General features: G+C 31.9%; 2 protein-coding genes across 2 annotated transcripts; one reads left to right on the forward strand and one right to left on the reverse strand.

Moving 5' to 3' along the window:
- Positions 1 to 52,101: 52,101 nt before the first annotated feature.
- Positions 52,102 to 89,966, reverse strand: LOC105251600 (homeobox protein B-H2). Its single transcript, XM_011258533.3, has 3 exons — positions 87,999 to 89,966; positions 71,625 to 71,844; positions 52,102 to 55,863 (listed from the first exon to the last, which is right to left on the reverse strand). Exons 1-3 carry the CDS (start codon positions 88,474 to 88,476, stop codon positions 54,975 to 54,977), a joined length of 1,587 nt encoding a protein of 528 aa, XP_011256835.1. The 5' UTR covers positions 88,477 to 89,966; the 3' UTR covers positions 52,102 to 54,974.
- A 422-nt stretch (positions 89,967 to 90,388) lies between these two features.
- Positions 90,389 to 104,713, forward strand: LOC112637802. Its single transcript, XM_025408353.1, has 2 exons — positions 90,389 to 90,612; positions 104,317 to 104,713. The coding sequence occupies exons 1-2, from the start codon at positions 90,414 to 90,416 to the stop codon at positions 104,490 to 104,492; spliced, it is 375 nt and encodes a 124-aa protein (XP_025264138.1). The 5' UTR covers positions 90,389 to 90,413; the 3' UTR covers positions 104,493 to 104,713.
- Positions 104,714 to 144,179: the final 39,466 nt, after the last annotated feature.

Raw genomic sequence — 144,179 nt, forward strand, 5'->3', positions numbered from 1 at the left:
TTTTATATTTTTAATTTATTTTTTTATGAAAATAATTTTAATGAGTTAATGACATTTTGCAATAAATTACATGAAACATGACATGATATGGATGATTTTCAGTTAGATGCACAACAAAAATATTTCTATTGTGTACTTAAAAATTATTCGAATTATGTGTTAAAATCATTTTAATCGTAAAAATTTCATTAATTCTATTAAAATTTCTTTTGAAAAGAAAAATATAAAAATATTAGAATTTCAATTCTTTCTATTATATTAACACAGCAACTAAAATATATTTAAAAAAATAATAATAATGAGACAAAGCTTTTAATGTATATATGTTTCGACATTCTAACTTGTGTTTCTTAAATATGTGATTGAAGAGACACAAATTAGTATCGAAATATTCACTTATTATCACTTATTATTAAAATACATATTGTACTAATTTTAATTGTCAACGTTTAGTCTCTTAAAAATGTCTAACACTTTCAAATTATTATTTATATTTTTAAAAATTACTATGTTTCTGTGTTTAATAAAGACAATTAATCCAAGTTCAATTTGTTTTTGAAGAATTTACCTAATTATAAAAAATAATTATAAATAATTATATAACTATATAGCCAATTGGAATGCGATTTATATTTAAAATAATAATGATTAGTTTAAATCTATCATCTAAAAAACCAAAATGTAATATCAATTTACAATCAAAATATAAAGATGTTAAATATTTGGAAAAAGCAAAATTTTGAAAAAATAAAACTTATTACTTGATAAAAAAAACATGTTCTTTTCTACTTATTTTTTTAATTCTGGGATTTTTCTTCATAATTGTTGCAATGTGCCTTTTTATTAAGCTTTCTTTAAAGTACCCGAGGAAAAATTTATCCCAATTTCGTCGAAGAATGTAGCCAAATTAAAATTGAATGCCTAGTACGACACTCCGCACATGTGCACATACACCATGATACGTGTGGCAGCGTTAGACGTTTGATTAATAGCGTCCGCGCTCATTGGTCACGCTACTAATAAAGGAGCGTTCACACGTATTAAAATCCTGGCCGCTCGCGAGCGCGCGAGCTACGGCCGAGAACGACGCAATATAACGAGGGAATGGCGTGCTTCGCTCATAATTGAGGCAAGCACCTACAATCCAATCGCTCTTAATCATTCAAATTCATCTCGCCTAGCGAACTGCGGCAGCCATTACCGCGCTACGACTTGCGGAAACCGATCTTTATGTTAAGCGCGATGGAGAGAGAGAGAGAGAGAAGAGGAAGAATCGAGACTCATTGATACAGATATACAGGGGGTAGACAAAATAATGTGAACACTTGAAAAATACACTATATTTTATGTTTATTAAGAAGATATTAGACCACCATTTACTTTTAATACAAATAAAATATTCGTTTTGCTCTCCTCTAGCATTTCCTTAAAATTTTGACACTAACAACCTGTATATATATATTTCTAATTATATAATATATTTCTGAATTTATTAAAGGAGAGAGAGGAGAAAGTAAAATTTTTTCTACCATCTTAATTGTCTTTATAATCATATAATATATTAATATATTAAGTTCATTATATTTTACATACACATATATATTTTTTATACATTACATATTATATATATTTTATATATTTTTATATATTTTATATATTGTGCAAAAATTAACGAATAAATATAATCAGAATAGAAATCTTATTCTTTTATTCTTATTTTAATTCTATCATTATATTTTATCCAATTATATTATTTATTCTTTAATTTCTAATATATATATACATAATATATATTACAGAAAATATAAATAAAATAGAAATAATATAATTGAAGATATATAAAAAAGGAGATATGTGTATGTTTGCGTTGAAAAATGATCTCATCGGAATGATATTAACTTCTTATCATGTGTGCGTGCGATGGTCTCTCCGCGAGAACGAGACCGCGAGAAAGGCAATTAATTTTGATATCCATTTTTTATTAGTAATTAACGGCAACCATGGCACCCGGTCTCTTGCGGCGTCAGCGCATCGGGCCGATTAATCTTCTTCTCTCTCTTTCTCCCTTTCTCTCTCTCTCTCTCTCTCTCTCTCTCTCTCTCTCTCTCTTTCTCTCTTGCGGATTTTCCGCTCGCATAAAGCCGTCGCCGCTCCTTGGAAGATTCGGTCGTGCGCGCGAACAAGGGAGCGCGTCCGGGAAAAACGCTCGACCGGCCCCTTTCGTAAATTAATTTCGCTCCCGTTTTGCTATGCGCGCGCGCAGGCGAAAATGGCGGAGATTACGCGAAATTATGTAAATGCGCGGCATTGTAAACGGGGATCCGGTTTTTCGTTTTATTGAGGGGGAGGGGTCCCCAGAGTCGTACCCTTCTTCCCTCTCTGTCTCCCCTTCTTCTTCCCGTTCCCGGGGGCTTCTCCGCTTCTCTCTCCGGGCAGTCCTCGGTCATATAACTGAGACAAAAGCTCACCTAACGCCGAAACAAAGGGTGCAGGGGCGAGTAGAGATCTCTTGAGGGCACACATGCAACGAATTTAACTGCTTCCCCAGGCATTACTCTTGTGCTGGATTTCTTTTATTCGCCCGTTTCCCTTCATCCTCTCCGACTGTCTTTTTCGTTGTCTATCTCCCTATCTTTTTCTCTTTTCGCTTTTCTCTCTCTCTCTTACTTTTTTATTGTAACACAGTTATTGGTCTTTGAGAGGATAATATATATCAAATTCTAGCCGGAACAAAAGCTTCCAATGAGAATGATAACGCAAAATTTCTCCTCGAGGTATTAAAATTTCAATATCCTTTCATTTTTATTTCTTCAACGACGTCAAACTGTGTGTACCAAATACCTGTTGTACAGAAAGATATTAGCTCTTTATATTGTATGGTTAACAATTTTTTCCATTGTTGAAGCAATTTTCTTCGTTTTCGTACATATAATCGCTATTAATAATAAAAAAATTGCCCGCATCAAAGTCCGAAAGATATATTGTCATCATGTTCGTCCGCGATTATATATGAATACATAGCGTGCTCTATTGCGACGATTTATGAATCGATGGAAGCTCTCTTTGAAAGGACTTCTCTCTCTCTCTCTTTCTCTCTCTCTCTCTCCCTCTCTTTCTCTTTCTCTCTCTCTCTCCCTCTCTCTCTCTGTTATTCAGCAACATTCATTATTTCCCGGTCGGCAAGTCGCGCTGCCTTTGCAACGGCTTTTAAAAGGTGACAAAATCCCCTTAGAGAGCGCGTTGCTCGAGGGTGAGCTAAGTTACAATTAATTAATTAACTCGAACCCCTGTAATTCATGCGGTAAGTCAAACCTAATTAATTACCGTCCGGACGCCGAAGAAAAGATGGAGATGGGGGAGCGGAGGGGGTTTACATAAGTCGAAGTATCTGCGATATTTTTCACGTCGCATCGAAAAATTAGCGTGATAAAAAAATGCACAAGTATAAATTATTTTATTTTCTCGTGATTTTAGCCTCGACTAAAAAAAATAAAGAAAAAAACAAACATCGTCGTTTATTGTTTATCGTTCATCGTTTTTCGACTTACGACAGGCACTTTTGAAAGCGTCGAGTTTATTATTGGTGGATTCCCTCCGCCTACGCCAATGAATTACGGCGAAACGTCACTCCGTGGAAAGGCTATTAATTACAAACCCTACCTACTATTGTGCCCCGTCGCCGATAATTTTTCTATTATCCGTCTAAAAGGGATTTAGGGCAGAATAGTTCTTGTGCCATGTTATCCTATCTCTCAACATTGTTACCTTAATATAAATCTGTTAAATGTTATAAATATCTTGCAATCTTCCATTAGTATCTTTTTAGTATTTATTTTTTTGCGCGCAAAAAAATTGGGTTATCCGTTTCTGATATGAAATAGATATATGTTAATAGACAATTTTTATTATACTTTCTAAACATTATAATACATCTGTGATATGCATTTAATGTTTCCAACTTCCTGAAAAATTCGACGATAATTTCTATACATTTTATCGTGCGCGTGCGCTTCCTGGTTCATAATTAATCAATATTATCATCCGGAATTAATTACATCGCGAGCTATTGTTACCATTTAGTAGCACTTTCTCTTTCGTTATAACTAGATTGGTAAATGATTACAGCTTTAATTGCATGTTACAACGAACATACATTTTTTTTTCAAACATCTAAGAGAGTTGCATGTTGTTGCGAAGATCTTATCGGCCAATTTTCATTTTGCCAATAATTTTCCTCGCGAACCGTTCCGATTCTTTGCAACTAATTTCTTTTATATAATATTCTCCATATATAATATTTTACATGCAAAGATAGCATTATGAGTTGATGGTTATTTCCTAGATGGTTACTTCTGTTATGTAGTATGATTGAATTCATTATATCTAATTATTTCGACATTATAATTTTATATAAAACGAGGGTATAATTTTATTAAACTTCCTGTGTTACAGTAGACTTTTATTTAATATTCTAAATAATAATTAAATTCATTATAATTCAATCAAGAGATTATGATGGTCGTTCAATATATTTTGTATGTATATTCATAGAATTGGAAGTTATAACTGGTGTGTTAAGGAGGTTTTGTATGTACAATCCCAGCAAAAAGTAGCTGAAAATCAATATTGACGAATATATTTACTTTTGATATATTTTGAGTAAGAAATTGTGTGGAATATTACAATTTGATCTTAGCTACAGTGCATGTATTTTTTAATATTTATTGCGTTTTTACTGAAATATTCCGAATTTTGTTAATCGAAATGATTAACTTTTGGCAGAGAATTTCGCCTTGTGACAGATACATGGTTAACTTGATTGAATTATATTTAATATCTTTTTAACCAGTTAGTACTTGTATAATATTATTTGACCAAATATTTCGTCTGTATCTAAACTTTTGCAAATTTTAAACAAATTCTGAATATTATTTCTATGTGTTTTTGTCATTTGAATCGACGTGGTTATACGTTTCCCATAAGAACACATGTTAATTCGGTGCAAATTAAAATCCTTATAACTCGAACGCTTTAGTGAATCGATTTAAAAGTTGTACTGAAGATTCTAAACATATGTAAGGACATTCTGTACAATTTTCATTAAATTTTCAATAATTTGAAAATAGATACAAAACATCCTTAATATATTTTCAAATTGTCTCCACAAATTGTTTCCAATTTTTTGACACGTGACAATGGAATGAATATCACATCAGGGCTTTCGTAAATTAGAAACGGATAATTATCGATGATCGGAAAAGATAATTATTAACTCTTTCGGTTCCATCCATTGTCCACGAGTTTCATTACGTGGCCGGGCAAGTTCTGTTCAGTAGGAATAAAAGAGAAAAAGAAGAGGGTAGAGGCAGAGAAAAATAAGAAAAGTGGGTCGGGGTCAGGACGCGGCTACCGTGAAGGAACTGTTCCGTTCTCCAGAGGCTGCCGATCGTTGAAGGGACCTCAAAAAGGCCGCCTCGAAGCGGCTGTCCGAAGCTCATTTGTTTCCGCGCGGCGCGAGACTGACGGCATAGAAAGATCGATCGACCGGTGTCTTAACCTCGGACTCCTACGAAATCGCCTGATTTCGATAAGAAAAATTCTAGGACATTAATTGAACGGCCAGTAATTGAGTCGTGATGGAAAACTGATAGTCGTTCTCTGAAAGCGACTCGTAATTTACTGTTCCGTCGCGACGAAGAGCGTCGTCCCTTTTCATTTCTCGAATAGCTGTCATGTTGAAGATTGGCCGACGGCAATTAAGTCGCGTCGAAGATAAGAGTCATTAAACAGCGATTAACTCAACCTGTCCTTTCTTCTTACCGAGATCAGAGCACGAGGTACTTTATAACCGCGCAAATGGAGAATATAACAAAATTATGATGGATGTGTGCGAGAGTGAGGGGGTAAGCAGCTAATAAAACATATCGAACAACTCGATTGCCTTAAATGAAGATGAAGATATGAAGAGCGTCTTGTATAAAAATTTCTTTAGTATGGTATATATTACAATAAAATGTTCAGATATACCCACTTGTAATATACGATCTTGCGGGAACAGTTGCGGAATGCAGTTTGCTATTTTCGAAAAATTCTTGGATGGTGGGAGGAATGCGATACGATGACGGTACAGGATCTACGAGGAGAGCCACGAATACGGTAGTCGAGAAACGAAGTGAAATTATCGATGCGATTGCCACTCTGTTCGACGGGGCTACCGACAAAGGTCGATCAACGATTCTCTTCCATCTCAGCCCCCTTCCATTCGCTTCTCCCTCCTTTTTTTCCGAAAGATAACCCACGATAGCCACCTTTTTGTTTGCTCAGTGAGATTGCTTGCTCGGAAATTGACCGAAGATTGCGGCCGACCGACGTTTGCTCTGCGGCCACGGCCTTAACTTTGCGCCACCGCAAAAATATCATTGGCTTCTCTTTCCTCATCTTCTTCCTGACGCATCGTCTTCTCTTATTCGGTTTCTTTTCCGCTTGGGAACGAGCCCGCGCGAAGAGAGGCCCTGCTCCATACAGTAGCTTCGTGAGAGCGCGCCAGAATATATTTCTTTTTCATCATACGTGTGCTTTATAATATCGTGCTATGTGCGTGAAAAAAAATTATCGCAGAAAAAAATGCACGGGTTTCATCGAGTGTGCTCTTTTCCTCCAGAGTTATAAGAGAACTGGACCAATTTCATACTTTTTGGTGTGTTTTGGTGTATTTTGTTGTAGTAAATCTAGCCAAATATATTGTTGACTGTATTAACTATCATTTACAACATTATTTTGTAACAAAGAAATTTGTTTAAAAGAAAAATTGATCGGCGATACTGGATTCGTGATTCAATATTTTTTTTCAGAGAATTTGACAGACTTTGGTATTATCTAGAATTATGTCGCAGTCACTTTAACACATTTTAATCGTTTCTCTTTCCTCGTCGATTTAAAGATGACGTCTGAGCTTATTATTATCAGATTCTCTCTTCCTCTACGTCCCACTCGTAAGATTTGATCGGATCCGATGGAGCGCACATAAAGCTAACCGCCTAAGAAGTATTATATATCTTAAAATATCTGAAGAAATCTCTTTTTTCTCTTCCCCCAGAGCAGTCCTTCGAAAAGCAATGATTTTTATCCGCGGCGATGTTGTCAGAAGTCATTATTCTTAATGGATCGTCATTTTGTAACTATAGCCGCGAAAGATAAGGTTGTACAAATACTTTGATTTTCTGTCGAAGCGGAAAAATGAGGTTAATACAAGAAGCGTATTTAAAATTAAAAATAAAATTATCCATTTTTATACTTACTAAATTATTAAACATTCAGAATAATAGCATCATTCCCTAATATCATATATTTGAGAATCGCTTTGTATAATAATATTAAAAAAAAAATACATAAGAACAGAAGAAAATATTGAGACGATAGTAGATAAGTATATTGACTTTATATATCAAATAATTCATGACTTAAAAGATGAAAGAAATTTTGATAGGAGAGCTATTAATGGTGACAAAATCGTTAATCAATAAATTGACGGATTGTGCCCTTCTAGACTAATTAATTGGATTCTCTGTAATTCGTGGAATTATCAAACAAATCGTACTGCTTTATAAAAGGACAGTTTGATCGACGTAGTACGGCATAGTAAGCCGATCGGGAGCAATGACGACAACCGATCGATCGACTGATCGATCGGGTTACCGGCACGCACAATCCTTGCTGCATCGCGAATCATATCGACGTTATGGGATCGATTACGGAATGAAAGATGGCAAGAACCCACGTCGACAGACCGGGGGAGGAGGAAGGAAGGACGCTATTGAATTACCATAAAACGCCATGATTAATGCAAGGTAAACGAATATAACGCCGCAGATACCGCAGCCTGTCCTATAGCAGTTAACGAATATCCTGGTATGGTTTCCTGTATATTTACACCGCTCCACCTTTTATCGCGTTGTTACATCTACGTCCATGAGAGCGTAGTATCAATTACAATACCGAGTTTCATGTTAATCATCATTTCGCTTAAAATATATGAAAACTTTGAAAAAAAGCACTTGGAAATCTAATAAAAAAATTATGCCATCAATTATGCTAATTACTGTCGAAAATTATATCAAGAATAAAAATTACACGCATGCATAAAAAAATTGAGAAAATATTCAGAAATATTTCATAAATAATTTTATATATTACTCTGTGTTTCTTTCTTGCTTTTTCACAAGGTTCTATGAGAAAAAATGTATATTTAATATTAAAATCTCTTTCTCTTTCTAAGGTACAAAAAAATCTTGGAATATAATTCAGAAATTATTATGAAATATTTATCTATAAAAAAGTGTAAGCTAAATTGGATATATGTATAAAAATTGTATACAAACTTATATGATTATGTATGTAAATATTAATTTATACATGAGATTAATTTATATCTGATAAAACGATATGTAGTCGAAATGCATCTGTTAAGTTAGCAAGTATGTCAATCTCTTTTTAACCGGATGACAAGAAGATGTAAGCTGTCAAGTTAAATATAGGAATTGAATGAGTCAACACAAATACGAGTATTTCATGCATAAAAATCGCCGTGTGGCTTCTCATTTGCTTAATGCGCCACTATATATAAAAGTATTTCTTATGTTAAATGTATCACGCGAAAATATTTACATTGAATATTTTTAATGAGATACACAAGAATATAATTTTATAAAAATCAAATGAAATTTCAATATAAATTAATAATAATATAAATTAATGATATTTGTTTTACTTTTATATAACCACAATACTTGAGTTTTTTATTTTACGTGTGAGTGGAATTATTTATATAATCATTTTATAGGAATTTCCTAATAATATGCATATAACAATAAATTATATGTATTTATAATTAAATAATGGTGCGACTTCTTTACAAAAAAAATATATATTTTTTTTTCATTTTCATTTTTTCATTTAATAATTAAGAAATCAAGAGCGCTTAAAAAATTTTTTAGTATTTCGAAATTATAGTGATTAAACTTTTAGCCTGTCAGACGCCTATGCTTTCATATTTTCGCAATCGACTTTTAAGCGGATGACGTGCGTGAATCCGTTGTGAGAATCAGCGCGCGCGTGCGTGCGTGTGCGTGGCTGTCAACGTACCGTAGAACACAACATATGATACATATGGGAATCTTAGTCTTTGTGGTTTGAAGCCCGTAACGTGTGGCCGCATTGACGATGTCGACGACTAGAGAGAATAAGGAAAGAAGTGGAGACACGGACTATCACACGCGATACAGAGTGTCATTATATCAGCAAATGCAGTTTATTTACCTTACTTTATGTATCTTGTTTGAGACCAACTGCCATCAGGTAAAATGACGGACCTATTTGCTTTTTACAGGAGCTATTTCATAAATCTTCTCGTTCAGAACGAGAAGGAGACGACAATAAAAGCGAGCGAGAAAAGATAAGAGCGAATGATTTTCGACATCGATTGACCGACATATCAGTTGATAATACCAACAATTTATATATACCCAACAATTTATATATATAATATAAGCAATTATTAATTGCAAATCAAACTTGAAAAATCTCTTAAGCGAAAATCATGAATAAAACGTTTTACATCTCATTTGGAAAATAACTTTGGGGAAATCTTCCAAATTTGATGCTTCAAATACTACAAAAGAAAAAAAAATCAAACATCCCCGTAATTTGCCTCCTTCAATCATTTCCGAGCATTCGATCATTTCTCGTGCGGTCGAAACACAAGCTCGCCAAGCACGATTCTAATTTTATACGCGCAACAACGTCTACACGAGCGCTAAATTACGTGGTTTGAAGTTCACGATGTGTGGTCAGGGTACGCGGCGTTGAACGAGAGGGCTTGAAAGGGGGCTGCTGCTGCTTTCATGAATACACGAGGTACATTGCGCAAGCTGGCGGAGAGAGAGTCCATTGGCTGATCGCTTATAAAGTCACTCTTTTGCGGCAAGACCGCATTCCGCCTTTGACCGGTCCTACCGCAACCTCAGCTCTGCCCGATCTTATTCAATGAATCCGCCGATCCGATCGATTTTCATGATCTCTGGAATGTTCGCACAGGTCAGTGTAACGTGCGAGATAAGTTGCTTGAATCAAGCACTTGTACATTGCTCACGTATTGGAATATACAAGGAGAATCGAATTTTCAACGCTTTATTTTCAAATAAATATTTGTATATGTGAATGATGTCTTTAGATAAATGTAATCAAAATCAAATTCTTATATTTCAAACTTAAAATTATATATATATAACTTTTTTAATCTTTAATTATTTTATAATAATTCTTTTTATTATTTTTCCTACAATATTCAATTATAATTATATATTAATTATATATTTTTTAACCGAGATGCCGTTTTCGCTGGCAATTTGACGTCACGAGCACATCTTCTAAAATTGAAAATATTGTTAATTTAATTAATGCCGCATTCCCGATGTTTTGTGTCTCAACTTTTAACTTTACTATAATCCCTTAGATAAAGAAGAATTCCATATATAATCATATACAATAATGTTCATATACGTTCTTTCTTTTTATTGTATAAGAAAAATAATAAGAAGAATAATTAGAATCTATTTCATATTATTTTTTTTTTAGAGAAAATAGAGTTTGCACGATTATATTATAAAATATTCTATAATTATTATATCTAGAGTTATATATTATAATTATATATATATATATATATATATATATATAACTTTTTTAATCTTTAATTATTTTAAAATAATTCTTTTTATTATTTTTCCTACAATATTCAATTATAATTATATATTAATTATATATTTTTTAACCGAGATGCCGTCTTCGCTGGCAATTTGACGTCACGAGCACATCTTCTAAAGTTGAAAATATTGTTAATTTAATTAATGCCGCATTCCCGATGTTTTGCGAGGCGCCATCGCAAGTTGACTCCCATCCGTTATGATTGATAAAATGATAGCACTCCCGCGTGCCAGCACGCATCCGCGTAGGAACGTAGGAGAACTTGATGATCCCGACTGGTGCCAGGCAAGTTGGCAAGATGGAAATGGATGGAGTTTGCGCGCGTAAATACACATCGCACATATGGATATATACCTCCTTCCCTTGTTACCGCGCCGTTCTTACTAATGACGTAATCGTCTCGAACGAGAATTCCAACCTGGGCAACGATATCGTTTTCTACCCGCGCGGCTCCCTCAATCTCGGTAATCGTTTTAATCCTTGCTTGGGATGCATCCGGCTAAATTGAGAACTCATTGCCCTCCGTGGTCGCATCGCGTCATCAGTGTTTTCCCTTTCCTTCTCTGTTTTTATCTCCCTTTTTTATGATCCTTCGATTCTGCCCGGACCAGACCGTCATCTTAGTCTTTTGCATCTCTCCTCCCTTTCTACTCCATCAACCTCTGCGTTGTCGAACTATTCGCGTTTTAACACCGAGAATTGAAAGTGGAAGGCAAGAACGCAAACTGAAAGGATTAGATATTTTATTACAGCCAAAAATATTGCAATATATTTAATGAAAAACACAATTTATAAATGTACCAAATTAGATTTTATTACATAAAATAATAGAATTAAATTAATTACCTAAAATAAAACTTTTTTCCTGCGATTTATATCTTTGGTGTACAAATATGCAGATTCTCGCAGCCATGAAGGATTCATGTCCCTCGAGATGTGTCTTGACCTTCTCAGTCGACAATCTCGCTAGAAAATTTTCGTATCGTTCTCTCGCGTGGCCTGCGTCCGTAATAAATCAAATTAATTCGCGTAATAATGTAACAGGCGCATCGATGCATCGCATCTGAGACGGCAATCAGATCGTTGCCCGAGGAGACGAAACGATGGCGAGGGAACGACGCAAAAACCTCACGTTCCCTCTCGAAGGGATTAATTTTTCATTCGCCTTCTACGGCTTTTATTTTGTCCCCGCTACCCTCCTTTTCCCCTACCGCTGTGCTACCACTTTCGTACGAGATCGGATAAAACATCCATCATGCACGTGGTGGTGGCGACTTTGAGATGTAGAAAAACTTAATTACCTTCATTAAGTGAGGGCCTCGCGTCCGATCGTGGCTGATCAACCGTCCATTTTGTCCGCGGATGCGCCCGTTGACTACTCTCTCGAGCGAATTGCTGGTTGTTGAGCGTCAAAACGATGTTAATGGAGCTATGTAATTGCAAACACTCAGATGAATTTTTTTTTATGAACGGCATCTCGTATATATAATTTCCACTTATATTTTATTTGTACAGATTTATTTATATAACTTTGAAACACGAAAATTAGACAAAAAGTTAGTTTTGTAAAATATTTAAATAACATGATAATATATCATGTTAATAGCAAAAATTTTATTAATTATTTATAGAAGATATAAGAAATATAATATATTTTTGTTTCGACCTTGTATATATTTTTCATTTTAAATTATGATATTAAATTATGATATTGTTATACATGACAAGTATAGCAATATTACTTAAAAAAGAACTCAAGAACAATGGTCGAAATTAAATTATTTTTTACCGTTCTAAATGTCCATCTGATCTTTTTTGTTAGGTTATAGCGTTTACTTTTTTGTAATTGTTTCGTCATTTTATATTGTTTTGAATTGTTAAGACATTGAAAAGGATCTGCATAGGATTGAAACGTACGTTTGTCTATTTGCAATTTATTATTTGAATTTTTCTCTGACAGAATTTTACTTATTAAACTTGCCTATCTGTCTTAGAATTGTTTTTTGATTTGCCATTTCATACTACGCCACGGTCTTAAGCCTTTTTCTTTTATTAATTTGATTTAGTTTCGAATATACATCTGAGCTTTCTTCTCCGCGAATTTTTCATTGCTCGAGATTTTGTTTTGATAGAAGAGATAGGAAAAAGTTTCTTAAAAAATATATCCCGACATAATTAACGTGAAAAGAACTCGCGTGGTAATTACTAATATACGTCATAAATATTCACGATATTAGCGCAATATGTATATCGAATTCGACTGCTGGCCTCTATATATATAGTCCTTCTTTCCTCCCTCCGTGTACGAAAACAAACACGTAGGACTAGCAATTACAGGCAATTTACAGATATTTTATTGTCCATCTCGTGTGCTACCGCACGAAATACACGGCGCCTTTCGTTCATAACGCGGTCATAACGCACGCGGGATATTATACAATGCTCTTCTCCCTCCTCCCCTCTCGCCGCCTCGAGCCTTCATCGGACTCTTTCTTTCTCCTCCCCCTCTCTATCTTACTTCACCCCCACGGATCGCTTAATGACTCCGACCACGATGCCGCCAAAGGGGCGCGCTTCGTGCCGCTTTATTTTTACTTCCGCGGGCGCTCTATAGGCACCCGCTATTAATTGCCGTCGTTCCGCACCGGACTTGGACCGCGAATCCATCTACCACCACCATCATTGCAACAACCACCACCGAAGAAGAAATCTGTTCTCGTGTGTACCCGCGGGGTTTCCGCGCTTAAAGTCGCGGCTCGACTGTGTTAATTTCTCGCTTGCGGCTCACGCTCACTTCGAAAATGCATCCGGGGATACGGCCTCCAGATTAACTCGCGGATTAAATTCGTATAGTTCGAGAATACGGTTGAAAATTATTCAATGACGTGAACAAAATTACATTATATTTTTTCAACATGCGAAATTTCTTCGAAAGATCTTTGCAAACTTGGTCCTTAATTCTATGAAATCGTATTCTTGCACTGAGAAAAATCGTTTAATTGTACCGACATTACGTATATGATTGAAGGCATTTTGATTAAATCAAACAAGAATTTCTAGTTATCGTGATAAGACTCGATTTTTTATAACTAGAACATTTAATAGATTTTACTATAAGGATTTGGTTAATATTTTCTGGTTGAATTTATAAAATTTCTTGTCACATTAATTTCTTTGCTTGCCGCTAGGCGGCAAGCCACTCTTAACTTAACTCATATTCAATATTTGCCATGAAATGTATATAAAGAACTAGTATTAACATTAAATCCAAAGTATATTTTTTTTCTCTTACGAGTAGTAGTGCCAGAGAGAACACTTTCTGATTGTGAGTGTTTGAGCTGCATCCTTTTGTTGCATCACTGTTTATCAGTTTAATTTCTAACAAACTGAATTTAAAATAATTTATTCAATAATCTGGATTGAATTTATCCAATAATCTTGTTGGAATTCAAAATATTAAACAGACTTTTGAGATTAGATGGAAAAAATTTTAGACGACTTGATGCTGGGGAGTTTAGAATTATTAACCAGAAAATTTGGTAAATTTAACAGGAAGAAATTAATCAGATTCATCTGGTAATTCCTACAAGAATTCTGCTTCGTCCATTTTCCAACAGACATACTGGTTGAATCTACCAGAATTCTAATTAATGCAACCAGATTTTTTTCTCAGTGTGAGATTTATATGTTTTTTATTTTTAATTAGTTATAACATGAAAAAGGATTAATACTTTAGCGATATTTTTGTCAAAATTTCATATTTACACTATCTCAAAAATGTTGTGATTTATTCTTATATTTTTTCTTTTTCGCTTTTAATAAGTTCTTTTTTTACTTTTAATATGGAAAACTGTTGATGTTTTTATGATATTTTTGTCAGAAACAAAAAATAGTTATATTATCTAAAAAATGTTATCATTTATTCCACAAATTTCGTCTTCCTTTATTTCTGCTATGACGTACATTTTCTTCAGATAATTTATATGTTTCTCTTTTTATTTTTAATCAGTTTTAATATGGAAATTTATTAATTTATTTTTAATTTAATTTTAATTAATTTATTAATTTATTTATTATTCAGCGATATTTTTGCAAAAAAAATGAATCATCAATTTACATGAATTCTCTGTCCTAAAATTCAATGATTCATAATTTCTTTCTCTCTATTTCAAGCATGTTCAAATATTCTCCATTCCTTTTATATATAGTTTATAATAATACAGAATTATGAATTCTGTCGTGTTTTTAACCGACCCGCTGTATAATTAAGTTTCGCAGGATATTCTGAATGTGCAGTTATTGCAATCATCCTTCATTAGAGTGACGTGTTTTCAGCCGTATAAACGATTTCTTTATTCATATGCTCACAACAATTAAGAGCGAGTAACTGTATCGGTTACTGTATTATGCGGCGACGGTATTGTCGGCCAGCTCACGGTTTCTTGCGAGAGCAAATGTATATCTAATTCAACACACATGCATAACTCGCAGATGTAGGTACACCTACTAAACATTCTCACCTGTACGCGTGTGCGCGCGCGGAGGAACACGTCGATTAAGAAGGTGTCTATGGGAATTTATGCTGGCGTTAATTCAGCGGTAGCTCGCTTGAACTCGGTCCCGAGAGAGTTCGTTATTAATCCTTTGCTTTCGTTTAACGGCGGGCAATAACGAGGTGAGCCACCCGAGCGACGCGATAATAAAACGGCGATTGTAATAATGGCAAGAAGCTTCATTGAAGCTTCATTATTCTTGTCATCTTCGACGCACTTTCTATTGTCATATTCGTAGTTGCCGAAATATTCGTATACATCGAATGCGAATTATTATATTGTTTGCAAATAAAACCGTTTAAATCTTATCTGATCTGGATTATTGAATATCGTTATATTCACAATGAAAATTTATCAAGTCATCACTAGAGATGTAAATAAAAAAATACAAAATAATTAATAAAGACGATTTTTTTTCAAAATTTTGTTTTTTTTTCCTAAAAAGATATTTAATATCTTTATATTTTGATACATTTTACAAGCTGATTTTTTTTAGATAATAGATTTGAATTATCCACTACTTTGTATTACCTAACTATTTTATTTAATTGTAGATTGATTACATCTTAATTTACACTTTACAAATTACTTTCCTTTTGACATGTACTATAGAAGGTGCATTTGCTTAAATCCTAAATTATCGTAAAAATAAATTTTTTGGAAAAAAATTATAATTATTTTTAAAATACTTTTCTTCCAATGATTTTAGCCTTGACATATTTTCAAAATTATGATTCTTAATAACTTTTCATCATTAAGCTATTCATTATTAAATATTCAAAAATTTAAAAATTTTCAAATACATCGATTTCATTTATTTTTAATTTTTTCTTATGCACAAAATTCCAAACTATGTATTTTATAATTTTACTTTATTATAAAGTAAACACATGGAAGAGAAACTCTGCTTTATTTCTGATTTTCAATTAAAATTAGGTTAGATTAAGTTATAATTTCTTACGAGCGAGAATACAGGGAGATAGACAGAATCTCTTCTTTGTTAACGCGTTTATTTTAAAATAAATCACAATGTTAAGAGAGAGAGAGAGGGGGGGGGGAGTAAACAATCAATAATATATCTTTATCATAATAATAATTAGGAATTCGTAAAGTAATATTTATTTCGAATTTCGACGAAACTAAACAGTAATCCTGAAGCTTACTAATAATGACATAATAACGAGCAAATGTGAACACAAAAAGATATAAACACCTAAGTAAGATATAAAAATGATATAAGTAAATAAGTACAAAAATCGTGATATTTTATAATAAAATCGCACATCTCAGAAACCAAAAAGAACACTACATGATTGAAAACGGATATTATTTAGAAATGCATCATACAATATATGTCAAGTTCGTGAAGTATAAGTAAAAAAATTTACATAACAATTAATGAAAAAATATCAATAAATATTAAAATTAATGTCAAATTAATCAATAATTTGACTTACATGTGACACATATTACATAGACATCACACGTCACGTGATTCTTTGATTAATTTGCAATTAAATTCCAAGAAAAGTTTCGAGTCTCATGTAAATTTGATTAGATAATATCTTGCTTGCTCAATAATCACATTTGAAAAAACTTATGGTCTCACAAAAAAAGCATTTCGTTTTTCATGTTATTTTAATAGTAATTTTAGTAATAAACAAACTATGCAATTGCGCATATCAACCGTATTCATCCATGCATATCTCGGCAAGATATCAATCTATATCTAAGTGTACAAACACGCAAAAAATCAAACGCGAAGTTGTCAGACGGCAGATTCCCCTTGGGGATTCCGACCTTTGTCGGCCGGGAATATTTCAGTAGCAATCATATCGGTAATTCGTCGGTTGATTGTCCCTGACCGCAGCTCGATCTACGAACGGGCAGCGCGTTTCTTATTTTATTCCATCCTTATTTGGGCAATGGATAAAACTCTAACGGACACGGCGGTCTTACTTCGCGTAAGATTTCTCCCTACAGCCCAATCGAGGGTGGACGCGAGGATCAAAGGATCAGCATAAACGATCCAATCAGTCGGATAATTCGATGGTGATTGCGCTGAATTTCATGCCGATTCAGCTACCGTATTGCTGCCTATCGCGTGATTGCCTTCGAAAAACAATTGTCCGTAACACTTATCGAGGAACCGCTCGCGTAATACTTTTATTTTTATAATAAGCTCAACATTTTTGTCAAAATATGATCGACGAGATTCGATCAGTTTTATCCTTTGCTCTTTGAGGACGACTGTTTTTTTAAATCAAACTTTTATAAGATTCATATAAAATATTTTTATTTAATGAAAGTAAACAGTTTTATTAAAAATTGCAAGTTGATTTTTCATTACTTTTTATTTTTTTAAATGATAGATTTGAACTAACCATTTTAAGATCGCATTTCATGCTATTGACTAATTACTATTTCATGCTATTAATTAATTACTATAATTATTATTTAATTAAATAAAATCTCCAAGAACAGAAATTGAATTTGAATTATCTTTATTATAGACAAAGACACAGTTTGTAATTTTCAAAATTTATGTACCTTCGTCATTATTTTGATATAAAAAGTTTTTATATTTTTAATTTATTGTATTTTGTTTAAAGTAATTTTAGTAAATCAAGGAGATTTTTGCGATTAAAACGATATCAAACATGACATTCGAATAATTTACAATTAAAATGGATTTAATAAAAGGTGGATAAACAATGAAAATAAAAACAATGAAAATAAAAATAAATCGATTTTTACTATTGGATAATGTCAATTGTTGCTACTTGACATCATAGGGATAAACTTGAAGAGAACATTCGAGAAAGGGATGGCAGGAGACTTATATAGTCTATAGTTTTATTCAATAACCAATATGGCGAAGAAAAATATCGAAAATGTCTTAAAATATAGATTTTATATGCGCGATCTCCTTTTTTTCTTTTAAAGATTTTCAACCATGAAAACATTATATTTTGAATAATACAATGTATGTGTATTGCGTCTCAGGTGATTATGATCCGGCGGATGTTTTTAAAGATCATTGACACAGCTAGCACGGTCAATTAGCTATCGGGATCGTCACCCGGGTCTCGCGTATCGTATTTCCAACATGGGAGGTCCAGCGTGTCTCTTCCGAAGGGATGAACTCGTAGAACTCCATAAAAGGCTTCCATCATGTGTTGTTTTCTGCGCAGCGGAATCTTCGTCCAAAGAGAGAACCGATGGAAAAAAAGTCATCCGAATTTATCGCAAGACCGATTAAACTTAAATCTACTAAAGAATGTACGTCGATTGAAAAATATAGATTAAAGTATATAATATTGGGATAATTTGATACTTAATATTTTGATATTTTGATACTAATAATCATAATTTCAACAAAGATTAAATAAAAATATTGTAAATATTGTATTTCTTTCGGCATAAACACAAATTACAAGGATCGCTGCTGATAATTTTCATTTTGGATTTTTTCATCATCATGAATGAGTATTTTAGCGTTTATTTCATCTCCACGATACATTGCAAAGGTTTTTTTACTATGCTTCCTTTATCGTGTCATTATGCGGAGGATGTCCATGGACGAATTCCAGTGTGATCACGCAAAAGATCTGCCGAACGAACTGGAAAAGACACCGTAACATGATCGGCTCAGCACGATCGCTTTGGTGATCCGAACAAGACATGTGAAATCATGACATGAGAACGTCACTAGAAACCGGCATTGCTCATCTCGCGAGAAACGAGATAAGTGTCGAGCTGTCTCGAACGATTAGCGCATTAACATAATGCGAGATACCGAATCCGAATTATTACTTAGACTTAATAGCCTATATTGGTTACTCCATATCACGAAGGAAGCTTGGTCAACTCAATTAATGTAACAAGAAACAAAAATAAATTTGTGAAATTACGATAAAATACAACCTTGTAATGCCAAAAATTAATATATTTATAAATATATTTTAAAATGTTGCTCAACATGTTACACATTTGCTGATATAAATGATATCTTATAAATAAATAGAAAATAAAGCAATTTATATAAAAATAAATAAAGCTTATAAATAAAACAATTTATATAAAATATAGCAACATGCTTGTGTACGTTGTAGAAATCTACAAATTTATAGTTTAAAATTCAGAGAAAGATCGACTTGTCTTTAAATTTGACAATTATAAATAAATTATTATATAAATTGTTAAATTATTATATAATTATATAATTATTATATAATTATTATATTATTATATAATTATTATATAATTATTATATAAATTATTATATAAATTATTATATAAATTTGTCTTTACCGATATATATGCAACCATGACATACTATTAATCTACTAGTTACTGTTAGTTTTTATTTGTTTTATATGGAAATTGCGCATGCGCAAAATTGCAATCATGAATTGAAAATCAAACGGCTTATATTTAGCACTTTAAATGTGATATAAATACAATCTTTAGATTTTACTGTTTTATAATGTATCTTTTTTTAATACTTTTCCTAGTATTTTTTACAATTTGCTATTATATCGCAAATGCAGACATTTATGTTAGAAATATGCGATACAAAAATAAAAACAGATATCGTAATTTTGTCTAACTTAATAAATAATTCTTAATAAATAATGTTGTCTTTAATAAATAATGTTGTCTTTAATTAATAATGTTTTGTCTTTTGACAACAATAAATTTAAAATATTATTTTTATTTTGTGAAAAAAAAACGGAATGTGAGAGCAAATGATTAATAACGTATTAATGAGAAAAGTTTTCTTCAAAAAGACAAAAGTCATTTGTTATCTTAAGCGTTGCGAATAGTTGACAAATTCAACAAAATTAATTGCAAAAATCCTTTTTTGAAAGGCAAGCCGACTTGAGGAAGTTCATGGATCTAACGAAAAGTGTTTTACCGACAAAGGAAAGAATCGGAAATCTTTCTTGTTGTCTAAATAAAGGATTGCAAATTTTCCCAATGACCACAGGTTCGTGCATTTGTCTGACTAACGATCGCCGATTTGTCACACCAGCTTAACTGAGTCCCATAACTTTGGTTCAGTTAAACGATTCTAAACAGCTGTTTCCATAGTCGAGATGAATATTTGTATCCTAAATATATTAGACTAGCGCGATCCTAATACCAATGTAAATCTGAAATTTTTAGATGATGGAAAATCTTTAGATAGATGTCAAGGAGGACGAAGCATATGAGAGTCATGCATTTTTCTTGATATGCATTTTTTATGTAATAATTTTGCTATGCAATATCAAATAAATATTTTTCTTCGGTGATAACAATTATATTTTCTTAAAGCAGATTTCGTAAACTCATTGCATTACGAAATAAACAATTTATGGTATTCATTTAGAAATACTTAGCCGAGTAACAGACAGTGAAAATTAATTAGTTTCGCTATTTTCGTTAGCGAAAAATACTTCCAAGAAAAGAAAGTTTCTCAACGAGCGCGTTCGACTGAAAATTTCAATCAGGATATTTCTGGAAAAATATAATAGAAAACCTAAAGTTCTCATCTATTTCTTTTGTATCTAGAAAAATTTTTTTGTATATAGAAAAATTAGAGAATTTTCTCATGAAATTTTATTGAAAAATTCGCACAGGAAATTAAAAAAAAATGTTTTATAATAAATAAATAAACACAAATAAATAAATAAATAAATAAATATATATATATATAATATTATAATTTAATATATAATAAAATTTATAATTAATAAAATATTGAATATGACAAACATTTCTTTATTGTAATTTTGAATGAAAAAGTGAAAATGTTACGTAAGTGAAAAATATTTATCTTACATAAGTTATTCACGCATATAATAAAAAACTCATTTTAAAAAGTTGCGCCAAAATATCGGATAAAATATACTTTTTACTTAAAATTTTAAACAAAAATATGTGGAAACTCAGAAAACTTTTAGAGAATATTTTTCCAAAGCTTATAAAAAAAATCACGAAAAGAAATTACGAGGAAATAACAATGCTGGCATTCTTTTTCTCTATTCACACAAGTAAGTCAACACAATTATTTTAATATATTTCAAAGAAAATTATTATCCGTTAAAGTTAACGTTCTGTGACACGACATCAAATAAATGTTAAAAGTTTTTAAGTTAGCTTTCACTCGTCGATTAAAGATGCAACACGGTTTCAGTTTCAAATATATATTTCTTTTTAAAATAAAATTGCAGCTGGCATTGCGTAAAAAGAAGTATTTATGTTTCAATCATTATCGATGGAGACGAGATACGAACAATGCCAACGGACACCTGTACGCGCTGCAATGTAACGGAGCGATAAGATCGAAAGTGCATCTTCTCACTTCGATTCTACGAGAGGTAGAGGTCCAGGTTTGCGATCGGCACAGTGGATAGCAGTAGATAGCAATTTACAAATTACGCGATGGGGGGAGACCTGTGTCCAAAGATTGGGTGTCGTTGAATTTAAAAATGCAATTTGAATCCAGATACGAATCACACGGACAGATATACGATTTTCTCGATAACGACGTTTGAACGTTTTCGATCGCGATGTACCTATATAATATTATGGCAATAAAATCGGAGGTTCCTATCTCGCGGAAGTGCGAGGCGAATGGATCGCTTGTGTTAGATGGAAGATTCCGATTGCTGCAAAAATAGCATTTCACAAATAATTCACGGATACGATGTAACTCGCTACCATAATGGTAGCGAAATGTACAATCGATTATTCCATAACCACCGAAGCTATTATTTTCCTAAATGTGTCATCTTCGATTTTAGTTCGCCACACTTTTGTATCTTTACACATATAAAATCTGTTTGTCGTATTACGTAAAATAATACATCTTTTTATTACAAGAGTATCGCGCCATGAATCTTTCGTTCTCTTTCAACTTATTGATTTATTGTTAGTTCATAGTGTCTTATGAATCATACGGAAGAAATTGTTATTTATTAATAAACGGTACTCTGAAATGAATTTGACGACTCGGCCAAGAGAACGATCGTTTGCAATTTATTGCGTTCGAGATTAGACGTTTACGGGGATCTTCAATAAGAGATACGTCTGCACGCGTTTCCGTATATGAAGTAATATATCGCGCTGATAAGATCAAAAGTTCGTGGCCTATGTGGGTACGTGTGTACGTAGTCCGGGTCGTCTGTAATAGATAGAAAGATTACGTTGCGATTGGCACGCGGTATAACATTTTCCTCTGCGCGAGTGGGATTAGCGCGAAATTATAGGGATAGAGAGAGACGTGCCCGGGGAATCGCCTTTTGCGAACGGTTCTCGAAAGCGGACCTTACCCCGACGCGGACAACTTATAATTCAATCAGACATTTCATTATCGTGCAATAAATGCGTGAACGAGAAACTTACATAAAAAAACAAGATAAAAAATTACCGGCTTTGAAGCCAATCCGATTATCTTAGATGAAACGACGTGCAATTGATCGCCATCAGTTTACAAAACGACCTAATCCAAAAACACATGACTTTATTTTGGAAATTGTGTTTAAAAATTTGACTTTTTCGTTTTTCTCGAAAGTATAATCCAAGGATCTACTCCCTAAAGAAAAACAGGGAAAATCTGAAATTTTCTTCTAAAACCAGGAAATCTATGGAATTTTATTAACGTTCAAAAAATTAAAAAAAATCTTTGATAATTTTGTTTTTATTGTAAGCAAGTTATGAATGTGTTTAAATAATATTATAAATGTATATCTATATTTCTATTTATTCAATGTTTTAATAAAATAATGAATATACAATATATATTTTTTATTGTAATTTTCGTGACAAAAATATGAAAATGTTTATTTTACAAAAGCTATTCAATTTTTTTCATTTATAAATCTAATGATTGGTGAAATTGAAACTTAAATAATTCTATATTTTTCTTTGTGTGAAAAATATTAATATTAAATAACGCATATAGTAAGAAAACTTATTTTTCTATCTAAAATTTTGAACAAAAATACCTGGAAAATTTGGTAATTTTCAGGGAATTTTTTATAAGATTTGAGTAATCCTTTTATTGTACTTTACAATTTATAGTGCGAGAGGTAAAGCCGCTTCAGCACGAATTATGACAGCGCAAACACGCACGCTGTACTTGCCTGTATGAGAGCCTCTTTTGGGCACAGATGTCCCCGCCTAATTAGGCGGACTCGGAGAAGACGAAATTACATGTTTCGGAGCAACTGAAATGAAACACAATTCATTACCCTGTCCCGTACCTTGAAGCTCGTTGCACCCGCAGGAAAGAGAGAAGGGGGGGGAGAGAGAGAGAGAGAGAGAGAGATGCGCCCGTGACCCGCTCAACCATCTCCACCTTCTATGTCGGAATACGGTATAATTGGCCCTTAGAATTTCAGCGCGCCGGCAGCTGTATCGCAGATATATGTGTGTCAAAGTTGCGAGCTCGGTGAACCGTAATCTGTCGACTTTTGCGTAACATTTTGCGGAAGCATAATCATCAATTATAAAAGGATGGAGGGAAACGCATGTAGTATTCTTAAGCAATCGACAATTCTTATCAACGGCTAATCTTATTGAAGAAATTTTACAAAATAAAAAGTCACAATAATTTTAGTAAAGTTGACGCATTAAAAATAAAATAGTACGTAGAAGTAAATAAAGAGAACGCGCATATATTTTTAAAAATAATAATAAAAATAATCTTTAAAAATAATCTTTAAAAATAATACATATTTAATATTTTGCTTAATTTTGTTTTATTTCGTTCTCTTCGACAGTGTAATTTAGAATATCTGTTCCAAGGAAAAACAAAAAATATGAAATTCTCAGAGATTTCTTTTGTGTAAAAGAGATATAAAAATATCAAGCAATTTTTTTCTTGTGAAATTTTATTGGGACTCGAAGAGCTTTTATTTACGACAGCGCTACCCTCATGAAATTAGGGAGGTGAGGAGGGGAGAAGAAACGCGCGGACGTGGCAACGCGGAGACGATGCACCCCACAGTTGCCCCCGTAGTCGCAGAGGGTGGAGGCCATTAAGAAAGGTTTGTCCGAGACCGTTGTTTACGTGGTAGAAGTAGACTATAATCAGACCGTGGTGCACAAAACCACAAGGCAACGATATTACTGTCATTTGAACGGACTCGCCCCCACTCGGGCGAAAAGGAGAGTCCTCCCTCGCACCGAGGATACCAGGAGAGACCTGGAAATTAAATGCTCGAGATCATTCCGTTATTATCTAGGATAAAGGGGTAAGGAACAGTAGAGAGGTGGAGGAAAGAGAACAATTCCCGGCGATGGAACTTGGATTCGCGAAAAAAGCTCTTTCTGATTATTGCTGAACGACAATGTCGCCGGCGAATTGATCGTGACCAATCACGAAACCTCCAAATGTGTGTGTGTGTGACCCTTATTATAACGAGTTCTTATATTATCATCTCCAGAAAGATCGCTTACAAATCGTTGCGGTGTAGAATGTAGAAAGTGGGAGGTGAATCGTTGGGAATTAAATGCCCGCGCGAGTTCGTGCCGGTTATTATGGTGAAATATTAGACTTTTATCAATTATCCTTATAATGGAATCGAAAGGAATCGCATTGTTACGGCAGGATGGATGTTGCTCTTGCCGACTATTTGCGAAATGATCGACCACGATGAGCGATTCCTAACGATCGATTGCAGCAGAAATATTCGTATAATTTGCCATTATTATTAGTAGGCCGAATTATTGATATTAAATTATTATTAAAATTGCTGTTATTATTATTATTGTACAATAGTATTCTACTATTTATCTTTCTTTTTTGTTAGCCTTAGAGAAAACTTTTCTCATAATTGTCTTTATATAATTCTCTATATTAAATAGCGCGGTAATTAATTAACGCTTCTTTCTAACTTGCATTAAGAGCGCGTTAATAATTCTCTGCAATTTCCTGGTCTGAATAGACTAATAATTAAATAATTAAGTTAAATAAGCCAAGAAAAATCGAGTAAAAAGAACAGTCTTACAGTCGATGAATATTGTATAACTTGTAAAATAGAGCATAAAGGAATGTATTAATTAAATCTCATAATTTTTATACAAACAAATAAGAAATAAATATAAAAAGAGGGGGAGAGGGAGAAAGGGGGAGGAGAGAGAGAGAGAGACCATTATTTACTTAGCGCTTTAAAATGAAATATCCTCAAGGATAATAACAAAAATTTACAAGGGTAGAATTACAGTTTACATAAATTATTGTTAATAATAAATTAAAAATAATCGGTTAATATTTATTAATCGTTAGTGCATACAAATCAAAAAGGTCAAGATTAAAAATGCACCAAAGAAACATAATTGTACAATATGCACAAATAATAAAATGACAGTTGAGAAATGATGATGAGTTAAGAAAAAAGTTTAAGACAATATCTATAAATGCACATACAATAAAATGATTTAAGAAATTTGCCATTGACAAATCTAATGATTGTAAGCGAGAAAATAATGAACCTAAAAGAAACGTACAATGTATATATGGTTTAAAGCCAATGTATATATGTATAGCAATGTATATATGTATATATGTATAGCATCTCGATTAAGAAAAAACTAAAAGTTTGCCTTAAATTTATCGATGATGTACGCTTTTATGTACAAAGGTAGTAATTTTGCCAACAAACTACGGAAAGAGTTAAGTCCTGCCAGTCATTAAAATAGATTATTAACAATTTTAATATGTGTTAAAAATTTTCAATGAAAATTTTTGTTAGAGTTTCTTTATACACGTCAAAACTTATATATAAAGAATACAATAGATGAGTTGTGAAGACTTTGTATATATACACAACTATGAAATAATCTTTTCTAGTGTCAAGCTAATCATTTTACACCTAGTACAATATGATATGACATGCACATTTTTTTTTAGTTTTCTTTAGAAAATAAATTTGACGCATTGTATGACCTTTTTGTAAGATTAAATTTAATGAAGCAATAACATATAAATAGAAAAAAACACATACATATATAAAATTAATTAATTAAAGATATGATTAGCTTTTTTTGTGAAAAATCAGCTTTAGTGTTGTTTTTAATCGATTGTTGAAGAAACTGTTCTCGTTGTTTTGATTATTTATTTTTTTCAAAACAGTGATGTGTTCATATAGCAACTAGTTTTATTTGAAAAATATAAGAAAAAAGAGAGAGAGAGTGAAGAGGGGGGAGGAACGAGAGGTAACCACATAATTGAATTTCTTTGAACATATCGATACATCGATATATTATTCTTTGCTTGCCAAGTTTTCTTATTTATGACTATTTTCAATAGAAATATATTTGTCGAAAAAAATCGCTTACGGCCACCTAATCTGTCTCAGCGGGTGATGTCCTCATTGACAATAATGTGCAATATGATATGAATGATGTCTTTAGGGTTGTGTTCTCATTGTGGTTTTTTTTACCGCTTTCTGGTCTGTTCGGAGGCTGACGATTCTCAATTCTCCATGATGCGGTTGCAGGACCCCATCGAGTTTGGTGGGCCGAACAGAGAAAGCGAGAAGAAGATAAACCGCCGTCGCAATAGATCGAGAGAGACGGGGAGAAAAGAAAAGGAACCGACACGAGATCGGTGAAGAAAGAAAGAAGAGGAGACGAGTGAGAAAAGGACGAGAAAAGGCAGCGTAGAGAGAGATGGGAAGAAAGACAAATGAACCGCGAAACAAAAGGGCACATGCGGACAGCCCGAAGGGGTGGCTGTCCAGCGGTGGGAGACTGCGTCAAAGGAGAGAGGGGAGGCTTGAGCGCGGGGGCGTGGCGAACGTGGTATTAAGCAACCGCGCCACCGCATTGTAAAGGGCAAAGTGTTATTGTTACGACCGCCGACCGACCCGAGACTCGAGTTAATTGGATTTAAAGGCGAATTGTTCGGGCACCTACAGAGGCACGTTCTCTTCCTCTCCTCCGTCGTAAGAGGACCAACGATGCCTGCCTTCCTTTACTATTTGCTGTGTCCCCGGGCTGCGAAAGAGAGGGAGACGCATCTCAACTTTACTGGGCAATTTTCACTGATAAGCTTCCGCCATTCGGCGAGTTTTCTATATTGTGATTGTGTGTGCATCGGGTTATCGAATCAGTCTCAGGAAAAAGAATTCCTCGATTGATTAGTATTAACCCTATCACAGTAGACAAACAGAGAGATTTTTTTTGGCTAACAATAAGTTATTTTGTATCTAATAGCATCTTTGTTTAAACACACGGTATTTTGTCATTTTTCAAGATATATCTGGTAGGTACGAAATATGCACAAAAGATTTTGGTCGTGACGATGGAACCTTTCTTATGCATATTTTCTTATACACTGAGAAAAAAATCTGGTTGCATTAATTAGAATTCTGGTAGATTCAACCAGTATGTCTGTTGGAAAATGGACGAACCAGAATTCTTGTAGGAATTATCAGATGAATCTGATTAATTTCTTTCTGTTAAATTTACCAAATTTTCTGATTAATAATACTAAACTCGCCAGCATCAAGTCGTCTAAAATTTTTTCCATCTAATCTCAAAAGTCTGTTTAATATTCTGAATTCCAACAAGATTATTGGATAAATTCAATCCAGATTATTGAATAAATTATTTTAAATTCAGTTTGTTAGAAATTAAACTGATAAACAGTGATGCAAGAAGAGGATGCAGCTCAAACACAGACAATCAGAGAGCTAGCGTCCTTTTTCTGGCACTACTGTTCGTAAGAGAAAAAAAAGTATACTTTGAATGTTAATACTAGTCCTTTATATACATTTCATGGCAAATATTGAATATGAGTTAAGTTAAGAGTGGCTCGCCGCCAGAGCGGCAAGCAAAGAAATTAATATAATAAGAAATTTTATAGATCCAACCAGAAAATACTAACCAAATCCTTATAGTAAAATCTATTAAATGTTCTAGTTATAAAAAATCGAATCTTATCATACATAACTAATTCTTGTTTGATTTAACCAAAATGTCTTCAATCATATACGTCTTGTTGGTACAATCAAACGATTTTTCTCAGTGTAGTTTCTGATGTGCTAAATCATTTAGCCACGTGAAAAGTTTTCCAAGATAAGTTTTTCTGAACAGGATGAAAATAGAAATTTATTCATAATATTTGCGAAATACATATCAAGTATACAATGTATATTATATTTATATCCTATTAACAGAATTATTATAGAATTCGCGAAAGCGAATTGAAAAAAATATTGTTCATTATCAGCCATCCAGCTGATCAAAAGACCCAAGTCATCAGAAATTTTCGAGGTTATATTCTTTTTCTCCGACGGTATAATTATGCATATAGCCACGCATCAGATTCAACCCCATTTTGCACCGGATGCAATCTAACCGGAACCAAGGAAAGAAGAAAGAAGAACAGAAAAAGCATGGTAGAAAAGGCTAAGGCATCAGTGAATAAGGTGTAGGACGAAGAAGAAAACGCGCAGCGGAAGAAAACGAGACGGGAATGCGTTCTCGCCCGGCTCATTGAAAAAGGTGAGAAGGTGTATCGGGACGGTATATAATTAGAGTTATTACCTTAACAAGCCTGTTACCGGAGGAGAAGAGGAACCGTGCGCGGGGCTCGAGAAGGTTGGTGGAAAGAAAGGAGGGGAAACGACAGCGACAAAGGGAGGGATGGAAGAGGGGGAGAGAATAGGGGCAGAGGGTCGGGGACAGTGGTCGGGGGCAGAGGGAGGGGGAGGATGGAGACCGCGGTCGATGCATTGTTGCCGGCTAATGCAAGCCTTCTTTGCATCATAAAGGCGATGTGCAAGCCCCGGCCTTTCATGCAGGCGGCCGTGCACGAGGAGATATGCATACAACGACATGCATGCACATGCATCTCAATTGGTGCGACACTGATACACGCGACGAGGCACCAAGAGCTCTCACACGTTTATGCGAGATACGATTGGGTCCCGTCGCGGCTATCTGTATGCTAACTTATTGGCGCCGATTAATTTCACTTAACTGGCCCAGCTGCCCAATCTCGAGTTACATACTTTTTATTACATACTTTTTATTAACGCCTTTCTTCAGCACGCATTGATGTTTCGGTGTCTTCGCGAGCCATCTTGAGGCGTGAAAGCTATGTACTTACGGGAAAGATTGAAGGATTCTGAGCAGTTGTTCGCTTCATTAAATCTCGAACGCATCTGTAATACTTTAATAAGTATATAGGTAGTGTTTTCTTTGTTCATTCATAAACACTGAAACACAAGCGTGATATATAATATACATGGTGTCTCAAAACTCATGATGAATCTTTCAAAGACAGATTCCTGGGATCATCTGAAGACGATTTTTCCTCAACGAAAATGTCGAGGCACTAATAATTTTCGAATTATAAGTGACTGGAAATAAAGGGTTTTTCGTAAACTAAGCTTTGTAGAAATAAAATATTAACAAAACCACATTTTTTGATTAATTTTAAATAGAGTCTACTTTAGTTGAGTTTTAATTTAAGGCTTAATTGCAAAGATATATGATGAAAAAAATTGGGAACATGCAAAAATAATGGTCTTCATCAACATTTTCGCTGAGGAAAAATCGTCTCCAAATGATATCCCAAGAATCTGTCTTTGAAAAATTCATTATGAGTTACGAGACTCTCCCTATGTCTCATTATACCTTCATAAAAAAGAAATAAAAAATTCAAAAAGAAAAAAAGGAGTTTTCTTGACGAAAATTCTTCAATTCTTATTGTTAGCAATATATACAATACTTATAACTTGATGAAAAATTATGAAAATGTAAAAGTTTTATTTTTTATATTGAAATTTTAACGAATTCTGCGAAGAAAATTTTTTTAATTTAATATATTAAAACTGGATATTTTAAAGAAACATTTTATTCTCTGTCTCATTAACTGGAAATGCAAATTTTGTAACTAAATTTTGAATTTTTTTTGAAAAAGCATAAAAGTGGAGATACTTTGTTCTTAAAAATTTTCGAATAAAGATTTTTTATAAACAAACATCTCGATTTTTATCGAATATATTGCTTAAAAATATAATATTATATAATATCATGTTTCGGAAACGATCTCTTTTTATTTTAAACAATTTTCAATTCCTAATTTTTGCTAATTTTTGCTTTTGTTCATAATTTATTGCTAATGCAAAATAATAGCACATTTATGTATGTACACATGTCTCGGAAATATAAAGATATCAAATATATTCCAAAACGATTATGAAATGCGCGAAATATTACAAAAAAAGCAGTTGCATGTATGTACGATTACACATGACTCAAAATAAGACAATATTCATAAAAATTTTTTTGATATTGTTGATATTGAAAATTTTCCAAAATTTCTTGTTTTAGTTTTGAGTCTTGAATTTTTGTAATAAAAATCTCATCTTGTATATTTTCTCGTTTCAATTTTAATAATAATTTTTATCTAATACTAAACAAACTTGTTTTAAATAATGTATTTAACACATATATAATATTTATAATATAATTTAATATATTATTATTTTGTACACATTTGTTGTTTTTATGAAAAGCAGTTGTATGCAATGATGCTTGACTGCAGACACGGCTTATACGCAAATAATCGTATACACAATCTCTCCATAAAATTTTATAGTTAAATAATTGAGTAAATTTTTACATTATTTAATTTATTGTATTGTTTCTAAATTTAATATAAACATTTTTATTTATTTATTAAAAAAAGTTTTTTAAGTTCGTATGTAACATAGTTCATTTTTTTTCATCTAAAATTTTTTTAAAAATTGATGATCTTGACAATCTTAATTTTGTTATCTTGATTAACTAATTAAAAATTTTGTCTTGACCTTGTCTCAAATTTAAAGACAAGGCAAGACAACATCAAAATCAGTCTTGGTATGTTTCGTGCTACCCTACGTATACAGGACATTGTGTATTAAAGGATTATACCTTTTTAGTTTGTCGTACATGTAATCATCGCGCACATCGCGATCATTTAAAATCAGGACGATGTCTCACGGCGTTTACGCCGTCGAAGATGGAGTCATCACGATCCACGATCGGCACACACCTACGTGTACAGCTTTACAGCTGCAGCCGGATTGGCACGTTTTACGATTCGCCTTGGCGCGCGGATTGCGTTCCCGCGATTTCTTCGTTCGCGAGCGTTTTTGCCGGACGTACCGCGCTCATAAAATGCGAAGAGCGAAGGCGCCGTAACGTCCCGTGAAATAAGACCGTTCTCATGGTGAGAGCTAACTCGGGGTGCAATGGGCCGGATAAATCGTCAACATGTTTCGCAGAGGAATTTCGTGACGCTTTATTAGGCCGAGCCACGGTCGCGCTGCCTGTCTCCCTGACAAGTTTGACAAATTATTCTGTCGCAGGCTGCGTAGTCTGTGACGTCCTCGCGTCGGTTGAGGGAAAGGATCCACGATGGGAATCAGACTTTTGCATTACGCGAGGATGGACGTCGGTATAAAGATGATTTTGCCGAGTGCGGATTGTGTATAATTATCATACATAATAATAAAGAACATGTATAAGTCATACATCCTTTTACAAGAATGATGTATTGTATGTAGGGAAAAAACAGAGTAATAAAAGAATGAAGTATAGTGTCTAATTTGTTTTTCTTTTTCACCATACTAAAGTAACCGTAATATGCTTTCAATAATTTCGAAAAGGTCATTTATAATAAATATAAAAATGTCATTAGTGTTTTTGTACGTGCAATAAAAATATCTCTTAAATGCAAAATAAATTATATTGTGAATTTCCAGATCTTTTATTACTGTGAATTTCTAAACTTTTATATCACTTTGTATAAACTCATCATTTTTTTCTTGAATTTTTAAACTCTCTTTGGACGAGCAATAGGTAAAATTCTCTTTATAATTTAGTATAGTATAATACATTTAGAAAAGTAAAATACATATACAGGTATCTGAATATGTAAGAGAAACTTCGGTGGATAGGTCCTGTATAGGGTGGATCATGCACGCGAGAAACATAATAAAAAAAGTGATGATTTTTCTTACGCAAAAATAAGTCCCAAAAATGTAAAATAAAATTTTTACGTAGAAATTGTTTTCATATAAGACAAGATGTTGAAATTTAGAAAATCAACAATATATTTTTTTATCTGTCTTAAGCTTACATTATCTTTAATAATCTTATACATTATTGAATTTATCTCACTAATGGCTATTAAAAATATTTAACAAGATATAAATAAAAACATATTTTTTTTATTGAAAAAAATAGTTATCTTGATACTTTATATTTTTATAATTCTTTTTCTCTCTACTTTAATAATTTAATTTATTTATATTATTTTATTAAATATAATATATTAAATAAAATATTAAAGAATATTATCTCATACATATTCACTTAAATTTATATATAAAATTATAAATATATTTCTACTTTTTTAAAATTTTAATTATATACGAGAGATAAAAATTTACTCGTACGAAAAGATTTTATTTAATATTTAGTTTTATTTATTATTTAATATTAAGTTTTGTGTACAAGAAATTATCTCATTTTCAATAATCCTACGTTTCATGGTTTACTCTATATATAAAATATAACATATAAACATAAAATTATAGATTCCCATTTTGAACTTTGTTTCGAATTATAGATCGTCTAAAGTGGGTTTGAATTAGAAATGTAGTTGTTTATTTTATTACCTGAGCACAGAATCAATAGATTTTCACTAAAAATCGCAGAATCGAATTTTATTCATCCTGACAAAATATCAACGCTTTTGATATATGTGACCATGTCTGCGAAATATATATTTTCAGTCTTTATATCTGGCACTTCGCTTGATCATATACATACGATATCGTACACGATATTCCAAAAAGAAATTTGCGATTCGCCGTGCCATCCAAGCTCGTTTGTAACAGCCCGAGCACAAAGTCAGTTCGGGCGCAAAAGTTTTTTGCCATATTATTTTTGCAATTAAAATTAACAACCGGCACGCTGCCAAATTAGCCCGCTAATGTATCCACCTCCCGTTTCATCCGCGCGTCATCCGGTCTTCGTCCGATCTCTCTTAGCAATGCAGCCGCCGCTGAGAGAGGTGGGACGGGTAGAAACGAGCGGTAGTTAAAAGACGACAGTGCTACCATCATCAATATGTGTCGCCGATTTATGTGCACGAGCTTCTTTCTCTTCATTTCTACATTATGTAATGGACATGTGATATTATAGTTATATCGAAACATCACCTTAATGAGAATTCCTTGTAACACCAGTTTTAATGATTCTTGCCGTTTTAGCAATTCTTAGCAGCGAATGCATTTATCTTCTTCCATACAGAATGTTTATAATATCAGCAACTTACGAGAAGCTTATAAGAATAATTTCTAATCCAATTTTTACATGCTTTCAATTGTTCGTTAATAAAAATAAATAAGAATTTGAAAAATTTTTAATAATAAATAATCGTAATATTTTTTCCTCAGATTACTTTACAAAATTCATTGACTTTTATATAGGCATCAATTTTGTGATCCCATCAAATTTTGCGCATGGCAAGATTCTTATCTGCCACCGTGCGCGTCAGCAGGAAACAAAGAGATGAGGCGAGAGTATCAAAGAGAATATTAAAAGATGGCAGTGCTACCATCATCAATATGTGTCACAGAGTTATGTACTCGACCCGATACGCGCACAATATGCGCACACAGAGATCGGCGTTTACTATGTAGCGCCTTAATTATGCTGCTGTCTTTCCTTTTGGCGCGGCTAGGATACTTCGGGAGAATGCTCCAACTCTTCTGATATTTGCCGCGATCGACTTGTTCGTTCTACGATTGCCGACTTTGAGGGTATCGACCCTTCAAGCTTTTTTCGACACGTTCTTTATCTGTTCTATCCCTAATATTCTCGCGGAAAAAATATTATAGAAAAATATTACGTAAAATATTATACAAAAATTCAATTTGCATGTGATAGAAGAGATTTATATTAGATTTCTGAAAAATATTTGCTGTACTCAAAAGTCATTTATAAAATGATCTAGAATTTAGCGTATGTAAAATAGAGTAGAATGATATAATATGATGTAGAAGGATGCATCAGGAAAAATACGAGAGATATACGAGTATCAAGTTATAAGAAAATTTATGGTAAAAAAAATTTATATACATTGACATATATATATAGCAAATGCACCATTTTAAAATTTGAAAAAGTTTACATATATCAGATTCGATTGTCCAAAAAAGTCCTGTAAAAATATATCCAGTACAGTTTTTACACATTTTGATAAATTTTTCTAAATTTTATACCTTTTTATTGTGATCCTGTCCGCCATATTGGATGCACCATTTTTAATTTCAAGAAATGACAGGTATTAAAAATTTATGTTTTTATTCAAATGTTGATTCGTAATAAACAAAGAGGTAACACGGTTGAATTGGAATGGCTTCTTGGATTACTATGCATGACCAATAATAACTTGTAAATATCCTAATAATATCTTAGCGTAAAATAATCGTGCGACAGCAATTAAAAGCGGATTTGAAAAATGAAGACGAATGTTATACGATGCCATTGGCAGAAATATTACAAAAAATTAGGTTCCTTCATAATAAATTCATTAAATTTAAATAGCCATTTTTGGATTATTTAATCATAAATTACTCAAAAGCCTGACGTGCTGGGGAAATTCTGCGGCCAGATTCATTTTTAGTGTCAAAAAATCTATCAGATTCATCTACTTTGCTTTCCGTATTTAACCAAACTTAAAATTTTGCAGATTTATATAATTATTTTTAATTCTAAAAATAATTGTTATTATGTTTATATACATGTCTATATGCTCTGTATTTCTGAAGAAACATATAAAATATAAATATATAACATATAAAATATAACTGAAACCGTGCACAAATGTTCTTTTATTGGATAATATTAATATTCTATTTTATAATATTAATATTCCATTGGGATGTGAAAAAATTCAAAAACATTATGTGTATTTGCGAGATATATTTTATGTAGGACGCATTTTTTTAATGCAAAAATACTCTAGGTAATATTAATAAATTTTTGTAAATTTAAATTACTAATAAATCTGTTCATCATAAGTGTATTTTATATTCATTTAAGCAAAAGAAGTATTATTACGTTTTATTCTATTATTTATTAAAAAATTATTTATTATTTATTTAAAAAAATTAGTGTAAAATTAATTTAAAAATTCTAAAAGTTTTTGGAGTTTTTCTCAAATAATTGCTGGTCGCAGTCTCTAAAATTGATACTGCCATCGTATAAAATTAAGTGTGATTGATGCAGTTGTTGGCACATTTTTATCGAGCAAATGTATTCCTGCTGATAAGCGATTAATTCACGGTTCCGCGATTCTTAACGAAACAAAAAAAAGTGTATGGTGCATCTGTTAAGAATGTAAATCCCGTCAATTAGCGGTAGATTATTGTGTCGAACGATTGGTATTTAATTTCCAATCATCATCAGCTGCGCTAAATTTCGTTAAATTTCGTTTAACGTGAAGAGAGGATGATATATACATATATACAGTATCAAAAATCTTAACATAAATTTCATCTATCTTCATAAGATTTACCATGTTTGCTAATTAGTCTTCTCTGTACCAAATAGTTCCATGAGCTTTCTTTATAAAATTTCTTTCGTAATTTTCAATTACATGTATTGCAATACACATGATGTCTTTGAATTTTTTTACATCTCAACAGAGCATTAATATGACTTATATGTTTTTTTATTTATATATATAATGGTTTATTTTGGACTTATTTTTATGCGAATAGTGCACCAATCCAATTGGTTAATATCCGTAGGAAACTTACCATGTTTCTATGAAGTACTTGTTTGATGCAGTCATGAGAGAAAGGACCGACCCGATCCGGTTTCGCTCAGGTGCGATTCGAGAGCACTGTATTAACTGCCCGTAGGACTCCGGCCATCTCGATCTTCGTAGACGATCATTGAAATGATTCCACTTATCCGCTACGGGGAGTCGCCGAAGAATCCAAGTCGTCGGGTACAAAAGCTGATGGAAGCGAACTCGATCGCCGCGGGACGCCCAGCTACTGAAGATATTTCATTTACCGGACAAAAACTATCCTCTCCCTTCTCCCTCACTTTTCCTTCGTGTATCTCCTACTCACCTGGTCTGGTCACGGCAGACCAGAGGTAGGAATTCGAATTAATATTCGGCGCTGACGTACGAAATTACAGGCAGTCTTGTCAGCCGCACTGGTCGTTCGTCGCGTTGTTGTTGTGGCTGCTGCTGATGCTGATGCTGGCTGCTGCTGTTGCTGCCGCCCCGCCAGGAAACAAATGAGCGACGATCATCTTGTCCACTCGGGGCACAATGGAAACGACGACCTGAAACCATCACCGTCACAGTGTCCTGAGTATTGGATAACCGGCCGTTACTCCGCTCGTATGTCTCTGTATGCGTGCACGTCCAATTTAGCTACCAAGTTTGATGCTATTGACGTAATTGCGCGCGAAGTATTATTGCGCGCCTCTTGGCGAGATGCTCGACGAACGCGTTTTCGGTGATTGATTTTCGGAAACTGAAATATATTGGAATGAAAAGGACGAAAGCGAGATGTTGATGGATTGATTTTTCGGAGCAAGTAAGAGACGAGTAACAGTGAGAGTTTAGCAATTATATATGAGTTTAGCAATTATATATGTCTGATTGTAAGATATAATGTGAAATTATTTTATTTCAACAAAATACTGTAAAATATAAATGAAATAACAAAAATTGTTATCTCTATAAATATCGGGATTCTTTTTCGACTATGCGGTTATTTTAGTTCAGCTTGAAGATTCGCAAGATCAGGTCTAAGATTTATCCGCATTCTCTTTTCGCCAATCAGCGTGTTGCGAGGGCAACGATCCTCTTCTTCCGGAGCAGAAACACGAAGCAAAAGAAGACTTCTCACCTGTTGGGGCCATTGTCCGCGAGATAATTTGGTTAAAGTAACTAATCGCTCGCTCCTTTTCGGGCTCGCCGCTTATGCGCCCGATGCGAAGAACCGCGGTCCCTTTTGTCATAATTAATAGTTCCTTCCCGCACGATAGTTCTTACCTTCCTTAAATGATTCTTCATCCATCATCGTGGGTCCTAGTCTTTGGCTGCCTCTTCGGCGCTTCGATTTCCCAGAATCCGCTTCCCATCGTCGCTCGACAGTAACGTGTTCGAGTCATCGTCGTCCCCACCTGGGAATGGTAGCAATTGTTCCGGACGGGAGAAATCATTTTCCTGCGTCAATTCTCTCGACTGGCCGAAATTTCACAATTGTCCTTGCGAACGCCACTTTCGTCCCGATACGCTTTTCATTGGCCGTTCTTTTGAAACGTCGACCGCGGATCGCATTAACCTGACGATTCGAAAGCCGTTTCGATAAATAATCTTCGATGCGTAGTCATCTCACAAAATAATGGTAATTGTTTCTTAATTCACATGATAGCAATAATGCCTTTCTTTTTCATAAAAAATGCAGAAATCGATGTCAAACTTTAAGATTTTTTTTTTCATAGGCAAAGAGCTTTGCTATTCTTGTATTGTTAATAAATTAATACATGTATTGGCCATGAGCTAACTAATGACAGATTCTTATTATTAGCAATACACAATCTGAAGAGGTTCTGTTTTAATGTCTTAGTTATATTTAAATATTGAAGAGTGTAAGAAAGAAAAATATATGTTGGTGCATTTACAAATATTTCAAAATTATCTGATGTTATTTTAATAGATTCTCTAATTAATTTGCAGATCACTAAAAATATCAAGATACCAATTTTCAAGTTATAAGCGAAAAAGATAAGCTTTTGTCAAATTAAAAGATTAAGAAAACTATTTAATATCTTTTAAATTAATTTAAATAAAATTTAAATTTACTTAATAGAATTTTAATTTGAGGCTTAGTTGCAAAAATGATGGAGAGAATTGGAAATTCAAAAAATGATGAACTGAAGAAATTAATTGGTTACAGAATATTATTTTAAAAGAAGAAGTTTTTGCAACATTTTATATATTTTAATAGCAGATTTTTTAAATTACTTTTCAAATTGATGTCTTATCGAAATCAATAATAAAAACATATAAATATATGCATGTAACAAGATTTCGAAAATCGTGAATTAAAATATCCTAGGTAGCACACGTTCGTTCTATATGTTTTTTTATACACGTATTTTTATACACATTTCTTAAACGTATATAAAACAATTAAAAACGTTTCGAAGAAACATTTGTAAAATGTTTTTTAAATAAATACGTACTATTACTAAGGATTATAACAAAAAATTTCTCGAAAAGTCAAGTATTATAAAAATGTTTATGATTTTTTATCCAAACAATAGTTTTTGAGATATAAAAATTTAAAGTTTCAATTGAATACATTTAAATCAGAATACATTTAAAAAACTCACATTATACATATATTAATACTAGCGCAGATGCAATTTACAACTAGGCAACTGTAGTTTATGATTAAGATCCTTTCTATCTAAAAAATTACTGGGTAGAATAAAAACTCACAAATTTTTTATTTAATATTTTGAGAACTTATTTGCTATAATATTTTGAGGATTTCGAGACTCTACACATACACACACACATAATACAAAATCTTTCTATTATTATAATTATTAAGATTTCTATATAATAAAAGAAAAAAAGGGAAGGGAAATATTTCAATTATAAAAAGAAAGACTATAACATTGAATATTCTGCGGTTTAAATTCGCTACCGTCGAGAGATTCACGTGCCTAATCTGCGCAATCGTTCCCCCGGGTTTCGCCGGAACTTCCGCTTTTTTTACGCGTGACTCTGGTGATTTGATTGCGATCTGAATTCGTTGAGAACGTACGATAAAAGAGAAAGTGCGCGGTTGGCGTCAGAATTAGTGTAAGTTGCCAGAGGAGAGTTGCTCAGGAATATGGTAGGTACAATTTAGAGATTTACCGTACCAATTGCGACGTCTGTGTAGGAAGGATACCGAGTGAAACAATTCTCAGTGGTTCTCATCCAATTTCGATCGCATTCTCACATAACGCCCAATTTCTGTTTTCATGGGAATATACGTGTCGGCTTTCCGTATGTCTTGTAAATGTAAAATTTCATTCTTTCGTTTCTTCGGTGCTTTTCTTTTTCCACGCCTTGAATAGAAAACAGTGTGCGGAAAATGTGCCGCGAAAATAAAGTAACCGTGTTCCATAAGAAAGAAAGAAATTTACTAAAAAATTGAAGAATTAATTCGATCACATAGTACATATATTTACTCTGGTTTTTTTCTTTCTGTTTCTATACAAAGGAACAATGCGTATACTTTGTTAGTAATTTTATTTAACTAAATCGTGAATCATATACTACTAGATTTAGGTTTAAACGAGATATCATCAAGATTAATCTTGATATTATTTTGTTTCATCTCGAAAGAGGCAAGATTAAGATACAATTTTTAATTAGTTATCAAGACAATATACGATTATTGATTTTGTCAAGACTACCGATTTTAAAAAAAAACTAAAATATGTATATTTGTAAACTAAATGAGAAGACATCATTATATCATACGAACTTGAAAATTTTATTTACTAATTTCATTTAATAAATAAAAATTTCTATTCTAACAAATTTAAAAACAATAAAATAAATAAAATATACAATTTAAAATCTTGCACAATGATTCAGTTGTACAAATTTTGCATGCAGCATATGTATGCGATTCTTTGCTTGTCAGGTATATTATAAAGATTATGCTAAATATTATTTTGAACAATTGTTCAATATTAGATAAAAATGGTTAATAAATCAAGACAAGGTAATACAAGATGAGATTGTTAATAAATCAAGACAAGGTAATACAAGATGAGATTTTTGCTATAAAGATTTACTCAAGACCAAGACAAGAAATTTTCGAAAATTTTCAATACTAATACGATATTTTTTCACGAATATTGTTTCATCTTGAATTTTGTACAGTCTAACTTGAATGATAGAATTTTCAATAATTAAGGTATAAATTAATGTAATTACATCACATTCAAGTGTAAAATATAATTATATATTTTTAATGTTTTCATTTCCCATGTCATCTTCCCACAAAATCTGACAGTTCCATCATTTCTTTCCTCGCTCGCTCTTGATAGCTGTTCTGTTCCGAGATGGTTGCGCACACGCTAAACTGCGACTGCACATGCAATCGCATCTCGATGACCGTTCCTGCAGGTGATTTAACGACTTGTCACCCACTTTATCAATTTACCGCCGCTGGAGACTTTAGATTCACGTATGAGAACGTGCGCACGCTGTGTACTGATAGGCAGCGTATCGAATTAAATCTGTTTTTTATGTCAACCATAAAAAACCGATTCAGATCGAATGCGCACAATCGGGTCCATTATTTTATCGCATCCGCACATATTATTTGTCTCGAATAAAAGAATGCTGCATGTCTGGAATTATTTCATCATTATATAATATACTCTATATCGATATTATTACCATAAAAATAGTCTTCAGAATCACAGTATTATATCTGCTTCTGCAGCGTCTGAAAGATTCTTAATTAATAATGAATAATTATATTTCAAATTAAAACTATTTTGTTTAAAATAAAGAAGCAATCCACACTGTAAAAAACATTTTGTATTTCTGTTAAAATTTTCTCGTGTTAAATTTTTAACATACTCTTATGTTAATGTAACATATTATCGTCGCATTATTTTGACATTTCTGCGTTGAGTTAATATTCACCATTTCTAAGAGTTAAAACAACACAATAAATATGTAAATGCACGAATTTTTGATGAAATATGTTATATATTAAAATGAACAGATAAGTTGTGTTATTTTTCTCTCTATAACAATTTCCATATGTTAGATCGACATATCTCTGGTTATTTATTATAAAAATGTAAGAATAACATTCTCTTTTAATTAAATTTAACATTATAAATATGTTAATTTAAACTTTATTTCCAGATAAAGTTTAAGTGTTACACTTTTGTGTTAATTTTTAAACATATTGCTTGTGTTATTTATTTACATACTTGCCTTCTGTTAAATTAACATTAAAATTAGAGTGGATAAATTGGGACATGTGAAATATGTTAAATTTAACACAAAATTTTTTACTGTGCAGATTACCACTCTTTCTGCAAGTTCCATAATTGTACATTATGCATTAAGGTGTTCCGGAAGGTACGTTACACTTGAAGGACAAACACAACACAACGTTTTCAGTCCGACTTTTTCAACGGACTACCGAAAATGGCCGCGGAATCGTGATCGCAGATAAAGCCTGTCGTGCTTGCCCATGTGATCGTTCGTGTTTTCGGAGTTTTGCGCCGGTAATTGACTAGCCATATGCTTGCGCTTCGAGCTCGCCCACCGAAACGCCGGTAAAGAGTCTCTCTCATCTCGATCTCGCTTATCGCGATTACGCTCTCGTTCTAATTACAATATTTAAATTTGACCCGACATGTGCTCGGAGCCAATCGGCCGTCGACACGCATACGTGTGCAAGCAAACGCGACGCGTTTTACGAAAATTACGACGCGGAAGGGAGGTTGTTGGCTAAACATTCGATCGGCTGCGCCGATAATTCATTACTCGACCGGATCAGATACGCGCCACTTGCGCGAATTACAATGTGTCGGTGTCCGGATCGTTCCCGATTGTTATCTCTAGGATATTTGTACTTGAAACGATGCGTTCTTAACGCCGACAAATTTTGAACGATTAGAGAACTAAATGATCGCTCACCAATCGTTTACCATTTTAGTCTTCTCACGATTTTTAACCTACGGTTGGCAAAAGACGGAGGGAGCTTGCGTTTCGAGCTTGGATTGATTGTAACGCGTATTCTCCATAATTATAACATAGTTTGATACCATCTTTTGCACATTAATTTCTTTTTAACCAAGGAAGGTTTCTAGTATATAATTATCATTATTTATTCTATTAATAAAAAGCAGAAAATAATATTATTTCGTCTATTCGTTCCCTCTTTGGCTGCGAGTGAATCTAAGAAGCAAAATGATTCATCAATAAGATTCATTCTAAGCATCTGTGTAGGGAATTATAATAACTTGAGTTGGAGTTAAGACATCTCGAAGGTAGTGAGAATAATAATAGACATAACTTTATATGTTAAATTATTGTTATTAATAATATATTGTGAAAAAGTTTTTCGAACAATTTGGATGGACATATCTCAAGAAGATGTATTATAAATATTCCTAAGAGTAAGTAAGTTTTCTCTCTTTTATTTATTATTATTTGTTATTATTTATTATTATTTTTATTTATTATTGATCCGTTAAAGATACAAAACAAAAACAAGCAATGTTTCGAGACTTAAAAATTAGTTAAAAAGAAGAGAGATTTTAAATTTCAAAATAACAGAATAAATATTTCTATTCACGCACACTTTCATATATGTTTTTTTCTTAATTTATTCCATGAATTAATTTATCACCTCATAGATTTAACCGATAAAGAAACAAATCATTCTCAAGAAGCTGGTGATAAAATAATCGGTTGAATTAATTACAATCCGAATTAATTCAAAGATCGTTATAGATTAAAATAATGGACCGTAAATAGTAGATAACGTCAAACACGTGGCTCCTACGAATCCTTATTTTAAAAACAATGTTGATGTCAGAAAAGAAAACGGATCCGTTTATCGAGCGATTGATCGATGTGAGTTTTACGGCCCAGAAGTGCGTTCGTTAAAATGACGCTATTAGTATTGAAACGATCCGGTCCACGTCGATGATGATTTGTCGCCGTGAGGGGCAACCATGCGAGCGACAAATCTCGCTCGTGTGGCACATTGACGAGCATCGATAATACGATACAGAATAATGACGGAGTACCGTCGATTATATCAGCCCCGTTAACGCACCTGCGTAATGTCCCCCTTGAAATTGATTGCACAAATAAGATGGTCGATTAATAATAAATTGCGCATATGATATCAATTTAATGCTTGTCCGCGAAATTTTTGTCTGCGGCTAATTTAATTCGTCGTCTATCAATATTTTAATAGGAAAATTATGCTTGAAAGATAGTCTCAGATAATTTCAAAGAAATAAAGTGTAAAGAAATAAAATTTTATTAAGAAATAAAATTTTATTAAGAAAAAAAGGTGCGCGCAGATCCGCAGAAGGCTTTAATTTCTCTCCAAGTTTGTCATTAAATAATTGCTTTATCAAGCGAACTTCGTGATATACTGCGTGAAAGAAATACACGCAGCGAAGCTTTGTTGATCGAAGGCCACGAGCATTTGCATGCTCGCGCTGATTATGCCCGATCACCCTCTTTCCCCTCTTTTCTCTTTTCCACATTCACTTTCCTGTTCCGCGAGTCGACGGACTGGTTTCGTCTTAATCTTCTTCGATAAATCTTTCTCTCGCTCCCTTTCTCTCTCTTCTTATAGCGTCGTGAAAAAATGAAAAAAAAAACGAAGAAATGCGACATATTGCGAAGAATGTTTCTACTATGTAATTTTAACGCACGACTTGCGTATCGAGGCACGACATGTACAATCATCATGCGTGTAATTATCATAATACTTTCAGTATATAAAATCAAATATTTCAATCTTGTACACCATTACGCAATACATTATTATATCTTTGATAAAATCTAGAAACTTTAAATGTTTAGTTTTGGGAAAAATTTAGCTTGTTAATTGGTTCATAAATTTGTAGAATATAATTTAGGTGAACAGAATTTCATTTAAAAAAGATTTGCTTAATTAAAAGGTATGTAATTTATATACAAGTTAAATTAGTGTTACAAGTGATTCTTAATGAGAAATCATATATATATTGTGACATAATTATTTCGAAATCCTCGGGATGATGAAGAGGATGAGAGGGAGCGGAACGTCGTCAAAAATACAAGAAACGAAAAGAATACTCGCGCTCGAAGGAACAGAGATGGAAGGTGTTCTACGCGAGCCGCGGCGAAGCGAAGGTCGTATCGAAATTTGAAAAGTGAGCGCCAGATACGGTCTTTCACGCATCAATTCGCTAAACGCCAAAATAACGCGACAAATGCTTGCCTTATTCGCCACGGGCCGATTAGCTCGCTTAACGATAAAGGAGCAGGGTCTGTGGAAAAGGGTGTTATAGTTATTTTATACGAGGTTTCACGAAAATGGAGAATTCGACGACGAGAATTTAACAATCACGAACAAGGCCGATACTCAAATAATTTACGCGAACGTATTATAATGAAAGATAATAAATTTATTCAAAGAAAGAAAAAAGTAAAGGAATTAACAAAATAAAGAAAAATAATAATCACATAAAATATAAAATATTTAAAGTGAACAAAATATTAACAATTAAAGGGAATAATTTTCGCGGAATTAAAAACAATTCGGCGGCGGTGATCATCGCGAAGACGAGAGGACTCGCTTGCGACGAACACGGACAATGCGATCGATAATCGATAGCCGTCGGACGCTGCTTATACCGCTCTCATTTTACTTTTCGATTTCCTAACATACGCGAATCTTTCGAAATTCGGCAGTTTCGTATTTTGCCATAATTTACTGTGCATCGCGACACACTCACACATACGACAAATATCACGAATCATAATGTAATAAGCGCGACAAAGACGGAAAGATACTCTTACTCGCAAATTCACGAAATACGTAACTCACACACACGCTAATTATCACATGAAAATAGCACGAAGATTGATTACGGGGATGTTTTACGCGGTTTCGAGAGCCGATTTCTACACCGAGAAAAATCGATTGTACCAACATGACGTATATGATTGAAGGCATTTTGGTTAAATCAAACACGAATTTCTAGTTATCATGATAAGACTCGATTTTTTATAACTAGAACGTTTAATAGATTTTATTATAAGGATTTGGTTAGTATTTTCTGGTTGAATCTATAACATTTCTTGTTACATTAATTTCTTTGCTTGCCATTAAGCGGTGAGCTACTATTAACTTAACTCGTATTTAATATTTGCCATTTTAATATTTGAAATGTATATAAAGAACTAGTATTAACATTAAATCCAAAGTATATTTTTTTTTCTTACGAGCAGTAGTGTCAGAAAGAGGACTCTCTCTGATTGTGTGTGTTTGAGCTGCATCTTCTTCTTGCATCACTGCTTATCAGTTTAATTTCTAACAAACTGAACTTAAAATAATTTATTCAATAATCTGAATTGAATTTATCCAATAATCTTGTTGGAATTCAAAATATTAAACAGACTTTTGAGATTAGATGGAAAAAATTTTAGACGACTTGGTGGTGGCGAGTTTAGTATTATTAACCAGAAAATTTGGTAAATTTAACAGGAAGAAATTAATCAGATTCATCTGGTTTCTATCATTCCTACAAGAATTCTGATTTGTCCATTTTCCAATAGACATAATGGTTGAATCTACCAGAATTCTAATTAATGCAATCAGATTTTTTTCTCAGTGTATACGTGTTTCGCGACACCCCGAATCCCAGAGGGATGAAGAGTCCCCTATCGATTTACGATCATTCTTGGTGCCTCGGTCGTTTGGCTCCAGTCGCCCGAGACTCATCAAAATCAAAATACTAGGCTCTCGCGAAAACGAAACACGAAAATGGCGACGGCGAACGGTCGGAATCGCGTACGTGGATCACAAATTAAACATAGGCAACTTGACCGACACACTCGCTCTTGTGGCCAGGGAATGATCCCTTATTTCAATAAGAAAATGAATTAATATATTAATCAAAATATAATCTTTTGTATTCTATGACTTTTTCCCATCTTTTTTGCAAAAGTTAGATTCCGCGACGATAGAATGATTTGTTTTTTTAAGCAATCCATTGATCGATACATTTTTGGACTCCTTCGTAATTGGAGAAGTGTGTATCGGCGAGCACCTTTGCATTGATAAGAAAAGGTAATAATCCCATAAATAATCCCGGTAATAATCCCATAATAATCCCGGTAATAATGGGTCCAAGTCTGGAAAATAGGCGGGTGCGAGAGAACTTCATATTCGAGCTCCAATAGTGTTTCTTTTAAGATTCTTGCAACATGAGGTCGTGCATTGTCATGCAAAAGAATCGATTATTGGCCGTTTTCACATCAATTCATCATTTAATCAGTAATAATAATTATTGTTGGTAGCGATCAGCCGTGACTGTTTTCAGAAATCAATCGATGAGTTTCAGCTGCAGTTTTATTTAAATTAAAGCAGTGAAAGTATATGTCGAAAAAATAACTTATCACGTTTTATTTTAAAATCGATTCAAAAAATATCTCTTTCACAAAAAATGAATCTTTGCGCACTCAGTTTTATAGACAAACTAACTTCACTACATTTGCAGCTGGAGCCATTTAATTGTGAGCGGCGGAAACTTAAATTATACACCTAATATATATATATATATATATATATATATATATATATATAATATTTACTTAATATTTATATTATATATTATATAATATTATATATAATATATATATATATTTTTTTACACACTTATTTACTTCTATAATAAGACAGAAAACAGTGATATAATATTATATATATATATATATATATATATATATATATATATATATACAAAAGAATCACTGTTTTCTTTTTTAGTATAGAAGTAAATAAGAAGGTGTAAAAAAAATATAATTAGACGAGCGATAATAATCAAGTTAGATAATTGAGTTTTTATTTCTTATTCTCACGCTCAACAATAAGATACGTCAGTAAAATTGCCAATTTCCTTGTCGTGATCCAATGTTATTACGCGCTATGATCTCTGTTGATTGGACGAATAATGTTTAAAACAGTATACACATAATTATATGCTGTATAATGCGCATGTTATCACCACTTGTCATTCATAAAACTCATTTTATATTCTGTCACATGTCATTCGCAAAATTTATGTCAGCGATACGATATTGTATAATTAACGGCAATCACATTATTACGCGTAATCCGCTGCATAATGGCATTAATAATACCGCAAAGTTATATTGTTAACATAAATAATATTCTGTCGCCTAATTATTTATGCAATATGTCGCGCCAAATTTTTGTTTGATTTAATACATCGAAGGGATCGCATAAGTCCGTCGAAAGCAAAATTTTTTAAGTCTACCGTTTTTCACGGGCGGGCAAATTAAATTAAAGGCTCACGTTTACGCACCACTAAATAAAGCGCAGCTTGACACTGATGTGTCGGCCGTTTAAGCGCTATGTTTGCGCCTTCTGGGCGAGATCGCTTAAAAGGGCATAAAGTTACCGCTGCAACGCAAGCGTTCGCAAAACTTGCCCCGAGGCATAACTGCGTGCTCTTTACACGCGCACGTTACTTACAAGAAACAAAAGGGGAGAGAGAGAGAGAGGAGGAGACGGCAGGCCGGAAGTGGGAGCAATTAACGATATAAGTGGTTCGCTGGTCTCGGGACGCGAGATAAGATCGGCCGTCGCGTCTAGCTGCTTCTTTTCTTGCGACCGCTCCTGCGATGGAGAAAGATAACGAGCCTCGAGAAAGAGGCAGGTGCCTTTTCGACACATTATACGTTCTTGCTCATCTTTTCGTTTTCTTTCATTTTTCGGCGCGCGCGTGCGCAAGACAGAGAGAGAGAGAGAGAGAGAGGGAGGGAGAAAGAGAGAAGCTGAGAGAGAAACAGTGTCTACGAAAATAATAACTTTATTTTTGCGGAACGAGCGCGCTTTAATTCCCTCGCTCGTTATTTGCATTTTATCAAAAATGGTGATAATAATGAGGTCCGAGACCGCGGTCATTTTTTTGAACGAACATAACCGGCCTTTTAATATCATGCGGACATCTTCCCCTTCCTCGCCCCTTTCTCCCTGCGTAATTGGAATCACGTGTGATCGCTCGATCCGATCAATTTTATATTTATTCATGCACGAATTACGCGTCGGACGAATATATTTCGTCCGCATAGTTTATCGACCGCGTTGTAATATTTTGCTAATTTCTTTATTATGAAAAAATGAGGAAGACGGACATTTCCGTCTGAAATAATTATTTCACTCGAGACCCACTGATTTATTTCTCTTTCCTTGATCCATTACAATTTTATTCCTGATTATCTAATATCAACGCCCATATTTTTTACTCAAGAAAGTCCAGTCGAGAGGCGGAACGTCTGAGAAGTTTCAAATTTTTGTTTATTACATTTTAAGTACTTCAATTTTTTCGTTCATTATTTTTTTAATTCAGTTTTAAGAATTTTCGAGACTTGTAAACTATTCACAAGATAAATATATGCATGTATCCCTAGTTTGTTCCAAAGTCTCTCTTTTTCGTACTATCTTTTTCTTTATATTTTACATATTCCATCAAGTTTTGAATCAAAATGCTTCAGTCTGTTTTTTCCTATCATTTTCGAGAAATTTTTTAGTTGTGACATGACACATTCTCAGATCATTCAAAGCCTTTCCGCAGCAAATTCACATGTTCTCTCTCTCTCTCTCTCTCTCTCTCTCTCTCTCTCTCTCTCTCTCTCTCTCTCTGCTTCTCTCTCCGCTTCTCTGCGTAGCTCGAAGATACATTGCAAACGATTTTCGAACAATCGAAGAAACAAAGTTGCAGAATGATAGAGACCAAAGAACAGGAACAGGATGACGGTACTCTCAGGAGACTGGACAGACACAATTCTCTTTTGTTACCGCGCGCGTTTCAGGATGCGCAGGAGAAGCCTGGCAAAAGTTCGATTTAACTGTCGGGTTAACCACATCCTCTCTCTCGACCCTCCTTCCTTTCTTCTTCGGTTTCCATCGGTTCGGAAAGCGAGCGTTCCACGTGTGGAGCCATAACGGAACAAATTCGCGAAAAAAAGGAGAATACTAAAACTGTGATTTCCTACCGACTCTTTTCTTATTAGCGCATCCGCTCGTCAGTGCAACTTGCAATTATACAAAGTTGCACATGTCCTGTTCATGAACGCGTTATACTGTTATAATTTTGCATTTAGTACACTCGTTATTTTCGAGTAAAATTCCCTTCGAGATAAAACAGTGTAATAACTATTATTATCACACGCATAATATCGTTGACCGTTTAGGATCTTTTCGTTGAACGAGTTTCCTCACAATTATATATATATATATATAGTTGTGATTATATCGAGAGACCTTTGCGTGGCCAAGGTTAGCTATTTTAGGAATTACACAATATAACATTAATCTTGTAACATTAATCTTTACATAAATCAATTAAATCTTCCATAACAAAAGACGTTTATTCCAATTATATATAATTGGCTTCTGATTTAATTTTTTATCCACGACCTTATAAAAAAAATACATAGCAACTCGCTGATACAGAGATAGAAGGAATCTGCAAAGAGATGGATATTTTTTTCAGTATCAAACACACAGTATCAAAAAGCAAGAGCAATTTATGGCTCCTTAATGGAAATAATTACATACTCTTGCATCCTTAATTGCGACGACGAGTCGCATAAGCGGTGGTGGTAGAACTTTAGTATATCGCGGTGGAAATCGTAGCTTAACGATGCCGAGGTGCGATTAAGAATTTCCATAAGTTCTTTTCACGCACGACGTGTATTTCGCGAAGGAAGGTGCACTATTATGGTAAAAGTATATTGTATATATATATATATGTGTGTGTGTGTGTGTGTGTGTGTGTGTGTGTGTGTGTGTGTATGTGTGTGGTCACGAGAGAGGCCGCTTCGTCCGACCGTGTCCGCCGCTGGGGAAAATCGTTAGTGCCCCGGCCGACCGCTAATGGGGCCCAAATTAATTTCACGTAATTGTGGGTACACGGTAGTATGTGTTCCGTTCCCGTCCCCGGCTACCCGTTTTACCCTAATAGGAATAAAATAAGCCCTTATGCGCGCAGAGGGATAGTGCGCGCGCGCGCTGCCATATAATTGCACCGGCGGAAATAAGCAAACCCGATTAAGCACACTGTCACGCTCGTCGGGTTTCGCCTTCGTCAAATTATACGTCGCCGAAATTTCGACTTGATGGGACCCGGAGAATGTCTATCCGTTCTTCCGTGAAATTTGTCGTCGAATTATAATCAACGGATGTCTTCTTTCTTCTTTTGTTCTTTTTTTTTTTCAAAAAGGAGAACAATCGTAAAGCAGTGGTAAGGAAATATTTTAGAAAGTTTATTCGGCGAGTTGCGTATAGAGATAAAATCTAAGATGAGAGATCCGTGGGTAATCGCATATGAGTGAGACAGGAATAACAGTGTGGTAATATTCCTTCGTTAGATTCGATGTATCGATTATCATCATTGAAGTAATTAAGGATGTTTTGTACCTATTTTCAAAATATTGAGAATTTAATGAAAATTGTACCTAGAATGTCCTTACATATGTTTAGAATCTTCAGCACAATTTTTAAATCGATTCATTAAAGCGTTCACAAGTTATAAGGTTTTTAATTTGCACCGAATTAACATGTGTTCTTATGGGAAACGTATAACCACGTCGATTCAAATGATAAAAACACATGGAAATAATATTCAGAATTTGTTTAAAATTTGCAAAAAGTTTTTTGATTAAATAATATTATACAAGTACTAACTGGTTAAAAAGATATTAAATATAATTCAATCAAGTTAGCCATGTATCTGTCACAAGGCGAAATTTTCTGTCAAAAGTTAATCATTTCGATTCACAAAATTCGGAATATTTCAGTAAAAACGCAATAAATATTAAAAAATACATCCCTGCACTATAGCTAAGATCAAATTGTAATATTTCAAACAATTTCTTACTCAAAATACACCAAAAATGGATATATTTGTCAATATTGATTTTCAGCTACTTTTTGCTGGGATTGTACATACAAAACATCCTTAAAAGCTTGTTTTTTGTTATTTAAAATGTAATTGCCTTTATATTATGTTTATAAAATTTGATAATTAAATCTTGAATTTTACGATGCGTATTCTGGATTTTAATCGCCTTTAACCGACACTATAAGCTTTTCTGTTCTACGCACATTTATATACTCAGCGGAAATTGTAAAGCGGGAATAATGATGTAGCAAAATGAAACTCACCGAGGCCTAGCAGAGATACACGTAATGCTGTAGAAAGTAAAGCTTTAATTGCTTCGAAGTTTCTACTTCGTGGCGCAAAATCATCATCATGTTATTAATAAAATTAGCCGTTATTAAGGAATATTTCGAGTAATGGCTGTTTTGAGAGTTTCGTTATCATTTCAAACATCGCGCCAAAGATGATGTGAGAAAATATCAATCTGTTTAATTAATTATTGTTGATAAATAAGCTCAGAAACATGCGATATAGGAGTATAAATACTAACAAAAACTTTGCGAGTCGAATAATTGCACATTTAGTGTTTCATTAAAAAAAAAACAGATTTTAAATCATACAATTATTATGCTTGAGGAGCTTTAAAGAAAGAGATAAAGTGAATCGAGTTATTAATCTGCTAAAATTATTCTCATATACTTTTTCCTCTTCAGGCAATGCAGTTTTACGGTAGTAATCACACACAACATGAACGTTTATCATGTTTATCAAGAGCTCTAGAGTCTCGAATCGTTACAATATGTATCATCGCGTGAAAATTTTCTGAGTGCGGTTCGTCAATCTGATCTTGTCTTTTATGCATAAGATTGCAAATCGATCGTTAAACGAAGAGATCCTTTCGTGACTAAAGTAATTTCGAGTTTGGCAATCATTTGTAGGGTTTTGGGGTGATGAGAAAGACTTTGAAGGAAAGACGCACCAGCCATTAAATTCAGTATAATATATTTTCCATATAATAATTCTCGCTATACAGACATTATTTTACAAAGCATGATTTATATATACTATATTTATGTATACTTTAAGTACTTTATGCTGCATTACTTAACTACTAGACGCGCCGTGCGATTCTCGACGACGCATCTCGTATTTTCGTACGACGATATTTTATCTCGCATACAGCCTAATTTTATACATTTATAATACTGGTATGTCTTTATTGAACGCGCTGCTTCATCGAAACGTCATCGAAGCGCGCTTTTTACCAGGACCGGAGCGCTACGAGATAACAGAAAGAACGACATCTCGAAAACATGCCTCGCGTTCTACTACATCTATTAAAATCTGAAAAATACTTTGAAATATCTCGTACCTCTCATACCTTGGCTCGCGACCTTTCTACTTGCATCTGCGATTCATCTTTTTTCTTTATATTTACAGCCCGTACTCTCTCTCTCTCTCTCTCTCTCTCTCTCTCTCTCTCTCTCTCTCTCTCTCTTTCTTTCGCGTATAGATCGTACTTCAGTATTTTATTTACAAAACAGAATGGCGCAATTCACTCTCGTTAATCCAAAGTTGCAGAATCGCCTACATCAGACGAACTAATTCGATATTTTTTGTGTATAAAAAATTAAATTTTCCCACTCATTAAGAAATACTTGACGACTCGATCCTAACATCTTGGAATCCCTGATCAATTTAATCGAATCAATGAAAATTGCCACGCTTTAAAAATAGTTTGTTTCTCAGAGTTCTTGTTGCGTGTGAGGTTGCGTTTTAGTCCAGTTTTAACAAACTAGTTTCCTTGCAGCACAATTCTAGCAATTTTCAGCACGAGATTCGAAATAGATCTAAGGAGGATCCGCTTCGTACAATTGTTTCTTCACGGAGAAAACACGTAATTTTCATCTGACGTAAATGTCGCATCGTCATTGTCGTTTATATCCCTGCGAACCGCATATTATGTGCGTGCCGTTTAATGACAGCAGGGGAGTCTATTGAGTCTCTTTTGCACATGTTACGCAAAATGTCAATTTTATTACGCTCGCAACTCGATCGACACTCGTACAAAATATCGGCCTTCTCTTCCCGAGATCTACTCCCGTAAAAATCTCCCCCTCTCTCTCTTTTTTTCTCTTGTCCACGTCGCTTACAAATCATCGGTCGGCGGTCGTGCAATTTTCGGAACCGTCACTCTCGCATCTCATCGTCTCGTCGATATTAATTAACCGGGCCCCGGTTCCCCGCCTCGTTCCGGAGGAGGAACGGCGACCAAAATGCCGGTTTCGCTTCGCCGACATAAGAACGCCGATTATTTGAATAGTTGAGATGTCCTCCCCCTCCCGCTCCTTCGCGTTTTGCCGCCCCCTCCCTGTCCCGTTTTTTTGTCGTTTACGGCGATCGAGTGTAATTTCATGTCATTTTAGATTTCTTCCCCCGCGGCCAGGTCCCCTCTAATGTCATATTAATTGTAGATTCGCGTTCGACCGCGATTGGCCCGTTTCCTGGCGCGACCATAACCGTCCTCGATGGCATGAAACCATCCAATGAAACCAATCCGGCTTTCTCTGTAACCTAGGTATTTAATTCTACGTTTTGCGATAACGGCACATTGGGATCAAATATATACCTAATAAATTTGAAGAGCCGAATTTTGTCCCGATCAGTTTCTTTCCAGGTGAATAAGTTCTTTTATTCTTGCAGATGCGAGAATTTAGAAAAGATTTAACTTAAAATTATAAAATTATCAAACAATTGGGCAGACTTTTTAGCGAAATGATTTGATATATATTATATAGCTCGTATACTAAACTCCTTAACAATATTTCGTAAGGAAGCTTTAACAGTAACGCACTGATGTTTGAAACATGCGTGTAATTATCACGAGACGAGGACACGTAACTTAATTATGATTTTAAAGAGAACAATTTACAATAAAATCAATCAATGTATTTCTCTTTCCGAATTAAATAATAATTATCACAGTATAATCAACGATAATTGTGTGATCAAAATATAAAACACGTAAACATAAATAATTTCACTTTATAAAAGTATTGGAAAATAAATATATCCCCCACTTCCGACAATTGTATATTCCATATGGAGGAATAAAATAATGAACAAATATATAATGAATGAGGATAATGAGTCTTTATTTGTTCGGAGGATAGCATTTCGGGACTTTCGCTCGTTTTACACGCTGATCGTGTACATTGATATTGAAAAAAAAATTGTTTTTCACAAAAAACTCGCCATTCACTGAACGCTCAAACCACGAAGTTCGGTTAACCGCACGATATTTCCTGTTCGCTCTCATTATCTACAAAATCCCGGACGTCCCGTGCCATGTCACTTCCTGTTCTACCTCACGAAATAATTGGCCGCCGTGTGTTTCGTTTGCATCAATTTGACTTGAAGATTTTGGCGAATCCAGAGATCATTTTCGGATGTTGCCTCCTTCAAATTTGAAAATGATTGCGATAATATAATGTCGAATAATTTTTATACATGATCTCTCTTTTCTCCCTCGAAGCTTAGTGCCTTAATTATATCTTGACAGAAAGCCTTTCTCTAAACAATCTTGTTATGTTGGCTGCATTCGATTGTAATTCATGATACCTGCGCGATTTCAATAGCTAAATACTAAAAAGTCATTTTTTTCAAATTCTTTTGTAGATTTTATTAGCTGTTTAAATCACCAAATTACGTACATCTCTCAATAGCTCTTCAATTCTTCTCACTGGGTGACTTTCAGAATTTTGTAGGGAAATTATGTAACTTCATTTTCTAGTTATTCCCTAAGATACATTCGTCCTCTTTCCCATTGCCGACATGCAGCATTCTTGCCTTATCATTGTCGATATCAGGGATCTCCATGTCCTAGATATCGTGTATGCTCTCATCATCGCTGTCGGCCCTCACGCTCCGAGGACTGTCCTCTCTCGGAACGGGCGATCTATCTTGGCTCTGACTTCTGTCTCGCTGTCGCGTCCGATTTATACCTTCTCTTCCGTCCATCTCCGGACTATCTCGATAATAGTTATTCAGATTCGATAAATTTGAACCGGTCGCGAGAGGGCCGAGCGGATTGCTGGGACCCGCCTGAATCATGGCGGGGGGATAAGCTCTGGTATCTTTTCTTAGAGGTGATCTGTCCCTAACAGATTCTGGACTCTTGCTCCTCTCTTGCTTCCTCGACCTGTCCACGTTTTCTCTAGCTTCCACTAGTTCCTCTGGGCTGCCCCTATAGTAGTTGTTCATGTTGGGGAGACTGGACGTTGCCGTGAGCGTGCTGAGAGGATTGCTGGGACCTGCCTGCATCATCGACAGCGGATACAATCTTGCTTGTTTTCTGGGCGGCGATCGGTCTCTCGACTCCGGGCTTTTACTTCTATCCCTCTTTCTCGTCGACTCCCGGCCGTCAACTATCTCCGGGCTATCCCTATAATAGTTGCTAAGGGACGACAGGCTAGAGCTTGCTGTCAAAGAGCCAAGGGGATTGCTCGGCCCAGCGAGGATCATTGTGGGCGGATACAAGCGATAAGGGAGTGGTTTTTGCAGAGTCGCCGCCGCCGACGCTTGCTGATAGAAGAATCCGTTCGCGGGTAATGTGTGCGCACTAGGAGCGTACTGCCAGTAACGTCCTGCTGTGGGATGCGCGGGGATGGTCGCAGCGCCGCTGCCGTACAATTGCTGGAAAGCAGCGACGGCGAAATTGTTCTCAGCCATGATCTCGAAGCCCACAATCGTTTGTCGCTTCCATTTCGTTCTGAAAATATAAAGGAAGCGGATGGATAAATGACAACAATCGGCGTGAAACGATTGTTTTACGATTTGTTTGTATGGAAAGATCTAAGTTCTTGAGTAAGGTTCGTATTAGAAGATTTCCTTAAGATATAGACGTATAATTTCTCTATTATAATTATTTAAAAATGAATTATAAAAGATCGAATAATTTATAAACGTTAAAAAAATAAATTGCCTGATAATTTATTTATTATAATTATACATTGAGAAAAATTGTTTGATTGTACCAACGAGACTATATGATTGAAGGCATTTTGGTTAAATCAAACAAGAATTTCTAGTTATCATGATAAGACTCGATTTTTTATAACTAGAACGTTTAATAGATTTTACTATAAGGATTTGGTTAGTATTTTTTCTGGTAGTTAGTATTTTCTCTCTTAACTTTACTCGTATTCAATATTTGCCGTGAGATGTCTATAAAGAACTAGTATTAACATTAAATCCAAACTATATTTTTTTTCTCTTACGAGCAGTAGTGCCAGAAAGAGGACGCCATCACTGTTTATCAGTTTAATTTCTAATAAACTGAATTTAAAATAATTTATTCAATAATCTCAATTGAATTTATGCAATAATCGTGTTGGAATTCAGAATATTAAACAAACATTTGAGATTAGATGGAAAAAATTTTAAACGACTTGGTGCTGGTGAGTTTAGTATTATTAACCAGAAAATTTGATAAATTTAACAGAAAGAAATTAATCAGATTCATCTGGTAATTCCTACAAGAATTCTGGTTCGTCCATTTTCCAACAAACATACTGATTGAATCTACCATAATTCTAATTAATGCAACTAGATTTTTTTCTCAGTGTATATATTTCATGTTGATTAGAATATACCATTTATCTTTCGATAATGACCGATTATTCAAAATATTTGCACATCGGACCAAGCGATCGATGTTATTCTCATGACATATAATATCGACAAAATAGATCTAAAGTTTGACTAATGTCAAACCCGGCAAGCTCGTGCGAGATATTACGATAAGAAGGCTTGATCGCCGGAAACACGTGCGAGCATAGCGTAGTTCCACGGTACTTTTCCAGATTCTAACGGTCAACGATAAGATCCGTTCCAAGTATTTGTTCGTATAGCGCGAGGTTGCTGCATAAGGATCGAGTGAACTTTCGAGGCCACCACCTAAAGCAATCACGGGCTTTCTGCAATTTCTCCCCGCGACCAGGCATACCCGCCCTCTTCGTCCTCCACATCCATATATGTAAATCTCGATCTGGGACAATTACGCTAAAACGGGGTGGCGTGCCGCCAAGTGGTTACGTTGGCCACACTACCGGGAGCTTATTATACTAACAAATAGCCCGTGGAGTTTCAGTGCCTAATCATCGCGTATCATGGCATGCACGCACACAAACACATTAATACATACATATATTTGTGCCTGTGAACGTAAAAGCGCCCTTAGACGCGCGCGAGACAGAGATATATCAACAGGCCGGGGGTTGAACGCGATGGAACACGAAGGGAGACACGAGGCAAAATTTCTGAAGGCCATGGCATTAACTAAACCATTACTGCTCGTAATGCTGCGAATTATACCGCGAAAATCACGATACTTTCCACAAAATCGAGGCGCGAGTTACAATCGATCGTCTAACACTGTGCAGTGAAAAAGATTATGCCCAACGGAACCTTTAAATGGCGTGCATGAAACGTAAGCAGTTGAAGAACGTATTAAGAGAAGAACGTAACGTTTGTGCGGTGGAAAATATGAGACGAAAAGAGAAAGATATAAAAAATAAATATAAAAATAGTGTACAAGATCATGCGGTAATTATGCACTTTACGGACCTCACCGATTTCAATGATCTTCACATGTTAGCAAGCTCATTCTCCTGAGTAAGTATCAAAAGGTTTTAAGTGTCGCTTATTTTATATTATTATATTATTATATTTATTAAAAAGTTATTAACGAAAAAATTTCTGATTTAAAACTAAAATTTGGTTTGAGATGAACCTTGCTTAAAATTTGGTTTAAATCAGAATAGGTTTGGGTTAGGTTATATTATCCGGAAATGGAGCCCCCCCGTAGGGGGAGTGGAGCATACTGTATCCACGCATGTACATTTCCTTGATTCTTAAAACGTACATAATGTTTAAAAATTGTACATAATTCGTCAAATTTTTTTCGTTAATAACTTTTTAATAAATAGTGAGCGATACTTAAAACCTTTTGATACTTACTCAGGAGAGTGAGCTTGACAACATATGTCATGCAATTACTGTTTGAGAATAGATAACTATAATTTGTAAAATTAAATTTAAAAAAATTTTTTTGAAAAAAATAAATAAATAAAATTAAAATAAATGAAAATTGCCAAAAATATTATAATCGAAAAAATCATGTTTGTAAATATCTTTTAAAATCATGATAAAATTTAGATGAAACACATTTAAAAAATATTTTTTTGATATTGACAAATTTTTAGGAAAGAAAATTTTAGGGAAGAAAATTTTTTTAGGGAAGAAAAATATTAAAATTTCGAATTGCATAAATGTATATTATTAAACTCTTGTATAACCTTCGTATAAAATCAAAAACGTTATGAATTTTTTTGATAAATATGATATGAGTACGCGTGCTCACGCGATTAGGGGAACACCTCGCCCTTTATAAGAGAGAAATATATTAAAACCCTGCATCGCGAGCGGCTTAATTCAAAATACGGTGGATAAGACAGAGAAAAATGTACGTAAAGAGAAAACGACTGTGAAGGGCTATTATATTACATGAGCCAATCTGCCATAACGTTCATGAATAATATCAAGAAAATTACAACCCTTCCGTGGCAGTGAGGCGTGAATTACATCCGACATTTTTGCTCGATAAGTGCAAGTGTAGTTTTTGCACTCCTCCATCCTCTCTTCTCGCTCTAGCATCACTCTACAAAAAAAAAATATGTGTATGTTCCTCTTGTATGTTCGTTTCTCTTAGCTCGATTAATTCAGCCGTAATTACAAATGTGTTACCGCAACAACGTGATTCTTGATGAATGAAACGAAGCTCTTTGAATATTTGTAAACGGTTTCCGCTATCTAGTTGTATCTAAATGTCTCCATTTGAATTAAAAATGCAAAAAAGTTGCCAAAATTATCGATATTTAGTTAAAGAAAAAAAGATGATATAATGGTATTGCGATAATTGCTGAAAAACTTGATTAAAATAATTAGCATTTCTTCCAAATTCTTTAAGAATTAATCAATAATTATTGGAACTTTATTTTCTGAATGTCACAATATTTATCGACATATCGCCCATGAGATCTTCGCGCTTTTATTCGTGATAATAAATCAAACTGTTTCCCACCCGTGCCTCGATAAAAATTCGACAATTTGCGCTAACGAAATTCGGGCGATAATTAACGGGCGCAGCCAGTGTATACATTTGTTTTACATTTTTTTTGTTAAAACCGCGGCTGCAATAAAAAATGAAAAAGCCGTATCTTCGAAATGCAGTCGCGAATGTTACAGGGTAATAGCCACGGAGGGAGGGTGGAGTGCGGGGTGCACTTGGTTATAGTAATTAATAATCAGGAGATCCGCGCCTGGCAAAGGACAAAGCGATTCTAACGGATATGCAACTCGCACGGAAAATTCGACAATTAATATATTTCGTGGGGTCGCAAACCTACCTTTCTACCTCTCTCCCCCTCTTTTTCTCCCGATTCTGCACTGAGTGCGAATGTAGGCCACACAATCTTTCTCTCTCTTTCTTCTTTCCCTCAATATAGTTCCTGTTCGCCCTTTTGTGACGGGTTGCGATAGGGGAGGTTGCAGTAAAATCGTTCATGAATTTTAAACAGGCACCTCTCTGAATCGAGCCACGATCATTTCTCATTTTTCTGCCGACATGTCGGAGGTGTAAGAAGGACGAGCGTGTCCAAGCGCGAGATTCAAAGAGAGAAAGGGAGAGAGAGAGAGAGAGGAAGGAGGGAGGGAGAAAGAAAGAAAATGTGTGTAACAATACAGACAGCACCGAGAGCCGCTCGTGCGATTATATGATGAGTAATGTTTTTTAATTCTCCCACTTTTGGCTGGGGTTGTCCGGCGATTTTCGAGTGCAGCCACTCTAAAACACCCTTAATTGCCTGTTGGCTTTTTATGATTATCTGCTAGAGGCAAAGGGGTCGGAAGTAACGGGCGTCGGGCAGGGGAGCTGCCAGGGAACAAACGGGGAAGAAAAAAGGAGAGCGAAGAAGAGTCATTGATTTATCTTCTTGAGGTGCTCGAGGGTGCTGCTTGATCTCGCTCGACTTAAACGGAAAGAGAATGAAGAGAGGGTTGAAAATAGGGAAAGAGAGAGAAAGAGAGAAAAAAAGAAAGAGAGCAGCAAAGAAGTATAATGATTGCTTCCATCGCATTTTTAATGATGGTGCAATTCTTCGGATCGTGGTGGAAAAAGTTCCCTTCCTTCCGGTGACAAACTCCTGCGAATCGATTGCCTTGTCCCGAATAACGCCTTTCCTCGATCGTCATCATCGAGTGTCAAAGTGACATGTTGCTTGAAAATCTTGGGGTGACTTATGCGACACGAAAGATGTGGAACACGTCAAGGCACTAATCGACTCGAAAATTGCTCTTATGATGATTCATGCAGTTTATTATTATTTTCTCAACACTTTCTGTAACTTCTTTTATATACACACTCATTTTAATATTTAATAATTATATATTATATATACATTTTTTAATATTCAATAATTGAAAAACGAAAAGGACAACTGTTAATAACAAGTATTGTTTTTCATTAAACGTTATACAAAATTTTCCACAAATAAAAAGATAGTCATCTACATACCATAAAAGAAAATAATTCTATATAATATTAATCGTATAATATTGATGTAGTTATTTTTACTTTTCATTTTCGCTTGTAAAAATTAAATCCTTACTATCATTCGATTATTTATTGGCATTTCTCAAGCAGGTAACGAGGAAAATAAAACGATTATCGAGTCGAAGAACGATTCAGCAAAGACGAATATCAGAAACGTCCAGCTGGAACAGTCGGAGGCAAAAAAATGGCACGTTGGTAAGAAGAAGAGGGCGAAACTAAGGGGAGAGTTAATGCATTTATAATGGTGGTTGGGTCTGTTGGTTGCTTTTGCGGTTACATGCCCGTGCGATACTAATGTGCCGAAGCCGTTGACTCGCTTTGTAATAATAGGCGACAACGAAACCAAAAGAAAAAAAGAAAGAGAGAGAGAGAGAGAGAGAGAGAGAGAGAGAGAAAGGGTAACATATTTTCAAATTATTATTCACTTCAATGATTACGAGACACATGTTTCACAATTGGTATGTTACTTAGCTTGTATGTCACTTTATGAAAAATCGCAGATGACAATTTTTATTATAATTACTAATATGGTTATTTTGTAATTTTTTTATACATGAATTCTGTGAGATATTTATATAATATTATATAATATATATGATATTTATATATATAATATTTATGTAATATTTTATATTTATATAATATTATATTTTTATATAATAATGAATTTTCTAATTAATAAATTGTTATTGCTTCTATTTTTTCATCTTTTTTATATTCAGCACTCATTATGTTAAGATAAAGTATAAAAATCTTCTCGTGATTGCAACTTAATTATCTTTGTAAATTAGTTACAAAGAAAAGTTCAAGAAATTTAATTTTCAAAAACATTTTACTAATATCGCACTTTTATTATTTCCTTTTTTTTTCTTTTACATAAAATATTTTCATTATATCAAAAATACTGAATAAATAGATTGCACGATCCGATTAACTCGATAAAAAGCATGAAGAATCGCGTTTTCGCGACAAAAAATTATCGAAAAACAAACGACCTCATTTGAAATGAGAACGCGCGCGTTAATTAAACCGCGGTTGAGCGTATCCTACGGGATAAAAGAGTTAATCAGGTGATTATATATCGCCAGGTAGGCGAGAGAGGGATCGACAAAACGCGCATGCAAATACATCGTTACCGAAGGGGTGGTACAGCCTGACTGTTGTTATCGCGCGCCACCCGATTAGCCCCGTTTTTCTAGCAGGTATTTCATGAAATCCCGCATGGCACGAAATGGTATTGCTACGCGTGACGCAAGAACGCGATCGAAACGAGCGCATTCGACACAAGTATCCGCGAAATCAAGGCGACCCGTTATGAAGCGGTTTACCGGAGGCGTGGGAAGCCCGCTCTTCCGGTGGCGGCGCAGAAACACAGAGAACTCTTGAAGAGAGAAAAACAGAGAAAGAAAGAGAGAGAGACAAACGAATTCTCTCACGATCGCAACGTATATGTATGTAACGCACCGGTGAAATATCACCACATCACATCATGTCATTCGATTGTCGTCGTATGAGAGTATTGATTAGGATGTTTGGATCCATATCTTATTAAAAAATTCCCTGAAAATCCTAGATTTTTGTTCAAAATTCCATGCAAGGAAATTATTTTAATGATTTTTAGTGCAACTTTCTTATAATAAAGTTTTTTTTATTGTTTATTGTTTTTTATTGTATGCTTTTCCTTCATGAAAAACAGAGTTAGTTAAGTTTTAAGTAAGGAAAAAACATAACTAATTGTAAGTGTGCTTTCGTAAGATAAACATTTTTCACTTGCATCATTTATCACTAAAAATTATAATAAAGAATATATATTCATATATCAATATTTTTTTTATTAAAACATTGAATGTATATAAATAAAGATAGATATTTATAATGTATTTTAAACATATAATTGACAACTGTACTTATCGATTGGTTTGTAACTATTTATATACGAGAAAAATGATCAAAGAGAAAATTTTTAAAAAGTTCTCTGAGTTTTAAAAAGATTCCATGATAATCTCCTAATTTTCTTAAGCGCAAAAGAAATCCAGATTCCATGTTTTCTCAAGGGCATCCTGTTTGTCGAAGACGCTCGACTCGAGTCTGACATTGATCGTTTCTTTATTTCTTTTTAAATTCTCCATTGCGCGTGTCAACATATATGAAAAAACGAATCGAGATAGATATTTGCAATACCTTGATTGCCCGTGTATGAGTTAACAGTAATGTGTGTTCGCGTTTTTGCGTCAGATTTATCGCTCGTATATATTATCATTAATCTTGAAGCGGGGCTGTCGCCCGAGTGTAAAACGCGAATAATTCTTCTCTTTCATTTTCAGAATTTCAGTTCGCGCAGCTTTATCACGGGGACACGTTACGTTGTCATTAGTCATTCGCGGCGCATTTCGGCGCCGTTATCCCGTTATAGATAATCCTGCATTTGCATTCTTCGCGGACGCGAGTTATCGTTTCTTCCTGGCTACAGTAAAATACCGCTGTGCGCATTTACGATGTAATACTTGATGGTATATAACGAGCATAAAACCGTGTGAAGGATTCAACCTCTCATCCATCCACGCCGAGGTCCACTTGCTTCTCGTCTCGGCATAGTTTAAATTGCGCTCCGAGGATCTTTCAGAACCGAGTAAAATCTCACGGGATGAGACAACTGCGTCGCGTGCGACCTAATTTTTTCATGCTTTTTTTAAGGTATCGGAGCAATTGCGATTTCGAGACTCGTGTTGCTCGTTAAATAAATCATCGATTCTTAAATCTATATTTACAGTCTTATATCTACAATGTAATTTCAAGCTCAAATGAGTTTCTTTCTATCTCTCGTTAGCTTAACACGTGTTGGCTGATGATGTGGTGAAAAGATCGAGCAATGAATCTATCATTGCAAATTTACGAGTTTACTATTAAATACGAACCTTTGTCAGCGCGAAAATATTCTATCATTTTTTCAGTATTCCCCATTTTTTTATATATTTTTTTCACGACCCATCTGTTAACTGCAACGAATTACGCGACAACGCGGGAAACACGAACGATGGAGACGCACGGTAATAATCTCAACAAAAAAAAATGCGAGCCACCGCATAATAGTACTCTAAAATTACGAATCACGTTCCGAGGGCAGGATCCACTCTCCCGCGAGACTTGCAAAAGATGAAACAACGTATACACGGGGATAATGCCATATAAGCACACATATGCGTGTAAAAAGACGAACAATGACGTAAAAGCAAACTAGCCACCAACTAATATTACACTTTTTCCTCGACCTTTTCGTAAATTATCTCGAAAACGCAAAAAAGTTGGTTCAAAAAGTCTTTTTTGCACGTCATGTCCTCGATTTACAATCCTAAATTTTATCTCTTTAACATCGCTTCAATTATACGTCAGATTAAAAACGAATGGTTTACTTTGTTTTCCTTAAATAATTATATTTATCAAATCATTTATTAAATATTATTCTCAATATTATAATCCCAAATTTTATCTTCAATGTCTCTTTAATTATTATACACATTGAATTACATGTCAGACTAAAAACAAATTATTTAATTTGTCTCTTTTGTAAAATTAAATAATTATTTATCAAATCGTATTTTTTTTAAGAAATAAGGTTAATCTTTATAAGAAAAATTTAAAAATTTACATTATACAAATTGTATTATAGCAAATAATAAATATTTGTTAAGGATGTTTTGTATGTACAATCTAAGCAAAAAGTAGTGAAAATCAATATTGACGAATATATCCACTTTTGGTGTATTTTGAGTAAGAAATTATGTGGAATATTACAATTTGATCTTAGCTACAGTGCAGAGATGTTTTTTTTAAATATTTATTGCGTTTTTACTGAAATATTCCGAATTTTGTGAATCGAAATGATTAACTTTTGGCAGAGAATTTCTCCTTGACAGATACATGACTAATTTGATTGAATTATATTTAATATTTTTTTAACCAGTTAGTACTTGTATAATATTATTTGACCAATTATTTCTTCTGTATCTAAACTTTTGCAAATTTTAAACAAATTCTGAATATTATTTCCATGTGTTTTTATCATTTGAATCGACGTGGTTATACGTTTCCCATAAGAACACATGTTAATTCGGTGCAAATTAAAATCCTTATAGCTTGTGAACGCTTTAGTGAATCGATTTAAAAATTGTATTGAAGATTCTAAACATATGTAAGGACATTCTGTACAATTTTCATTAAATTTTCAATATTTTGAAAATAGATACAAAACATCCTTAAGAAGCAATATATTGTAGATGATAAAACAACATTAAATGTGTTTAGATCGTACTTTTTGCTAATTATTACAAGATAGCAGTAATAAGCATCCGCTGCTAATTTTTTGCGGAGGATCCAGAATAGGTCGCGCGTCCGAGCGAATAAAATTCGACGTGTGTTACGAATGTGCAAGCGTGCCGAGTCTCGTTGGTATTTGTTATTAAAATGCACTTTCTGCGGGCTGAGATAACCACTCCGGTATTAAAGATCGAAAGGCACGCACGCTTCGTCAACGTTAGCGTGTACTTACCACGGTTCACTTATGGCCGAAGCGTAATTAGCCGATAAGTAGAAGCGATTTGCCGCGAATAACGTAACGAGTCCTAATGACTTCTAAACAACCCAACGACCGTGTGTGTTCCAGGCATACGTCGTGGAAAAACGAGGGGAGTGTAATTGTTGGAAAAGCACTTTGCAGGCAAATCGCTGCGCGTTTAGCTTCCCAGCGTCAATTTTCATGGAAAGTTTTGCGCGGAAAAACATTGCGGTCGATTACATCGTCGTAATTAATGTGCGATGAGTGTGTATTCGGGGGATGTCTACTCAAATCTTGTGAAAAGAATTTCCTGAATCCGTTGAGTTTTAGATACTTTTGTTCAAAATTTCAGGTAAAGAGAATATTTTAAAGATTTTTTTACAACTTTCTAAAATAAATTTTTTAAATATATGCATGTTCGAATTTGTACTTATAAAGAAAAATCACAGAGTCACTTAAACTTCAAGTGCTAGATTTGTAAACGTACTGCAAAATTGAATAGTTTTATAGTAAAGATAAACATTTTTCAATTTGCATAACATTTTTATTTTTTTTATTAAAAGTTATAACGAAAAAAATATGTACTGTACATTCAATATTTCGATAAGATATTGAATAAATATAAACAGAGATAGACATATATTTTAAACACACACATAATTCACGACTCGAGTTATCGGATTGCCGATTGTATACAATATAATAGCAAAATTATCAAAGAAAGATTTCTTTTTTAATTCATTAATTTAAGGTTCCATGAAAATAATTTTCTCAAGTGCAAAAAAATTCCTGAGAATTTCAAATTTTATATGTTTTTCCAGAGAGTAGACATCCTGGTGTTTACATATGTACAATCGTATTCAGGTGACTCACTGCTGAGATGACTGAGATCAGCTAATGGAAATAAACATAACGTTTTTAAACCATTCATCTTGTATATGTGTATTTAAATAAATACATGAGATTTTTCAAGCAAATTGATTTTTACAAGGTTTGATAAAAAAATCTGATTTCTCTTAAAGAGAGAATTTATTCATAAGGCGAAAAAATGAAGACATCGCGCGTTAGTTATTTAGATACATTGAGCATAATTAATGTATAATTGATGACGCACGCGCGGGTTGATCAATGGTTAAATAAGATGGTTGTAAGAATGTTATAAAAAAATATAGAAAAGAATACTCATTAGAGATAAATCTATACATTTTCAAGGAGATTACTGTAATAATTGCCAATTACGACATCTATGAATTATCCATCACAGAATACCTCTATCTACATTTATCTTCTCCCTCTCTCTCTCTCTCTTTTTCTCTCTCTCTTAGAAGCAAGTTGATGCTGTCTGGCAAACTCAAAATTAAAATAAAAAATTGGTTGAAATAATAACAATTAAAAAATCCGGAAAATTATCATGTCAATATCTTACATCATCTCTCGGTTATTATTTCGAAAAACTCGCCACAGATCGAGTCACAAATTTGAAAAATCCGTCAAATTCGAAGAAGAAAAGTGTAAGAATTGATTCGATGTAGCTCTAAATATTACGATACATCGAAGAGACTTGAGCTTCTGTTTTCAAGCGTGCGATTCGAGAAAAAGGGAGCAGAGGCTCTCTCTCCCGTCGACCTGGCGCCCGTCGAGGTGTGGCCGGCGCCTCCGCGAAGAAGCGCCAAGTCACAATCGGGACGATGCGACGAACAGCAAAACTTTAAGCGGGCACTTAAGAAGCCGCCTGTCAGTCAGGAGCGTCACTAATTTTCCCGGCCTTTTTGTCGAGTGCGCCCTCCACCCCCCTCTTCGCCCTCTTATTCTCTCGCGTCCTTTCGCGCGGGCACACGTGCCCGCTTCGGATATCCGTCATTTTCGTCCTTATTAATTAAGCGCGGCTGAATCAACATAGAGATAATTAATTAACACTATGTCCTCGGGCTCGATTTCATGAGTCCAAAAAGGTAGGTAGAATTTTAAAAGCCGAAGCACGTTAATCATATTGATCCGATTGTAATTTATATTATTTCTCGCATGATGTAAGGTAGTATAAGAATTTATTGTTTAAATTGTTTTTTGTTCCTTCCTCATTCGCACACATGTACATGACTGAAAGTCTGTTATAAAAATTTTTCAAATTTGTGCGAGAACTAATTCATTTTGAAGCGACAAAATTGTGCGCGAAAATTGTTTCCGTTTTTTTTTCCAAACTAGTTTTACAATAATCGATCGATATTATAACAGCTCGCTCAACGTTTCAGAGATTCGAGACACGTATAAACACAATGATACACAGTTATTTCTTCCTTTAGATACAATGACACATACAAGCATAAGCTAGATTAATGAGAAACATACAGGGTATTTCGGTAAGGGTGGGCAGGTAAAAATAACTTTAATAAAATTCTATAATATGTTTTCCTATAACGCATCTTTTATCAACATCATTTTATTATCTCATTATTTACTTTCTATCAAATATACTTTTCTCGAAAACAGTTTTGACGAAATGAAAAAAGGAGCACTTTTTTTTAAGAAAAAGGATAGAAAATTTAAAAACATGATAATTATGCATAAAAGGGGCCTTCTTTCCGATTTCTAATTTTCTGTGCGAAGTCAGATATATTACACACTTCAGACACGGGTTGGATTAGGTTATAACTTCCGAAAGTGAAGCCGAAAGTTATTAAATATAACATATTTAAAAATAAAGCAAATCGGAGAAGAGGCCCCTTTTATGTATAATTACCAAAAACATATTTAAAAATAAAAAAACTTATTAGTTCCAAAGTTTCGTAAATTAGAAAGCTTGTAAATCCATCATGCTATATTTTTTAAAGATTTTTACATAAAAAAAAAATAATTATTACAAATTATTAAAATCTACAGAATAATAAAAAAATTATTTAAGAAAAATATTTTTCAAATTTTAACTTGAGACAAATATTCGATATAGATACGTAGATTGGAGAAAAAAATTTTATTGGAATTTACGAGATTATTTTCTATCTGCTCCTCATGGTCTTTGAAAGATTGCTCATCTTTACCGAACACTCTGTATATACATATGTATATAGGATGTTTCTTGATAAGTGCGAAAAATTTTAGGAGATGATTCTTTGTCGAAAATTAAGAGATTTTTCATATAAACATACTCCTACATCTCTCTCTGTGAAGTTACACTCCTCCAAAAATGGGAGTAAAAATTAAGTTTTATTTTTTTCTCAAATTTGGAATAAGTTAAAGAAATGAAATTAGGTGGATATTTTCTACTAAAAAGGTTATTTATTAATATTTTGTTCAACTTCCCGTTTTGTTATAAGAGGATGAAACTAGCAACTCCTATACAATTTTTTATTCGAACTTCTTAATGTTTATATGAAAAATTTTATTCTCTTAATTTTAGAATAATTTTAGAATAATTAAAACTTTTTAATGTTTATATGAAAAATTTTTATTCTCTTAATTTTCAACAAAAAATCATCTAATTATCCTAAAATTTTTCGCACTTATTAAGAAATACCCTGTATATAAAACAATAATTCGCGCGCTTTAAAGCGTTCAGAAATCTTTTAGTCCCTGTTGTCCATTATCTACGCCGAGTCAACATAATGAGCTAACAAACTGGACTGTAGAAATAAATAGTCGTAACGATTACAACATATATAGCCGAGCGAGGCTGCCGTGTCATGATATGGGAAACGAGGCGTCTTTAAAAAAAAGTCGTAAATAGCGCACAATTACGCTTGAAAAATTGAACAACCACCGAAATGCAGGTACATAGTAGTCTTTTTTTTCAACGAACGGCGCAACGCTTGGCAGCGCTCGCTGCCTGTCATTACGCCATTCGCTCTCCACCGGTAATTGACAGTCTAATGACACAGTCTAGAGAGTCTGCCGCTCGCCTCGTCTTTTCGTACATCACGATCGTACGGGGATTCTCATTAATGATTCGCCTTCTTTGTGCACGATCGGCCGCTTGTCTAAGTTAAACGGCCGCCGGCAGAAAATCGCCAAGTCATGACTTGTGGGTGTTCCCTTGCTAATCATCGCGCGTTCGACGAGAGAACAGCGATAATTAGTATATAGCGAAATTAATGAAGCGAAGATTTTGCACATCGAAATCAAAATTGAAACTTCAAATGGCGAGTGAGAATTTTAGTCGAGAGTCTCATTAGATTAGTCATAAGAGGAAAGAAAACGCACGAAGGTGTGGAACGTTTAAACTTTTTTATATTATTTAAAAAAGTTTTACTATTTTTATAAAGGAAAAATAACGCAAAACTATTCTTATTTTTAATTTATGAATAAAACAGTAAAAAAATTGCATGCTATAAGAGATTTAAATAATGCAGGATAAGTATCAAAATGCGTGCATCCTGTATTATTTGTTCCTGAAAGGGAAACTCTTCCCCTAAATAGTAAATCTATTCTGCGCGCGATTTTAATTTAGTAAATTTCCGACGCGCGATTGATAGAAATCCGATCAACAGGACACACTTGATGATTAAATTGTGGAAGGAGGTAGATAGATGAAAAATCAGAAGCACGAAACTACTACAGGCGCCAGTGGATGACTTTACAAAATCGCATTTACAAAGGATGCCGCGGAGGATTTGGAAATCGACTCCAACAGCGTAATCTTGCTTTTGTAAAGGAACCGACGACGGATTTAAAGCGCTAACGCAATGAACCATTGGTACCATATACAAAATGGCATTTCCAATACTTTCAGGTCAAATTCTATCTCTTTTTTTTAATATCAATATATTTCAATAAGTTTTAATAAATTTGACAAAATGATCTATTATGTCAAATTTACATATTTATTTGAACAATAATTCTTTTTGATAACATAAACAAATCCAGACAATGAAAATAAATCACGTACATTTATATATTTTCTAGTTTCTGTTTAAAAATTTTTTAAAGATTATTTTTAAATATTTATTGAAATATGTTATATAATTTTTAATTACACAATGTATTCTCTTTTTTAGATAGAAATCTATTATAACTAATATTATTTTTAGTTTAGATAATGTATATAAAGTGTTTCAGTAAAAAAGACAAAAAATCGTAGAGATAATAAATAAAAATAATTTTATAAGTTTCTATAAAATTTTCTTCTATGTATCTCTACCGAAATATTATTGTTTTTAAAGTTAAAATGTGAGAAATATTTTTCTTAAATAACTTTTATATCTTTGCAGATTTTAATAATTTGTAATAATTATTTTTACGTAGAGATCTTTCAAATATAACATGATAGATTTCTCGATACTACGTCACAGAACCAAGAACGGATCATCTATAAGCTTTCTAATTCTAATTTATAAAACTTTGAAGCAGGTAAGTTTCTTTTATTTTTAAATATCTCTTGTTTTTAAATTCTTTAGAACGTTTCTTAGAACGTTCTTTAGAACTTTTTTTTAGAAACATCTTTTTTCTGAGAAAAGGTACTTTTTTTTATTTCATGAAAACTTATTTTCGAGAAAATCACATGTGATTGACAGAAATTAAATGATGATAAATGCAGTTTAGGAAAAATTTATAGAAACTTATTTTTAACTTATATACATACATGTATATATTCTAAGTTGCAAACCCAGTAATAGAGGCGCATGAATTTCGAAATGTTTGCTCGAGTTTTGGCCGACGATCCTCGCGTTTAACCACGTAAACAACGCCTTTGTTGACCGCCGCGATTTCCATTTACGAATTCGACACGCGCCGGCACAAAGGACCGCGCCGCCATGCTTCCGAGACCGGAGGATCGTGATGCAGAGTTTTCTATCCGATATTCAACGATGTAATGCGAAGGGTCGATCGATCGTCATGCTTTGTCTCTTTAAAGTCTCTCAAACTTTTAACGGTTATTCAAATTTTTTTATGCGTGCGCAACCTCAATTGCGTGGAAAGGCAATAATTATCTTCCAATAAAAATCTTAATATATTATCTATTTTTAATGCGAAATTGCATAAAAAAATTGAGCGCAATATTGAATATTTCTTTTCGAATTTTCTTCCTTGAAAGGAAATCTTGTTCGTTCTTTTCATCACTTGTTCGCTCCTTTGATCGTTTATTTGCTCTTTTAATACGATAAAAATTTCAAAAATTTAATAGTATATATATATATATATTTTTCGTAATTGATTGTATTGTGCCAACTTAAAATTTTTAAGAATATATTGCACGCGCACGTCATATTGTGATCGTTCATGGCGACCACAAAATTAATTATTGTCCGCATATGTCACGCTTCGTGTCTTATTTTTGGAAATTAGTAACGGCGCCTCTTCTTCGTGTTTCGCTTACCTTCTGTTTTGGTACCATGTTTTCACTTGCGTGTCCGTCAGCTGCAGTTTCGCCGCCAACTCCATTCTGTCTTGCACGCTTAGGTACTTTTGCCGCTCGAAACTCTTCTCGAGAGTTTGAAGTTGGTGATCCGTGAATGCCGTGCGCGCTTTACGTTGCTTCTTACTTTGTGCGGAGCCCAGAGAACTCGAGGAGCTTTTAGGATCATCCTCTTTCCCGCCTGAAATTGCAAAACTGTTGATATTGAATGTCTTCTCGCTTTTCTCCGTCTCATCGCACGCGATTTACAATTAGCTATAAAATTAGAAGAAAAGGCAACTATTTTAAATCATTGGCAAAAATTATATAAATATACGAAATTTAATAATTATTATTTTATTTTTTTATCTAATTTCAAGTAACTTTAAATTTTAATTAATTTTTTATTTAATATTTACACCGAAATCTTGAATTTCGGTATTCATATATCACGGAGATGAGTACTGGTGCAATCGTTTTGCCAAAAAGATCGCTATAAAGAATTGTCGGCCTGTCATCGGGCCTAGGAAAAGGCTATAAAAGGCCGAGTGGCTTTTGTTTTCGCGGAGGGTAGAATCGATGCGCGTGGATTATACGTTGTGATCGTTTTTGCTTGCATGGCGATTGCAGTTGCCTCTCTATCGACGAAAGAGAAAGAGAGGAGGGAGGAGAAAGAAAGAGAGAGAGAGAGAGTAAGAGAGAGAGAAAGAGAGAGAGGAGAGAGAGGAGGAGAGAGAGAGAGACAGTAAGAGAGAGAGCAAGAGAGAGGAGGGTGGAGAGAGAGAGAAAATGATCCTTTTGTTCTCGGTTCGACTCTCCGCGCAGCCGAGAGCCGATTGGCTGATATCGCGGATTGGACCACGCAGTCGCGTTGAGACGCCGCAAATTATTCCCCCGATACATAGCCGTATCCGGAAAGAGACAGAGAGAAGGAGAGGGGGATATAGGATTCCCTGAGGAAACCGATTACACCACTAGGATACGAGTCACGCTCACACGCGGCATACAATCGCCCGCTCGTTCTCATTTCACCCCTCTCAAACTTCATCACACCCCATCACCCCTGTTCTTGTCATAGAAGGATAGTGGGGAACACGTGATTTTCCATTTTACGCATCATTTTGATGAAGCGGAAAATTAAGGATCGTTATTAGAGACCAATGAGTAATATATGCAACAATAATGCGGTGAGAAGAACGTGTTATGAAAAACTTGATTACCTTCAGAAATGATCGCGACCCTTAATCAAAGCAATAAAAAAATATAACGTAACTTAAACATCAAGAACAACTTGTAAATTATGCATTACAGGAAAATGTTACATACAAAAGTTGCATGATTGCGAAAGAATTATTACATGGTATATTGTTTGTGAATGGGAGTATTTTAGGGAATTAAAGATCAATTTCGTGTCTCTTAGAAATTAAAAGTGCCTCGTATATTTATTGTAATGCAAGAATACACAGAGAAAAGTGTATACTGTATTCAAGTAAATATTATTTATTTTAAGTATATCATAAGTTTGTATATTTTATCCGCAAATATATCATAAGTTCACCACAAGAATTAAATTTAATTGAATATATTCTGAATTTTAGTAAGTGCAGTATTTTAGTCAAGAATATTAAATTAAAATAAAAATTTAGTTTGTTTATTATACATAAAATAAGTTTGATTTTTCTTTAATACAACTTTATAATATTCTTGAAGAGAAAATAAATTCTTCTTTTGTGTACATGATACTGAGATTTTCTAATACCTGTGATGAGTATATTTTAAGACTATTATCAAGAATATATTCTTTGTTGAAGAAAATTATTACTTAAAAAAAGAAAAATAAACCGAGTAATCGCTTTTCTTGACAGTGGAATGATATTTTTCTCTGTGTATGCAAGCTTTTTGATCGTCAATGTATAATGATCATGATATTTTTACACTTAATTCTCCTACAAATATGGCATTTCATAGAGATATAATTTTCAAGTCGTAAGCATTTCGAATATTTAGTTTAGATATAAAAAGAGAATGTTTCAAACATTTTTCTCTTTTTAAATATAGAAATGCTTCGTAAGATAGACTGTCCAATCCTGCTCGAAATTTATCCCGCAACAGGAGGGTGTGTCTTGTCGCGAGTAAATCGAGCAACCTCCTAAGAAGTCTCGATCAGAAAACCATCAAGACTTAATCTCCCGAGGGAACGGAGGTCCGTACAGGCTTCTGAAAGTATCTAAAGGCCCGTTGTCGCGAGCTCATCGATTGGAACGGTCGTGGATGTCGCGGGAGAAGCATTCTGCTCGAGGTGGGAGAAAACCCGGGGGTGTGTGAGATACACATAGCCAGGGAATAATATAGAACCGGAAGAAAGGCGACGAGAGCGAGAGAGAGAGCGAGAGGTCGGGAAGATAGAAAGCTCATGGATTGAGTTAACCCGGACGAAAGCGCGGCTCTTAGCCCCCGTTTGATCGGCCAAATTCGCTCGAACGGGTCCAGAGGTTGCTGCGCCATGTTGGCTAACACGGCGCGCGCGCACCCAATTCCCCCGTTTCCCTTTCTCCTCTCTCCCCCTCTTTCCCTGCTTCCGGAAATTCGAACAAGGAATCTCGTTCTGACACCGCATCGGCATCGCAGCTCAACTCCCGAGACTCGTCCGCGAAAGCGGTGGAGGAAAGGGGTGGTTTGCGAGAAGGAAAGCAAAAGGGAAAAAAGGAGAGGAGGGAAAAGAGTGGAACGGTGGAAACGGAGGTTGGAAAACTAAATTTACTATGTGATATACTTAGAGCCCAGGGCGGAAGAGAGAAGGGGGGGATCCCTCCGACCGACCGATCGAACAGTTCTCTACTTTTGAAAGACACTTCTAAGACGTTAGACGGAACTTTTCTTTCCCCCGCTCGATCCTCGTGAACCATGCTACCTGTACTTCGCGTAGCGAAAGTCGAAAACCATCCGCGAGAAATCCATCTCTTTTTCTTCGCACTATGTTCTGCGCGTGGCACGTAATCCCGGAGCGGGGCTTATCTATGTTTGTCTCTTACGAGCGTGTTCACGCGCCACTCTTTACCCCGCGTTTTCACTTTGATGCGAAATGGCGACGCCCACGGTGATCAGCTTTGCGCAAAGTGGTTTCCATTCCGGAGTTGAAGTCACGATCCTGTGTTTTGATCCTTGCGCATTATACAGAGTGTCTCAACACTCATAATGAATCTTTCAAAGACAGATTCCTGGGATCATCTGGAGACGATTTTTCCGCAACGAAAATGTCGAGGCACTAATAATTTTCGAATTATAAGTAATTGGAAGTAAGGGGTTTTTCGTAAACTAAGCTTTGTAGAAATAAAATATTAATAAAACCACATTCTTCGATTAATTTTAAATAAAGTTTACTTTAGTTGAATTTTAATTTAAGGCTTAATTGCAAAGATATATGATGACAAAAATCGGGAACATGTAAAAAATGATGGCCTTCATCGACATTTTCGCTGATGAAAAATCGTCTCCAAATGATCCCAGGAATCTGTCTTTGAAAAATTCATTAGGAGTTTTGAGACATCCTGTATATCAACGTTTCAGAAAAGGAATTAAAATATTACGTATATCAGTCTCGAAGTGCCTCGAAATTAACTGTAAAGTATGGTAAAAGCAATAATTTGTGGAAATGTGTATCGCAAAATATTCGCAAATAATACGTCACGAGTAATTAACCTTCCGCCCAGATTTTCAGACATATTTTAGTTTATATATTATTTTATAAAGTTTATACAAGAATAAAAAAAAAACAGATGTGTCATATGTACATATTACACAGAATTAGAATAAAAATGCCGTTAATTACAATATTTTCTTATAATTATTATATATAAACAGTATTTTTTTAAGAAAATAATAATTTAAGAATATAATAAAATTAAAATTTTTAGTATTAAAGAGATTTATTCTGAAATATTTATAAAAGAAATTTTGTCAGGAGACACTCATTAATCTATCCATATACTATTATTTTATAAAAAGATCATACAAAAAATTATGAAAAACAGATATGTCATGTATATGCACAGAATTAGAATAATAATAAAATAAAGACACATTACTTTTCATTTTTTTTATTATTATAATTAGTAGCATTCTTTAAAAAAAAAATTAATTTTAAAATATAATAAATTAAAATTTAATATAAAAAAATATTCCGAGATATCTATACAAGAAATTTTGCGACGGAAATCAAAATTGATTTAAAATCTATCATAAATGTACGACTGCCGCAACTATATGTTTGAGGATTAAGAGAAAATTTAATGCTATTCGTCTAGGAAGTAAAAATTAGAAAGTGTGAAATTGGAAGAAATTCTTCCAAGTCATTTAGTAATTTATTTTTTAACATTGCTATTCATTTAGTAATTCATTGTTATTCTACTCGATTTTGCAATTCAATGATTCTCTTTATCACGATTCATATTTTTTTCTGCAACAATAATTTTTTCCACCTTCTGTCTTTATCTCTTTTAACGTTATAAATTCCACATTATTTATTATGGTTTATAGCTATAAAATCAACTATTTATTGATACTTTCAATATTATTCAGATGTTTATCAATATCATTAATGCAGCATTATTATGCATGGGTTCATCGGCATAAACCTTTGCCGATGTAAATTGCAATTCATGATGAAATGCATCATACGTTCAAATCGTGCGCCTATAATCGCTTAAACAAAAGTTTGAAATGAATTTGTTTTACAAAATAGGCAGAGCAGTCCACTTGAATACATCTACTCGGTAGATTTTTTTCTCTCACAAATAATTTTTCTCTCCGAAATTTCGATAAAAAAAAAGTTCTCAAAATATACTTTCAAGAAAGTTAGCGAGGAGATAATTTATCTGGATGTTAAAGAAACTTGAATAGCTTCTTTTTGACATTTGAAATCAGGTAGGTCATAGGTTTTTCTTGTATCTCCCTAATTTTCGTCAATAATTAGATAATTACCGGGTTTATAGCTTCGTCTGCGTGATTATAAAATACTTTTAAATTATAAATACTTTTAAATTATAACTTTTTAGCTTTCTTTATCTTTAATTCATAAAGTCAATTTTTAAATATCTTTTTATTTATACACATTAATTATGAGTTGTTGATAATTTCTTCTTCTTTGTCCTAGATTTCAGTATCGATTCCAAAAATTTCTAAGCATATTTTGAATAATTTCGAAAATTTTGATGCGTAAAACACATAATAAAGATAATTTTTATTTTTTCCATAACGAAAAAACAATTAATATGCATTTTTTATAATGTATTTTCCCATACTTATGGCATCGAGATTATAATTAACGTTTTCGAGTCTTAATCTTTCAGGTGAAAAATTAATCTTTTAAACACGCGTTTTCCCGTTCTTATTTTTACGTAAATGACATTAACGCTAAAGTGTATCTCCATAAGTCACGATGATAAGGATTTCGTTTCTATTGTCCAGGGGGCAAAATGTATTTTAAAAGTAAGCTCGCAACGGATACGTCGCATATACGCGCCAGTGAAAATCATGACGTGTTCTCAAGTCGTATTACGTCGTATTAAGGAGAAAGAACGAGGGAGAAAAACAGAGGAAGAGGGAGGAAATGAGTGAAGAGGAAGGGACGACTTGCGTGCTGCAAGCATCGCCGCGGTACAATGTATGGCACATAAAAGTGAGATTAACAGGATGTTTATCGAGCAATTATGCGCCGCTGCAATTAGTGCCAGCATGTTGCCGTCGTCCACGTCGCGGTCAAATCGTTCACGTCATTAATGGTAATAGTCTCTGCAATATTGTGGGATTTATTATATAAACGAAAGGTCCGCAAATTTTAATGGAATAATCAAATTCAAATAAAACATTAAATCTTGAAAAAATTATTTGAAAAAATTGCATTTGTTTTTCTTATAACTTTCAAATCTAAATAATATGTAACCAAATTGAAACTAATAATATACATGTGTTTCACATAATTTAAAGTATTCTGTTCGAAACTTGACATCGTACAAAACAAAATAGGGTTTTGAAAAAAGAAAAGGTTGATTTTAATAAATTTTAATTAAGATCATTTAGCAAAGTTATATATATGAAAAATTATAACCAAAAATTGAATAGTTTACGAGATTAATACAAAGAAAACATATAATGTTTTGGGGAAAAAAATATGAATTTTTAAATAGTTACATATTTTTTTAGAGCAGCGAATGGCTGAAGTCGCAAAATGATTGCCTGCCATATTAAAGAATCTCGTGTCCAAGTTACGATACAGCATGAATATTTTCTGCGATATCGCTACCCCTTTCCTTTGGCCACCTCCTTTACTATTACTACATATTTTAAAAAATCCTTAATTAATGATGCACATTTTTATCAAATTCGATATACAACATATCGAAAGCAATGGCTTTTATTTTTAATAAATATTCGAGTGATTATTGACGATAGATGTCTCGCGTAAGCGTAATTTGTAGATTCATAGATTTTCTTTCACAAGGGAACTATATCATAATTGAATGCAACTTCCCAAGCAATCGCGCTCTTCGATATTGTTACTGGGCCAAGGACTGTATGCAAAACTCGCAGACACTGCGACGAAGGATGCGGAAAGTGCAGCACTAGTAGCTGCAGCTAAAGAGGAAGAATCAACCGGATGGATCGTAAAAATGAGAATAATAAAACTTTCGCGAAACGTTGCCTCTCGCACTTTATGATCTTGCTAGATGAGAATGGGAAAGAGAGGGAGCAGGAAAAAGCCCGGAGTTTCCATTGTGTGTTGCGCGATTTTATTTGCTTATTGTTTTATTTCACGCCGAGTACGTCGCGTAAGTAATTTGCGGAAGAGAGTTAAGAAGCTGCACATTTACATTTTTATATATGAAATTTTTATTAATACATAAGAGAAATATAAACGTGAATTATACGATGATATCTTGATACATGAATTATGTAATTATTAAAAAAAAATGGAAAGAGACGAATTGAAACAAACATAAAGATGCATGTATTTTCTATTTCTTAATTATAGAATTAATGAGCTCCTAACAATGCTTTCTTTTTCAAATATTCATCGTGACAATCCCTAAAATTACCTTATATCGTACACACAAATAATTTTTTACTAATAATAAAAAATATTTCTCAGGTATAGATCTACAATATACATTATGCAAAAGTTTTATTCATATTGTATAATCTCTAATTTCCTCAAACAATAAAATTATTTGTTTCAATAAACAATATCGGATTCTTATATTGCATCTATCTTTTATACGAGTTAAAATTAAATTTGGCAGCAAAATTAGTGCTAAAGTTTTGAGGGTATTTTTCTATAAAAAACATTTAGGGAAGCTGCTGTGGAATTTTGCTTACAAATGCGAGTCACACCTCTTCGCTTGGCCCCGTGTCGTACGGGATGTTCTCTTACCATCACCACCTACAACCCCTCGTATCGTATACAAAGGCGGTGGCCCTCGACGGGGCAGAATCTGACCCTCTTCTGTATTGTGTTACCGCGTCGCCACCTTTGGGGGAGAAAACACTAGGGATAATGTTATGGGGGCAACGTTTTATTGCCTGCCCACTCTATTTGCAACGATCCCACGGGGGACAAACTGTCGGCGAGAATTTTAAAAACAAACTTACGGGATTGAACCAAATTAGTATCCCATACATTGCATAATCGACTTTTAATATTGTATTCTTTAAAACTATATTATATTTTCAATATTCTTATTAACGCTTTAATTTCGTGTGCGAAACAAACAAATAAAATATTATCAAATTATACAGAACATAAAAAAATATGTAAAAAAAAAAAAAAAAAAAAAAAAATATGTAAAAAAAGGAATTTATAGATATTATGTAACATTTGTGCAGATAAAACGTAAAAAATATATAAAGAAGGAAGTTGTACATAAAGATATATATTATATAATATTTACGCGGAAAACACAATAATAGCATCATTACGTCGTACATAAATGATATAGTTTTCCTATCATGATGTTATAAGATCTGCATTATCTTGCGCGATCGTAATAATTCTTCGATAGCTATCGCTTCGTAATTTGTTTAAGGATCTCATAGCAGAATAAGGATTGCGAGGTGTTGGTTTACACGACACCAACTATCGCAGCACGGAAACATTATAGGGAAAAATGCAATCGAGTGTTACTGTCAGATCATATTATACTTGAGCCTAAGGTTTCCACGGGGTGCGTAACGCCCGTGTTTCTCGAATTTCACGAGCGCATTCCGCGCATGCGGCGAATAGAAATGCAACGGTTACAACAACTCACGGTTACTTGCGAAATTACGAATGTGAGTTCTCCATTTTATATAGATTCTACAAGCTTGTTGGGTAATTTAAAATTAAGATTATAGCCATATAACTGTATAAATATTAATATCTATAAATATTAAAATAATATCTATAAATATTAATTAATATCTATAAATATTAATATTTATTTTTTAAATATATTATACCTGTTTTGTAACCTTCTGTCTTAAATAATTAAATAATCTGAAATAATTTAAAACTCTTAATAACTGTAATAATTATTATTTAGAAACTATTTAATTATGTATACATATTTATTTATTTATTGTATAATTATGATTAATATCATGTTCATATTGTTTAACATTTGTGAATTCTATCAATTTTTTATTCTTAATTATTTACAGAATTGTTGTTTTGCATTTGTTAAAATATTATTGAAAATTTGCAAAGAGAGAGAGAGAGCGCGCGCAAATGTGTGTTTTCTCTCTCTTGCAATGAATGTTAGTATTTATATAAGTTAAAAAAATTAAAATTGATGAGGAGCAGTTTAGACCAATTTCCTTTAGAACGAAAGAATGTTACAATTATTGACATAATTGGAAAGTTTTGGATCGACTGCAGTAAGTATTAGCAATAATTGCCTTGTTATTTTGAGCGAACACGATTCGAGTCACATTATACGGTCGGACTTCACTAAAAACTTCCTCGCCGACAGATGTTTACCGTCATTGTTGGGATTCGCGCGGTTGTTTTCCAGTGTTCGCCTAACGAGATTTTCAAATCCTCTTAAGCGCCCAATACATCCGCGTTGACAGACTTGACCTCGCTTTCTCGAAATCGATACTGACTTCGAAATCACGGTATCTCCGACAGGCAATTATCAAGAATTACAGCGAGAATGATTAATTTGATCGATTGAGCCGCTTTAATGTGGAGCAAATTTGAAAATGATTGTTGCGAAGTTTAAATGATTGCTTCGTTTTGGATATCGCGAAATTCTTCATCATCATACAGACAATACGCTTCTGCGCATTGTTACCTACGTAAACGTTTGCCTCCGACGGAATAATTAATCACCTGCGCGTAATCTAAGATCACCCGCTTTGTAAACACGATATACCCTTCCTACGCGTTGTGAGCTAATCTCGCGATCACTGTTTGCGATTAGATTTATCACGATATTCTCTGTAGAACCAAATCATAATTGCCAAATCTTAAATATGTTGAAGACGTGTAAAATAATTTACATAAACATTTATCAATACATTGTTGCGAGATGTAATTGAATCTTTTATATTTTAAAAGTCTCATATTTTCAAAAGAATTTTTTTGTAAAATTATTCTATTTTATATTTTATTTATGAAATTATTTTACATTTTTATATCATCTATAAGATATTCCTAAGGTGATTATCTGTTTAAAATTGGAGATATTTAAAAAAAATTTTATACTGGTATGTCTATTATTGTGTAAATTCAAGTATTTATAAAAGTTCAATTGCTTTACACGATCTTCAGTTAATTTTCTCTTTAAACTTATATTGTTGATGAATGTGCAAGAATAATTAAATTATGCTCATAGAAAGTATTTTGTTGAAATATATACATATATAATATTAAATTCTTGAATGTCGCCAGTAGATAAAATAAAAGAACGTAATTTAAATCGACTACACTGGCAATTTATTGGTTGCTACAGTATCACAACGTTTTAACCATGGATTTTGGTCCTTATCAAGTGAAAGTATCTCAGTTAATTAATATATTGTGAGAAAAGAGGAAATCATTATGTCAAGATTCCGTCATGTCAATCTCGCAATTAAAGCGAAAGACTACATATATTTTCACGTCTTAAAGATATTTTTTTACAATTCTTATTATTTTACAAAATAGATAGTCACCTTATATATTTTTAATGCTTCTTAAATAAAATAGTTCTTTAATTTCCATTTCGAGAAGTATTTTCACACAAGATTCATTCAATGCGCATTCATTTTGTAAATTTGTATTATCATTTCTTATTTGATATTCAGATAATCGGTCTTCTTTATGTACGAGTCATTCAAAGTCCTCGCTGTCGACATTGTCACCGTTGAATCTTTCTTCTGAGCTTGATATTCAGATCGCGGGATTAATTCCACGTAGATTGTATCGTCAAAAAGTCCGACAGCCGGCTCGTAAAAAGGCACCTTCGGCATCCGAAATTGCTTTCGTCTCGCGAAAGTCCCTCGGATAGAACTGCTAATCCGCCGGGATCTAAACGGTTGCCAATCATTTCCGGTTCTCGGATTAGTTGCGCGTCGAAAAGTCAGCGAGCTCGTCCGTAAGGGCGTGAAACGGCTTCTGGCAGAACTTTCCGGAGACCCATGATACGGAGATGACAACAATGTGGATCCGTGGGGACGAATGTCGGCTTCTTAAGCGGATTACAAACGACTCGCACACGCGTCCGAGAAATGATATTCTCGCGTGGAGAAAGACACTTTTTTTCACACCTTTTTCAACTGGATAGGACGCCAGTGCATTGATCCGATGGCAAGATTCATATTAAAGAGAGAAATACATGCAGAAATTAGAAATTGAAAGTAGAAATGAGAAATATCTATTATCAGGATCGTAACGTAGATTCCAAAATTACGTGAATTGTTTACATCGTTTATATCGTGTTTACATGGACTTTTCTTTGTAAACACACTTCACGTAAACTATTATAAATTAAATTTCAAAATACAAAAGACAATAATTATATTATAAACTAATATTAATGTTATATAATATTTATTTTTTTATCAATATGAAATCCAGTTCGTTAAATTGTTGAAATTTATTAATTTTTTGTGACAAAATAAAGTATTAAAATTTGTTTATTCCTATATTTACACCATTTACAACACAAACGCAATATCTTCCATAAGCCATATTTAATTGATTACTCATTATCGTTATAAATGACATGTAAACATAGTTTACAATGTTTATGTGTGTAGCCTATTATAATTTACAGATAAATTCCCATCAATTATGTTTTAAACATATGTACATGTTTAATTTTGAATTCAACACACATACACACACACACAGAAATATGTAAGCAATGATATAAATATATAAATTTATAATTTTAATATTTTTTCTGAAATGATTAGAATTTCAGATTCTGTTAAATTTGAAGAAACTTATCGGATTAAAAAAAATTAAAAAAAATTCTTTCTTATAACCTTATTTTCTTTCTTGCTCATAAAAAATTAATTGATGTTAAGTAGTAATATATACAACTGTCACATAAGTTTTTAATCCACATTTTTAATCCAAGTTTTGAGTCCTATGCTGTAGATAACTAATAATGCGTAGAAAAAATCAATTATATACATGATTAAAGAAAACAATCAAAAGAAATTCTAATTTTATCGTGATATTGTAAAGTGTATTGCACACGTGTATATATAATAACACACACACACACACACACACAAATGTAAAAATAAAATTGAATATAAAATACCTTTCTTTATACGCACATATATGTGCGTATAAAGAACATATATTCGCTCTGTGATTAAAATGGCGTCACTACATTAAATTGCCCTTATTGCGCTAATATTTCCTCGCTCATCAACGCTCGGTATAATTTTCACGTAAGGACATACTTGGGGATACGATAATTAGAGGTTCGAGATCTCAGCGAGAAGTAAACAGCTAACGAGCGATCAACTGCGTATATGATTGATGCGTAAATCCGTCGACAATTACATCTAGCTGTTAGTCTGACGTTAATAATTTTCTAATCAACGCCGCGTGAAGAATCGATCGTATTTGTACCGTGACGCGCTGCTGCTGGCTACGATGATAGTGGAATGTAATAATCTAGACGGGAAATTGGAATGAACGTCCCTGTGTAAAAAAAAAGAAAAAACCACCTGGGCCAATCTACGTGAAAGCGTGCGGCGCGGCAATTACATCGGCGTTACTCCTCCTAATTGTCCTTCATTAATAATTCCGCGATCTTCCGCTGCATGGATGACGTACCACGGAAGGTGGCTACCATTTACGCTTATGGTCGCGTCGACCACTGTCTGATAACACCAGTAATGAATGTTATTAGCTTAAATGAAAAAAAATTTTAATATCATTTGTGTCCTCGCGCTTTTTTTAATTAGAAGCGTTACAAATTTTTACAAAATATCTCTGCCCTAATATAACTCGCGATGTGAATTAGAGCTCCGTTTATGTATAAGAAATTGACTCTCGATTGCAATGTAAGGAATTTTACGAAATTGTTTCATTGTTTGAAAATGGAGCAGACTTGTAAAATATAATTTATAATATAATGAGTATACAGGGTGTTTCAGAATTCGCGGATACGGATTCCACAGTGTGTGTTCATATCAAAACAAACAACTTTTCCATCTGGCAAAATTGCATCTGACAATGAGTATTGTTTTTTAAGTGAGATCAACTTTAAACTAACGAATAAACGTTTTATTGTTAGATTACGCTTGAATCAGGGGCGGCATGCGCACGGCATTTGTGGCGTTTGAGCATGTATGCTATTTTACCATTTCATTAAAGTGTTACAAGAATTATGCATCTAAATATCGCTATTTTCAGTACAACTTACTTAAGAATGTTTTGTACCTATTTTCAAAATATTGAGAATTTAATGAAAATTGTACAGAATGTCCTTACATATGTTTAGAATCTTCAACACAATTTTTAAATCGATTCATTAAAAAAGCGTTCACAAGTTATAAGGATTTTAATTTGCACCGAATTAACATGTGTTCTTATGGGAAACGTATAACGTCGATTCAAATGATAAAAACACATGGAAATAATATTCAGAATTTGTTTAAAATTTGCAAAAAGTTTTTTGGTCAAATAATATTATACAAGTATTAACTGGTTAAAAAGATATTAAATATAATTCAATCAAGTTAGTTATGTATCTGTCACAAGGCGAAATTTTCTGTCAAAAGTTAATCATTTCGATTCACAAAATTCGGAATATTTCAGTAAAAACGCAATAAATATTAAAAATACATCCCTGCACTATAGCTAAGATCAAATTATAATATTCCAAACAATTTCTTACTCAAAATACACCAAAAGTGGATATATTTGTCAATATTGATTTTCAGCTACTTTTGCTGGGATTGTACATACAAAACATCCTTAATAAGAGAAGATTTTCTAATTGATACCCCGAAGCAACTGCTGAAGGAAAAATAAGATTAAATTACTTGTAAATAATTTTAATCTAAAATTATTGTTCCAACGTTTTGAAAATTTGTTGGCCTTAAAAAGGGCCGATTAAATGTTAAAAGCACAAAATGCAGACTTTTCATTTGTATACACATATTAGCTCTGCAAATAAGATTTTCTTGTGCTCGTTGGAGCATTTCTGATGTGACAGTTGCCATTGCACAATGAAGTTGTTCTTCCAAATCTCTTCTAATGTTTTTATAGGATTTCGATAAGTAAAGATAAAATAACATACACGCTCAAATGTCGTGCGCACGCCGCCCCTGATTCAAGCGTAATCTAATTGTAAGTTAATATCATAAATCATAAGACACTTATTCGTTAGCTTAAAGTTGTTCTCATTTAAAAAGTAATGCTCAGACGCAATTTTACCAGACGAAAAAGTTGTTTGTTTTGAAACAATCACGCTGTTGAGTCCGTATCCGCGAATTCTGAAACACCCTGTATAGTACACTGTAATAATTGACTTTTTAATGAATTTTATGTGATTTTTGAAATGCTTGAATATCTTGTTTTTAATTTTTTTCTTATCGATATTATAAAAATATCTTTTATCGATATATATTTTTCACATCTGTAAGTATGATTAAATATAATATGCTAATAATATGCTGATAAACATATCAAGGAGCTTATAAAAAGTTATTTGTATATGAAATATATTTAAAAATAAAATAAATAAAATAACAATATTAATATAGATATTTTACAAAATAATATGTAGCGTTAGTAGTATCTTATAAATATAGAATGCTACTTTCCAAACTGTAATTCAAACAATAATCTAAAGGTAAATTATAAATAAAATTTTGAAATATATATTTTAAAATTTTATTTATAACTTATCTTTTTTACTTGATATTTTTTACAAGTTATTGCATATTTAAGTTCAAGTTTATAACGAAAATGTAATAAAATATGCGATCGTGTCGATTTTAGCTCAGCATACTATGTCTCTTTATCGCACGCGCAAGTACTTTTTTTTATTTCTCGTGTCACCGTAGTCGAGACAAGGACGACGATTATCGATTACCATGACGTGACTCTTGAGATTTTCAAACGCCACACTGTCGTTGCGCCGGGACTTTGGTCATTGGTCTTGTTCGTGAAACACTTAAGGGGCGTTATAAATAGCGATGCGGCGCAAGGTGCGAACCGTCGCGACGAGTCAATGTCGTGGAAAAATTGGCGTCTTCGCGGCCGAAACGACTGCTTGTTTTCGTATTTGCAACGAAGCAGCATCAAATTTAGCTGAGAGCGAGAAGCAGTATTAGTATCACCGCTTCTAATCACATTGCCATCATCCGCATAATTGTTAATAATGCGCTTCTTTGAGGAAATAAGCCAATTACGAAACAAACAGCCGTTATAGCCAGCGGCTTCGCATTTAAAAACAACCATTCTGGACGAAAAGAAGAACGGATTTGCAAGAGAAACTGTCAATTAACAGAGATTGTGATACGCTTGGTATAAGTCACCTTAATAGCATCTTCGTCGGATAAATATGACTTTTATGATAGCTACTTGATTCATAGTAACGCGACATTTTTTTGTTGAAATGTGAACGTAATAAAAATCGAGTAGCAAGTTTTTTTTTTTCATTCAAGTTTCATTTTCCAAGCAATTATTATATTTGTGTTTAATTTTACGTATATCGTAAGGTTAATAATTTGCATATTTACTTTCTTGAAGAAATTAATAATGTAATTGATCCATGATAAAGAATCAGTTTTATTCGTTTTATTGCATTTTTATCATGTATGTATAAATTTCTGCATAATACGAGTATTCTCGACATCTTACGAAATTCGGCGTCATCCGATTAGAGAAGTTAATGACGACTTAGCACTTGTTCAGCTGGAGGATACAACGGCACAGGTAGAAAAGATGAATGAAGCAAATGAGGGTAACATAATTAAAGCTTTCGAAAATGCCGAGCTCCAATTTAGAACCATTAGAATTCCTAAACGTTGTCGATCGAATAGACCCAACAACTTGAGATGAGAAAGAGAAAGAGAGAGAGAAAAAGAGAAACGTTTACCTTTCTACGCAGAGAAAGATATATCTGATTCTCGAAAGAGAGGCACTCTATACAATCACAATCAGCGACGGTCGACGTGATCTCACCGATTAGGACATCCGGTCGCGAGAAGAACCATGTACCCCGTAAATATCCTTGATATTTTCGTAAAAGTCCACGCAAGTGATCAGATAAATAGATGAAATTTCAAAACACAATGTTCGCATATTTTTATTTTCGTAAAAGAGCATCCCTTGAGCGTCTTTCAATCAAACTAATATTTAAACTATCCAAATAATTATTTTAGAGGTTGAAAAACATTGTAATATTTTTACTATTTTTCTATTATCTATGAGGAAAAAAATTAAATTGATCAAACTATTGGATAGACATGTAAAGTTTAATCTTGTAAGAAATGTAAAAAAATTCAGTAAAGAATCAGAAATAAAACTAAATAGCTAAGTCTTAATAAAAAATCCCCTAAAGTAATTATTGGATGTGTTAAATTTTATCTAAAATACGTTATAAAAATACTCAACTTGAATCAATTGGCTTGTGTATTGTATTTTATTTCTTTTATGACTCTATGATTATTTTTCAAGAATTTAGCCAACACGTTTCTGATATAACTGTATCGAAAATATAATTCTTTTTTCGGCTTAAAAGATTCTATTACTGATATGTAAATATCGTTAGAAAAGGCCATATCGATACTGTTGCAGCTTTATATTAGCTCTAGCAAACGACAAGCAGTTTTGAAAACATGTAATAAACTGTGATTTACCATTGGACGTAACGGAAGCACCGTCGTGATGACTAGCGTCGCTGTCCTCATCTAGATTACTGGTGCTCAAGGACGTTCTGGACTGATGCCTGACACTGAGATCTCGCGGAGTCGAGGGTGGACTTCCGGGTGGCTCCTGGCTAGGCAGACCGGACTGATGCATCTTGCTGGACGCGCCGCCCAGAATGTCAGTGATCATAAATCTCGATCTTTGTGGCATCGTTGTCGAGGCGTCGCCTCTTTCCAGCCCGTTATTGTTATCGTTGTTGTTTAGATTGTTATTATTGTTGTTTAGATTATTATTGCGCGAGTCTAGTCCATTGGAGAGACGTTCGATGCCAATGCCGTTTCGATCGACCATGTTTTCCAGCCGATGCGCCTCCAGGCCAGACATCCTACTAAGATTCAGGCCGTTATTGGCCACGGCAACGCCACTGAGAGCGGCCACGTGGTGGTTCTGCTGGTGATGGACCGTCATCACGCTAGACGCAGGTGGTTCCTTCGGGCTACGGGCACCTGTAGGTGCCTCTGTCGCCACCCCAGGACTTGCCCGGTACCTGGGAGACAGAATCTTGCCGACGATGACGACGTAGCCTACGCCAAAAAGATCGTGCCCTTACTAATTCAATTTCACTTCACTGTAATTCCAGATAGAATCGATTTCTGGGTCACTTTTCCTCTTCTACATGTGCAACGAATACGTTGTTGCCTAACATTCTTGACGTTTATCTTGAATCCACTATGTTGAGTTTTCGTTGATAATGTCAAGAAACTTCGCTCATTCGTGTCCAGGACATGAATACGCTTGGCGTTTTAATAAATCAGATTTCAAAGATTCATTCAATTTACAAAGGCATTGGAGCCTTTAAATCGCGCAAACGTTTAAATTTACAATTTAGAGAATCGACCAGCGAAAATCATCCCGGAAAAATCTCCGGCATAAATGGTACGTGAAACCGATATTCGCGTCGAGATGCGAGTACACCTTGCACTTCCTCCCGTTTACTCGGTCGCTCCACCTTCTTCCCAAGCAATTAAGGGGCCGCTCGGCTCGGCTCCCCGGTTAATTGCTAATTGGCCACTTAACATAATTGCCGCGCGTAAGAGCGAAGCCGCCGACCACTTCCGCTTTCCTTTTTTTCCTTTTCTTTTTGCACCTTTAATTAGTAATTATTTTTATATAAGACTCCGTCCCTCTCACTTTTGCACAAATATGCGATGGTAAATTGGTGAATTATTCGTCGAAATGAGTTTGAAGACTTTGAGTTCGAACAAATAATCTTGAAAACTTTTTTGCTGATTGGTCGTTCAATAAAACGATGTGATGAAAGTTTTAAGGAAGAATTCCTAGACATTGGCACGCACCTCCACCTTTATCCTATCACAATTACATGTCGCGTAAACGAAGTACCACAAGTAATCACATTTATCAACTCACAATCAGTTCAATAATCATTCACTCGATTGGTCCGTTTCGATTCGTGTTTGTTTCAAAAGTTTGTCTTTAAATAGGCTTATTACGATTGTCCGTCACACGTTGCATAATTGATCACTTTCGCGACGGGCTTTTTATTAGCGTTTTACTAATTTTGAATTGTCAATATATCGTCAGCCTATTTGCACTGTTTTTTTTTAAGTCGCACTGTCACTTGGTTGTCGCGTTAAAATCATTTCGATTATTCGAGTCAAATTTTGACAAAGATTTCTGTTAGTCTGCTTTAATTTCTGGACCAATTTATGACGAACTATACAACTATATACAAAGCTTAAGAAGCAATCCGATTGATCGATCAATAGCGATTTCGCGGTTTAGCTTTGCGAACGTGCAATTCCGATATAAAGATCAATCTGTTGCGCGAGTGACACTTTGGTGAAAGAAGAACCGCTCCGATCGGTGTGTTTCAAATGGAAACGTAGTCCTGACGCGAGGTGTGCGTGCGTGCGTGCGTGTGCATCGAATTGCCACGACTGGTCTGTCTGTACTGAGGACGACGAGCACCTCTGCTCATTCCTGGGCGGCCATATCGCCAGTCTGGCACGCCCCGTAATCACCCCACCACCGATCAATCCGGGCCAATCCTGCATGTCGCCGTTAAGCATCCCGCCAATCCCAACTAAAGCAACCACGGCGCCTCCGTTACGTGGCTCGGCTACGCCCAAGTAATTTGAAATGTGTTTCAGCGGTAATTCGATATAAAATTGTAGTTAATATCTTTCATTATAGTCCGGGTGGGTGAAGGGGAATAGGGGGTGTCCAGGTTCCTCGCGCGAAAGACGACGATGGTGGGAGCAACGGTGGGAGATTGGATAAAGTAGAAGGAAGGATAGAGCAAGAGCGAAGGGTGGAGCGGGCGATGATACTCCCACTTCCAGTTTGCTCTCCTCCGAGAGCTCTCTTCGAGAGATGGAACAGCGATGGATCATCGCGGAGCGTGCAGAATAAGAGGGGAAGGGGGGACAGAAGGTCCGGCGAGACCATCTGGAAGGGGTGAAGTGCCATCGAAACGGAGAAGGGTGGTTCCAGCTCCGACGAAGTTACTCCGCGAATTTACGAATTCAGGAGACGAAGCGACGAGCAGAGCTTGGAAGTCTGGGCGAGCAAGCGAGCGAGCGAGTGAGTTTTTTGCTACGTGAACTTTTTCTTTCCTCCCCTGTCGTCGAGACTCAAGAAGAGGCTCGTTAAGCATATCAAAGAAGCGCGTTGATTAACTTGCCTGTGTTACCAATGTCGTCGTAGAGTGACGTTGAGCGTTAAATTGTGTCATGATAGAGTCAATCAGAATAATTGTGACATTAGAATATTTTTGAATGGTAAAACCTGATAGTAACAATTATTATCTAATGAGAAATGATAACTACTTTTATAATAAGTATTGTAAAATTTTTATGATTCATAAATGATAATCATTGTAAATGATAGCATAACATGTAATTGATTTGAATTTGCATGACATATACAATAATTATTTTAAAACTATAAAAAAATATCGATATAAAAACAATATCGCTGTAATTCTTAAAGAGTAGTTTATCTTAAAGAGTTTTACTTTAAGTGTTTACAATCTTATGTTTATGCACAAATAAAGAAATTTGCATTAAGAAAATAACATTACGTTATATAATAAATAATTATTAACAAACCTAAAATTATCTTTTTTCAGTTGAATTGGCTCAATTAAAAACTAGTAGATTGAAAAAAAGAGCTATTTGCTTTATTCGAAACGGTCTGAATTTATATATTTTTTCAATTCTCCTAAATATTAACAAAAAACTATTTTGACGAAAATATGTAAAATTGCAATACAAAAGTTTTTCAGAAGTATTAAGTTTAGAAAAAACTGCCTATAATACAAATGTAATTCTGATAGTACATTGAAACGAACAATTATTCTGATATTAGCAAAATCGAATCGAAATAAAGATATGACGAGTGGTACGCACAAAATATATACAAAAATGATAAAAGTATAGAAATTAGGAATGTGTGTGATGATATCATTTAATTATAGAAGACTGTGCTTACATATGTTGTTCCCATATGGTGTACTATAAATACGCAAGTACATGAGAAAATAACTATATTTAAATGTTTAATAGATTATTAAACATTTTGCAATATAAGTTTTATAGTTGAATAGCAGAATGTAACTTAATTTTTATAGTATATATTTGTATAATAATCATATAATATGTGATAAAATATATGATAACGCATCCAAGAGTTTAGAAATTTATATAGACTTATGATTTCTCTCTCTCTTTCTGTCTCTTTTTTTATTCTGAAGAATCGATTTGCGAAATAGCTATTTTTGTGGAAAAAATTAACGGAACCTATAATATGCTCATCGAAGCGTGACTCGACACAAAAGTCGGTGACTCGGTCAGAATGTGTGTGGATAATTTTTTATCCTTCGTTTTACACGCATCTTTACAGGCATTGCTCCTTCGGATATGCCGAACATGCGTGTTCGTATTGCATGGGTGCGTCTGAAAGACGATGCATTCGTACCTACATACATCTCATTAATTAAACATGAGAATTAGTGACGAGTGTCGCATTCGCGAGGTAACGAAATGAAAAGTTAGCATCGTTAAACAACATACTTATCGCTTGGTAATTAGCTTACTGAAATCTTCATGAAAGTTGCGAGTGCAACTTGAATGTATAAAAAAAACTCGACGTTAATTACCAGGAAACGTCATTTATATTGTTATATTCATATTTTATAATGCTTAAATATTCTTGATATAACCTCATGAATAGTGAGGTAAAGTAAAACCGATTTATGCTAGTATTTTATAATGATCTTGAATGTGAAGGAATCACAATTAATGTAACATATCACAACTGTAAATATTAATATGTCGGATATATGCAATTCTTAATTATGTACATATTGTAATGCAATTGATTACGCTTACTCATTCTGTCGAAAAGAGATTTGATACGAAACCTTTTTTAAAATAAATCTTTATATATATATATATATTATATATATATATATATATATATATATATGTATATATATATCTCTCTCTCGCTATATATATATATATATATAGCGAGAGAGAGAGAGAGAGAGAGAGAGAGAGAGAGAGAGAGAGCACAAATATAAATATAATTTTTTTGAAAAATGAAAAACTAATAAAGTATGCTACTCTAGTAAATGTTGGAAATCTTGAGGAAAATTTCTAGACTCTTTGAACTTTTCAACGTGGAAAGCTGTCTGAAAAGATTAATATGGATGTATCGCGCTAATACCTAACAAGTAACATCCACGTGTACGTCATTAAATTTACATGAAGATGCGATTTACTTGAGTCTCGCGACCGGGTCAGAAAGACGAAGTGAAAAGTTAAGAGCGTTAAAACTGCTCCCATCAACGTGTCAATTAAGCCTCATAAATCCCAGACGCTCCGGTTGGATGACATTTTTCAGTCACTTTGAAACAATGTATAAACTTAAGCTCAACGTATTCAGGAAACATTTTTCCATAATCTGCATATACATAATCTTATCTCCACTGTCTCTTTTATCAAAGTTTTATGAATTTTTTACAGAGCATCTCTTCTCCTTTTTTTATAAAAGAAAATAATATATTATTTACAGCTTGTTTAATGAATTATTTCATTAGTTATACATTCCCGAAATTGAAATTTATAATGAAATGTTTTTCAGATGCCAGCAAAATGGTTTTAATTATAATAATATTAAATATATGTATCTAAAATTAAAATCAATTTTTCCCAAACGTTTGATTTCGTCAAAATGATAAAATATTTGGTGAAGTCTTCATCTTTCATGTTAAGTAAACAATCAGAACCTGACAGATGTTGCATAAAACATACACAATTACATTACGTAAATAAATTTATTTGTCATTGATCTTTGACCGACTAATAATCTAAAACTCAACCATAAATTCGCTTCGATGATTAGAGAGTCGCTAATTTAACGTGGCAGCGCCAACATCGATGCTCAACTTTCGTTACAATTCGTTTCCAGCAGCTGTTAGAAACGGCCGCTCGAGACGAATACGATATAAGTTCTGAAATTAACGATCCTTTAAAACGCTCGTAAAATTCACCCAGATAAGAATACACCTTCCACTTGCCCAACGTCCACACATCGTATCACATCCGCTACTCACAAATTACTTCCACACACATCCACAAAAGTAACGCACTTTACTCTCGCGTTCGTTAACCAACGAAACACTCATTATTTTCTCATATCGAATCGCATTGTTTTTTATCGAATAATATCTAGTAAACTAATTACGAGAAAAATCTATATACGATTCTAACTTTACAGCGATACGATTTATAATAACAATTATTTTTTATTCCAATGAGCTATTTTTTTGCAGGATAATACAAAGCAACAGGTTCTAGATTCTAAAGCATAATAGCTTATTATTAATTTATTATTAATAATTATTTAATTATGTTTTAGGATCTAGGATATATATATATATATATATATATATATATATATATATTAATATCATTATTATAATGGGAAATAAAAAAATCGACAGAAAAAATACTTATTTCAAAATATATATTGTGTGAAAAATTTCAAATAACTAACGTGTTTTCAAAAATTGATAAATTTAATTATAATAAACTTATAAACTTTTTTTAAAACAATATATATATACGCACAATTTTTTATTTTTTCAAATAAATATATCCATTAGTAATAGATATTGGAAAAAGATTTATATTTAACTTCTTTTAAGTGAATATCCGGTCAAAAATACGCAGCAGATGCCCTTATGCTTTTTTCCATTCTTTCTCTATAAAATATTTAACTTTATCTACGCAATTATTATTAAATATGATGCTAATTATATATAATTATTATAACATCATCAAAATCAAAATAATTTAATTAATTTTGTTTTATTTAAATTTTTACTCTATAATATTATTTTTTATGTTAATAACTTAAAAATAAATAAAATTAATAACTATTATAATAAAATGATACAATGACAATTTTTTGTCTTTATCATTAATCTTGATATATTCAAAATATTTACAAAAAGTATTTTCTATTAGCGTATTATTACCAAAATTATTGGAGTATTGCCAAAAGCTGTGTAAAAAAGTAGATTTTATAGAAGAAAGAAAATAATCTTCCTATGAGATAATTATTTACGAGACAATTATCAATTGAACAATTTCCTTTTGGAGTTTTAGAAATTTTGATTTCTACAAGAATTTAATAGGATTTTCGCGATATAGGAAACAAAATATAAAAAATTTTTCAACGAGTCCTAATAATACAGAATTGTATATGAATAATACTTTCGCGCAAACTGTCTGATAGCGACGCTTCAGATAACAATATGTATGATTATCGTGCAACAAGCACTGAAAGCCGAATGATTAATGATATCACACGCATATTTGCACATTTTTCCTCGCAAGATTTCCTTCCTATAAATGCTTTTTGCAGAATGTTGGAATTATTACATTGTAAACTAAAGCCGAAATAGTAATCGCACATCGAGCTTCTTGCACACCGAGAGACAGATGCACACACACCGATCCACAACTGTATCACGCATGACACACATAACACACACACACACACACACACACACACACACACACACACACACATACAAATAAATACTAGTGTAACATGCACCGCGTAAAGCATATCGTTCATGTATACCAGCAAAGTGAGCGTGGGCAAACACGTCAACGTGGGGCGTACATATGTATACTCGGCAAACGCACGCGGCGAAGACTTCGTACCGTGTCCAATGCATATTCATACGCCATATATTATATCGCGCGAAGCACGGCTTGGGCCGCGTAGCTGATCTTAGATTAAGGTAAACGCCGGTTAAGTTAACGGCTAAACTTCTATAAGTCGAGAGGTGCTCGCATGCGTATTGCGGCGCAAGGCAGCTTTTAATGATTGCTTTTTCACATCATCCCCGTTTCGGATACTTTGATGTATATATACAGAGTATTTATTTCCTGAAAAACCTGGAATTCTTTAAACAATTTTTTTACCTGGAAAAATTAGGGAATTTTATTGGAACTCAGGAGACTTAGGACTTTTTAAAAAAATTCTTTGATAATCTGTTTTTATATTGTACCAACAAGCTATGAAAAACAAATTATATATGTATTTCAAATATATTATAAATATATATATAATATATATAATATATAACATATATATCTATTTGCTTATATATTCAAAATCTTAATAAAATATCGAGTATGCACATATTTTTCGTTATAATTTTTAGTGAAAAAATAATGAAAATGTTATGCAACTGAAAAATATTCAGCTTATGAAAGTTATTTAGCTTATAAAATTTCCTTTTAGTACGTTTATAAATCTATAACATTTAAAATTTAAGAGGCTCTATTTTTTTTCGTACAAAAACAAAAATGCATATAATAAAAAAAACTTATTTTAGAAAGTTGCATTTCAAAAAATGTTTAAAATATTTTCTTTATTTAAAATTTTGAACAAAAATACCTGAAAAAGCACTTTTTCAGAGCATTTGTTTAGAACATTTGAATTTGTGATGCCAGAAATATTCTATTCTTTAAACATTTTTGAATAGCAGAAGAGATTTACACATACATGTTCAAAAACGCATACATGTTCATATATCTTGATATTAAAAATAATATTTTATACCATTTATATTTTGTCCAAAAAAATCTAGATTTTAGTAAAATATGGTTAGATTTATTACGACAGAAATTAAATTTGTTAATAATTACCGAGATTTTCTAAGTAATAATGAAGCAATCATGATCTTTCACGTGTTAGAAATCATCAAGAATTCTCAAGATTTATATATATATAGATCATTGATCAGTTATAACCGACTTATATGCACATACGAAACCGTTGCATTTACGAGGTTCGGGACGATTATCTAGTTTGCCTTATGGCAAAGCTCATCTGATACGCTTACGCGTATTCTTGCTCATCGTCGGTGCGTGTGCTACTCTGTTTAGCAACCCGATTCGATCTTGCGTTTGTTATGCTAAGTGCTCATTAAGATCGTAACGCGTTCTCATGGATGCGACGACGAAAATTTGACGTACAAAAGTGAAATTATGTGCTCTTTCGAAAATTAGTCAAGAAGTCTTAATAGCGTCGGAAATAAAAAGGTTACACTAGAGTTGTGTCCTAAAATTATATTTGTATGAATTATTTACATATTGTCGAGACCATTTTTATATGATTTTTTTCATATAAAATAAGTAACTAATTGTAAATATAAAGAATAGTTTACACGTGTAATATATAAACAGTTATAAATTAAATATCGAAATGCAACAAAATATTAATTTAAATTATATTATAAAACAATATTAATATAATATAATTTTTATATAATATAATAATATGTAATATTTATTTTCCCTTTTTACGAATGTACAATTTAGTTCATTGAATTCTTTGTTAATCTTTCGTGGCAAAATAAAATATTAAAATGATATTATTATGTAAAAATCATTTATAACATAAATGAAACATCTTTGATAGCTATATTTAATTGATTATTCATGATATAGATGACATATTAAATATAATTTACATTGTAGAAGCGTAAACTATTATGGTTTACAGGTAAACACTCAATCAAAAGATTACAACCCATTCTAAAGATTACACATTATCGTAAATCTTCTTATGTGTATATATATCTTCTTATGTTCTTATGCTTTTTACTTAACTAAATAATGTTTCCACATCGCAAACATTATTAAAAATATGCACGCATTTATCCTAATATAATTGTATATAATCGGTTAAATAAGAACTTTTATATTTTTTTCTCCGATAAAAAAATATATAATATTTTATTTAATAATATATTACATATATATATATATATATATATATATATATATATAAAAAAAAGCTCGTAAAGTTTTAGGCGTGCTCGAAATGTATATATACATAAAAATAGAAAGTTTTGAATATTATTAATTTATAATGCAGATTTTTAAATACATACAGCCAAGTTATAGAAGATAATAAGTTGCATTTCGTAATTTGATTGTATAACAGCTTGTAATAACCAATTTAACGAATAATAAGCTATCAGATGGAAAGTCAATGGCCAATTAAGAGATGCATAGCTAGTCGATTTGTTAATATCTTTTGCGTCAACTCATTACACACGGAATTGCACAACACAGCTGAGTTTCTATGAAGGTGTGCATGAGAAATTAATTAAATCCTATATATAAAAAGGATAGGAAGTATACTTCCAAAGCGGATGTTGCTCAAAGTGCATTTCTAAATCGGCAATTCGCCGTCGTGATTGATGAAATGGACTTGTTGATATTATGTCTACATTTTCAAATATTAATAAAAGTTAAAATATAGTGCGTTATAATCAATAATTAATGAAATAATGTAAATATTGTAATGAAATTTTTTATTAAACTTTGTGTGTGTGTGTGTGTGTGTGTGTGTGTGTGTGTGTGTGTGTGTGTGTGTGTGTGTGTGTGTGTGATATACAATAAATATAGAAAAATCAATAATATTCAATATTAGAACTTTTTAGTTTAATTTAATTTATAATTTAGTTGTATAATTTATAATTAATTTAATTTATAATTTAATGTTGACAATTAATAAAAATTGTAAAAGTTGTAGGATATTTTACACATGTTTTTAAATATTAAAATATCTCCACAAAGTAAAAAAAAAATACAAATAAAAACAGATATTAAGTGACACGAAAAATTAATAAATTTTTTAAAATTAAAAACGAATTAAAAATTTTTGTAAATTGTTTGTAAAATTTAAAAGTTATATATATATTTGTAAAGTTGATATTTTTATTTATTTCTATTTATTTTCAATATAGTTAGTGTCAATTCCCAAGTTATTTTGTCTAAGAATTAAGCATCTCTCTCAATTCGGTGCAGCGCGATTTGCGATAGTTACTGTGAACGGTGACACTCGCAAATTATCCATTCTCGAGAAGATCGGATTTCATCTAAGAGCCTCCATTACGGACAATTTGCATTGATAGCGAGCAAGTGCCTTGAAACCCAGGTAAAGAGCACTTTGCGACATTACGTCTTCAGTTTCACAGACAGCAACTTTATCACTCTTTGAAGAATTCTAACGAATGAATAAGTAAAATGTTTATATGCACGTGGAAAACAATTTATATATTAATTTTTTTTTAGATTTTGGAGATTTCATTTCCGTCAAAAAACTTAATATGTAAAATAATATAAATAAATACATATATAAATATTAAAATAATTCCATTATTTTTAATATTTACATTTGTATTTACAATTTCACTAACTTAGTTTTGATATATGTGACAATTATATTCTTTATCGAAAGTCATATAATTATATGCATATATGAATATGGAGAAAAGAATGTTTGTTTACAAGGACTATAAATTTTAATATTGATTTGTTTTCACGTCGCTTATTAATCAAATGTTATATTCGGGCAATCAAACTGTTTATAACAGAATTTATTATTTTTTAAATCGCACATAAGTTCCATGTTGAGAAATTGATTGAAATCAAATTCTTAAGAGTCGCAGTATTTCTCATCCCCATTTCACAGCGCACGTCGTTGTACTTGTTAGAAGGGTAGATGGTAAAAAAAAATGTTTCCACGCTAACGTAATGGCGGCAGTTTTCTATAGCAATTAAGATAATATTTGCATTCGAGGGTTGTGATTTCCTGCAGGTGCTTCGATCGCTGAGGGTTGCAGGCTTCGTTAGATATACCGCATGTCCCGTCCGTTACATATACTAATACATATATGTGTTCTTTCGTGTTGATTGTTCTACATAAGCGTATTATTAGCGTATTATTATGAGATTAAATGTTCTTTAATTTTTACATTCTTTCTACGTTAAAATATCGACTAGATGACTCTCATTCGAATCTTAAAGAATTAAAATGAAATTATATTTAATATATATATATATTAAATATAATTTATATATATATATATGTGTGTGTGTGTGTGTGTGTGTGTGTGTGTGTGTGTGTGTGTGTGTGTGTGTATGTGTATGTATGTGTGTGTGTTCAATTTTTTAAAAATTATTATTATTATTTAATTCTTAAAATGTTAAATAATTGTATAAATAATATAGCCATCTTTTTATATATAATCTTTTTAATACTAATACATATATATTATTTTATGTATGTACATTTTTTTGTATGATATAAATAAAAAATTTAATAATGTAAACATATTTGTGCCAAAGTTTTTATAAAAATAATAAAATACATACGTAGAAAATATGATGAGTAAATAATTATTAATTATTAAAATTTCAAAGATTTTATAGAAAATTTGTAATGTTAAGATGAATAAAATAAAATAATATATCGTACTTTGGTGAAAAAAAAAATACGTTATCTCAAGACTATACGCCAATGCATTTTGTTCACACATCCATATGCTCTCTCTCTCTCTCTCTCTTTCTCTCTCTCTCTCTCTCTCTCTCGCCCCTCTTTTTTCTTTCTCATCGTGCATTACGAAACGTTCGACATAGAAAGACATGTGAATACAAGCGATACATATGACACATCGAAGGGGTTCCATACATGTACATGTATGAAGAGGGTGTTACCTCATGGGGCGAGAATTAGTCCGAACAAGGGGAGCGAATGATGGTGGGGACGGAGGTGCCGCTATTAGATCTTTCTCATGCTGATAAAACTGTATAATGGACTTAATCGCTTTGTGCCCGGCCTGCGGCTAAATTTTCGTTATTTTTCTTGGGTCTCCGACCACAGTTCAGTTATCATCATGATAAATCTACTCCCATTTTGTGAGCCTGCTCTCTTTCTCTTTGTCTCGCATCCGCCACTATTTTCTCTCTCTTTCTCTCTTTCCCTCTTTTTTTCTCTCTCTATTTTCTGTCTTATTCGCGACCCTTTATTCTTCACCCGCAAATCCATTGATCCTGTGGGCAACACGCACTTCCGCCTGATACTGGTGCCGTAACTCGTCGACAAGTTCGTCGCATTCGCAAGCACAATTTTGTCAGCTTAACAATTTTATATTTCAGTCTATATTTAAAACTCTTTATTCGGATAAAATTAAATAATATGTAATATATTTTCCAACAGTAACTCTAATGATTATTATAAAAAAAGTGTTTAAAGTGAAAAATTGAGATGATTGTTTGATAAATATCAGTAAATCATTAGAAAAGAAAAAAAAACACAAAATTGTCAATCACATAATGTGTTATTTAAAAATATATAAATATCATTAAGTATTATTATTTCTAATAATTAACAAACTTTTTATTGTAAATTTGACGAAATCTATAACTTTTTGAAATTTGGTAAAATCTTGGAATCTCTGCAATTCTCGAAGTTTAAAGCGAGCATTTTGTGCACGTACGCAGTAATCTGCTGCTGACCTTTAATAGCTCAGTTCAACTGGAAGAAACGAAAAGAGGAAGGTATGTAGCTTCTTGACATGGCTGGCGATAATCGACTGAGCGAGCACGATGTTACTCTCTCTGGAAACCTTGATCTGTCCGAACACGCCGGTTGATTCCCTGAATTCTACGATTATTTCCCGGTGCACGATCGTACAATTTCCTATAGTTTCACGGATCATCCGGGTAACTCCTTCCGCCCCTAGCCCGTCGTTCCTCGCCCGGGCAAAATATATACGGAATGGCACGGTGTGCTCGAATAGCCAATCGAGGAATCCGAGGGTTTCCCTCCTGGATCGAACAACCGGCAATTTGCATGTTATACTACTCGATGGCGCCCGAGACCGCTTTTTAAGGCGGTTACGACCATTACTGTAATGCTCGAGATCGTGCGAGTCAATGCCAAGGAATCGGCATACGAATCTGCATTCGAGATCGATCGTAAAGTCCGATTTGCTTCTCGAATTACATTGTACAAAGCGGAGAGTAGATTGTACTGCGTTAAAGTTCAATAAAAATGAAAACTTATTGCGCCTACATCAAAAAGTACTGAATGAAAGCAAAAATCGTGTATTTTCTATTTTATTATGGATTAATGTTAGAATATATTAGGATGGATCAAGAAGGATGATGCTCCATTTGAAAAATAGTCATTAACTTCTATTTTAATATAATAAGTCCAATTTGTGCATAAGTAATAAATAAAAATCATATCGATAAATAAAACGAAGATTAACAAAACAAGAAATTATTTATATCTATAAAAGGTTTATTTCATCTAAAGAAAAGCGAAGAAAGTTTCTTTCATAGAAAATATCTATGTGAGCCATTATCTCTGTGCATGCAATTGCAATTTCTGAATGCAACTACATGTCGAAAATAGCTCAATTTCAGGATATATCCAGAGACAAAATGTGAGCTTTGATGTAACGCCTCGAACCTGGCAAGTATTTCCCAAGGGCTTGTCTTACTAGAAGTTAGCTCACGTAAGCAGCACCGACTCTCGATACTGGCTTTAGTTACCTGACATTGTTCGTCTCGCTCCTGTAGGTATTAGATTACTTTATAGGCGTATCACTGCACGCACCTATGCGGCACATATATCGGTATGCACGAGCAACGAACTAGATATGTGTAAACCAGTTACGTGCGCGCATTTCCCAAGCGCTCGTTTTGCTACTAGTTACAACGGGTAAACAGCCTCTTTCTCTCTCTCTCTCTTTCTCTCTCTCTGCATTAGTTTCAGTCATCCGAAATTGCCTGCGTCCTTTTACTCGCAAATATATAGGTACACTCAAAATGGCAAAAATACATGTATTTTTTTTTTAATTTAACAATAAGTACATTACGTGATATAGTTTATTATTATACATTACGTAAGATTATATTATTATACATTATAATTTGTTTTTGATTCTTATAGATTTTTCAATTTTTATTTTTATTTATTTCGATATTGCAGTAGCGCACATTTTATGCTAGCAATTAAAAATAAAACACGGATATAATAATATAAATTATTATTCATATTTGATCCCTGATGAAACGTATATTAAAAGTCGAGTAAAAATGTTTATAAATGTACACCAAAAAAATTGAATTCTTGAAATGTATACTTTATAAGTCCTCTTAATAAATATTCTTAATGAATAAGAATATATTCTTAATAAATAAGAATATATTCTTAATTTTCTTAATTAGACGGAAAATAACTTTTAGACTAATAATTAAATTTATTTGACTTCAGCAAAATTTATTAAATCCAAAGAAACCATTTTTCTCTGTATGTTAAGAATATTTAATAAGAATATCTCTTTAGAAGATTTTCCTCTTAATTTATGAAAATCCTCGATGCCTATTTTAGTAGAATATATTCTAAAGATAAGTTGCGTATTCTTAAGTTGAGAATACAATTTTTTCGGTGTATGTATGCATATTTATATTACATATCCATGCTAATATAAATTCCAATCCATCATAAAAATTTGCTCGCGGATTAGTTGACTTTATACTCATAAAAGATAAAGTGTAAAGGCGGCTTTATTTGGAAGACTAAAAAGAGGGTTGAAAGAGACGAGGCGCGTCAGAATACATGCAAAATTCCGGCAAACGTGTAAAGTACATGCACTTGTCTGAGAGCTCGTTTTGCCAGGAATTGTTCCGCTTAAATAGAACGAAGTTTCAGTTATTATAGTCGAGACGTTTGAGATTTCAAGGATGAGAAGGGGAACTTGTTCTTCTCCTTCCTCTCCAAGCTCGTGGAGAATTCTCGCTCTCCTGGCATCGTCTTAGCGTCTTAGCTGGCCGGCTTCGGTTCTCATTAGCATAGAAACAGCGGTAAACTCGGTGGACTAGCTTACCAAGCTAACAGCGTGTAAAATAACCGCTAAGTTGTCAAGACAATGCCCTGCACCATGCTGGTAAACACCCCAAGTCTAAACAGTGCCGCGGACTAAGTCCTCCGGCGAATTACTTCCTCCGGCACGCCATTGTCCGTCGAGAAGCGAAATGTCATCATGCTTCCGGTGCACCACTCTTTCTCTTCTTCTTCTTCTGAAAGGGGATAAATTAAGACTACACGACATGCTAAAACGCATCTTATCACACCTCGATAACACCTGAGACGACATTTCATGTCAAAATGACGTATTGCGATCATTCTATGTAAAACTGCATTTATTTTTCTTTAGGAATAAACCTACTTTGAAGCGGAGTTAGGACTCGACTTTTTTTACTTTTGATTTATTATTTTTTCACACATTTTTATTGAGACACACATTCTAGTCAAGCATAATTTTTATATGTGTGTTATGTGCATATCTTATTACATTATATATAAGACATTGTAATAACATTTGAAAAGTTCATTATAAAAACGAGGGTAAGAGTAAAGAAGACCCATGCTTTCTCAATGATTTAGACTTTGACATATGTTGTCCTGAGTGATCTTTAAAAAGATTTTACCATCTCTTATTTTTTGTTAAAAAGTTATTAATAAAAAAATTTCACGAATTATGCGCAATTTTTAAATATCACATGTACGTTTTACAAAGTGAATCTCACCATATTCATTTAAGTTTTTTCAAAACGAGAAACAAACGAGATGAACTATGATGACTGAATTAAAGTTATTTTTTTCATTATTATAAATATAATCTTAATATAGTATAGATAACATTTTATGTGATCATTGAAAATGCGCAAAAATTATATATAAATTCGAGCTTAGATTGTAATGCAAATATGATTTGCAAGATTATGTGCCGTTCATATTGGCATAATCATCGATAATCATTAGAGTTATATTGATACGCTGTCATTCACACAAAGTTAACTATAAAATCCACTGACAAAGTATTGTGTTTAGGTATGAGATATGGTGTTTTCTTCCTCGGGACGCTCTTTGTATCACGTCTACGCACGCACATTAGTCGAGTCTTGATCGTCAAGCGACCCTGGGACACGAGCGTAACACGCGATCTTCTTGTTAAGAGCGTTATACGCCGTCAAAACCGACATAATGTCAGCGTCGCCGGCATATGAGATGGGTGTGCTGAAAATATCGGAGGACAAAAAAAAGGCCGCGGACTGTGATTTATCGTCGAGTGCCGTTAATCGACGGCACGGGACCATAGAGCTCGAAATTTTGATGAGCGAGCATTTTATTCAACTCGAAGAACTCGCAATCTCGACCGAACAAAGCAGTATCGCATGGATAAGTATTTTTTGTAAATATAATTTAAACATGTAGGGGAGAGGTGCTATGAAAAGGATTTTGTTTAAGATTAAATAAAATAAAGAATTTAGAAAACATAATATATCTTAGTAATTGAGAATCTTAGAAAAATCTGTTATCTTGAAATAATAATAGGCGATCAAAATTATGGCAATATTACTTTCTTAATTATAAAATATAGAAGTATTATAGTCTGTATTTGATATACATTGTTTATATTAAATTTAGCATTAAACATTAATAAAAAAATAAAATATAAGAAAATAAACGAAAGAATTTCTGAAATTATTAACAAAACAAAAGATTATTTATAAAATAATTAAATAAATACTATAATACTTTTTAGAAAATAATTTAATACTTATGTTTGTGGTGAATCAAACACGCACAATTATTATTAATGGTACGAAAATTCTGATTATTGTAAGATCCTCAAATACAAATACAAAATAATTTTATTTATTTAATTATTAAAAACTATGATTAATATTACATCGCTATTTTTAAAGTTCTTAATTATTATATTCGACTTCTATATCTTTAATAATTTAAACGAGACGGAAAAGCAATTACATTTCACAATTATTGCCAATTGTAAAATATATTTTTACTTTATACGGATTTCCATCGCAAATGATTATCATCGGTCGGAATCTACGCGTCACTTCTGATGTCCTTATTGTTGCGATTTTTCCGGTGCGCTGCTTTTAATCGTATGATTGTTCGTTGGCCGGTGTTAATGTGAATGAATTACGGAAGTATTATGGTAACTAATGTTAATGCGTGCCCGTTACACACACATCCGTGCGTCTTGACGAGTTTTCATACACAACTAGGTCGCAACGAGGCTGTCAAAAGTCCCGCATCCGTAAATTGCCGACATAACGGCATTATATAAATATCCGAAATCGGGCGATCGCGCGATTGTTTCACGACTTCGTGCTCCCGTTGCGGCACTCGCGCGATTCAGGATAATGCCAAATGAGCGGAAGCGCGGAATAAAAGATGAGCGAATTAAATTGTATCGCACCAACAAAAAAGACCAGGAGCGCTTCTCGCGTGTTCTTTGTTACCTTTTCGCGTAGTATTTATGCCGCTGTATCAATTCCACCGATTTTATCGTAGATATATATAGTTCTTCTTAAAACTCACGTTGCGCATCATTCATATTACGCCTTTGCACTACTTCATTAATTACAACTGAATGTAAACTTCTTTGTCTTTTATTATCAAAATTCTATTCATATTGTTCGGAAATATTTTAATCTTAATTATAATAAATTTTATTGATTGTAATAAATATATATTGTTTATTTAATTATTGCAATATAAATTTAACAATTTAATCAATTGTTAAATTTTCTATTAATATTTGGATATATAATTAATTACAAAAACTTAACAATGAGAAATGAAATTTCGAATATGTTATAAACTTGTAAATTTTTAGACAATCTATAATTCGGGACGAAATCCAAAATAAAAAATTTTATTTATAATTTTATATGCTATATGTTTTATTGAAAACTATGAAGTGAAATAAGAATGATAATTTTTCTGTGACTAGAGTAAACCTTTTACAAGTACGATCACGTGAAAATTCTTAACATAATATATTATATATAGTGTTTCTTGTTTTTTGTTCTTGTTCTTTCAATTTGTTATCTGTGAGCGATCTTATAGGTATATGCGAGGTATATGCTATCGGATTATCCTTGTTTATTTCCCTTGTATCAGGGGGGGGGGGGCAACAGGACCTGGAACCCAGGGGCCTCCACAAGAGGAGGGCTTCCACGACACAAATTTTTGGGTAAAATTTCCTATCGAATAGTATACAACACTTACAAGGTCTATGTATATTGCTTGACCTTGTTATTTCGCAATAAATTATTTAAACAATGTAAAAATTAAACATTTACATTACATATAATTCGCATTATATATGCAATGTAAATATTTTAAAAAATCAAGAATGATGTCGAACATTAATCTTGATTGTACAGCTTTGTAAAAATGATATATAATTTTTTGATCTTACATTATAACTTTTAATTTTAATATTCTATAAGAAAAGCCTTATAGTATATTAAAATTAAGTATAATAAATTATAATATAATAAAGTTATAATAAATAGATAATCCTATATAAAATATTATATCTAGCAATCCTAACAATCCTAATCAATTTTGGTGATCCTAATAACCCTAATGATCTTAATAATCCTAACGATCATAACAATCTTAATGATCCTACCTAACAATCTTCCTAACAACTTTAACAATCCTAATAGTTTAAATGATTTTAACAGCCCTAATTGCTTTGCAAATTAAACCAGCGGAAATAAGCGATTTTTTGAGATTTGGGGAATATGCCCTAATTAGAATTTTATTACACGAACGCAGTCTTTATTTTTCGCGAGTTTCTGAGTTTATTTTTATATGTTATTATTTATTTTATGCGTACCTGTTTATTTTATCTGTTTAATTTACGCGTTTATTATGTGCCATTGCACGTTTTTGGATGAACTTACTTTTCGAATATCCAGGCATTTGGCTACTTTTAGCTAAGGATAAAGTAGCTTTGACCTGTATTATAGGTCAATGAAGGAGAAAAACTTCTTCCGTTGCCGGCTACTTATTTTCACCGGTACATGAGTATAATTTTACGCTCATTTACAGTCGTAATATTATGACTGTTTGTTATTGTCTTAATATAACTTTGCTTTAATTAATATAATGCAATATATTGTCAAATTAATCAAAATTAAATGATTGTAATTTTTACAATATATAATATTATTTATAATAAAAAATTTATAATAAAGATTTACGATAAAATAAATTCACATTATTTATACATTTTCTACTATATTTTCACTCTATAGTATCATTCATTGGTCTTTTTAAACATTACATATGGTTCAATAGATTGATAACTTACTTAGATTTATTTTCAATTAAAGCAAAGTTTTTTAATATGTTACACTACATAAAAATGATGGACTATAAAAAATTAAAATAATGTCAGTATGCATTATAAAAGTAAGTTATTATATAGTATTAAAAAATAAAATTACTAGTATGTTTTTTATGTTTTGTATTTATGTAATTATTTATTTTAAATAAAATAAATAATTGATTATAATGTAAAATTAATAAAAAAAATGAAATTTTCCTTTAATTAATATTTCAATTTTGCATTTTTAATAAAATGTATATTGAAAAGAAACTTTAAAAAATTATATGATTTAATTTGTTCTAGCCCATCCATTTTAAGGTAACGGACCTACAATCTACAATCTACATGTACAAGCTCTACACAAATCCGTTACCTTAAAATTAAATAAAAGTTTTTCACTCACCGACACTGATGCGCAACAGCGGAGTTGTCAATATTGAAGCTACGTTGTCTGTAACATACAAATATAAAATCCATATAATTAGCAGCTCTTAAAATAATTAATCTTTCATTATATTTAATTATTATTGTACGCACCGAATTTTATATCCGATATGTGCAATAATAAACAAATAAACAAATATGCAATAATTTTTTAAATTCTGATAAACCTATTTTTTTTAAATAGAAAGATTTATAGGATTATTTACATACAACCTTTTTTCTTTGAATCTTTGTTGTTTCATCATTCAAATAAATGACTCAAATTAGTACGTGTACGCGATATAATAATTAATATAAATAAATAATATAAATAGTACTCACCATCAGGTTGTTCCGCTGATGCAGGATGCCTTTTCTAGGCCTGCGCCTCCTCTCAGTCTTGGACGCGCGATACTTTACGGCACTCCCGCACTCACGAGCGATATTTTTATCGCTGTTTTTTCGCACTTTTATGCGCGATACTAAACGGCACTCCCGCACTATTTCGATGCGATTAAAAATTTTATATTTGATCGCGCGATGTATATACTTAATATGTATATACTTTTAACGGAACTCCCGGTTTCGGTACGAGCGAAAATCCCATTTCATTTAAGCGAATCCACTTCGAGTCAATAGGTCAAGAATGCAACGATACAACGAGCATGGATTAAGTCCAAATCGAAAAGAAAACGAAATTCAATTTGGACCGAATCACTTGACGGAGCACGAAGCACGAGTGTACGTTGCGTAGCGCAACGTGTGCAAACTCGAAATCCTAGTTAATTGGCATCGGAAGTAGAGACTTGTGACAATAATGAAATTTTGGGATTTTTATACGAAAAGTCCAATGCGGAAGCGCGAAAACGCGATGACGCGAGAAAGCTAAACGCGAAAACGCGGTAACGAGACGCCGCCGTCCGCGACACGTTGACGGCACCGACGACGGAAAGTCGACGCAATGCGTGCCACATATGAGCCATTGCGCGACTCGTGGCAATGCTGTGCTAGGTACTTAGCTTCCCCTTCAGGCTCCTTGAGATTTATCATAAATAAAAAAATTTAAAATAAACCTCAAGGCACCATCCAAGTACTGAGCCACCCCACCGCGTCAAGGTGTACCCGTGGGGGGTTGCATTATATAAATTTATAATATAATATAATTTATATATATGAAAGAGAAAGAGAGAAATTTATATTATATATAATTTCATATAATTTGTGTGGGATTGATTATATCATTCAATAATGTAATCTGACTCATTATAGCGCTTCCGATTTTTACGTCATGTACGAAATAAGTATCTAAGCATTTAGTTAAAATATTTTTTTTCTCATTGTAATGTTATATGAATATTATTAAATAAAAGATTAGGTACACGACGATCATTTTCTTTAATAAAGGAAAATTGGAATCTAATTCACAGAGATGTTAGAATAATAAATAATAATGAGAAAATTATATAATAATTATATTGTATAATATATTGTATATAATATATATAATATATAATATAATATAATATATAATATATATAATATATATAATATAATATATAATATATATAATATATATAATATAATATATATATATATAATATAATATTATATTGTATATAATATTATATTATATATATTATATATAATAATTATTATCATAATTGCTGCTCCTTAAATTTGCAACAGCGTTCATATTAATACATAACTCTTTTTCTTATTATTTATTTCCGTTCCTATATGCGAAATGTCGACCGAAAGATAAAAGCAATCTGGATAAGAAAGCTGTCTAATTGTATATATAAAACATATTATCTTAAACTGAATCAATGAAAATTTTTATTGATTAAAAATGTAACACAACGTATCTCTCATTTAAGTAAGCATTATGTCTTTTTATAATATTTTTTGCGAATTATTTATACAGAACAATAAATATATTTTTAAAGTCTGCAAATAATTTTTTAGAAGATATAGTTAAAATGTTTTAAATATATTTTTTTCTAAATGCAAATCGAAATTATCAATGAATTAATGTATGTTAATTACAACAATATTTTATAGCTAAAAAACAAAAGAATATATGTATATCTAAACATTTATACAGATGACATTGATTGCTTTAATTGTAATATATGAATAATATATAAAGTGCACCTTTAATAAATTGAGTTTAAAGAGAAAATGCTCAAAACTATACTGTTACAAACAAGTGTGTAAGTAACTGAAATATATGAAGTAAATTTGTGCGAGTAACTAAATTAAGACATAAATCTTGTACGCGATAAGAAAGTGATGACAGGCGGACATGAAAATCGGTATTATTTTGGTTTAGCTTTTATCTGCATATCGAGTTACAATAGATAAAGCCGAGTCGAGGCTCGCTCGAGCTTGTCCTTTAAAAGCAATTAGAGAAAAGGATGCAACGAGGGTGCGACAAGGATGCGAGAAGAAACGCGAATAAGACGCGAGATACTTCGTGAGTGAGAAAATCCGAGTTTTCTATTGGATTTAAGGATCAAAGATCTATGATTATTGGCTATCGATTGAGTCCGCGTGGAGTATTTAGCTCAGCAGTCTTCGCGGATTATTTAGGTCAGGAAAAATTCGGGATGCTACCGATATATGGAACATCTGACGCGAATATTAATCGTTACGCAAAGGCTAAACACAAATTAAATGCAAATACATTCAATTTTAATATTTTTATAAATTTATTTTCTAATAAAATTAAGTATATAAATTAATTGATTGTAAAATTAATTATTACGCGCAATCAATTTTTTTGTCTTTTAAACAGATATTTAATATTGTGAATTATAATTATCAAGCATTATTTTCAATATAAACTTTTAATAAAAATTCAATCTATTCAAAAAATATCTAATTCTTATATATAAGGTATATAATAATTACATTATTGTGAAATATTTTATAAAATATTGAACTATCTTGAAATATCAATTAACACGAAAAATATTTTATTATATTTTATTATTTGGAATATTTTAAAATAAAAACTGAAATATTTTTTATATATGTTAAATGATAATTAAGAATAAATTCGAAAAGGTGAAAAAGGAAGAGGCAATATGTCTAAAAGTAACATGAATGATAAATAATTTATAAATGACTTACGTTTTATATTTCGTTGCTCCGTATGTGTTGTTGGATGAGTTTCTCTCGTTTCTCTCTTTTTCGTCCTTTGCTATTTCTTCGTAGCACTCACATTCACTTCCGAAAATACGAATAATAATAATTAATTATATATGGAACGATCGCGAGACACTTTGCACGACACTCCCGATCGCGGAAATAATTACATGAAAAACGCACTTTTCAACATATCGTAAGAAACAGAAGACACGAGAGAAGTACTATTTTCGTTCGATATTTATTTAAAGTTTTAAAGTCATGCACTACTCGTTACAAATGCTCCGTTTTATTAATATTATATTAACACGAATTATAAAATCGAAAGATTAATCTAATTGAAAATCATGATAATCGTCCAATTAATAATAAATTCGATAATATACGAAGAGTATCGTTTCGCACTACTATCTTGCTCGAGTGTCACCGTGTGAATGATACCAAGACCGCGGAATGTAAATATTAGCGCGCTATTGTATACGCCGTCAAGACTAAACACTGTGTTATTGTCTCTCTTTGAAATATTTTACATACTTTGACAAATATATACGCGAAATTATAAAATCGAAAGATTAATCTAATTGAAAATCAGGATAATCGTTCAATTAATAATAAATTTGATAATATACGAAGAGTATCGTTTCGCACCACTATCTTGCTCGAGTGTCGCCGTGTGAATGATATCAAGACCGCGGAATGTAAACATTAGCGCGCTATTGTATATTGGCTATTGTATATTGGTCGTCAAAGCCAAACATTGTGTTATTGTCTGTTCGAAATATTTTACGTATTTTGACAAATATATACGCGAAATATTTTAAAGTATAGAAATTTAGATTTTAAATGATATAGATTAATTATATGATTATTTATTATATATATATATATAATATTAAACATATTTACGTTTAGTTATATTATAAAAAAAGTTTGACACAACATTTATTTAAATAAGTTATAGAAAAATTAATTTTAATATAGTTTTAAATAAAAATTTTCTTTCTATATTAAGAATGTAAATACTAGGATAAAAAATACTTTATACGTAAAAATATAAATAATAGTAATTACATTTTCATTTTCAATTTTTTACTTAATATATATAACGTTTAGACCAGAGAAAAGAATGAAAAAAAGAAAGTATATTAAGTATATTAGTTAATAATAATGTTATGCGTCTGAGTCGTTACGGCCCTGCCATTGTCCGGATCCTGTAGTTAAGAAGACAGCTATCTACCGACTCAGCTGACCATTGTTGACAAACAACGATGGTCAGCTGAGTCGGTAGATAGCTGTCAAGCTATCCCGGATGAGCCCCCAAAATGTTGCGCCCGGGGCGAGGACTTCGAGAACGATTGCTGCGGATCGCGTTAAATAAAAAAGCACTTTTAAAGACAACGAGGAATTTTAATAAGCAACACAGAACATATACGAACAACGGATTAATAACACAATAATGGCTCGTAAATGAAAACGCGTCCGGATAGCTTGACAACTATCTTCCGACTCAACTGACCATCGTTGTTTATAAACATTCTTCTTGGCTACGGGATTTGGATAACGGCAGGGTAATGACTCGGGCGCGTAACAATAATTTCATAAAAATTTAACTTTATTCAAAAATGATAGAATAAAACTACTTTAAATTGATATACATATTTAACAATAATAGTTATTAACTATTTAATACTATTTAATAATACTTCTAACAAGGAAAGGCACGGAAGTGCTCCTCTCCAATGATTTTGATGAGCTTTTAATATGTTGTTTTCTAATCAAAAGGGATACGTATTTTTTTATACGTGCTCATACGCATATCTAGGAGATAAAACATCTCTTTGAAAAAAATCGGTTTTTTCTTTTGAAACGAATATTTCCGAAACAATAAGAGATAAAAAAAATTTCAAATTAAAAGTTAAGTGATTTCAAAAATACTTTACAATAAAAAAAAATTTTTTAATTTAAAAAATTTTTTTAAATACTCCCCATCACTAAGCGTTTCTTTATTTAATTTTGAAATTTTTTTTGCCAAATAAAAAATTATTTTTTTATGAATCTAATCATATATGATTAAGTTTTTCAATTAATGATTAACGTTTCGAAAAATCATTTTCTAGAGTTAATTATAAACCTCTCTTTAAGTGCGTTATTCGTGTTCGACTACTTATGGTATATTTATAGTATATTATAGTATCGATCGTGATAAGCAAAATTTCGCAATTTATATGTTAATTAATTTTTCATTAAAAATGTTGTTTATAAATAGGTTAATTTCGATATTTTCCCAAATCTCACATTCACAAATACTTAAAATCTAATTTATTATTTTAATAATAATTATTTTAATTATTATTTTAAGATACCGATTATCTCGTAAACGATACATGATATCAAATTTTACTAAATATGATTTAATTTCTATCAACTCCTACTACATAAATATACAAAGAAAAATATAAACATCCATTTAAATGGTGACTTTCATAACTTGAAAAGGTTATTATTTACGAGTAAAAAAATTTTTTTACAGATTAAAGCTAGGCAAATTTCTTTTATTAAACTTTCTTAAGCTTATAACTTTAATCAGTTATGTGAGATATTTTCTGAGTCATTTACAAACAGATACTCTATATAATATTCTACTTTAAATACTTTAGACATGAATAATGGAATCTGGAAGATTAAGAAATGTATAAAAATTTTAAATAAAAATTGTAAGATTTTGAGGAAAAAGATGATAATATTTGATATTAAAATGATTTTATAAAAGCCCATAAATTTGTATATACTAATCTTTTTATTTGACAAATGATCAATTTATTCATAATTTATTTATAATTCCAATAATACATAAGTTTATATATGTTTTATAAGTAATATATGTGTGTATATATTTTATGTATATTTACGTATATATTTTATTTCAAAAAAATGTTTTGTCTACTATGATACATTAAATTATAAATGGAAAATTTGGTTAATTTTAATTTTAATTTTTTCTTGATGTAGATCGTTTAAAGTGAGCTTTAAAATGACCACATAAAAATAACGTTGTGATCATATAATATAATGCATGCAAAAAAAACTTGTCAAAAAAGGAAATATCTTAAAAATATATAATTAATGGAACTTTTAAGATTAGATAAGAAATCCTTAAGAGCTTAAAATAATTATAGATAAACAAAAAAAACTTGAATTTCGCAATTTTTTATTCTGCGAGACAAAATATCAAACAAGAAATTAAGGAACCTTGTAAAGTAATTAAGACGGTCGTTTTGATCGCGATTTGTCGACCTCCTTTTTTTTTTCGTATCACGCGATTGTTGCGTATCTTAACATTTTTTATTACTTTCGGTCGACGGCGAAACACACTCATGACTTCCTGTAAGATAGTATCGCATTGAGTTATCATTAAGAGAGTCCTTGGTCGGAGAAATTTTCTGTGTCCTCATGTGCGCGACTCATTTAATCATACTAATAAAGGGTCTGCGCGGAGTTTCCATCAAAAATAGAAATATTTCCCCATATAGTGATTAATCACTAATTCTGACTAATTAACTTTAAATGATTATATATATATATATATATATATATATATATATATATATATATGAAGTAAATTTTTAAAAGGAAATTTTATTTTGTATTATTGAACATTTATATTTTAACTGATATTTTGAAAAATTCATTTTGAGAGTCAAGCTCTTTATCTCTCCTTATAAAGATTGTCAGGATGGCGTATTTAATTAATTAGAATCGCGAGCATTTCGCAATCATAGCGGTACTGCGGTGTTCTATATAAAACAAACGATAAGGAGAGATCTTCCTCCTGTCAAGAGAGTCGCCACATTCCCGCCATCTTCGAGTCGTTTCTTCTTTGTGAAACGCAATTAAACCAATTACCGCGACCGCCGGAGAAATGAACGCGCGGGAGTTACGTAAAGTAATTGGACGCCTTCACTATATGCGCGCGGATTTCCTAAAACGATAATTAACGAGTTATTAAGCGCCGGCTATTCTACCTCGTACTCGTCATTATCCATGTTTCACACGAGCGCCGAGTGAAATCTACAACGATGAGCCGAAGATAGGAGAGCACATACACATATGTATACACACACAATATTCGAATGCAATATGTGTGCCACAAAATGCAGATCTGTATTAAAAATAATAAAACTTACAAATTTTTTAAGATTTTCAGTTAATATAAAAATGTTAAATATCTAAAAAAAAAACAAAATTTTGAAAGAAAAACAAGTTCTGTTTTTTTTACAAAGAAAAACTTAGTTGAAGAAAAACATGTTGTCTTTTTTACATCTCTACATATTGTGTGTGTGTGTGTGTGTGTGTAAAAATAATAAATAATAAAAGTTTATAATATATTTTTTTAAAGGATATAAAAAACTTATATTTCTCGTCTCTAGCACTTTTCTGTTTAAATTACATTCGTTTGAAATTATAAGAGGTCATCATCCGTTTCTGCGTAAGTCACACATAATAGTGCGTCAGATAGACGCACTATTATGCGTGATAGAGTACGAGAATCTTGCGTGAGACTCTCTTCTGGGAGGTGCGACTATGTGTGGACGAGCCTTAAACACAGGATGCAATTACACATAATCTTAAGTGTTATCGTTAAAAGTAAAAATGCACTTCTCTTATAAATCTCGGCTTTCATTGTCAGTTAGCCTCGACGCATTTTATTTCTCAAATTAGAACACTGCTTGCGTACCGATTTAATTGACTGTGTAATTGAAGAAAGACACTTCTGAATTGTATCGCTGTTATAACATCTATCAAGATATTTCGAATGCTTTTAGTGAAATTTCTATAAAGTTCCATGATCTTTTGCAATGAAAAAAGTTGCCACATTCAAATAATCACAGTTGTAGATTTACAAGAATAATTGCATTCTTAAAATAATTTATATTTAATGAAATAGAGTTCTCTCTCTCTCTTTTTATCTCTTGATTTTTACATACATTATATCAATACAAAAGAAATAACATTTTTTGAATACATTGTATATAATTTAAATTAGAAAGAGAAGGAGAAAGTATTTAAATTTTTTAAGAATAAGAGAATATAGAAGATATAAAAATATTGTAACGTAAAGTAATACAATATTTTAATCCAAAAGTGTAAATAAAAGATTTGTCGCGCAAGTAAAGCTTATTTGAGAAAATTGTTTTCTTTTTTTTAAGATTCTATCAAACTTATTTATGACTTATGATTGCATTTAATATAACCATATGTGCCCGCGGTATTTCTTTGTGTAATTACAAAGATGTTGATGTAGTTTTGTAACGCATACATCACACGTGTGATCCTTCTGCGAGGCTAGAAACCTCTTAACCGCCTGGAAACGCTCAATCAACGCCGTTCCGAGGTTGAGAACCCCGAAGCTGGTAATTAGCGTTATGAGGCACGCTGCTTACCGGCGATGACTCTCAGATAAGGCAGACTTGTTACATTACGTACGTTCGGCACGCCACTGTGCGAGGCTACAGCACGTGAAAGCGGCCATTATCTAGTTTTACTTTTGCGCAACCATGTTACGCTTTGCCAAAATGCCGCCGTTTTCTCTGTTTCTGTTTTTAATGCGAAAATTTTACGACTTTACAATATTTCATGTCACATCAGACGCGAATGCATTACTATTAATCATATGAAATAGATAAATAGAGTATCTATTTAAATCTTGTAAAAAAATTGTAAAAAAATCTGAAAATTCCTTGATTTTCCCTTTTATTTAAAATTGCAGATTAAGAAAATATTAAACAAAATTTTTTGGCGCAATTTTTTAAAATAAAATTTTTTATTGTATGTTTTTTAATTTTTTCCACTTATGCGAGCAAAAAATACTTAAGAGTTTTACGTACTAGATTTACTAAAAAAAAACTGAATAGTTCTTGTGAAATAAGTATTTTTCATTTGTATAATATTTTTATTTTCTTATTATTGAAAATTATAAAGAATATGCATTGTACTGTATTTAATATTTTACATTGATATATATATACAAGGAGAGAAAGAGAGAAAAAGAGATTTATAATTAGTAAATAAATTTATAATATTATTTTAACTCTTTCAAGGACAGATTTATTGAAATCGGAGAATTATTTTATCTTTTTTTTTAATTATATATTTTGTTAAATATATTATAATTATTAAACAAAATAGAAAAAATTGAAAAATGTTTAAAATCTTAAAAAAAAATAATGTACACCTACATGACCGTTACGTTAAGATAAATATTCGTTAATTATTCGTGAAAAGTTTTCCGACACTAGAACATAATAATATGTATCAATATCTTTAAAAAAATTAAACACATAATTCATATTTAATTTATTGGCAGATTGCTTACAATATAAGAGCAAAATTATCAAAGAAAGAATTTATAAAAAAAATTCTCTGAGTCTCAAAGAATTTTTTAAATTCTAAGAATTCTCTAATTTTTCCAAATATAAGAAATCTTTGAAAATTTTCCAAGGAGCAAACATCTTAGTAGATAATGCATATAGCGCACGTATAATATTTCCTTTCATGTTTTCATTCCAAACAATGATGATAAAGAACGCCACATTTAGTTTTATACCGGGGTCCTTATATCAAAGTCAATTTGAATATTTTTTTAAAATTATAAAATCTTTTTTCAAATTTTTATGTTAATCTTTTGTTTATTTTTTAATTAAATAATACTTAAATAAATTGCATTTTGTCTTCAATAGAATACATATATCTTATCGCTCCGATGTTCAAAAATAATGCTACATTGGCATATTTATTGTAACTTGGAATTATTCCTAGGGAATCATTTGCGATTAACGCCGGTTCATCAGCTGCCCCGAGGAATAGAATCCTATTCCATGTGCATAGATTCCGTTGGTAGACTGATTCTTATAAGCGCAAAGCACTGTATCGTGTTGTAACTACGTGCTCGTACAAGAGACGAAACCATAGCGTCTCCACATCGGAGATGCTGAAGAAAACCGCGTGATTGCACGTCTCGCTGGACCATGATGGCCGCTCTGAGCACGGCTATTGGTCGATGGATAATCACACAGTCTTCCCCGTCTTCGCCCTTCACCAAGAGAAATACCCGCAGCCACTGTTGAGTCTCGACGCTGTCATTACTCGATCATTTTTTGTTTCGGCGGGCATTTAATTTGAGTCGCTCCCCCGATCTTTCCTTTTCCTGCCAACCAGTGAGCAGGCTGGTTACTCCTTTCTTTATGAATATCCCATATCTTTCTCCCGTCATTTCTCTCTATTTCTATGATCTTCTTTCTTCAGGAATTTCGCATTGGCTTTACGAGTTCATTCAATTGACTCATTGCATAATTAACCAGTACATAATCGACACATTATCGCTTAACTATACACATTTTTCGTAGAATAATGATGTCGGACATTCTCGTAATGCGTCATGTAATATTATTTGAATATTCCACATACAATGAATGTGTCAAAAACGGAATTCAATAGACTCATCACTGATAACGGAATCTTCTTAAGCTTATTGCTTATAACAGAATTTTTTTCTTATAATGAAACTTTTCGAAAGTCTAGTGCATTTTAAAATAATTCTATTTATTATTATTACACTTACCTAAAATAAAAAACAAATCATCAATATTACAATAATCAAAATTCGTCAAATTGTTCTTCTATAATATTTTATTCTATAAATTCTATAGAATATTAATTTATATATAATATTCTATAAATAATTGTTTTTCTGTATTTTATTCTATAAATTTTATAATTTTATAATTTTATAATTTTGTAAGAATATAATTTTATTATACTCTTACATATACATACGTACACATATATAAATCAATATTATATACATAAAAATGACGATAGTGTGAGAATACTTTATTAATTATCAATATATAAACTGGTTCTCCATCGCGATATCGTTTTAATCTAATTCTGTTAAAACACATTTCATGTTTTTATTAGGCTTTAAATTGAGCATTATCGTCCATTTTTCTTATCTTAAGAGCTTGACAGGTTAGGGAATGGCTGAAGATCGCACCTTGCTTGCCTTTATCTCGGAGAAGCGTGGGCGCGCGGAAACAAGGCGTTTATGTAGGTACCGGCTTGGAGGATCAATTTGTTAACTCGGTCCTAATTCGTATTCCAATTGGCATCAGGTATATGTTACCTTAACCGCTCGAGTGAAAAAGATAGGAGGGGAAAAAAGGGGAAGACAGAGAAGACAAGGACAGAAACAGAAAGAGAAAGAGTAGGAAATATAAAACTCATCTTGCAAGAGTCTTATCAGAGAAAAATTCATCGTTCACATATATTGCATGACTTCTTCGATACTTCGCTGAATATTTATCGGGAAGGTAAAATAATATAATTAAAAATAATATTTAACAAAAAGAAAAAAAATGCTCAATGCATATCCAAGTAATCAAGCGTAATTAATTATATTGATTAATCATATCGATATGTTATATTGCCAACAATTATACTATTATTAATAATTGTTGATAACATGACAGCAGTCTCACAGACAATTGACTATCTGGGATAACATGCATTTATAGCAAATTACTATATGCTTTATAGTTTTTATGAATGGAAATAACTCTTCGTGCATGCAAATGTTGAAAGAGATCGATCAGCATTACGATAAAATCATTGTGTGATTGGCCTCTTTTTTTTCTTTATTATATAATTCGTCAGATTATTGATCCTCGCCCACTCGTTATTTTCATTACGTCACGCGAGCGACTCCCAAATAAAGGTCTGAATACCCTAGACAGAACTGCTTGGCGCCAGGTTAAGGTCTGTCATCCCACGCAAAGGACGGTCATCGAAACAGGTACTACATCGAGCTAATTTTCAGCTACAACATCTCGGACCCATTTCTTCTAGCTCCTTCTATCTTCTTTCGATACACACCGATTCTCGTTTTCGTCCTTTTACATTTGAAATCTCAGAAAGACTGAATGAAAGGCTTTCCGGGAGCGATGGAGATGCTTCGATCAAGCTAAAAGCAGAGAGAGATACAATGAGGAGAGATCGAGATGCAGTCCTCTTCTCAATGAAGAGTTGAAAGAAAAAAGGAAGGACCGGCTAGAATCACTGAATGAGTGTAATCTGGTGCCTCGAAGCGAAAGAAGAGAAGTTATGAAAATAAGGACAGAATAATGCGAGAAGAGAACAGGAAACTTAAATGTATGTGCATATAGTTTTTTCCATTCGTTCTTTAATAAATTAATAAATTAATGTATGAGAACTTCTTTTTGTAAAAATAAGCTCAGTTTAGATATATAAGTTAGATATATAGATATAAAATGTCATATTTTTAACTCTAATAAAAATATTTTGCAATAGAAATAAAATCTATAAATTTAAATATTTACAAGCAAATTTATTATGAAATTATACATATATAAATAATTATCAAACAAATACATGCACAAATAAATATTGTATACAGAACATTTCACATTTTTTACAAAAAAAATAATGAATCTATAATATGTAATAAATTTTCTCATTATATATAAAATGTAAAATAAATATAGAAAATTTTTATTAAAAATAAAAAAACATTTAAATCATCCATAAATCTCGAAATATATTCGCACTTCATTTTACAATATATTTTTATATAGTTTTTCTAACTTAAAATTTATTAACTGAAAAGAAGTAAATTAAAAAAACTGGAGAGAATATAGTCGGGCCTAAAAGAGAAAAGCACTTTCGCAAATATGTACACAATTACACATATACATATATATACATGTGTGTATAAAATGGAATATACGTAGTATTCTGCGGCGCGTCGAGCACAAAATTACAAGAAATGAAATGACACACCCGCCACGGATTATCTCTCGAAAACGACTTATTAAGGTCCACGTCTCGACGGATGCACACAAATAAAACTCGATTCGTCCTCGCACATCAATACAAGCGTGCGTACACGATCACCAAGAAATATCTACGCCTCCTTCTGTTGTTTTCATCCTCTTCCTTTCTTCTCCCTTCTCGCCTCTCATCAACAGGGGGAAACGTTCCAATGAAACGGCGAACGCGCTCGAATGATATGTAATTTCAATACTCAATCGCATGAACGTCGTTTAATTTTTATAATGATTGTACCGCCTCTATATATCTCGCATGGGAACGCAGCCTTCGAAGTTCCTATACAAATCGGTCCCAAGATGAAACAAAGAAGTTACACATCATAGTCTAACAATAAGAGCAATGGGAACAGTACGGTTATGATTGGTGTAATTCGTGTGATTTGCGGTCTATCTACACTATATATAAATGGATAGAACTGTTTTTGCTTGTTTGCGACGAATTGAAAGAATTTGAGATGAATGTTATGCTATATTTGACAGTGTTATGAATTTAGTTCTTTAAATTGTGAAAATTTTTATCCAGAAAGATTAATATTTTTTCTAAATAATTAAAAAAGGATAAATCGAATTTAAAAAATAGATATAAATAAATAATAATTTATTTCTAAAATATTTTGACATTTAAAATTTAGATATTGAATCTATACTTACTGAGATAAATATTCTCTTCATATTTATATAAGTTTAAAACAAAAGAAAATACAGTTTAATAAAATTTGAACTGATAAATAGAAAAATTTGTTTGTAACTATTTATTATAAACATATAATTTTTTTTCTTTATTATACCCTACATCTACTCTGTCGAATATAAAAAAATAATGTATCACATTTCCTATTATGTGCAGCTGTCACATTAATGTCATAATATATAATTTGTTTTAGAAAATGGGGTATTTACAGGCACTTTCGACGGTGCCAGTTGGAATAGTCGTGGGTGTACATTCTGTTCTCTTAGTAACCATAAAGATCTCACGGATTCATGACCATCCTGCCAGTTATCTAAACACGAAAATAATGATCACGGCTTATCATCACCACGAAGGAGGTACAACTCCTAATTATGTTCGTAGTCCTTCCACCTTTTTTTACGAATCTTTATATTTTTATTTATACTTGAATCTCCACTTAAATAACGAATTTAACAACAAAATAATATAATCTTATCATTGAGTTATTTAAAAAGTTATTTTAAATGTAATTTAAAATTGAGATAAAATCAATTTTTGCATCGAAAAATGAAAATTAAAATGTAAATTTTTGGACATTTCACAAAATTATTTTTGTAAATATTAAGTGAGTTCAATTAAATTGTCATTTGTGTATTTTATCGATTAGAATTTTCCTGGTCTTTTCGAATTTTTAAAAAATATAAAATTATAACTATTAATTTTTTAATAGATATGCAAACCTGTATAATATTATATTGTGTGATATATAGATAGTATTCAAAAAATTAATAATACTTTCAAAAATATTTGCATCATAATTATTTAAAAATTACTGTTTTTCATGTGAAAGTACTAATGAATAAACATTTTGTGGAATATGAAAACTATATATTATAGTATTTAGAGGTATTACTATGTATATCATTATATAGTATGATATACACTTTTTATCGTAATTATATGGTTCCTGTTCAACGTTTCAAATCACTCAAAATCGCTTGCGCGATATAATATGAAAGGAATGCTGTGTAATTTCGTCTCTTCTCAGTGCGTAGCGCTACATATAATATGTGGGATAAAATGATTTCAACAAATTATCTTCATTAAGCATGCGTACATTCAACACGATAGTGCCATTACATTGTGCTGCAGTGTTCTTCGAGAGAAGCTTATCTCGAGTTGCGTTACTTAGTTGCGGTAATTATTATACACTCCACGCTCCAAGAAGCAAGCTAATTCGGTACAGTGGCGTAGACTTGTGGAAAGTTTTTTCCTGATATCACGAGACACACATTAATGCGTATCATACTTTTTATTTAATTAAATCAATATTAGAGTTTATTAATTTGAAATTTATTTCCTCATCTGTTCGTGATAAAAATTATCGTACAACATAAATTCTTTTAAGAATATAAAAGATAAAGTTAGTAAGAGAATAATATAACTGCGCAAAGAAGTATATATATATATATATATATATATATATATATATATATATATATGATCATCTCTTATCTTATACATTTTAATTTTAAATCTAATGTTCGTAACCAGTGTTCGTAAACAGTGTTTACTGAGCAAAAACGTTGTTATTTCTCCATTACTATATAATCATAGTATTAAATTTTATAATTAAATTATATTAAATTTAACTATATATTATTTAATTTTATTTTCTATTTTATTTTTATTATTATTATTATTATTATTATTAATTTACATAAATTTTTTATAAAATATCTACTAATTATTTTTGAAAACTTTACATCATTCAGATTTGACAATAAACCTGTTTATACAGAGAAGTTAAATGTATCCATCGTTATTGCTATGAAATACTGGTTTGCGTAATATTATGCTGGGTGATTTAAATCGGCATTGCTTTTTCGTTGAAAAACCGACTATCATGAACATGACGCACGCAATCGCCATTCTGCATGCGGCTGACTGTACGCGTGTTGGACATTCACATACGCTTAGCGAAACAATTAGACGATTTTATCGCAGTACGCCACCGGCGCATTCTGTCCCCTTTTGCAGTGAGCCCCCAAGCAAACCGGAAACAGCGGCGAGGAAGAAGGCTGTCCTCTCTTCTCCCTCTTCTCCTAGTATTTCCCTCTCCGCATACGCGCGGCAACACTTCCGGTGACGCTCATTAACGCCCGCCTGCACGGATTTGTTGCTTGGTAATTGTCCACAATTTTAATCGAATTTCGTGTGATTTATTTATAAACCTTAAATTGACGAAATTCTGTTAGAACAAATATTACAAAGAAAAAGGAAAGTTTCTATTATCCGTTACATGCAGCAAAAAACGAAAGCGCACAATTTCTGTATTCCTATGTGTATCAATTATCTCTATTTCACATACAAATTATTTTTTCGCACGTTTTTTAATTTCTTAAATCAAATTCATTTGAAAAATTTATTTTAATTAGAGAATTTAAACTGATATAATAAATTTATTAACGATATAAAAATTTATTAGCAGTATTTCATCAATTTGAAAAGAGCACACATTCGTGCGATCTTAAGATTTCAACAATTAAAATTTCTTCTCTAGCATATTAGATTACAAACAAATTAATGAAAATAGAAAAATTCCTATAATTATGGATTTTTTTTCGAAGAGAGCATTCGAACCTGTATTTAACGCCCTGGAAATTTCCAGCAGGTGAATATAGCACCTGTTACAGGCGATTGATAGGCGGCGGATTTCGTTTATAAAGGTGGTTTGCTGGTATTTCGTCACTATAATTACCATTGTTTCCGGGATATCTCTTCGAGGAAGGCGAAGAAAGTCTTTCGAGAGAGCCGAGGCAAGATAATTCACTGCCTCTTGCGCCGACCCGAAACCCTTCGAAGGTTAGCCTGATAGGCGATCACTTAAGGGGCTTTTCATGCCGGTAACCGAGAAAATTGGTAAAATACAGTTCGCACGAAAATCCGCGGTAATCACCTATAGGGACTGACAGGGGGTCGATTTATCGACCGAAATCACAGAGCTTCCTAGCCGCAAATCGATTTTTAAATGTACCGTTTTGCCACCGAGAGAATTTTCCATTCGATACATTGCCAGGTCGCGAAATAATCAATTTCAATACACAGTATAGAATGTCATTGCTTGTATTCGTGCAATGTTAATATATGCATAATGTAGAATCAGCAGTTGTATAATGTTAAAGTGACATAACATTCTTGTTAACGCAACAAATATATTACCCATACGGTGTTTTGTGAAATTAATATTTTTATAAATGTTTCTATATGTACATTATATTAAATTGCGCCATTCTTTATCTCTTTTTCTCTTTTTTTTTTCTCTATAATTACTTATTATTATTGTATTTCTCGTAACATTTTCTATTATTTTATATTTATTCACTGCACTAGATATGAAAGTATGTATTAGTACATATTAGTGCTTCTTTAAATCATTAATTTAATAAGATTTTGAAATTGTATTTTCAATTTCCTATCAATAATTTTAAAAATATGGATTTCTTTTCTATTAATTTATTTGTTATACATATCATTAGGTTAATATATTGTAATATAAGAATAAAGAACATAAGCTCTGTGAAATTCATTGCTAGCAAAAGCATGCGGTAAATATTTAATCTTTATATATATATATATCTATTGTTTTGTTTTCCAAGAGAATAATAAAAACATTTTTTAATGCCGATTACTTAGACATTGTTTTTGATTCATCTAGAATAAAAATTTTTTTTTTACACTAATCGATATCGAATGATATCTTATTTCTATAGAAATCTGTAAGATGAGAAACAAATATATTTTTAATAATAATGCAAAATATTTATGTATGGATATAGTTTATCCATACAAATATTAATTTTTAACGTGTATAAAAATTTAACATTTTAAAATTGCATTTTAAATAATAAATTATATATTAAGTTAGAGTTAATACTTAATAAAGAATTGTAGTCGACCAAACTAGCCAAGAAACCAATTAATTTATTTAAATATTACGACGTTTCGACCATATGGTTGTGGTCCTTATCAAGTACACTAGAAGGATTTAAATACATTAATTAACGGTTTTTTAATATATACTAAGCACAACAAAATTGAAAAGTGAGCATAATTACCGATGGAAAGATAAAAAACAGGCATGGCACTTAAACCAGCACAAATCACAAATTACAATTTTGAGAAATTAAGAATTAAAAAATTAATTAAACAAAAGACGTTATTTGATTAAAGTTCGAAATTGAGAGAACTGATGTGTCCGTGTGAGACGTCGTCAAAAAACAGTTTTTTGACGACGTCTCACACGGACACATCAGTTCTCTCAATTTCGAACTTTAATCAAATAACGTCTTTTGTTTAATTAATTTTTTAATTCTTAATTTCTCAAAATTGTAATTTGTGATTTGTGCTGGTTTAAGTGCCATGCCTGTTTTTTATCTTTCCATCGGTAATTATGCTCACTTTTCAATTTTGTTGTGCTTAGTATATATTAAAAAACCGTTAATTAATGTATTTAAATCCTTCTAGTGTACTTGATAAGGACCACAACCATATGGTCGAAACGTCGTAATATTTAAATAAATTAATTGGTTTCTTGGCTAGTTTGGTCGACTACAATTCTTTAATAATCCTTTGATTGTTCGACTAGCGAGAATAGAGCGTTTTTTCAATTTTTAATACTTAATACTTAATTATATTAAAAAAAAAAAAAAAAAATATATATATATATATATATATATATATATATAATTATAATTATACGTATTATACATATATAATTATAATTATACGTATTATACATATATAATTATAATTACAAATATATTTCTAAAAAACATATCATTAAAAATAATTCAAGAAATATTATAGTGTGTTTTAGATTGCATTGTCTTTTTATATTTATAATATATTTTATTTTTTTTTGCATTGTGATTCGCAGAATTCACAAAAATTATGAAATTTGATATCTTGGAAAGCATTAGAATCATAATATTGAATCACCATAAAAATTAATATTTTTTAAAATATTATATTGCAAATGCAAGAAAACCTCAATTATTTATTAATCAATTTTATACAAAATTCACATTTATAACTGTAAATTATATAATTGTGTGGACTAAAGAATATTTTATTTACTTATGAAAAGATATTTTTCTCTCGTATCATTCTTATATTTTTTGTCAAAAGATAGACATTTTACATTCTTATATTTAATATTGCACAATTACATACACATACATCCAATAAAAACAATTTAAACCAAAAGTTGTAATATATATATATTACAACTTTTGGATTAAATTGTTTATATTGGATGTACAATATATGTATGTAATTGTGCAAATATATATATATATACAGTATATATATACAGTAGTGTATATATATATATATATATATATATATATATACATATTTGAAAAAGATAATTGAACGAATGAAATGCCGATTCATTCAGTTTAAATTTCATTTGATTCATTTGGAATTGTACCGGATATGATGCCGGTTTCGACAAAGAAACACTGAAACCGACAAACAACACTGTTGACCATTAAAAAGAGATTTTGGGATTTTATACCCAGAGGGGAAGCTCCCGAAAAGGTATACGTGAATAGAGTCGGCTATAATTACATCTTTGCCAGGATAGCTTCTATACAACTACTAGAAGAAAATTTTCACTAATTTCGTCCAATTTTTGGAGACATTGTTTTTTTTTCCCGCCCGCGGTGCCTTTGGCTGCAGATTTCGAGATCATCTTTAGCGACTGACACACATACACATACGCGCGCATACAAGAATGAAGCTACTTTTTGATGATCTTCACAGTAGCAGCCGCTTGTTCTGTATCCGGTTTTATTTGAAATCGAGAATATAAAAAGCAGACGCGAAGAATGCACTCCCGCGGCGAGCGAGAACACAAACTATGTTGCAATGACGTGAATTTTAACGCGGAAAATAACCGTATACCGTATCATCGAGGGAGCGACGTAACAGATGGTGTTAAAGTGTTCATCTGACATGCCACGTTTTTGTAGCCGATTCGATTAATGAATAATGTTTGGAAAATTATATTAACCTGCTAAACTCGAAAATGCCTAATATACATATATGGACATCGATTAGATAATTTTGTGATACGTGAAACTAAGAAAGATCTCATGTATTAATAATAAAAATCTAATAATAAAATTTTAGTTTTTTATCTAATTGATATTCTGCTCCAGAAATGGGCTAAAGTGACAGAATTTCTCGAGCACTTGATATCTTTTAAGAAAAATATTGTATTCGTAAATTACATTTCTATCATTTCACGCAGTACATTACATGTTCGATGAAGATTTAAAAAATTAGAAAAATGTTTTAATTTCTTAGACAGAATTAGTGTTAGAGATATATTTACAAAATGTTGATCTATTTTATATTAATTTGCAAGTTTTAGACAGACTAAAGTTTCAATACGATGATATTTTACGATTGATCAAGAATTCATAAAATAAAAAAGAGTGTTATATATTGTACATATTTCTATATGTCACGTTGTACATGTCACTACATATATGGACATATTATTGTAAATATTAAATAATTAATTGGTCATTGTGCATAATTATTGATAATTATACATCATAAATTAATGATTAGTGTCATAAATTTTATCAAAATAATTATTTTTATTAATTTTACATATGAGAAGTGTTCATGTCAATACCGGAATTAAATTTTTAGACAAGTAGTAAAAAAGACAAGTAGTTAGAAAATAAACATTCTAGTCTTTCTTTTGTCTTTTACCTGTCTAAAAATTTAATTCTGGTTTTCACATCTTGATGAAAAATCATAAATAAAATTTATAAATTTATAATTATATATATATATATATATATATATATATATAGTTTATTAAATTAATTAAAATCATTGGAAATTCGCGTTAAATTCTAAATAATAATTTTACGGAAAAGAAAAGAGCGCATTTGACATTGCTATGAAACCGAGAAAACATTGTTTTCATCGAAACACATTAATCGATGTTCGGAAAATCAGATTAACGCATGTCGTTGCCAATGCAGAATATATAATATCGACTAACGACTTTCGCCGGTGCATTAAGCGCTCCCATTGTTCCATCGCGGAAGTGCGCGCGGAGTGAGCCGGAAACGCTTCACTCGGTCCGCGGTCATTTTCGCCGTCGTGAATGACAGAGCGTGTTCGTTAACACCAATTACCATGCGCTCGTGCGCTCGTGGCGCGCCGCTATTATATTGAATTATCGGAAAATTCCTCCCGAAAGCGAATCTGCAAAATTTCATTCGCGTTACATTCGATTTACCGCGCGCGACAATCTATGTTCCCCGAACGTTCGCGTCATTCAGATATTATCCGGACGACGTTTGACATTTAAACGATTGCGCAAAGAATACCTAATGATTTTCAGAAACGAGAAAGAAAAATTTACGAGGAAATAATGTGATGGAACTACTTTAGCAAGCTATTTATTCAAATTTATCTATGTATATGAGTACGAGAAATGCTGCAAAAAGGGAAATGTAAATTTTATAATAATCAGGAAAATAATATTAGTGACATAGTTATACAGAGTGTCTGTGATCTCCCTAGAAAATCTGGAATTTTTAAGGATGTTCTTTTATATTTAGGAAAATTAGACACAAGACAAAATTTTATTGGAATTTGATAAATTTAAAAGAAAATAATTTTTTCTTTAAATTTTGCTCTTCTATTATAAGCAATTGACCAAATTCTGAATTATATATTTACAATACATTAATTATTTATTAATTATTTATAATCTGTTTATGTATTCAATGTCTTAATAAAATATAGAATATGCAGTTATGTTTTTTATTATAATTTTATTGTAATTTTATTCTTAGTGATTTTTAATGATAAAAAATAAAAATGTTTTGCTGGTGAAAATTTATCTTACAAAAGCTATTCTTATTCTGTTTTCTTCCCTTTTCAATTATTATTTGGAACCTAAGTGATACTTTATTTTTCCATCGCATAAATGCAAAGCATTTTAGAAAACACATATGATAAATAAATTTATAACATTTTAGAAAATTGCATCCAAAAGATTTCTAAAAATATTTTTCTTATCTAGTATGTTGAATAAAAAGAGCCTGAAACATGAGGAAATTTTCAGGGAAATTTTTACAAAATTTCAATGGATATTATATTATATCATATTACTATCTCATTTAACGTGTGATTTTTTTTTGACCCACCAACTATATATCGAAAGGGTGCAAATGACATTAGATCAGCTGCAGAAAGAGACTGAATGTAGAGGAAGTTGCGGTTACGGCGTGTGGTGCCGTGTTTTCGCGGCCGAATGCTTTCTGGACTAACGAATAGTAATAATAACAATCAAGGAAAAAAAAGAAAAAAAAACAAGGGGAGAAGTAAATGGAACGACAGCTCGCGCAGCCGGAACGCGAAAGAAAAAGTAAAACAGGAAGAAGCGGTGGAAAAAAAGAATCAAAAGGCCTTGATATAAATCACCGATTTCGGTTATATTATTCAAGTCCTTAATTGATGATAGTTTAACGGTACCAGATGTTGAGACATTTGCCTCAACACAAAGATTTTACAAAACAAAAAAGAATATTACATATATACATACAGTATATAACATATAATATTTATAAAAAATATTATATATATATATATATATATACACATATTTATAAAAGTTTTATTAGTTATTACAAAAAAATAAAATAATTTTTCCATATCTCAATTCTTCCTTCTACTCTGTCTCTAACGTTCGCAGCTGGTTTTACTGACATCAGTTTGACTGTTTGTCTCTTGTCTGCTTCACAGCTTGAAAAAGAGGAAACCTATTAATAATACTAACACATGATAGTATAGATCATTAAATGCGCGGAACCATCGTTAAAATGCAGACGTTCGCGATAGTGCCGAACTGCCCATATGGCGGAGGTGGTATACTGTACTACTCTCTCCCTCGCCGCACTTGGCTACGTTCGCCCACCTAAGGTCTAATTGTTACTTAATTATCCGGCCCGGCCGCCATGCTGCGGTTTATACGCATTGCCGAGTCAATTATTGCGAGGCGAGCAAGCGTAGCCGTATCCGCAACTTTTTGATTCCGGTGCTCGTAAATACCTGTTAGCGGCAGTTTTTATCCGCGATTATGATTGCCCGCGACCGCAGCATTGTGGTCTTTCCGCCGGTCATTATTCGTAATCATTGTATATTATTCGTGCATTTACCGATGCGACGCGAAAACGATTGCGCGACTTAAAAGAGCCGCATCGATATATAACTAGTTGTGACAGACGTCATATTTTAAAATGCAAGAAAGAATTGTCTTTCAAATTATAAAACTCTATTTTAATTTTGCGAATAATAGTAAAATAATATTATTTTAAAAATAATATGTTAATGTTATATCTTTTTAAATAATGAATCAAATTTTATGAAGTCTTAAAATATTATTTTTATTAAAATTAATTATATTTAATATTCGATGGAAGATTATTCAATGATATAAAATATAAAATAAACTAAAATTTTTATATTTTTAATTTTTTGAAAGCAATTTAAATGAATTGAGATGTATACAATTAAAATGATATCAAACATGACATAATTTGGATAATTTCCAATTAGATGCATAATGAAAATTGTATTCATCTAATTGAAAATTTTCTGAATCGTGTCTTATTTGATGTCGCGAAAATCTTATTAATTTATTCATTAAAATTATTTTTGGGAAAATATAAGTACAAGGATTTTAAAGTTCTTTTATTATATTAACAAAAAAATATATGAAGAAAAATAATATTATATTTAAAAAAAAAATGAAAAATCAAATTTGTTTGTTTTTTCACAACGTTTGTTTCCTATAAAAATGATTTTTACATCTCTAGTATTGATCATTGTAATATTATAAATATACATTACAGTCATAATAATATAATAATCATATAACACTCAAAAAAAGACATTGAAGTAGCTAATAACTCGCAGTGTCGTCTGCACGAGCGGTTTGCTACTGGTTTGCGTAGGCTATGTTTAAATTTATATTCGTAAAAATCTTACAAGCATCTGCCGTTACTCAGTAGACTCGATTCATTCAGACTTCTAGGACGAAGGAGAGTCTGTTGGCTCGGATAGCTCGCTACAGGAACTTCGTGAAGTTTCATCTTTATTATGGAGCGAAGAGACAGTGAAGAGAAAAGGACGAAGGGGGATGATTGATGCAGCTCGGTTATCAGAGACATGGACTGCAGGTAATTGATCCATAAGTCTCATTAGCACGCGTCCGTAGAACACGAAGTGCTCATATTATCGTTATTTTTATTAAATACCATTCATTTTTTATTACATGTTGGAAAATAAAATATTTTTCGCAATACTTGATCGCTGATGAAACATTACTCATGATGAAGAAAATCTTAATAAGAATTAATTCTAAAAAAGTTAAATGAAAAGGAATATAACACGTGCAGTTACTTTTGTCTTCTTTTCGCTAAGCGACATGATATTTATATTAAAATTATTAAATCATTATTTATTAAACCAATTTGATAAGTAATTTAAAAAAACTTTTATTTACTTAATTTTTTGTTAAATTTCATGTCTTAAGCAAAAGACAATCTCATTTCATGTCAAGGATATGAAAATTTATTTTTATAAATTTTTTCTATATATACATTATACGTATGTATTATTATTATGAAAAAAAGTTGTATGTATATGTATGTGTATGTGTATGAAAGGCGAGCGAATAATAATTAAATGATACAATAAAATAAGTTAGGAGAATAAGTTAAAAATAAGTGGATTTGTATTAAGTTTATAATCCTTCTGAATTAAATAAATATATATACGTACACACACACATGACAAGCCATTAAAAAATTATTTAAAAATATATCGTATATATAAAAAAAATTTTATTTAAAGTACAATTTCATTCATAAACAAAAGATAGGAATTTTATAGTTTTATTATATTTTTATTAGATTATTTAATTTTAGATTATTTATATTATATATTTAGATTATATTATATTTTTATTAGATATATTTTTTATTAGATATATTTTTATTTATATTATTATATTTTATTATTATATTATATCTTATTTTTATTATTACATTTTTGAAAAAATTAAATATAATAATTAATTTATTTTTATTATATTTCGACAAAATATCTCTTAATCTGTAAATAAAATATCGAAGAATTAAATACATTTTATAATTGTATTAATAATACATATTATTGAAATATATACAAACTTAATTTTATGTTTTGTAATTTTATTACACTTATAAAATGTGCAAATTTGTATTAACTTTTAATTTATTGTATAATTTATTTTTCTACTTGCAATCCAGAATATGTATCACATACGTATATACGTATAATGTTTGTTTTGTAAAACCTTAATTAATATTTAGACAATACATTCTATTTTTATTGTACTGTAAATAATAAATAATAACTTTTACAACTCACACACAAAGATTAAATATTGTGCTAAAACAAAATAAAGAGTACTACATCTTATAAATAAGTAATTATATTACGAGAAATTATTTTTCTTATCGACTTAAAGGATATTTATGAATTAGTAGGGATTAGTAGAGAGATATATAATCTCGTAGATAATTAAAGGAGTACTCACGCGTCATTATTTTATTAAAGATCGTTTGTGTATGTGTATATCCTCGTGCAGATGGAATTCCTATCGTCCTCGAAGTGATCACGATGCAAGCTTTCGATGACAATCGGTGAAGCGTGCGAGGGAAGATAATCACGACGATTATACGCATAGTCGTGTGGTGACATAATGAACGATAATGAGAGAAAGAGAGACAGGACAGTTATAGCTCGATTATCAGATAGGTAAGGAAGTATATTTTCTCGCGCTTCGTTTACTTACGTAATGCTTTGTGCGTATAACCCATATTCCACGGAATTGAGAACATGCCAATTGCTTCGCATGACTTCGCAGAGTTAGTAGGTATACAATTCGATTCATTTAGAAAAATTAATGTAATGATGAATTTATTAGTCAATGAAGTTATTAATAAATGATTTTCAGTGATGAATATTTCTTGGATTAATGTAATAATATGATATAATAAAAATAATTATCATTATTTATATACGTACTTGTAATGATATATAAAAATAATAAAATAAATACATAAATACAAATAATATTTTAATGTATACATTAAATAATAATACATGAAATAATAGTAAACAATAATATATATAGAAAGCATATATAATAAATTCATAATTAATAATAATCGTTTTATTTTTGTAACAAAATGGAAATAAAAATAACACAGTAACAGAAAAAATAACAAATAGTATATGTAGTACAAGATGATATCAATAATTGCAATAATTTTTTTTACGTAATAAAACGTATAAATTTAACGATAATACTTAGAATTATATAAAATATATCAAACATAAATTACTGTCGGTTCTCGCGACCTGAACTGTTTCTTATACAAATAAAAATGATTTAATCTAGTGTTCTTGGCCAGATATCTTAATTCCCCATTGAACATTTACCACCTCGAAGAAAGCTGTGATATGAAATACACCAAGTGTCTGCTTTATCTTGTTACTAAGATCTTGTAACTAATTTATAAGCTCAACTAACAGATCAATATAGGAAAACTTGTTCACAAATTGAACGTCTTTATCTGCTAATCAAAGGTGCAATCTTTTCAAACACGTTGGACTGAAATATTTTTTCATCCATTTTTTTCGTTTCTGCAACAGAGTTTCGCATTTGCACGGTAAAATGCGGGATTAGGAAGTCGCATAAATGACAACTGACATACCGTTTTCATGGAACATGCCGCTGTACAGAACGTACACCTGCAATTTATGTGTACGAAGTCGTAAATCGACAAATAAGAAGATCAGACGTACTTAGTGTCTGTAAATCAGCGGATGAAATGGCGAAACAGCACTGTATGAGTTTTATGATGCTGTACATAATAGCTCATTCGTTGATCTACTCAAGGAAATATTTATAATAGCCGTTATTTTTAACATAAATGAAATAATTTTTATTTCTTTAATGATAAATTTTGCAAAATTTAAAAAAAAATGTTGCCAATTTCAACAACTTATAATTCATATTATTAATTTTTTGAAATATTAAATTGATATTATGATACTATATTATTGATTCCATGAATCTTAAAGGATTTTTTTACAATTTTGTATTTAATAAATAAAAAAATTCATATATAAACAATTATATAAAAATTATATATAAATTATGTATAAAAAAATAATTGTATACCAAAATATATATAATTAGATGTAAAAACAATTATTATATATATATATATATATATATATATATATATATAATTATATATAAAAATAATTATTAAAATTTGTGTTACTCTTTCATACATCTTTTTGTTATAAGTTGAAGCTGAAATTCATTGGAGTAATATAATAAAATAATTAAATTAATTAAAAAATATAAAATTAAATTAATTGAAATAATTAAAATAGAATAATTAAAATAATTAAAAGACATTGTACAGCATTTTGAGAATATTGCATAATCTACAACATTACACAAAATATAAATAATTTTTAATAATGTATATATTTTGTACAGTTTTATTTAATCTTTTAGTAAACACGTTTCCTTTTTTACGACCAGAAAAGCAGAAGGCCTAAACTATCCTGTCTTTCGAAGGATGGGACACAGTTAATATATGGCATTCATCTTATCTTAACAAGCTACGGATATTCGTTCGCACGAGAGTTTTTCGCCTTAATCTCGACTAATCATGGCTTTATTTAAGTTCCTGCGAGACCGGAGAATTTCTTTAAGAGGATATCCGTGTTAAATTTGGTCGCGTTTGGTTTATAGCTTTTTAATCGACCGAAATTTGTAGCCGGACGACAAGAATGTTTTCTTGACACCTTTAGTAACTTCCTTTACCAGCATGCTTCTAACAGATAGTGATTTTTGGAAATGATATAATCATAGCTCGTAGGATATTTTGAAATCTAAAAATTTAGTATTGTAAGTTTTATTATTAATGTTTAATAAGTTTTTATAATATATTTTTTAATATTTTAATCTATTTTAATTATCAATAAAATTTCGTGTTTGTAAATATTATCATTTTTTATTTACACAAAAAATAAAGTAAAATATATAATATAAGTGGGAAAAAGAGAAATATAGATTATGGTATATAGCTAACATTCAGAAGTCATACAATTATTATAAATAAATGTGGAGAATAAAATCGTTGTGTGTGTATCTATTTATGTGTGTGGAAAAAAATAAAATATTATGCGATTAAAAATAAATAAGAAAAAATTAAAATTATTGCTCATTCATCTCTCTCTCTCTCTTTCTCTTTCTCTCTCTCTCTCTCTCTCTCTATTCTCCTCCTTTCCTTCCCCTCTCTTCTCTTCTCTCTCTCTCTCTCTTTCTCTCTCTGTCTCTCTCTCTCTCTCTGTGAGTTAGTAAAATTACATTTTGTTACATATATGTATATTTATTCTTATATATTTTTAATGTTAATAATTATTAATTATTTAGTTATAACTAAAAGTATAAACTAAAAAAATACATATATATTATTAAATTTTATTCTCTGTATGATTAATAATAACAACAATATTTATAACTACTTAAAGTTTTCAATTAAATCTATTATTGTCACATCTTCATTGATCTAATTATAATCTCTTCATTATTTTATCTGATGCATTGATTGTAGCATCCAATAGATCTAATCTATTGAGCAGTTGATTATGATCATTTTGTAGTTGACGCAGTTAGAAAAATAATGTTCTTGTTGACTATCAATCCTACAGAAATTGCAATACTCCTATCGTATCTGAAGTCCTATATAGCCCCATCATTAACATCACTACTGATACATCATGATTGTTACGAAGAGAGACCAATTACTCATATCATCCTCCTTGCTATTCCTCGTATATCTCCTTCTTCTTGACTATCATCCGAGAAGGTTACGCATAATTTCTGATTCATATACATTATAAAAATATGATTATTATTCTATTTATAATAAATATCCAACTTCTCTGTATTTGACTAGTTGTGTGATGCGGCATTAAATGATATTTGTGATAACGAAAATTGATGATGTTATTTCTTTTCCTCGATTTCTTTTATCGATTTATTTTTTGTGTACACATTAATCTTTTATAAAAGGAATAATACTAATATACAATATGATAATATTTTGCATATATATTTAAACGAATGTGCTACGATAAAATGAAATATAATAACTGTATATAAAAAAATATATCTTTTAAATAGTAAAAAGTGAAAAATAATTAATGTATTTGCCATAATTTTAAATTAAATTGTTATTGAGTTAAAATTGATTCGTTTTAACTCATAAATGTATTATGCTAATTAAATTCAATAATCCATTTTTTTACAAATAATATTCTCCTGTTTAAAATAAATTTTATGAATCATCACACAATATGCAAAAAAATTTGTAACAATTATGTAAAAGTTAAATTCCACTCTACTCGTACAATTCTAATTTGTTTCCTAAATATTAACAGTAACTTGACGACATATACATATATTGAAGATATATCAAAAGATCGATTGCGATTCCGTCATCATTTCATCCACAGTTACGCCTGATAAAACTTAATGGCTACTCTTGGAGCTGGTTTTCATCTTCATATCCATCTTTCTACATCGCCGTGATATAAGCGAGTCTCTTCCTTAACCACAGCGATTGCCCTATCATTTCGATTGAGGCGTACTCGCACCGGTGAATAAGGTACAGCCTAGCAAGTTGCAGTCGATGAACAAAATCATGATTGCACCGATCGCACCGATTGCATCGCGGCGAGTCGTCATTAGTGTCGATCGAAAAAGGGAGAAAGAAAAAAAGAAAGAACGAACGAAACGACGAAGGAAGATAAAAAGACACGTATGTATATATTTAATCAATGAAAAAAGAAGCGAAATGAGAGACAAAAAGAAAAATAAGAGAAAAAGTAGAAGGGGAAAAGCTTATCGAAATCTCGTAAATGATAATCTTGCATGGCCGGTTTTGGATTACGATCTTTCATTCGAGTGTTACAATTAATAACATTTCAACCGTGCGTTATTCTTATTACGTATCGTTATTATTATCAAGCAGGTGCCATTCCAGTTTGCTTTTATAGTTACAGTGGTTAGACTTTTGATATACAAGCACGCGCGAATGCATTCACAAATACAAAAACACATCCATAGAAACATATTTGCAAATTTTTTACTACCTCGGAGCAAATAGTTTTTGAAAATATACTTTCGTATATATTTCATATATGTTTTTCTTAAAAAAAGCAGAATTGCTATATTTGAATAGGCTGAAAATATATATTGTAAGACAGAAAGAGAAAGAGAAGAGGGGGAGAGAGAGAGAGAGAATCTTTTTTTAAATATATATAGTAGAGAAAAAGTTTTTAAAAGAAATGAATATATAAATATTAAATTAAATAAATTCTTATTTATTTAAATATATTATTAAATATATTATTTCTCTAAAAAATATATGTTTTTAGAACTTTTTAAAATCATAAATTCATATATAATTCAAATAAACTGTGTTTCATTATTGTATCGAGCAAAATTTTACTTAAAATATACATTTATTTTAAAACAAAATATATTAAATAGTTTTTAAAATATAGATGTTTTTTATTTCTAATCACTTTTTTGCTTCTTTTATTATTTAGTTTTTTTTTAATTTGAAAAGGCAGAATATAAGTTAAAAAAGATTAAGACCTAAAATAATCTTAAAATAATAAATTTGTTAAGAATATATTTTAAGAAAATAGTTATATAAAAAAGATAAAATTTAATATATATATTATTTATTTTAAAGATGTTATTTTTTATTTTAGCAGAATCTTGTCTATATTGGAATAACAGATACCTGCACTAATTACATCTTTTTTAATTATGTATGAATCTTAAATATGAATTTTAAAAATTGTTGCGTAAGCATACACAATAAAAGGATAAATTTTCGAAGAGAAAGTTATTTAATTTTGATTATTAATACGTATCTTATAAATAGTTCTGAATATAACTATTTTTAATTATTATTACTATTTTTAATTATTATTAATATCTTATAAATAGTTGAGAATATAACTATTTTTAGTTCGTTATATGTTTTCTTTTAAACAATTTATCTTAAAATATTTAAAAAAAAATTATTACATATAAATTATTACATATTGTCTCAAAGAACAAAACTTTAAAATCTAATTGTGAATAATGCAGAAAAAATTGTTCAACAATGTAATTTTAATTTAATTTAATTTATTTTTAATTATTATTGAGAAACAGATGGGTTGAATGCTTGAAAATTCTGTTTCAGATATCAATGATAAATTACTAATGCAAAGGATATCGATATAAAATTGAAATTTCCATACTTAAACAACTAGTTTCATTGCCGTTTATTCTCCAAAAATAAACTAACTGGTCTGATTGCTGATAATATCATGAAAAAGACATCTTCCGCATTCCCAGGTAATCGTTTCTTCGACAAAGTGAATTATAAAAATAGGCAGAATGGGATGCATAAGAGTCCAAGGACAAATAATTATCACAGTGAAAATCCTGGAATTAACTGCCTCCATAATCGTCTTCAGTGTGTAATGCGTTTCCACGAAATGCACTTCGTCTACTCTTTCTCCGTAAGATTATTTTCTACAATCATTCCATTATTATCACCATAATCGAACGTCGTTGCGTGTAATTGAGGTGAAATGAAATATAAATGCTCCGACTCTAATTTCAGATTCTAAGTTTGTCTGTGGAGAAAAAAGATAACTCTCTAAGAAATAGTTATATTTTCTAAAATTATACATTTATTCTGATCGATAATTCTAAAATATGCAGAATTATTACATTTATACAAAAAAAATATATAATAAAAATAAAAAATATATAATAAAAATTATAAATTAAGTTATATATTCGATGCAAAAAAATTTCCTTTTTTTAGATTCTTTTATTGACTTATATTGAAAATATAAACATTGATATACATTGCTTTAAAATTTATTACTTATTAAATTTATATTAAATATATATTATAATTTATTACTATAATATAAATATTTAATACCTATTTTTTATCTAAGATGTTATATTATATTTAAAATAATATAAACTTCTTAAAATCAAGATACGTATTGTTGAATCACTAAAAAACATGAAAATAATTTACAAATTTGAAGACGCACATATCTTAATCTCAGGACGTTAAGTTCTTTTTTTATTTTCATCTTCTGAATTTGTTTTGTATGATTTGCATAAAGTAATACCTTTTTTCAGATTGTAAATTATAAAATGCTCTTTGTACAAATTAAAGGAATTTTTATATAACTGCAGATAAAAAAATATTAATTGATTAGTTCCCTTAATCTCACATCTGTTTTTAAATAACTAATTTTTTGGTAACATTTATTTTCTTAAACTTTTGTTTGTTGTACATGTATATAAATTTGGATATTTTTCTCTGCATTTGGCGCATGCAGTTTCTTGTACTTTCCTTTTACTTTTTTTTTAGAAAAATATTTTACGATATATTAAACGGGAAAATCGAGAACTCTACGCTTGATATCGGATTAGACGCTTCGTCCGTGTCTCGTGTACTGAATAGTCCAAAATCGCGGACTGGAAACAATCGTCGCAGTGCGCTTTGACGCCTTTGAAACAGCTAAGGCTGTTGATATCGGCTCTTTGAGCGAGCAGAGCGCTTGCTATACGCTGTATGAATTTCAAATAAAGTCCACCCTTCCTCGTTGAGTACGCATACATAACACATATACACACACACACACACACACACACACACACACACACACACACACACACACACACACACACACACTCGAAGTCGAACAAACGTCGTTCGCCTTCCTCCTACTAGTTTCCTAGGTGCGCAAAGGGGAAGCTGCAAAGGACTGACGATCATGCTTTGCTTGCTAGAAACTTTCCAACATACCGACACGAAGATCTTAGTATCATCAACAGTGCTCAGAGCATCGCTAGTTGCAGTGATTGACTTAAACTACGCGTAAGCCTTTTTAGAGAGGCGAAGAAATATATGATTATAATGCCGTAATAAAGTCGATGTATTTTCTGATATAAAATAAATAATAACAGGTTTTTCGAGAAATGTAAACTTATATTATTGGAACAATCGTATTATACAATAGAAAATACGATCTTTATTTCCAAAAAAATTTTAATAAAATTAAAATAACTTTAGTAAAATGCTTTTATTAAAATAATAACATTTTAATAAAAATACTTAATTTTAGTAAGACATTTTTAGTAAAATATTTGCTTAAAAAATTTAATTACATTAGTAATCAACATTAATTTTTTAATTTAATATATTTTATTATACGTCTCCCGATTATATTATGTATGTAAAAATTATAACTTTTATATGAGCAACTTAAATCTTTCACTTAAGTATCATTACATCCATTTACTCTATGGAAATGATATCGAATCTGAATCACGGCGGGTACTTGGAAATAAGCGGGTATCGTTTGATGTAGGCGTTTTAATATTAAAATTAGCGACACTCTCTCGTATGACATGCGAAACGCGAAGATGATGGGATTATATTAGAGACATTACTTGGAGAACTCTCCGTTCGAAGAACTTCGCAAAGTTTTACGGAACTCTTGTGCGATTAAACAACCGACGATCCTGGGTTAATTAAGGATCTTGAGGAGAAGGGATATATAACGGTAATATTACTTCGCTTTTTTATGTTAAGATTATTTAAAGATGCTAAATAATTGGTTAACGAAATCAATATACTGTAATGCGCATGTATGTTGTAATCTTATTAGAGATTGATAGTCAAGCATGTAATTATTTTGATAATTCGAAAATAATACTGGTATGCAAAATATAAAAATTTCTTTTCTTTATAAAATTTAGTCAATTTTTACTAAATAGGACGAGAAAAAAGAATGTATAACACTACAATATTTTTATTAGATAATCTAAGTTTCGAAGTATATAGTATTCAACTTTTTTAATAAAATAAAATACTTTAAATTTAATAAGTTTTGCGAGAGAATTCAATATTAACGTTCAAACGATATTTATTGACCAATTTTTCCATGTCTATTATATTAGATTATAAGATATACTACTCTAGGATAATAAAACAAGCAAGTCAATTCCATGTCGAGTAATTAATAGAATATGGATAATTTATTTTTTTCTATATTGAAAGGAAAGCACCACACAAAAATAACAATTACTTATATGATTTTTAGACTTGCATCATATTATAAAAAATAACAAAAGATTATTGATTATTATTTCTCATATACACATATTTTTAGAACCTACTATTTTTTAATTGTGCAAAGTTTTAGATTTTTTCTTAATTTTTGCGTTGCTCAATGTCCTTTGTAAAAGTTTTAATTGACATATTATTTCTTCTTATATCAAAATTAATAAGAATTGACTATTTTAAAGGCAGAAATCATTTTTCATATTCATTAATGTAATTTATTTAAAAAAACGTGTATTTTATTTATTTACTTTTTATTATGTTATTTTTATTATACTATTTTTATTATGTTATTTTTATTATGTTATTTTTATTATACTATTTTTGTATATTATGTATTGGTATAAAAGGACAAAATTAAAATATAAAAATCACATAAAAATATAATAAAAGGACAAGAGCTATTATTTTAGTAGTGCATCTCAATTATATTACAGAAATATAAAAAGTATGAAATTCTAAAGCATAGAATCAACCAAATAATAAGTCTAATTGTAAAAATAAGAGCAAATTGTTAGCAACTGAATTTCCTTGTCGTTGTCGGAACAATTATGTGGAGCTATATATGTCTCGCGTGATGTCGATGTTTAGAGAATGGCACTCAAGGAACCAACTTTGCCAGAAAATCAACAATGGCGGCGAATGCGATTGTTTAACGAATTCAGTCTTTCATCGCGCCGTCAAAAACATCACCGCGTTCGTGACCGCATCACCTACATAACAAGAGACAAGCTCGAAGAGGAAGAAAAGAATACCCATGCGAGAGCATAAAATTGTTAGTCCAAAACGTGCACGTGAGGAAGTAGGCGAAGAAAGCCTAAATGGCCATGTAAAGGGCTCACGACATGGATGCTCTCGCAAAATCGCGTGACATCGATATTCTCCAAATGGGAAAAGAACGCTTCTGTTTATTCTGAAATATTGGAAACTGGCACGCGTTACATCTAGAATCTTTTTATTAATTTCATAATATATATACATATAAGATCTAGATAAATTTTTAGAATAGACAAAGTAAATGCTCCACAAATAATCCAATGACACTATTTATCTTTTGTTCAGATTGTAATTATTTTATTGGAATAGAATTTTTTCCCAGAATCGAAAGCACGTCAAGACAAATATTATAAGAGCCCAATCTACTTTAGAGAGTAAAAAAATTGATTTTTCATATTTACATTTTCTGAAAGTATAATATCTGGAGAGAATATCTTAAATTTTATTAAAAATTTACAAAATTGATAGAGTTAAGATTTTGAATAGAATTACGTGCAGGCTTTAAAATGGATCTGCAAAATTTGAAATGCACTTTCCTTAAAATACTATTTTTAAAATTGATATGGATATCTTGAAAATTAATGAACTTGATAACTTCAATTTTTTTTAAATAAAAGAGAAACTTTTTTGAGGATATTAAATTTAATTAGAATTTAAACAAATTAATAATTAATAGTTTTCTAAAGTAAATTTTAGCAAAATTGAATTATCTAATTTTAAAATGATATAATTTTGTTATTTTTCACACAATTTTCTCTAATAAAATTATGTTCAGTAAATAAATCTCATAAATATATATTTTATAGAATAAAACTGGACTGAGTTTTCTTATTTCAAACAATTACACGAGAAGCAGCGATGTCACATTGCTATGCATTTTTGAATGCTACGCGGAAAGACTTACAACTAAAACTCGAAAAACTGAATAAAAAGAAGCTAAATATCTAAAATTTAAAAATACTGATGTATTTTTTAAACACTTACAAAAATATATGCAAAACGCTAAAAATAATAATAATTTCTAATGTGTAAAAAAATTCCTAAAATTCATTATTTTCTTATATTCAAGATTTTGTATAAATGAACACACCCAGACGATGCGTAGACAGCAGGATCCCGTAATAGCGATCGCGTGCTACCGAGGGCGCAAAAAAGGGGTGAACAAAACCGACGCGAATTAGCGGCAGTTGTGACCGAAATCGATCTGCGGT

The sequence above is a fragment of the Camponotus floridanus genome, unplaced genomic scaffold (assembly GCF_003227725.1).
Source record: "Camponotus floridanus strain SB8 unplaced genomic scaffold, Cflo_v7.5 scaffold201, whole genome shotgun sequence".
Lineage (NCBI taxonomy): Eukaryota > Metazoa > Arthropoda > Insecta > Hymenoptera > Formicidae > Camponotus > Camponotus floridanus.

Coding starts and splice junctions, on each gene's coding strand:
- LOC105251600 (XM_011258533.3), bottom strand. CDS start 88,476: ATGACGGTCCATCACCAGCAGAACCACCACGTGGCCGCTCTCAGTGGC. Junction 71,845..87,998: donor TGCTTCCGTTACGTCCAATG/GTAAATCACAGT, acceptor TTGCAATTTCAG/GCGGGAAAGAGGATGATCCT. Junction 55,864..71,624: donor ACATGGTACCAAAACAGAAG/GTAAGCGAAACA, acceptor TTATATTTTCAG/AACGAAATGGAAGCGACAAA.
- LOC112637802 (XM_025408353.1), top strand. CDS start 90,414: ATGGATCATCGCGGAGCGTGCAGAATAAGAGGGGAAGGGGGGACAGAA. Junction 90,613..104,316: donor GCGAGCAAGCGAGCGAGCGA/GTGAGTTTTTTG, acceptor TATTGTGTTTAG/GTATGAGATATGGTGTTTTC.